This window comes from Lepus europaeus, chromosome 7 (genome assembly GCF_033115175.1).
Source record: "Lepus europaeus isolate LE1 chromosome 7, mLepTim1.pri, whole genome shotgun sequence".
NCBI lineage: Eukaryota > Metazoa > Chordata > Mammalia > Lagomorpha > Leporidae > Lepus > Lepus europaeus.
In genome coordinates, this window is record NC_084833.1 from 106,952,483 (window position 1) to 107,095,586 (window position 143,104).

The 143,104-nt window shown below is 47.9% G+C and overlaps 2 protein-coding genes and 1 pseudogene across 7 annotated transcripts in view; 1 reads left to right on the top strand and 2 right to left on the bottom strand.

The window, feature by feature from the left end:
* Positions 1-7,319: 7,319 nt before the first annotated feature.
* DDX6 (DEAD-box helicase 6) lies at positions 7,320-60,606 on the bottom strand. Of its 5 annotated transcripts, none has more exons than XM_062197151.1 (14): positions 60,527-60,606; positions 56,368-56,838; positions 50,557-50,620; positions 48,842-48,946; positions 35,282-35,411; positions 33,648-33,794; positions 31,857-31,951; positions 28,482-28,604; positions 27,871-27,999; positions 25,112-25,228; positions 23,095-23,158; positions 14,500-14,601; positions 13,177-13,359; positions 7,320-11,638 (listed from the first exon to the last, which is right to left on the bottom strand). In XM_062197151.1, exons 2-13 carry the CDS (start codon positions 56,565-56,567, stop codon positions 13,184-13,186), a joined length of 1,452 nt encoding a protein of 483 aa, XP_062053135.1. In that variant the 5' UTR covers positions 56,568-56,838; positions 60,527-60,606; the 3' UTR covers positions 7,320-11,638; positions 13,177-13,183. The 5 variants fall into 5 exon arrangements, with proteins under 5 accessions (XP_062053135.1, XP_062053134.1, XP_062053133.1 ...); XM_062197150.1 differs by lacking the exon at positions 60,527-60,606 and adding an exon at positions 59,794-59,884; XM_062197149.1 differs by lacking the exon at positions 60,527-60,606 and adding an exon at positions 59,521-59,590.
* Positions 60,607-108,970: 48,364 nt separating this feature from the next.
* LOC133764995 (small nucleolar RNA U13) lies at positions 108,971-109,066 on the bottom strand (annotated as a pseudogene).
* A 25,506-nt stretch (positions 109,067-134,572) lies between these two features.
* CXCR5 (C-X-C motif chemokine receptor 5) overlaps positions 134,573-143,104 on the top strand; it is a 9,734-nt gene continuing 1,202 nt past the window's right edge. Inside the window, exons 1-2 of one of the 2 annotated variants that reach the window (XM_062198386.1) lie at positions 134,573-134,629; positions 135,746-135,760. In XM_062198386.1, the coding sequence (XP_062054370.1) occupies positions 134,573-134,629; positions 135,746-135,760 (72 nt within the window). The remainder of the gene's footprint in view (positions 134,630-135,745; positions 135,761-143,104) is intronic. The other variant, XM_062198387.1, reaches the window with a different exon arrangement.

Below are 143,104 nucleotides of genomic sequence, written 5' to 3' on the forward strand. Positions count from 1 at the left end.
GCCACAGCTCCGACTTCTTGGGTTTTTACCGATGCCTTATCTTGCTCGAGGGTCCCACCCAGGATGCACGAGAACTGGGCTGTCAGGGCTCCGCAGCCCCTCTTCCTGACCTTCGGTGATGTTGGCAGTCCTAAGAAACACTGCTCAGCTGCTGTGTAGCCCGCCCCACAGCCTGGGCTGCTCCGTGTTGTCTTGTGGTTATCCTGGGTTTACGCATCTGGGGATGGACGCCCACAGAGGGCAAGTGCCGTCTCACCACGTACCCAGGACACGCACCCCGCGGGCCTGGCTCGTCACAGCCGACGAGAACCTGGGTGGCCTGGCTGGAGGCAGCGTTTGTCCACGGCGTCCCCCCCCCTTGCCTCCCCTCTTTCTGCCGGCGAGGAGAAAGCTGCTGGTGTTTTGCCCAGTGCGTGTACAGCCACACGCTCCCATCCCTTCTCTCAGGGTGCTGCTCCTTCTCCACTAGGGAACCCCTGCAATGCGACAGCCGTGCAGGCCTGAGCGTTCCAGCCGGGGCTGCCCCGTGGTGGCCCTGACAGCACGAGGAAGGGCCTGTGCCCCGTGACTGCAGCCACCGCCCACCTTCTCTTGTGGCCTTCTCCGTTTCTCTTTGCACGCTTTTTAAAAAGACTTTTTTAAAGAGTAGTTTTAAGTTCCCCCTTCCAAAAATTGAGAGCAAAGTACAGCCATGTACTCCCTGCCCCCACACACGTGTAGCCTCCCCTATTATCAGCTCCCTTCCTGGACTGGTCCAAGCGCTGTGACTGATGGACCTACGCAGACACGTCATCACCAAAGTGCGTGGCGTGCATCACAGGTCACTCTTGGTGATGAACGTTCTGTGATTTTGACAAGCGTAGAATGACCTGCGTCCACCATCACAGTATCCACAGAAGGGTTTTACGGCCCTTAAAATGCTCTCGGCCCCGCCTGTCCATGCCTCCTGCGCTGAGAGCTCGTGGCAGCCACGGATCTCTGCTGTCTCCAAGCCGTGCCTTTTCCAGAAGGTCACTCCGTTGGCATTCCCCAGCCCTTTCAGACGGCGTCTTTCACTCAGCGAATGCATTTACCTTTCCTCTGTGTGTTCTCATGGCTTGTTAGCCCAATTTTTTCTTTCATTTTTTGAAAGATTATTTATTTATTTGAGAGGCAGAGTTACAGAGAGAGGGGGAGAGAGGTCTTCCATCTGCTGGTTCACTCCCCAATTGGCTGCAACGGCCGGGGCTGCACTGATCCTAAGCCAGGAGTCAGGAACTTCTTCTTGCGGGTCTCCCATGTGGGTGCAGGGGCTCAAGGACTTGGGCCATCTTGTACTGCTTTCCCGGGCCACAGCAGAAAGCTGGATTGGAAGTGGAGCAGCCCGGACCTGAACCAGCACCTACATGGGATGCCAGCACTGCAGGTGGTGGCTTTACCTGCTGCACCACAGCGCCGGCCCTTCATTCCATTTTGTGCTGAATAACATTTCCTTGTCTGGATGTAGCAGTTTATCCACTCACCTGCTGAAGGACAACTTGTTTGCTTCTGGGTTTTAGCAACGAAGCTGCTATAGTTGTCAGTGCACAGGTTTCTGTGTGAACACATCTTCGACTCATCTACGTAAACACCAAGGGCTGTGGCTGTTGGATCACCTGGCAAGCATATGTTTAGTTTTCTAAGAAACTGCCAATATGGGGCAGGTGGTGTGCCGTAGCAGGTAAAGCCACTTCTGTGACGGCAGCATCCCACATGGGCGCCGGTTTGTGTCCTGGCTGCTCCACTTCCGATCCAGCTCCCTGCTACTGGCCTAGGAAAGCAGTGGAGGATGGCCCAAGTGCTTGGGTCCCTTCCCTCCATGTGGGAGACTTGGATGAAGCTCCTGGTTTTGGTCTGGCTCAGCCCTGACCGCTGCGGCCACTTGGCGAGTGAACCAGTGGATGGAAGACATCTTTCTCTTTATCTCTCTCCCTCTCCTTCTCTCTCTGTAACTCTGCCATACAAATAAATAAATCTTGGGGGAAAAAAAGAAGGAACTGCCAAACTGTGTTGCACCATTATGCATTCCCACCAGCAGTGGGTGACACTTCCTGCTTCTTCGCACCCTCAGCAGCCTTTGGTGTGGTCGGTGTTTTGGATTTTGGTCACTCCAGTAGGTACGTAGTGGAATCTCACCAGTACTTTCTTTTTTTTTTATTTTTTATTTCATAAATGTGAATTTACAAAGTGCAACTTTTGTATTGTTGTGGCGTCCCCCCTCACCAGTACTTTCATTTGAATTTCCCCATGATACAGTAAATAGAGGATTTTTTTTTTTTTTTTTTTTTGACAAGCAGAGTGGACAGTGAGAGAGACAGAGAGAAAGGTCTTCCTTTTCCATTGGTTCACCCTCCAATGGTCGCTGCGGCCGGCGCACTGCACTGATCCGAAGGCAGGAGCTGGGTACTTCTCCTGGTCTCCCATGGGGTGCAGGGCCCAAGCACTTGGGCCATCCTCCACTGCACTCCCGGGCCACAGCAGAGAGCTGGCCTGGAAGAGGAGCAACCGGGACAGAATCCGGCGCCCCAACTGGGACTAGAACCCCGGTGTGCCGGCACCGCAGGTGGAGGATTAGCTTATTGAGCCGTGGCACCGGCCATAAGTAGAGGATTTTTTTAAAAAAAGATTTATTTTTATTGTTTTGAAGAGCAGAGTGACCGAGAAAGGGAGAGACACAGAGAAAGAGATCTTTCACCTGCTGGTTCTCTCCCCAAACGGCCATTTCGGTCAGGGCTGGGCCAGGCTGAAGCCAGGAGCTTCATCTTGGCCTCCCATGTGGGTGCAGGGACATGAGCACTTGGGCCATCTTCTGTTGCTCTCCCAGGAGCATTAGCAGGGAACTAGATTGGAAGTGCGGCAGCCAGGACTCCAGCTGGGAGTGTGATCTGGGGTGGCGGCGTCTCAGGTGGTGGCTTAACCACTACTGCACTGTAACGCCAGCCCCGATGGCCTTTCCACAGGCTTTTCAGCACTTGTGTGTCTCTGGTGAAGTGTCTGCTAACTTCTCTGGCCTATTTCTTAATCATGTTGTTTGTTTTCTTACTAAGTGAAATAAGCATTTTTAAAATCTATTTTTCTGCAAATTAAAAAGTTTTATCTACTTATTTGAAAGGATGAATAGCAGAGAGAGAGGGAAAACACAAGATATCTTCCATCTGCTGTGCCCTAGGGCCCACAAGAGCCAGGCTGGGCCAGGCTACAGCCAGGAGCCAGCAACCCCACCCCAGTCTCTCACACAGGAGCAGGGGCTCCAGCACTTGGCCTCACATCTGCTGCCTCCCAGGTGCATTAGCAGGGAGCTGGATCAGAAGCAGAGCAGCCAGGCCTGGAATCAGGCCCTCTGCAACGGGATGTACCCTGCCCCCAATATCTTTTATTTTTATTATTTTTTAGAAGATTTATTTATTTGAAAGTCAGAGTTACACAGAGAGAGAAGGAGAGGCAGGGGTGGGGGTCTTCCATCCACTGGTTCACTCCCCAGTTGGCTACAACAGCCAGAACTGCCAGAAGCCAGGAGCTTCTTCCGGGTCTCCCACATGGGTGCAGGGGCTCAAGGACTTGGGCCATCTTCTACTTTCCCAGGCCACAGCAGGGAGCTGGATGGGAAGTAGGGTAGCTGGGACTGGAACTGGTGCCCATATGGGATGCTGGTGCCACAGGCAGAGGATTAACCTACTGCACCACAGCGCTGGCCCCTGCAAATTGTTTGTAAAGGTATATTTATTTGAAAGGCAGAGTGACCGTGATGGGGGGGGGGGGGGAGAAACTCCCACATACTGGTTTGTCAAATGTCTACAATGCCCAGAGCTGGGCTGGGCTAAAGTCAGGAGCTGGGAGTGCAGCCCAGGTCTCCCACGTGGGTGGCAGGCTCCCATTTTATTGAGTTATCGCTGCTGCCTCCCAGGGTCTGCACTGACAGGAAGCCGGAGTCAGGAGTCAGAGTCGGGATCTGACCTTGGTACTTGTACGTGGGACATGTGCATTTTGAGTGGCATCCTCACTGCAAGGTTCACCTGCCCTGCGTGGATTCTTCGTATCACTCTAAATATTATTGAACTTCCTTCACTAATCAGCTCAGTGCTTTCAGGGAAATCTGGGAGGGCAGCCCATGCAGCTGCTGTAATGGACCCACAGGGCTGAGGCAGAAAAACAGGGCAGGCTGTTGTGTCTTTGTATCTCCCCAGTCTCGGGGGTCTGGGCTGCTACTGGTCAGCAGAGCTAGCAATAAGGCAGAAGAGCTGGAGAGGAAGCAAGGATGAAGACGCAGGACAGAACCGGGAGAGAGGGAAGCTGCTGGCGGCTCAGTGCCTGTCTCTCATTGCCGCAATGCGACTTCAGCTTGGAAGGAAGCTTTTCATCGTAGGGTTCATCAGTGGGAGCCCTGCAAATGAGACTGTACCAAGAAGATTAATGACAAAAAGTTTGTTAACACAGCAGTACACACCCCAGAGAGAAAGCTTAGGGCCCGGCCAGCGCCGCGGCTCACTAGGCTAATCCTCCGCCTTGCGGCGCCGGCACACGGGGTTCTAGTCCCGGTCAGGGCACCGATCCTGTCCCGGTTGCCCCTCTTCCAGGCCAGCTCTCTGCCGTGGCCAGGGAGTGCAGTGGAGGATGGCCCAAGTGCTTGGGCCCTGCACCCCATGGGAGACCAGGAGAAGCACCTGGCTCCTGCCATCGGATCAGCGCGGTGCGCCGGCCGCAGCGCGCCTACCGTGGCGGCCATTGGAGGGTGAACCAACGGCAAAAGGAAGACCTTTCTCTCTGTCTCTCTCTCCCTTGTCCACTCTGCCTGTCAAAAAAAAAAAAAAAAAAAAAAAAAAGCTTAGGGCCGAGCAGCTCAAAGGGGTGGTTAGAACTTGAGCACGTGTAGCATCTTAGCAAAGGGCCCAGGGCACTGCCATCAATTTGCTAATGATGAAGACAACTGCAGACCAGGAACCTTCTTCAAAATTTCCCAGGAGGACCTCTCATTCTTTGTGAATGTTAATTGCATGTTCATAATTTTTCTTACTCTTCTGTGTGCAATCGAGAGTCTATTGTTACCGTAAGTCACTTCAGCACATAGCACCACCAGATAGACGTGAACGGAGACGTCGCCGTATGCCATGGATGGCTCACCTCCCCTCCCTGCTACCCTTGCTAACTCCCATAAGGATGTCCTCGCTGAGCTCATCGAATATGGCTATTTCAATCCCAGAGGCTCATTTTAACAATTTCCTGGGGCCACGTCAGGTACCAATTACTCTATCAGTCTGGATCCCAACGAGAAACACATGGCACACTTGTGATAAGACAATCTGAGGAGCACTTACTACACAGGGGCTATTAGGAAAGTGTGGGTGCCGGGCAATCTAACACAGGGAGAGGGTAGTGACAAAGTGGAGGGAAAAGTCAGGGACAGGAGTTCCCCAGCGGAGGGACAAGGCTACCCAAGGCAACCTTGCAGGAAAGGAATGCAGAACAAGCCAGTTAGGGAATTAGAGGACCTTACTCTCCCCCCTGCTGAGCAAATGCAAATAGAAGCGGGAGAGCAGAAGAAATGTTAATGTGGTTCCTGCTGGCCCAGTTCTCTGTGAGTAGACTAATGGGATAATGGAAGTGCAATGGAATCTAGGAATTAATACCATCATGCAGCATTTGATCAGACTGTCATCTTTAAGACATTTCTCCCAAAAGGATGGCAGGAATCCAAACACTTAACCCATTGCCTGTTGCCTCCCAAGATACACACTAGCAGGAGGTTGGAATTGGAGGTGTGACTCAGACTTGGGATCTGTGTTATGGGATGCAGGTGTCCACGCAGCATCTTAACTGCTGAGCCAAACACCAGTTCCAACACAGCAATCTGTTCTAAGTGTTCACATCCATGCTCTGGTCCTTAGAGGCACTGATGTCATATCCCTAAGTTTTCATGCAGAGCATACTGAAATCAAAGAATTCAATTTGAAGGTAGGTGGCTTCTCCAGGTATAGCCCTTAAGTTTTGGATCCTCTCCCTAAATCCTGAATTGAACTGAAGTCTGACTCCTAAGACAGTACTTGTTCTGTGTCTTCTCTTTCCTCTAGTTCTGAAAGAAGCGGATCATCAACCTACCTCATTCACAATAGCATGTTCAGTTTTTTGCCACACACAACAGATCACAGGTTTTCTTGGAGTTTTGGTATTGTACCTTTGGGGCTATAATCCATTTTTGGGTTATTTGAAAGGCAAGGAGTCAATGACAGAAACAGACCTCCCAACAGCTGGTTCACTCCCCAGATGCTCTCAAAAGCCAGAGCCAGAAGCTGGAAACTCACTCAGCCTGGGTCTCCCATGTGGGTGGCAGGGACCTGAGTACTTGAGCCACCACCTGCTGCCTCCCAGTGCACAGGTGCACTTTAGCAGTGCGCCAACAGAAGTGGAGCTAGGACTAAAACTCAGGCCCTCCAACATGGGACGCAGGGGACCCAAATGCTTATTCATGTTTAGTACAACGCACAAGATATGGGTACATTTCTTACAATATGGGTGTTCTATTGTCCCAACAGTTTGTTTACTTTCCCCATCGAATTGTCTTTGCATCGTCAAAACTGACTAGAGCAAATGTACTCTTGGGCTCTCTAGTCACCTACTACCTTATCTATATCTGTATCTCTATATAAAACCTATCCTTTTGAAAGTAATGCAACACACCTTTGACTACTGTAGCTTCACACTGCATTTCCAAATTGGGTCAAGTTCTCCATTTTTTCCCCCAATGTTGTGTTGTTACCATGTGTCTTTCCTATGTAACTTACAGAACTTTTAGCTCTAGGTGTCTTGGTAAAAGCTGAGATTGACTGCAAATGTATTCAACCTACAGATGAAATTCACCACAGACTCCCAACCCATGAACCTCTCCTCTCTTACTTAGGTTTCACCTGTCTCACTAGCCTCTCAACATACATACAGGCACTCTATACATTTTGTTAGTTGGATCTACTTATTTTTGTTGGGAGAGGTAGTGACAGTGACACAGTGGCTTTAAGTGTCAAAATTTCTTCAGGTAGGTCTTTCTTCAGCAATCTGAAGCTAAGCCGTTCCTGCGACTGTGTTCAGCTTTGAACCTGATAACAATCCCTCTCAGTATGACGACTGCTGAAGTCTTTCTCCTTCCTAGTCCATTATCTCCCTTCTCTGTGGGCTATGAAGATGCTCAGAGCATGGTCTAGGTGGACAAAGGTACTCTCAAGTTTTATACTACTGGGCTCACAGGAACATTGCTCAACTCAGATTTCTAAACCCATAACCTGCTAAGGACATATGACACACACACTTGGAGTTCCAGTGGGCTTTTATTGAGATAAAGGAACAAAAATCCAGTTTTTACCACTCATCTTTTCTGAACCTTGTAACCTCAGTAGACTCTGGTCCATAAATGTGTACATACAACATAACACATCCCAACAAAAACAGAGACCCACTGGAACATTTGCCAATTAACAGAAAGCCAATTTTCCCTTTCCCCAAATATTTTCAAAGTTTTGAGTTCCCACTGCTCATTTCTCAGTGGAAGTGGTCCCTTGTGGCTAGGGACGTTAGAATTTTCTCCCATTTTTACCAAACAAAAATAATAATTTCAAGTTTCAAAACAGGGAAGTCACTTTGTTTTCTCCAGGCACCCCTCCCCAAACCATTGGTTAAAATACAGCAGCCTGCATCTTAATAACCCAGCCCTACCCCCGCCCTTGCCTTACCCAGCGCTGTCTACTGGAGAATTTAAATACACTTCTGTTGGAATCTGTCAGTGGAGGGGCAGAGTCCAGGTGCCAGGCTAGCTCCCTCTGACCTCATGAACTGTTGTAACCTTTGGACACTTAACTCTTCACCCCAAAGATGAGTTATTAGATCAGAGGAGAGATTTTTCTTTGGGAGTTTTAAAAAACTATCTTTAGGGATATAAAGAACTATAAGCTCACCAAAGTCCACTTAAGTTTACCAAAAAGCTGACTCACTTCAGCTCCCACCAGGCCAATAATTTTGTTTGACAAAAGTATTTGGCAAGAAAATGATTCCACAATAACAATTTTAAAGATACACAGAACATTGAAAAAAATAGCAAATTAAAATAACATGGCTTAATTCCCAAGAACTTATTTCATCTTTTTGTTACTCATCTAGCAGGTCAGGAGTGTGGCTAAAGGCAGTTTCTGATGAGGCTATGAGCTCCCAAAGTGTTTCTAAATCCTTAGTGCAGACACCCTCCCTGTAGGGGCACAGAACCCTCCCTCCCACCCCTATTAAAAAAAAAAATTAGGAAAAGAAAAAAACTGAGGTGATCAGAATGAGATGTTTTGAATCCAACAATTTATACTAAAGGCTTTGTGCTAAGTTGTCTTGTTCTAACCACGCCTGATGGTATCAAACACAAAGCAAGAGTCCAAGGAAAGATGCTCCCATCTCATTCTGAAAACATAAACTGTTGACCAGCCCACCCCCCACCCCCAACTTTTTGGGCCGACCCATGTTATGATGCTGGGACCAGACTGAAAATAAGCTATATTTAGGTTTTCCTTTCCCTTCTTTCCAGGAAGATCTTAGAGTGAACTTGCTGCATTCCTGAGGGAAAGGCAAGAAAGCTGTTTTCCCCATCAGAACACATGGGGAGACAAAAACATAGGCTCGAGGCAGCATGGTGTGTAACAGTCCATAATCTATTACACAACTATACAACCATAAGCCAAACATGAATTGGATGCAGTTTTAGTATTAAAAATAGGGACTAGTTCTCACTCAAATGAACCACATTGGAAAAATATAACCATTACTGAAAACAAACAAAAACAATATTGGAAACAATCTGAAAATAATTCCAATAACAATGTTGAAGGATCCCCAAATAAAAAAATTTTAAAGAAAAAATAAAAAGGAAAAAGACTAGGCTTTGACCCAGTCGTTAGAGCATCTTTCCATTTAACAATTTCTATTCAAGAGTCAAGCACCAAAACTGGACAGCTGCTTCTGTAAGACTGTGTCCAATAGTGGTGTCCCAGACAGTCTAAGTGCCACTCCTCCTCAGAGGCTGTACTTCAGTAATACTTTCCATTTTAAGTCTGTGCTTTAAGAGGGACCCACAGGCACGTGGCACCAGGCATAGCAGTCAGAAGTTGGCAAAGGAGACTGCACTTCTTTTAAAAGTCACCCACTTGCCCTCTAGCGAGATAAAAAAACTGCATTTATACTGCTGTCTTGCTTTTGCTCTAAGGAAATGCTCCCTCTTATCTCGCCAGAGGTGGGGGAGAACGAGAGCTGCATCAGTACAGGGGCAAGATTTTTTGGTCAAAAGTTAACACCTTTTCAATCCCCTCCCACATCCCTTCCTGGGAACAAGTTAGCTCCTTAATTAGGGTTTGCATTTAGTAACCAGTGTTGACTGGATAGACAGTGAGTGACTTGGAGCTTGCTCTTTTTTGGGTTTGTACTGTGCAGCTCTTGCTACAGTTGTTACAGAGTTAGGGCTATGTCTGATCAGGAGGCATCTGCAGGATTTTTATCCCCAGGGAATTTCTGGATGAATCACAAAATAGTCTCTTAGAATTAGGCAGAGTTTTTTTCTTTTTTTAAAAAAAGCAACCTCAAATAATTGATTTCTTTATCCAGATGTGTTAAGCATGAAGGCATATGCAGGACTTATCTTGCAATATTATTGTTAAGGTTTTGAAAAATAGAATATGGAAATTAATTTTAATTTGTTTTTTGCTTTTCTCCCCCCAGATGCCTCCTGATTGACCTAGTACACTGGGTTAAAGGGAATTAAAAACATTTTAAAAAAAAAGTTCACTGGTTTTGATTCATCTCACTCCTTTTGCCTGGAGATCAGGCCAAACATCAAGCATGTTGGGAGGGGCACAATTTAAAGCAACACTATTGACTGTAAAGCATCTGCCAGCAATTTACAATGCAAAATGACAGGACAATTCTTGTCACAACGCAAGATGGCAAGCAGCTTTCTGTTGCGTGGAAGTTAACAGCTCTCAGGGGTTGCCCATTCCTGCAAAAGTTTATGGATTAAGGTGGGCAGAGGGCAACACATTTACACACTTAAGGAGATGATCCGTTGAAAATAAAGCTCCTGAACTGCTAACATTACCAAAGCTGGTACTGGCTACTACTCAGAAATGCAAATCCATGCTTTGTACATATATGGTTCAAGGACACTGCCACCCCATAGAATTCCCACACTGCAAAATGATTCATCTTTACCTCTTTCGCAGAGTCTGAGCTTCCCCCTCAAAATACTAAAGAGAAAAGAAGCAAAATCAGAGAGCTTCTCAAAAAATCATCTTGAATTATAGATTTTTGAAGCTTCCCTGCTCTCTCTGATAAGCCTGCTAAAAAGGTACCAGATGAGGCAGTGTGGCATCATAGAGTGCATCCCAGACTTACGGGTCCCTCTTCTAACACAGGGTCCCATTGATGCCTGCTTTCTATATTAAGAGGCCAAGAGCTTTTTAGAATTTAGTGTTGCGGAAAACTGAGCCCCTCTCATCTTTAGCTGCTCCCATAATCACTCTAATCCCCTTAATCCCAGCAACCTTCATCCAGAAAAAAAATAATATATATATATGTATATATATATATGAACCCAGAAAAAACTTATTTACAAAGTTTATACAAGTATACACACCCAATTTTCTATGGGACACGCTTTGCCACAGAGGAAAGAGGGTCAAGGCTCTGACATGTCTACACATCAAGTGCCATACTGCTAATGGAGGCGTATGTAAACCAGTCTTTAGTGTTCTGCTATAGAGCACAAAGGCTTGTCATATGGCTCCTGCAATGATTGACTGCTCTTTCCTTTGGGAGCGATGATGTTGGATCTACTCAGCCCAGAAGATATTTTTACTTGGGATTGTTTTTTTTTTTTAAATACATGTATTTACAGTGCGGATGAACTGCAGTTGCATATCAACTCCTCCACATAAAAGAAAGAAAATGGTGTTAAACATTACTAATAAGCTTCATCTTCCAGCCCTGGGCTTGAGTAGAAAGGGAAGAGAAAGATTTCAATTTGAAACCAAAATAAAAAGACATAAATTTTAAAATAAAAAGAAAGTAGAAAGGAAAGAAAGAATTACTATTGTTGATTCCTTGGGCTGTGTCTAAGATGATATTCTGAATGGTCTCATAGCATAAGGCACTTCGCACAAATAAGTAATAAGCTCTTCAGGCTTAAAAAACGGATGAGTAATCAGGGAGAAGTTGAAATGCACGAGAGTCAGCTGTTGGAGAAATTTGAAATCGTAGACAAGCTTGTGTGTTCACTGAGATTCTTCTCTTTTTAGGGTTTCTCCCCTTCTCTTCTTTCTCCTCCTTCCTTGTCCCCTTTCCCCAGAAAACATTTTTTTTTAAAAACCAGCAGTTAGTGCAACTAATGTTCAGTCAGCACACAGTGCAAACAAGTGGAACAAAAAAGGTATATCCCTTCTTTTCAGCTTTTTTTCTCTTCGCCAGTTAAAAAAAGAAAAAAATGTCTGAGATCTTTTATGTCTTCATAGCTCCAAAATAAAAGAAGATGAAAAACCCACAAAGAGAAGAGCATCCCCCCAAAAAATGATGTGTCACAGATCCAAACGAGCCTTCTGTGGTTTGTCAAAGCCTACAGAAAGAGGGAAAAACTAAAATCAACATTTGGGCAATCAGCACACAGAATACACAGGTTTTCACGATCCTCAGCTCTACCAGTTTCTACTGAAGCCTTTACCTGTAGAATCCACTGGTTACAACTAAGGCATTTTTGTCCCGAGAAAGAATGGGAGGCTGAATGTTCATTTACAACAACTGAATCAAGGGGAAAAAAACTTATTTTACATAAACTGAAACAGTCTGCCAAAGTACTAGCAAACATTGGCTAATTTAGCTAATGGTTTTGTGTTTATTATAATTTGTAAACTACCTTGCCAAATTAAATGATATTTTCTTTAGGAAATATACTATACAGTTTTTAAATTTTGAGCCTTTTTTACATGTTTCTAATCATAGCCCAATAAATAAACAGAAATTTTTAAAGAAAAGATGAACGGAGAGTGTGCAAAAACAAAAGTGGACATTTTAAAAAGGCAGTCATCCCTCATAACCTGATTACAAATTTGGTAATAAGGACTACAAGCATTTTTAACTGATTTTAAATATTCATTAGAAATTAAGAGTGCTAAAAGCAGAGGGATGACTTTGAAAAAGGAAAAAAGATGAGTGAAAAATATTTTCATATTCAAAATGGCTGAGAAAGATTCTTTTTTGCTTTCATTATTTTGGGAGTCTAAAATTGTCCTAAGTACTGGTTCACCTATCACATTACTCAGAGGCCTGCATTGCAGGACACCATTTATAGATTCTCTAATGAGAATATAACCTCACCCAAGAGATATTTGCTATTTATTGTAATTTATGCCAACAGTGTTTCACCTTGTACTGCCATTACATATGGTGCGGTATCAAATTCCTCCTGGAAGGGAATTGCGTCAGCTAAAGATGGCCGAGCCTGGGGTTGGTGTCGGATTAAACTGCCCTTCTGAAGTCAACATCCCCTATAAGAGCACCTGATACGATCATGCCGTTTAGATCATGCTCTGCTTCTGAGTTAGCTTCCTGCCACTGGAAAGGCAGGGGCAAGTGGCTCAAGTACTTGGGCCCCTGCCACCTGTATTACAGGGAAAGCAGGAGGGAGTTTCCGGGTTTAGTCTGACCTGGACCTGGCTACTGCAGCCATTTGGGAGGTGAACCAGCAGACAGGAACATTTGTGTCTCCCTCTCCCACTGTCACGCTGCCTTTCAAATAAATCAATCTGAACGGGGAAAAAACCAGATGGCTGTGCATGAGCAAGCGGAGCACAAATCTGCCTGCTGCTGACTCACCAATGGCAGGGACCACTGCTGACAGCACACGCTTAAGTTTTCCTTTGAGTACAGGAGGTCTGAATTGTGTGGACTGGTTAGCCTTGTTTTTGGTGGTCTGTACCTTGTTTCCCTGGCTGTATCTGTGAATGATAGCCTAGCTGCTGGGTAAGAATCAACTCTACTGTCAGAAAACATCTTAATTTGCTGAGCTGGAATTTTAAAGCCCATCTTTGGTATCTCCCTTTGCTGCAGACTCTGATGGCAGCACACTCCCCCTTTGAGGTTCTGTCAGGTACTCACATGCTTATTAAGGTTTCTCATCTTCTACAGGCTCGCTGTGGTATTCTGCCACATATAGGCTCTTGTCAATGTTGCTTGGGATAGGTTTAATTTCTGTTCCCAGCTGCTCCTCAATACTTTTCAGATTGAAACGATCATCATATGTGATCAAATTGATGGCTAAGCCAAGATGACCAAAGCGACCTAACCAAAAAAAAAAAAAAAAAAAAAAAAAAAGTTTAAATTCCTTTTCTCTCAACAAAGTTCTTTTTACTGCATCTGTCCAGTGTTCACATATCACCTCTCAAGGTCTGACCAGTTCTCAACAACAAATGCACAACATGTGTGTGTCTGTGTGTATACACCAATGCACAAGAAAGGCCAACAGGAGCCTAATGCCTCTTTCAAACACTGGGGGAACTAGCAGAAAAAGGCAGGGCTCCCTAATGTCCACTGTTACATTTCTGTTCTGAATAAATTCATTTTTAAAAACTAAGTATAAAAATCAATGTGCATATGTGCCAGTCTATAATGTGGCAAAAAAAACCCATACAAGACTATTTTATGTTCAGTACCATTCTGAATATGATACTTCTTATGTGTCTTATCAAACATGTATTATGCTAAAACTTCAGGTTTCACACTCCAAAGTAGAAGAGTGAGTCCTTTACAATACCTATGCATTCAACCAACCACAGAACAAAAATATTTGGGGAAAAAATACTTTGTGTGTACTGACCATGTACTGACCTTTCCTGGTCATTATTCCTTAAACAATACCGTGGAGGGACTATATTTATAAGTATTCTACACTATTTTAGGTATTATAAGCTAGAGGTGATTCAAAGTATATGGGGGGATATAGATAGGTTCATACAAACACTATGCCATTTTATGTTAAGACTTGAACATGTACAGATTTTGAATCCACAGGGGGTCCTTGGAAACCACCATCAATAGATACTGAAGGATGGTTACACTGTATTTTACCTTTTCAAGTAACAAGGTAGCTGCCCATTTGAGTCAGAAGATACAGAATACAGTACAAATTATTAATGAGAAAATAAATGTTCTCATGTGTTAGTTTTATCTTAAACTAGGTATAGGGTAATTATACTTTTCTTAATATTCTAAACATAGGAGAACTTAATTATTCTTAAACATCAAACAACTGAATTACTATTAATTCACTATTCTCATAAGAAACACACTCTACAAAGGGTGCTCAAAAAATCTGTGGGAAGAGGCCCATTATAACACCATCTTTCCATTAAGGAACAAAATGTTCCTTAGTGAATCTCAAAACATAATTTCCAGCAAGAATACTCCCTCCCTTCTTCTCACCTGATCTTCCAATACGATGAAGATAGGTCTCTGCTAGCTTTGGAAAGTCAAAGTTTATTACCACATTCACAGCTTGTATATCAATACCTCGGGTAAAAAGATCTTAAAAAAAAGAGAGAGAGATCATGTTCATTAAGTCTTTCAACTGAAACACCTCCTGGTATCACAATTCTCTTTAACACTTTGATCTAATGTAACCCAACTTAATTAATTTCATTCAAATGCACCATCTTTCCTGATTGCAGTATCATAAGCAACTTTCTGCTCACAAGTTACCTTTTCTCAGTACTGTGGACAAGTTTTAAAAAACAGTCTATGGTAATTGTAAAAGCAAGAAGGGATTACTGCTATAAACACAAGGGATCAGGAATAACCAGTAATTCTCTTTAGACTATTTTCTGGTATGTAATCGGAGGTTTACAAATCTAGAGTACCGAAAAGGAAGATATAGGAAGCTGTCTGGTCTAGCAGCTAAGATGCCCAAATCCCACATCAGAGTGCCCAGGTTCCATTCCTGGCTCTGGATTCTAGATTCCCATCAGTGCAGATCCTTGGGGACAACAGGTGATGCTCTGGCCCTTACAGACATTTGGAAGGGGTCCACCAGCCAATGGGAGCTCTCTCTCGCTTTCTCAGATAAAAATCTGAAAAGCTAAAAGTTATTTTTTTTTGACAGGCGGAGTTAGACAGTGAGAGAGAGATAGAAAGAAAGGTCTTCCTTCCGTTGGTTCACCCCCAAATGGCTGCTACAGCTGGCGTGCTGCACTGATCTGAAGCCAGGAGCCAGGTGCTTCCTCCTGGTGTCCCATGCGGGTGCAGGGCCCAAGCATTTGGGCCATCCTCCACTGCCCTCCTGGGCCACAGCAGAGAGCTGGACTGGAAGAGGAGCAACCGGGACAGAACTGGTGCCCCAAATGAGACTAGAAACCGGAGTGCCAGTGCTGCAGGCGGAGGATTAGCCTAGTGAGCTGCGGCGCCAGCCAAGCTAAAAGTTATTCAATTAGCAGTTAACCATGCTTTGTTTAGAATTAATTCATCCTATTCTAAATGATTTGCAACAGATAAGCTAATATTCAAAATTCCCAGGGCCAGCATTGTAGCCTAGCAGGTTAAGTTGCAGCCTACAATGCTGGCATCTGATATGGGCGCCTGTTCGTGTACCAGCTGCTCCACTCCACATCCAGCTCCCTGCTAATGTACCTGGGAAAGCAGTGGAGCAAGGTCCAAATAGTTGAGCCTCCTGTACCCACACGGGAGAAATGAAAGAAGCTACTAGCTACTAGCTCCAACCAGGCCCAGCCTAACCCACCCTGGCCAGCACAGCCAATTGGGAGAGAACCAACAATGAAGAATTCTCTCTCCCTCTCTTCTCTGTAACTCTGCCTTTCAAACAAATAAATAAAACTTTTAAAAAACTCCCCTATAATTTTTCCTACTCTCCAATAATATGCTATTTCAAGCTATGAAAAAATTGTAAGCAAAAACAAAATCTTTGGAAGCTATGTACATACATGAAAGTTAAAAAATTTACTCCTGAACAACCAACAGACCAAGGAAGAAATTAAGGAGGAAATTTAGAGAAATGATGAAAACAAACACAATGTACAAAACATTTGGGATACAGCAAGAGCAGTAGACTAAGAGGAACGTTTATAGCACTCAATGCCTACATCAAAAAAGCAGGAAGATTTAAAATAAACAACTTATCACTGTAGCTCAAGAAAGTAACAAAGCTAACCCAAAATTAATAAAAGGAAAGAAATAACACTAAGAACAATAAATGACAGACTTGAAGAAATGGACAATTTCCAGGACACAAACACCTTACCAAGACTGAATCACGGGAGCTAGCATCATGGCTTAGCAGGTTAAACCACCAAGTATGATGCCAGCATTCCTTATCACACTGTCAGTTTAATTCCTGGCTGCTCTGATTCTGATCCATCTCTCCGATAATGAGCCTGGGAAAGTAGATGATGGCCACCCACATGGGCCACCAGGAGAGTTCCTAGCTTTGGCTCTGACTTGGCCTAGCCCTGTCTGTTGCAGCCATCTGCAGGAGTGAACCAGCGACGGATGGATCTCTTTCTAGCCCTTTCAAAATAAATATAACTCAAGGAGTGCGGGGCAAAAAGATTGAATCATGAAGTAACAGAACATCTAAAAGACTACTAATGTCATAGTAGCAAGACTGAATCAGTAATAAGTGTATCATAAATGAAAAGTCTAGGATCAGATGGCTTCACGGCTGAATTCTACACACTCTTGAAGAATTAATAGCAATGTTCCTTTTGAATTATTCCAAAAGAAGGATTTTTTTCCAAACTTATTCTGAGGCCAGCACTATCTTGATACCAAAACCACACAAAGACACAACAGAAAAAGTTGCAGTCTGATATCCTTGATGAAAATATGAAAGAAAAGTCCTCAAAACCATATTGGTGGGGCCGGTACTGTGGCTCAGAGGGTTAAAGCTGCTGCCTATGGTGCTGGCATCCCATAGTGGGGCCAATTTAAGTCCTGGCTGCTCCACTTCTAATCCAGTTTCCTGCTAATGGCCTGGGAAAGCAGCAGAAGATGGGCCAAGTCCCTGGGCCCCCGTACCAACGTGGGAGACCCAGAGGAAGCTCCTGGCTTTGGCCTGGGCAGCCCTGGTCACTGCAGCCATTTGGGAATTAACAAGTGGATAGAAGATCTCTGTCTCTCCTTTTCTGTGTAACTATATCTTTCAAATAAATATTTTTTATTTTTTAAAGATTTACTTATTATTTATTTGAAAGAGATACACAGATAGGAGAGGCAGAGAGAGAGAGAGAGAGAGATGAGAGAGGCAGAGAGAGAGAGATGAGATGAGAGATGAGAGAGGCAGATCTTCCATATGCTGGCACACTCCCCAATTGGCCGCAATGGCTGGAGCTGCACTGATCTGAAGCCAGGAGCTTCTTCTGGGTCTCCTACATGGGTGCAGGGGCCCAAGGACTTCAGCCATCTTCTACCACTTTCCCACTCCACAGCAGAGAGCTGAATCAGAAGTGGAGCAGCTAGGACCCGAACTGGCACCCATATGGGATGCCGGCACTGTAGGAGGCAGCTTTACCTGCTATGCCACTGTACTGGCCCCTCAAACCAAATCCAACAACAAATTAAAATGATCTGGGATTCACCCCAGAGATACATGAATGGTTCAACATATGCAAATCAATCAACATGATATACCACACATACACAGAATGAAGGACAAAAATCGTATGATCCTTTCAATAGTCACAGAAAAGGCATTTGCTAAAATCTGATATCACTTCATGATTAAAAATGCAGAACAAATTAAAATTAAGTGTAAGAAACACACCTCAACATAATAAAGGCCATACATGACAAGCCAACAGCCAGCATCATACTGAATGGTGAAACCTTTCTCTTCAGATCTGAACAAGACAAGGATGTCCACTTTTCTCACTTTTATTCAAGTAATAAAAACTGGAAGTACTAGCCAGAGCAATTAGAATAAAGAAGTAAAGGGGTTCAAATTGGAAAGGAAAAATCAAATTGTCACCATTTGCACATGACATAATGTTTTGTATATAACATTATTAGAATAAATAAGTTTAGCAAAGTTGCAGGATGCAAAGTCAGCATACAAAAATCAGTAGCCTGTTACATACCAATAGCAAGTTGCCTGAAAAAGAAATCAAAGTAATCTTATTTCTAATACCTACCAAAAAGTTAAAATACCTAGGAATAGATTTAACCAGAGAGATGAGAGATTTCTACAATGAAAACTACAGATCACTGATGAACACAACTAAAGAGGATACAAAGAAATGGAAAGACACAGACTGGGAATAATCATCACCAATCCCATACTAATCAAAGCAATTTACAGATACAGATTCAGTGCAATCCCTATCAAAATTCCAATGGCATTTTCCACAGATCTAAAAGAACTACAAAAGATTCTGAACAACCATAGCAATTTTGAACAAAATGAACAAGATAAAAAGCATTACATTACTTAACCTTAAAATACATTAAGAGGAGCAGGAGTCACCTGGCACCCCTGTATCTCATATCCAAGTGCCTGGGATGGACTCACACCCCCACTTCCCATCCAACTTCCTGCTAATGGGCCTGGGAAGCAGCAGGTGACAGCCCAAGTACTTGGATTCTTACCACCCACACAAGAGATCCACAAGGAGTTCCTGGCTCCTGGATTCAGTCTGGCACAGCCCTAGCTAGGGCAGGGGCAGGTGTTTGGGGAGTGAAACAGCAGGTAGAAGATCTGTCTGACTCTAATATTCTGCCTTTCAAATAAATACATTTTAAAATAAAACAAACACAAGTAAAAAAGCTATACATTTAAAAAGCATGGTATTGGTATAAATATAGATACATAGACCAATGGAACAGAGATCCTAAAAGCAAAACTATGCCTCTACACAGCCAACTAATCTTTGACCAAGGTGCTAAGAACATGCACTGAAAAAAGGCAGCCTTTCTAATAAATGGTGTTCAGAAAACTGGAAATTCACTTGCTTAAGAATGAAGCTAGGGGGCCGGCGCTGTGACACAGCGGCTAAAAGCCCTGGCCTTTATAAAGTGCTGGCATCCTGTATGGGCGCCAGTTCTAGTCCCAACTGCTCGTCTTCTGATCCAGCTCTCTGCTATGGCCTGGGAAGGCAGTGGAGGATGGCCCAAGTCCTTGGGTCCCTGTACCCACGTAGGAGATTTGGGGAAGCTCTTGGCTCCTGACTTCGGATTGGCTCAGCTCTGGCCGTTGCGGCCATATGGGGAGTGAACCAAGGGATGGAAGACCTCTCTCTGTCTTGACCTTTCTCTGTAACTCTTTCAAATAAATAAAATAAAAATCTTAAAAAAAAAAAAAAAAAAAGAAGAAGCAGCTAGACCTTCCTACCATGTACAAAAATCAGCTTAAAAATGGATTAAAGACATAAAAGTGGGGCCAGCATTGTGCACTGCCACCTGTGACACCTGCATCCAAGTGGAGTCCTGGCTACTCCACTTCTGATTCAGTTCCCTGCACCTGGGAAAGCAGCAGGGGTCCCTGCCACCCACATGGGAGAGCTGGGCAGAGCTCTAGGCTCCTGGCTTTAGATTGGCCTTGTCTCAGCCAATTGGGGAGTCAATCAGCAAATGGAAATCTAACTCTGAATTTCAAATACATAAAATCTTAAAAAAAAAAAAAAGACTAGGGGCCAGCGCTGTGGTGTAGGTGAGGCCGCTGCTGCCGCCTGCTGTTCCAGCATCCCATATTGGTGCAGGTTCTAGTCCTGGCTGCTTCACTTCCAATCCAGCTCCCTGCTAGTGTGCCTGGGAAAGCAGTGGAGGATGGTCCAAGTGCTTGGGCCCCTGCACCCACATGGAAGACCTAGAAGAAGATCCTGGTTCTTGATCAGCCCAGATCTGGCTGTTGCCGCCATTCGCAGAGTGAACCAGTGGGTTGATATCTTTTTCTCTGTCTCTCCTTTTGCGTGGCTCTTTCAAATAAATAAATAAATTTTAAAAAAATCTAAATCTAAGATACAAAAATTTGAAGTTACTAGAAGAAAACAGGGAAGAGACTTTAGGAAATAAGAACAAATTCAACTTTTGTCAAATTAAAAGAGCTTCTGCACAGAAATGGAAAACAATCAAACATGTGAAGAGATGATCTACAGGGGAAAATATTTCAAGTCCCAGCTGCTCCACTTCCAAACCAGCTCCTGATAGCGGCCCAAGTGCAACAGGCCCCTGCACCCAGAAGCAGCTCCTTGGCTTCAGATCAGCCCAGCTCTGTGTCTGTTGCAGCCATCTGGGGAGTGAACCAGGGGCTGGAAGACCTCTGTCTCTCCCTCTGTCTGCTGCCCGGCTTCTCAAATAAATAAATACATATATAAATCTTAAAAAAAAAAGCCCAGCACTGTGACTCAAGAGTCCCATCACTCCACTTCTGATCCAGCTCCCTGGTAATGCTCTTAGGAAAGCAGAAGAAGGCTCAAGTCCCTGGGCCCTGATACCCATGTACCCATGTGGGAGACCTAAAGGAAGCTCCTGGCTCCTGGCTCTGGCCTGGAACAGCACTGCTTGTTGTGGCCATTTGGGGAGTAAACTAGCAGATGGAAGATCTCTCTGTCTCTCCTTTCTCTACCTTTCAGATAAATAAATCTTTTACAAAAATAAAAAGACCTGCTATTAGCAAAGAGTCAGAAAATAAATGCTAGCAAGGATGTGGAGAAACGGAACCCTTGTAATATTTGTGAGAATGTAAATTACTATAGCCATTGTTGAAAACAGTTTGAAGGTTCCTCAAAAAACTAAAAATAGAACTACCATATGATCTAGCAATCCCCATTACTGGGTATATATCTAAAAGAAATTGAAATCAGTCTGTCAAAAAGACAGCTAAATCTCTGTTTACTGCAGCACCATTCACAATTGCCAAGAAACAGACGCAACCTAAGTATCCAACCAGTGATAAGTGGATAAACAACATGTGGGGTAAGCCTGTGTGCAGCAGTTATGATATCACTGGATGTCAGCCACCTGCGCCAGAGTGCCTATATTTGAGCTCTGAATTCAATTCCAATTCTAGCTTCCTGCTAATGAGCACCTTGGAAGGCAAAAGATGATGATGGCTCTAGTACATGGGCTGCTGTCAATCTTGTGGGGGACCCAGACTCCTGGCTTTGGTTTGACCCAAAGGCATTTGGGAAGTGAACGGGAATATAGCAGAAAGCTCTAAGAAATAAATTGTTTTTCTTGACAGGCAGAGTGAATAGTGAGAGAGAGAGACAGAGAGAAAGGTCTTCCTTTGTGCCGTTGGTTCACCCTCCAATGGCCTCTACGGCCGGCGCATCTCGCTGATCCGAAGCCAGAAGCCAGGTGCTTCTCCTGGTCTCCCATGCAGGTGCAGGGCCCAAGGACTTGGGCCATCCTCCACTGCCTTCCCAGGCCATAGCAGAGAGCTGGCCTGGAAGAGGGGCAACCGGGATAGAATCCGGCGCCCCAACCAGGACTAGAACTTGGTGTGCCGGCGCCACAAGGCAGAGGATTAGCCTGTTAAGCCACGGCGCCGGCCAAGAAATAAATTTTTTTATAAATGTTTAATGTTTTAAATGTGTTTAATGCTTGAAGAAATATATATATACACACACGTTAAAGATTTATTTATTTATTTTCAAAGTCAGAGACAGAAAGGAGACAGATATATTTGCTCTGACTGGTAAATGTATGTTTAACAATGTATATGCACTGAAACTCATGGTACCCCATAAATACATATAAATATTTAAAAATCCACTTGATTTGTATTACCATTGGGTGGGGGAGGGTGATGGAATTAAACTAAATCATATAAATGTACAACCCTAATCAGGAATAACTTCTTTTTCTTAAAAAATAAAAAATGTTAGTTCTCTAACAGGGAATGTCTTATGAAAAACAGACCTTCTGTTTGCCTATAAATTCTGAATTTGCCTAACAAATAAAACATTTCACTGATGAACTATTTCTTCTTCTAGATTACAGGCTTCTTGCTACAAGGAAATATACATATAATAAAAATATATACAAGATATATGTATATATAGTTATTTTATCACAATTTGAAACATTAGGGTCTTCAAAAATTCCATGGAAAATGCATATTATGAAAAAACTGCAAATCTCAAAATTTCTTTGCACTAAAAGTTACCATTTAATTCCATCTTCCATAAACTTTTTAAAAGTACCCCCACAGATACATGCACACACAGACACAGGTATACCCATGTGTGCACACATAGCACATACCATAAACACACATTTTAAAAACTGGTGGTAAGGTCAGCGCTGTGGCATAGTGGGTAAAGCTGCCACCTGCAGTGCCGGCATCCCACATGGGCACTGGTTCTAGTCCCGGCTGCTCCACTTGTGATCAAGCTCCCTGCTAATGTGCTTGGAAAGCAGCGTAAGATGGCCCAAGTGCTTAGGCCCCTGCACCTATGTGGGAGAAGCAGCTCTAGCCTCCTAGCTTTGGATAGGCCCAGCTCTGGCCATTGCAGCCATCTGGGGAGTGAACCAGCAGATGGGAAGACCTCTCCTCTCTCTGCCTCTGCCTCTCTGTAATTCTACCTTTCAAATAAGTAAATAAATAAATCTTTTTTAAAAACAAAATTCTTAGAAAAATAAAAATCAAAAAACTGGTGGTGGGGCCAGTGTTGTGATGTAGTGGTTAAAGCTGCCAACTGCAATGCCAGCATCCCACAGGAGTCCCAGTTCATATCTCAGCTACAACTTCTAACCCAGCTTTCTGCTAATCATCTGGAAAAAGCAGAAGATGGCTCAAGGGTTTGGGCTGTTGCCACCCATGTGGGAGATCCGGATAAAGCTCCTGGTTCCTCTACTGCTTTCCCAGGCCATAGCAGAGAGCTGGATCAGAAATGATCAGCTGGGATTTGAACTGGTGCCTGTTTGGGATGCCGGCACTGCAGGTGGTAGCTTTTCCTGCTACACCACAGAGCCAGCCCCATAAATAAATCTTAAAAAAATAAAAAAGACAGATAAACCACAACAGAAGTAGGGAGAAAAATATGGGTGAAAACAACACAAAATACATACCAGTGCAAACAAGATTGCGGCATAAGCCATTTCGGAAATCATGAAATACACGATTTCTATGTTCCTAGGAGAAAAGCAACAGGTTCTGTTTGATTAAAATTCATACACAGCCCCAAACTGTAATAATTTCTCCTTTATATATTTTCTTTATATATTTTATATTTATATAATGTTATATATATATATCTCCTTTAATATAAATATAATCTCCTTTATATATTTTCCTTATACCCAAAATGTTTATACAAATGATCCCATGACGTTAAGCTTTCAAAAGCAAATGTGAACTGATTCTTATGTTGAGTTTATAGAAATTTCACAACAGTATAGTTTAGCATAAAAACGTCTTGCTATAGTTGTGAATTACTTGTCAAATTAAGCAAAGGAAAAAAATATCAGTTTAAGCGTGATATACAATAATTCCCCCTTATCTTTAGTTTCATTTTCTGTAGTTTCAAGTTACCTATGGTCCAAAATTAGTAAAGGGAAAATTTCAGAAATAAACAATTCATACTCTAAGTTACATGGTATTATGAATAGTGTGATGAAATCTGCTCTCCCTTCCCCCGGGGATGTGAATCCCTTTGTCCAATGCAGCCATCCTACATACACTGTCTATGCCATTTAATAGAAGTTGCAGTTCTCAAATTGACCAATGCAGCATCATTGCTTGTATTCAAGTCATCATTTTGCACTAGTGTAACACAACATCAGATGCCTATGTGATTCCCCTCATTTCATTACAAGGATGAATACAAAATATTGTGCGACATGTATCACATTCATGTAACTTCTATTATAGTATGTTGCTACAATTTTCCTATTTTATTAGTTATTATTGTTAATCTCTTGCTGTGCCTAATCCATAACTTTATCATAGGGATGTGTGTACAGCAAAAACCATACCACATATATAGTTTAGTACCATCCAGTTACAGGCATCCACTGTAGGGTGGGGCAGGGGTCTTAGAAAGCACCCTTGGGGCCAGCACTGTGGTATAGCAGGTTAAGCCACCACCTACAACACTAGCATCCTGTATGGGCACCAATTTGCATCTCAGCTGCTCAACTTCCAATCTAGCTCCCTGTTAAAGCAATGGAAGATAGCCTAAGCCCCTGGGCACCTGCACCCATGTAGGAAACCTGGATGAAGCTTCTGGTTCCTGGTCTCAGCCTGGCCCAGTCCCAGCTGTTTTGACCATTTGGAAAATGAACCAGCAGATGGATGATCTGTGTGTGTGTGTGTATCTCCCTCTAACTCTGGCTTTCAAAAAAAAAAAAAAAAAAAAGTATGCCCCACAGAGGTGCAGTGCAGTGGTTGAGACACTCACATCCCATATCATAGTATCTGGGTTAGAGTCCTGCCTCCACTTCCACTTCCAGTTTCCTGATAATGCACACCTGAAAGGCAGCAGGCGATGGCTCAAGTACTTGGATGTCCGCCATCCACATGGGAGACTCAGACTGAGTTCCTGGCACCTGGCTCAGACTGGCCCAGCTTAGCCCGTTAATGGCATTTGGGGAGTAAAACAGTGGATGGGAGATGTCTTTCAAATAAATAAAAACAAATGGATTTTTTTTTTAATTAAGTATCCCCACAGATAAGGTGTAATACTAAATTAACAATCTGGAGCAGTGCTGTCCAACAGAACTTTCTGCAATAAAGGGAACGGTCTAGCCTGCCTTTCCAATAAAGCAGCCACAAAATATATTCATGTTCCTTCATTTTAACTAATTTAAGTGGCCAGACAGTGGTTATTATACTCAACTGTACAAATCCAGATGTATGACAGCTTACAAAGTACTACTCATGCATTATTTCAAACAACCTTATAAAGTATGAATATGTACTATTACAAAACTGAACATCAGAGAGTTACTTTAGAAGGGCTCTTTGGCTAATAAGGGATACTTTGTTCTTAATCTCAGAGCATTTAGAGAAGCATTAAAACAAAATCATGAAATGCTTACAAAGTTCTTTTTGTTCAATCTGTACAAATTCTAGTTTTATACTCACCTGCCTCATTTTAGCATGAATATAGAAGCAAGAATAACCCAGTTGAGAAATCTTCTTGGCTAGCAATTCAACTCTCTGAGAGGAATTACAGAAAATGATTGACTGGTTTATCTGAAGCTATAGGGATGAAAAGGAAAAACAAAAATCTTAAGTTGGTTTGCCAAGTTTTGAAAATACTGATTAGTAAAAAAGAAATGTTAATAACATGGTCTAAAATTCAGAATCTCAAAATACAAGACAGAAGTTGTAAAAACTGTAAATATGGAGCAGGCATTTAGTACAGCACTTAAGATACCACTTGGGACATCTATACCCTATATCAGAGTGCCTAGGTCAGTGTCCTAGCTCAGTTCCTACCTAGCGTCCTCCTAATGTGTACTCTAAGAAGACAACAAGAGGTTCAAGTATTTGGGTCCCTCCTACCCACATGGGAGACCTGGACTCCCCAGATTTGGTGTGGTTCAGTCCCAGCTATTATGGGCATTTGGCATGTGAACCAGCAGATGGAAGATCTGTCTCTCTGCCTTTCAAATAACATCAGAGAAAAGGGTATAAAAAAACTTTTAAGTTCTTATCCAACTTAATAGCTGCAGAAAATTTTTTTTATTATAGAACAGTGTATTTCACAAGGATCACATAAGTGCCAATGTGCAAGATATAGCCAATTTTTATTCAAACTACTCATTTTCTATAAAATCACTGCAAACACTGATTTAGAAAAAATACAATCGGTGCTATTAGGGAAATACAGTACTAGGCTTCTGTTGAGTCTCTGATCATAACTTTTTCATTAATACAGCAGTATGTATCTTTGTTTTATACATTTTTTTTTTTTTTTGACAGGCAGAGTGAATAGTGAGAGAGAGAGAGAGACAGAGAGAAAGGTCTTCCTTTGCCGTTGGTTCACCCTCCAATGGCCGCTGCGGCCGGCGCATCGTGCTGATCTGAAGCCAGGAGCCAGGTTCTTTTCCTGGTCTCCCATGTGGGTGCAGGGCCCAAGCACTTGGGCCATCCTCCACTGCCTTCCCAGGTCATAGCAGAGAGCTGGCCTGGAAGAGGGGCAACCGGGATAGAATCCGGCACCCCAACCGGGACTAGAACCCGGTGTGCCGGCGCCACAAGGCGGAGGATTAGCCTGTTAAGCTACGGCGCCGGCCTGTTTTATACATATTTCTGTTTAAGGATGTCTCATATTCACATGAAAACCATTATAACTCATGTTTGCAAAAAACTTACCTAACACATTTTCTCTGCAAGGCACATCCCAACATCAATATTTTGAAACAGGAATACCAAGCAACACCTTAGCACTATGTGTTAAGGGTCATTTTAAACAGTGAAATAATCAACTTTTTAAAAGCATAAAAAATGGGGCACTAAACAGACTGTGAAAAGGACATCTGTTCATAGTGTGACAGCTAAAATCAGAAGGCAGTGTTGCTTGGAGCAAGTGTTGTGGTAAGGTAGGTTAAACTACCATTTGCAATGCCTGTATCCATATTAGAGTACCACTTTGTGTCCTGATTACTCTGTACTTCTAATCCAGCTCCTTGCTAAGGTGCCTGGGAGGCAGAGGATGATGGCTTGAGAGGCTGGGTTGACGTTATCCTCGTGGGAAATCCAGATGGAATTGTTGGCTCCTGACTCCAGCAGGCCTACCCCTGGCTGTTTTAGCCATTTGAGGAGTGGACAGAGGATGGAAGATATCTATCTCTGTCACTCTGCCTTCCAAATTAAAAAAAACAAAAACAAAAGGCAGGGGCTGGTGGCGTAGCAGGTAAAGCCAATGCCTACAGTGCTGGCATACCGTATGGTGCTGGTTTGAGTCCTGGCTGCTCCACTTCTGATCCAGCTCTCTGCTATGGCCTCAGAAAGCAGTGGAAGATCGGCCAAGTCCTTGGACCCCCGCACCCACTTGGGAGACCTGGAAGAAGCTCCTGGCTTCGGACAGGCACAGCTCCAGCCGTTGCGGCCAACTGGGGAGTGAACCAGTGGGATGGAAGACCCCTCTCTGTCTGTCTGTCTCTGCCTCTCCTTCTCTGTATAACTCTTTCAAATAAATAAATAAATAAATAAAAATAAAAGCAGTACTGCCATTTTATACCTTAACTGAGAATGTGTGTTATCAACTGACTCAATTTTTTTGCCACATTGTAAATATCCACAAACGACTGTGAAAGGGCATCAAGTATTGAATTGGGAGTTATAAAAAATCTGCAAAGGGGCCAGTGCTGTGGCGTAGCAGGTAAAGCCATCGCCTTCAATGCCGGCATCCTATATGGGTGCTGGTTCCAGTCCCGGCTGCTCCACTTCTGATCCAGCTGCTATGGCCTGGGAAAGATGGTTCAAGTCCTTAGGCCCCTGCCCCCATGTATGAGACCCAGAGGAAGCTCCTGGCTCCTGGCTTCAGATCAGCACAGCTCCAGCCACTGTGGCCATTTGGGAAGTGAACCAGTGGATGGAAGACCTCTCTCTCTCTGGCTCTCCTTCTCTCTCTGTGTAACTCTTTCAAGTAAATAAATAAATCTTAAAGAAAAAAAAAAAATCTGCAAGTAGGCAGATTCACAAACACAATTTTTGAGTAATGAGGATCAACTGTATTAATATCAAGCTATTTTAAAATAAAAGTACTATATCAACCAAACAGTATCAATTTGAGATCAACAAATGAAACTGTAAGGAAACACAAGACTTTTTTACAGTGAAGATGGTAGAAAAATTGCTACAACTGTCATTCAGAAAGGGAAGTTACTACTTACCCTGGAGAAAAGTGTGTTGAGGCAGTGTACTTTTTGGCGCTCAGTTACATATGCGTAGTACTGGGTTACTCCCTTCAGAGTTAGTTCCTCCATCAGGTTAATCTCATAGGGTTTCTGTAAATGGGAATTCTGAAAAATAAAGAAAAAAAAAAAAACATGCTTAAATGAAAGCAGATTTTCTATTAAACTCAAAACATATACTAACATTTCTGTCAAACATTTGCTTTAAGGGATCTCTCTTCAAAACAAGAATACATGACATCTCATGGAAGAAACCTATTACCACAAGATGTGGTATCTCAGATTCAGAAATGTAGCAAAGTTATTATGTTCTATTTTGAATACAGGATAATGCAATCAATCTACTTATTAGAATCAATGACTATGTCAGCCTGAGAAAAGTAAGGTAAAACATTTAGAACTTAACCAAGCAACTACTTATTAATAGCTTTTTAAAAAAATGTTAACTTATATACAACAAAATCTTAACAGAGCAGCTGAAGGGCAAAAGTTGAAATAATCAGCATACACAGATACACCAATAAAAGATGTAATTATGGATAAATCAAAGTCACATGCAGAAGGATGACACTGCAGAAGTTTATACTCACCATGAATTTTTGTACACTAAGAGGGAACGTAGCGGAATATAGTAAAATCTGCCTGTTTTTAGGTAGCGTGAGAATAATATCCTCCATTATCTGCACAAAATCCTGTGACAGCAACTTATCTGCCTGTTGACCAAAGAAAAAACATTTTTTGAAAAAAATTTAAAATGTCAAATAAGCATCAAATAAAAGCATCCATGTAATATTCCTAGTTGTAAATAGGAAGTTCACTCCAAGACACAAAGTTCAATGGTAACAAACTTCCAGTGATTCAGATGAGAAGAAGTCTATATAACCTCCATCTTTTACGAAAAACTCCAGACCAATTAAATGGTTTTCCATGGCAGAATTTTAATGTGATTCTCTTTAAAGAGGTAGTTATGTACAGTGGTTAACAGTACAAGTTCTGAAGTCAAACTATCTAGGGTTGAAATCTTATCTCCTTTATTTAATTAGCTATGTTGAGATGCTACTTAACTACTCCATACTTCAGTTTCCACAACTGTAAAGCTGTTCACATACTATAGTTAACTACATTATAGAATACCTACCTTACGGGGTTACAAAAATTAAATGAACAGAGTAGTTAGTGCTGACACACAGTGACTAATATTCTGCCTCATTACCCAAAGACTGACCAAATTAGACCATAATCAATTAACTGCTTTTCTAAAACACAAACACAATATGAAATAATTATATATTAAAAGGTTAACAACTCTGACATGTTACATGTATAAAACATTGCTAGAGGGGCCAACATTGTGGTACACTGGGTTAAGCCACCGCATGACACCAGCATTCAATATAAGCACCAGTTTTAGTCCCAGCTTCTCCACTTCCAATCCAGCTCCCTATTAATGCACCCGGGAAAGAAGATGATGACGACCTGAGTTTTTGGGCCCCTGTCACACACACAAGAGACCCAAATGGATTTCCAGGCTCATGGCTTCAGCATGACCCAACGGCCATTTGGAGAGTAAACCAGCAGATGGAGGAGCTCTGTAATTAATTCTCTGCCTTCCAAATAAATAAATCTTAAAAAGAAAAACAAAAAACAGGGACTGGCAATGGGGCATAGTGAGTACAGCCACCGCCTGCAACACTGGCATCCCATATGGGCACAGGTTCAAGTCCCAGCTGCTCCACTTATGGTCCAGCTCCCTACTAATGCATGTGGCAAAGCAGAAGATGGCAAGCATTTGGGTCTCTGCCACCCCCGTGGGAGACCCAGAGGAAAGTCCTGGCTCCTGGCTTTGGACAAGCCCAGATCCAGCCATTGCGGACATTTGGGGAGTGAATCAGTAACTCTGCCTTTCAAATAAATAAATAAATATAAATATAAATATAAATATAAATATAAATATATATATTTTTTGACAGGCAGAGTGGACAGTGAGAGAGAGAGACAGAAAGAAAGGTCTTCCTTTGCCGCTGGTTCACCCTCCAATGGCCGCCGCGGCTGGCGCGCTGTGGCCGGCGCACCACACCGATCCGATGGCAGGAGCCAGTTGCTTCTCCTGGTCTCCCATGGGGTGCAGGGCCCAAGCACCTGGGCCATCCTCCACTGTACTCCCTGGCCACAGTAGAGAGCTGGCCTGGAAGAGGGGCAACCGGGACAGAATCCGGCGCCCCGACCCGGACTAGAACCTGGTGTGCCGGTGCCGCTAGGCAGAGGATTAGCCTATTGAGCCGCGGCGCCGGCCGATAAATAAATATTTTTTAAAAAATCTTGGGATACACATTCAATGTGTTCTTAAAAAAGCACTTCTAGGCTGGTGCCGTGGCTTAACAGGCTAATCCTCCGCCTTGCGGCGCTGGCACACCGGGTTCTAGTCCCGGTTGGCGCGCCGGATTCTATCCCGGTTGCCCCTCTTCCAGGCCAGCTCTCTGCTATGGCCCGGGAAGGCAGTGGAGGATGGCCCAAGTCCTTGGGCCCTGCACCCATATGGGAGACCAGGAGAAACACCTGGCTCCTGGCTTCGGATCAGCACGATGCGGCAGCCGCAGCGGCCATTGGAGGGTGAACCAATGGCAAAAAGGAAGACCTTTCTCTCTCTCTCACTATCCACTCTGCCTGTTAAAAAAAAAAAAAAAAAAAGCACTTCTAGGGGCCAGCATCATGGTGCACCGAGATAAGGTGTTGCCTGTGACACCAGCATCCCATCCAGCTCCCTGCTAATGTGCCTAGGAAAGCAGTAGAAAATGGCCCAAGTACTTTAGCCCCATGTACCCATGTGGGAGACCAAATGGAGTTCCAGGCTCCTGGTTTCAGCCTGGCTCAGTCCTGGTCATTGAAGCCATTTGAGGAGTGAACCAGTGAATGGAAAATCTCTTTCTCTGCAACTCTGCCTTTCATATAAGTAAGTCTTTGTATTATAACCTGGGACATACTTCATGTAACAGAAAACAAAAAAACAACAACAACAAAAAACCCAAACTATACATAGTAGACACAGGCTGGCACCGTGGCTCACTTGGTTAATCCTCCACCTGCAGTGCTGGCATCCCATATGGACACCGGGTTCTAGTCCCAGCTGCTCCTCTTCCAGTCCAGCTCTCTGCTGTGGCCCGGGAGGGCAGTGGAGGATGGCCCAGGTGCTTGGGCCCTGCACCCGCATGGGACACCAGGAAGAACCACCTGGCTCCTGGCTTCGGATCAGCGCAGCACCAGCCATAGCAGCATTTGGGGGGTGAACCAGCAGAAGGAAGACCTTTCTCTCTGTCTATAACTACCTGTCAAATAAAAGGGGGGGGGGGGCAGTGCTGTGGCACAGCGGGTTAACACGCTGGCCTAAAGCATCGGCATCCCATATGGGCGCCGGTTCTAGTCTCAGCTGCTCCATTTCCAATCTAGCTCTCTGCTACTGCCTGGGAAAGTAGAAGATGGCCCAAGTCCTTGGGCCCCCACCCACGTGGGAGACCCAGAAGTAGCACCTGGCTCCTGATTGGCGCAGCTCCGGCTGTTGTGGCCAACTGAGGATTGAACCATCAGATGGAAGACCTCTCTCTCTTTCAAATAAATAAATATTTTTTTAAAAAGTAGTAGACAGAAAATTAGAGGCCAGAGATATTATATTCTATTTAAAAAGCATTACTAAATAGAAAGGGACTACTAGAATGAGCCTGGCTTTGAGGTTACCAGTCACTCCTGTTGCAAAATACTTAAACCATCTGGCATCCTTTACAATGATTCAGGCTGAACAACTATGAATGTCTATTATCTATTGCTTTTGAAAAGTCATACATGCAAATAAATTTAAACCAATCAATTAGTTGCAAACTTACTAGGTTATAAACACAAAAAACTTTGCTTCATTCACTGGCAGTTATAAGCAAAGCATAAGAATACTATTTTTCCAAGTGAAAAGACATTACCTCATCCAGTACTATCATCTGGACATGATCAACCTTTGCTACTCCTTTCTTGATAAGATCCAGGATTCTCCCAGGGGTAGCAATCACCACATGCACTACATAAAATTTAGAAAACATATACTCATTAATTTTACACTTGACCTTAGCCAAAAGGCGGGAAAACAATACACTCCTTAATTTTACCTTGGGCAATAGGAATAAATGTTTATACATTTTTAGCAGAAACACTACTGCAAAAACAAGAATACAAAAGGCACATGTGTTTTAAGATATGGATGTCCCTTTCACTTCAGGATGACTAGAGAACACCTGTTTGCTTTACCCCCTACATTGGATGGGTAGCCTACAGCTTTCCAAATCACATATTCCAACTACAGTGCATACTTCCTTGTTTTAGGACAATCCCCAAATGAGTAACAAAAGGCTACCAGGCTCCTGACAAACTACCAATGCCTTTAATCTAGAAAGAGTGTTCAAAAGATTGTTATACAACCTTTTAAAGAACTGTACAGTACAAAGTATGTATCAAGGTCAGTCTCTGTGGCACCAGTTACCATATTGTAATGTTGGTTTAAGGCTCATTCCTTCACTTCCAATCCAGCTCTCTGCTAATGTGTCTGGGAAACAGTGGATGGCTCAGTACTTAAATCCCTGAACCCACATGGGAGATCCAGATGTTCCTGGGTCCTGGCTCCAACCTGGCCCAACTCCAGCTGTTTTGGCCATTTGGGGAGTGAATCAGTAGATGGAAGATCTCTCTGTCACTCTGCCTTTCAAATAAATCTTTTTTTTTTTTTTTTTTTTTAAACAGGCAGAGTGGACAGTGAGAGAGAGAGCAACAGAGAGAAAGGTCTTCCTTTTGCTGTTGGTTCACCCTCCAATGGCCGCCGCATGGCACTGATCCGAAGGCAGGAGCTAGGTGCTTCTCCTGGTCTCCCATGGGGTGCAGGGCCCAAGCACTTGGGCCATCGTCCACTGCACTCCTGGGCCACAGCAGAGAGCTGGCCTGGAAGAGGGGCAACCGTGACAGAATCCAGCGCCCCGACCGGGACTAGAACCCGAGGTGCCGGCGCCGCAAGGTAGAGGATTAGCCTATTGAGCCGCGGCGCCAGCCTCAAATAAATCTTCAACAAAAGTATACATCAATTATATAAGCAATCTCATTCTTGATATTTTGTTTCATTTTTTTTTTCTCCTCATAATATATCATGGAAATCTCTTCATGAAAATGAACAGATCAGTTTCTCTTAATGGCTACATGGAATTTCATTCAGATTATACTATGTATTTAGCCAATCTCCTATGACATTTAAGTTGAACTAATTTTTCAGTACTACCAACCAAACTACAAACACTATATATACAGTCTTGCATTTATCCAATTACTTATTTAGTAGAGTTTTGGGGAAATACTCATTTGTAGTTTTGAAATAGTCTACCAAGTTGTACACGACAGAGAATCTATGAATTTAAATTTCCATGTTGTAATACAAGCTATTTTTACATAAAGTCACATTATTGGTTACTAACTTTTTTTTTAGTTTCATCAAGCACAAAGGTACAATGAATATAAATTGCTGTTTTGACTTACATTTTAAAGTTACTAGTGTAAGGTTGCATTTCCTTTCGATTATTATCAATCTATCTTACTTGATCATTTTAAAATTCACATTTCTACTGCAGTGTTTCTGTCCTTAATTCTTAAAAAATGATTTACTGAAAGGGCAAATGGGAGCATCTATGACTATAATTACCAGAGAGCTACACTACCTTGTATCATTCATTTCCTACCTGTGTCGTCAAGCCTCATTATGTCATCCCGTAAATTGGTTCCTCCTGTGGTTGCCATCACTTTGGCCCCTCCCATATGTTTGCTGACCTGGATGCAAATTTGACTGACCTGTAGAGCAAGTTCTCTAGTGGGAACAATCACCATTGCTGGAAAATATCAAGAAAGAGAAAATAAACAGAACATGTCACATTTTAATATCAGAAATAATAACCCTTGTAATCTAAATACTAAGATGTATTAAAAAGTCTAACTTTAGGGGCTGGTATGATGGCTTAGAGGGTAAAACTGCTGCCTTGGACACCAGCATCCCATATGGGCACTGGTTCATGTCCCAGCTGCTCCACTTCCAATCCAGCTCTCTGCAAATGGCCTGGGAAAAGAATTGGTAGATGGTCCAAGTGTTTGGGCTCCTGCCACCCAAATGTGAGACCCAGATGAACCTTATGGTTCTTGACTTTGGCCTGGCACTCACAGCCATCTAGGAGAGTGAATGAGTGGACTGAAGATCCTCTCCCCCACCCGCAACTTAAAAAAAAAAAAAAAAAAAAAAAAAAAAAAAAAAAAAAAAAACTTAGTTAAAAAGGTAACTTTAATAGGCCTAACAGATATATCAACTTTTAATATAAGGAACTTAAAAGGTCTGTGAAAAATGGAATTAAAAGATAAATTTATTTTGGTGCAAAAAAAAGTAAAGCTCATGAAATTTTTTTCAAAATAAATATTTTCCATGAACTTTCTGAAGATTCCACATATTTTAAGAGTCCAAGTTACATCTGACAGTCAGACATTCAATAGTTTCAACAACCAAGTAAGATTCTGTTTACATCATGTGGAATTAGGAAGAAATAACAATTACAAATAAATAAAAATAAAACTTTAGGAGACCAGCATTGTGGCACAGTGACACTTGTGCTACTTATGACACTGGCATCCTATATTGGAGCGCCGGTTCAAGTTCCCATAGTTCCACTTCTGATTAGACTCCCTGCTTGCTAATGAGCCTGGGAAAGCAGAAAATGGCCCAAGTGCTTGGGTCCCTGTCACCTACATCGGAGACCCAGATGCAGTTCCTACCTCCTGGCTTAACCCTGGCCCAGCCCTAGCTATTGATGCTATTTGGGGAGTGGACCAAGGGAAGGAAGATTTTCTGTCTCTTCCTATGTCACTCTGCCTTTCAAATAAAAAACATCTTAAAAGCTTCAGAGGTGAAATCCTAATTGTATTAGCTTTCTCTGGATACAACTACAGAAATTTGTTTCTTCCCCACTCCCTAAAATTCTTAAAATCCTCAAACCACAAGCCTTTAAAACTGAAGTTCATGTTTCTACAGGGAACTCTGCAGATACACAACTGCCACAAAATAACAATTCAGTTTCATGGTTTACAAGAAGCTTGCCAATTAATTCTCATAATCTCCTATCTATAGGGCAATAATACTTATTTTGCCTATTTCACTGCAATGCTATCAAAACCGTGAATTATGTTAAAATACTTTGAAAATTAGAAATCTCTTTTAAAAGTTGAGAATCATTTCTACAAAATAATTACTCCAAAAGTTGTCAAAAGAAAGAATACTAATTCCAGATTATATAAATTGTTTTTATAGTTTAAAACACAAATTTTTCCAACTAACCTTGTATATTGTCCTTCTTCAGGTCTAGCCGTTCAAGTAAGGGAATGAGGTAGGCACCGCTCTTGCCTGTTCCATTTTTTGCTCTAGCTAAGATATCCCTACCAGATAAAGCAATGGGAATGCTCTCCTCCTAAAAAGAGGCAAGACAATACAAAAGTACTTGTGAATAATAATATCACATAAGCCAATTCTTCCCTCAAATACACTAAAGGATTATTTTTCTTGGTACTGTTTTGAAGTGCCCAATATTTGCATTTTACTTGAATAGCAGCGACCCAAGTAAACTAGCAGGACTATTCAACACCACCATCATTATCAACTAATATTCCCACAGAATACACTTTAAATTGTATCTTAATAAAAACTGTGTATGTGTGTACAAAGAAAATGGAGAAATACAGGCTGGCCTATAAGCAGGGCATAAACAAACAGCAAAAAAGATATCTCAATATTTAACTGGGAATAATACCAGAAACAATTCTAAGCAAAGACCATAGAGCAATGAAATCTTGCAACTATTTTTTACCACAATGAAAAATATGTATAAAACTACATGGCTTACCCTTGCACAAAATAGGTAAAGTCTAACCTTTGGTCTTACTTGGCTTTTATTTATACATGACACAAATTTCCAATGTCTCACAGCATAATTCTATATCCTGAAATGTGTTCAACTGAGGGCTCAAATTCCATTTCAGTTATCTCATTCCATGGTCACATCAATAAGAGTGACTTATTCTCCTATTTAGCTTACTTTGTCATTGTGCATTTTGCAAAAGGTTAACAATATTTCCTATTAAATACTTAGAACAAATTTCTGAAACAGCAAAGGATTCCCAACCATATTGAAAATTAAATACACACACCCAAAGAGAAGTTAAAAGGGTATAAAACAATGAAGTAGAACAACAGACAATGGTCAGTTTATAAATCTCCACGAATAATAGTACAATCTGGTACAAAAGACACTCCAGTTACTCAACAATGGGCTCTATTAGGGCAGTGCAAGACAAAATGAGACATTTTTCAAAAAGCTCATGGAAAATGTGTATTATGAAAAACTATGCATGGATTTCAAAATTTTTTATACCGAAGTAAGTGCACACAGTACTCTCATTTATGTTGGGAGGAAATTTCCTTTGAAAAGAATTAAGGTCCCAGGAGCCAGCATTGTGGCATAGCAGATAAAGAGAATGCCTTCAACATCGGCACCCCATATGGGCACCATTCATGTCCCAGCTGCTCTACTTTCCATCTAGCCACCTGCTAATGGCCTGGGTAAAGCAGTGGAAGATGGCCCAAGCGTTTGTGCCTCTCAAAATTGTTTCTAAAAGGTCTCTATGATTCTCTACCTAAAGGCAAACACCAAATTAAAAAAAAAAAAAATGTACTTTACAGACTTGCCAGTTAGACAAAAATCTGTTTTGGTACTGGTGTTGTGGTAGAGCAGGTTAGGCAGACACTTTGCAATGCCAGCATCCCACACTGGAATGCTGATTCAAGTTCTAGATGCTGAGCTTCTGATCCAGTTTCCTGCTAATGATCCTGGGAAATCAGTGGAAGATGGACCACGTGACTGGGGCCTTGCACCCGTTTGAGAGACTCAGAGTTTCTGGCTCCTAGTTTTGGCTTGGCCCAGACCTGGCTGCTGTGGAGAGGCAGAGACCAAAGTCTGCTGATAAACTCCCGCAATGGTTGCAACCGCCAAGGCCAGGCTGACCTGAAGCCAGAGCCTGGAGATTCTTCCAGGTCTCTTACGCAGGTGCAGAGGCTCAAGGACTTGGGCCATCTTCCACTGCTTTCCCAGGCCATAGCAGAGAGCTGGATCAGAAGTAGAGCAACCAGGACTCAAACCAGTGCCCACATGGCATGCCAGCACTGCAGGTGGCATCTTTACCTGCTATGCCACAGGGCTGACCCCATTTTTAAAATCTTTGAAGTATTTTTAAAATGTTATTTTTCTTCAAAATCCTCCATGTAAGGTCCAGCGTTATGGCATAATGGGTAAAGCCACTACCAGCAACACTGGCATCCCATATGGGCACCAGTTTGAGGCCCAGCTGCTCTACTTCCAATCCAGCTCCCTGCTAATGTGCCTGGGAAAGCAGCAGAAGATGGTTCCTGCTTGGCCTAGCCCCAGCCATTGTAGCAATTTTGGAAGTGAACCAGTGGATGGAAGATTTTTTTTTCTCTCTTCCTCTATGTAACTCTTTCAAACAAAGAAATAAATCTTTAAAAATAATAAAACAAAATCCTTCATGTAATTCATATTTAAAAAGAGAAGACAAACATCTTTTCCTTTATCTTCAGCTTCAAAGCAGTTTTGCAACTCATTACTAATAAATACAATGAAAGCCAGCATCCTCAGGGCCAGAGCTGGGGCGTTGTAGGTTAATCCTCCACCTGCAGGCGCCAGCATCCCATATGGACATGAGTTCGCATCCTGGCTACTACTCTTCTGATACAGCTCTCTGCTAATGGCCTGGGAAAGCAGTGGAAGATAACCCAAGTGCTTGGGCCCCTGCACCCATATGGGAGATCTGGAAGAAGCCCTTGGGTTTGGATGCCCAGCTCTGGCCACTGCAGCCATTTGGGGAGTAACCAGTGGATGGAAGACCTCTCTCTCTGTCTCCCAGACTTCTCTCTGTAACTTTGTCTCTCAAATAAACAAATCTTAAAAAAAAAAAAAAAAAAAAAAAAGCCAAAGCCAGCATCCCTTATCATGCCACATTCGTGGTTTAGTCCGGCACTTATAAAAAAAAAAATCACACGTGGGGACCAGTACTGTGGCATAGCAGGTAAAGCCACTGCCTACAGTGCCAGCATCCCATATAGGTGCTGGTTCCAGTCCCAGCTGCTCCACTTCCAATCCAGCTCTCTGTTATTTCTTGGGAAAGCAGTAGATAGCCCAAGTCCTTGGGCCCCTGCACCCGTGTGGGAGACCCAGAAGAAGTTTCTGGCTCCTAACTGAATCGGCCCAGCTCTGGCCGTTGCGGCCATTTGGAGAGTGAAACCAGCAGATGGAAGATCTCTTTTTAAAAAAAGTCACATGTGCTATAATTTGGCAAAACATGGCATGTTACTGTAAAAATGGAACTTCAACAGTAACAATTATATAACCAGAATATTCAATTTTTTTAAAAGATTTATTTATTTACTTACTTAAGTCAGAGTTACACACATAGAGATAGAGACAGAGACAGAGACAGAGACAGAGAGAGAGAGAGAGAGGTCTTCCATCTGCTGGTTCACTCCTCAATTGTCCACAATGGCTGGAGCTGCGCCAATCTGAAGCCAGGAGCAAGGAGCTTCTTAAGGGTCTCCCACGCGGGTGGCAGGGGCCCAAGGACTTAGGCCATCTTCTACTGCTTTCCCAAACCATAGCAGAGAGTTAGATTGGAAGTGGAGCAGCCAGGTCTCGAACCAGCATCCCACTGGGATGCTGGCACTTCAGGCCAGGGCGTTAACCGGCTGTGCCACAGTGCTGGCCCCAAAAATATTCAATCTTAATAAGCCTTCTTAAAAGCTAAAACATGGTGCCAGCGTTGTGGAACAGCAGGTTAAGCTGCTGCCTGCAATGCTGGCATCCCATATGGGATGGGCAAAGGTTAAAGTCTTGACTGCTCCACTTCTGATCCAGGTTCCGGGTTAACAGGCCTGGGAAAGCAGTGCCAAGGTGGCCCAAGTACTTGGGACCCTGCACCCAAGTGTGAGACCTGGATGAAGCTCCTAGCTTCGGCCTGGCCCATCCCTGGCCATTGCAGCCATCTGGGGAGTTAACTAGCAGATGGAAGGTATCTCTCCCTTTTCTTCTATTTCTGTTTTTCAAATAAATAAATCTTAAAAAAAAAAAGACTGAAACCTCTCCAGCACTTTGTTAAGCAGTGTGACTTTCATCTCCTACCATGACCTCATTTCTACTAGAGCCCCAAGCACAGGGTCAGATGACCAGAAATAGTATGTGCCAGGAGCACTGTGAAAATGGTCTAGTGACAATCCTGTTGCTTTACAGCCAGCACTGAACAGTCTGCTTATTATAGTAAAGCAGTCTTCCCTGACTATAATCACTCTGTTAATCTTCAACCATTCCAGAGGCTTCCACTACCCCTTACAAATGCATTATCTCCTATGGTTCTTGGGGCCTACAGACTTTTTATTAGGCTATCTACACATTACTATGTTCTATACAGCTTTACAAAAGGCAACATGGGTGGTTCTGGGAGTCTCCCAATGGTTTGCTGGGTCAAGTTCATTACATATAAGATTTATGAATGAAATGAAGCAGGGTAGAATTAGAGTGGGGGTATCTTAATTCCCATTTTTAGTTCACCTTTTGACTGACTTCAATTAAAGCCACTGATTTCTATTACTATGCCTTCTGTGACAGAGCTTCTACCCTACAGAAACTGATTAAGGATAAAGCTTTAGGGGCCGGCGCTATGGAGTAGCAGGTAAAGCTGCCACCTGCAGTGCCGGCATCCCATATGGGCACCGGTTCAAGTCCTGGCTGTTCCACTTCTGATTCAGCTTTCTGCTATGGCCTGGGAAAGCAGTGGAAGATGGCCCAAGTCCTTGGGTCCCTGCACCCACGTAGGAGATCTAGAAAAAGTGTCTGGCTCCTGGCTTCGGATCAGATCAGCTCTGGCCTTTCTGGCCATTTGAGGAGTGAACCAGCGATGGAAGATCTCTCTCTGTCTCTCCCTCTCTGTAACTATGCCTCTCATGTAAATAAATAAATCTTTACAAAAAAAGTTAAAATGAAATAATGTTTTGCCCCATATGATGGCCACTATGATTAGCAGTCAAAAAACTGAGCACATCCACATTGTCGCTTACCACTAGTTTCCTAAGATTAGGTAATATGAAGCAAAAGAATCTGAGGTCGGTGTTGTGGCACAGAGGATTAAGCCACCTCCTGCGATGCTGACATTCCATAAGACTGCCATGCTGAGTCCCTATTACTCCACTCCTGATCCAGCTTCCTGCTCATGTGCCTGAGAAAGCAGCAGCAGAGGTCCAAGTGCTGGGTGCTAGCTACCCATGCGGGACACCTTGATGGGAGTTCCAGGTTCCTGGCTTTGGTCTAGCCCAGCCCCAGCTGTTGTAACCATTCAGGGAGTAAACCAGCAGATGGAAGATTTTATCTACCTCTGCCTTTCAGATAAATAAATAAATCTTAATAAAAAAGAAAGAGTTTAACCCTGGTTCACATAGCTATGAAACCCAAGATGAAATCATAAAGACCTGTCAGAAGAAAAGAAAAGGAGAAAGGAAACTAAAAATTAAAATTTGTTATGTGCATAGTGCTAGGTACTTACATACCTTATATTATTTATATCCTTACAATCTGGATAATTTTCATTTGTTTTACAACTACAAAAGGGATCTTTTCAAGGAGATAGGTTGTTTTGTCCAAAGTCCCAAAGCAACACTAAAACCAGAATCCAAATACTTATGTGCAACCACCCACCCACGGGAACAAGGATGTGGAGAAGGTGGAACCCTTACACACTATTAGTGGGAAAGTACAGCCACTTTGCAAAACCGTCTGGCAGTTCCTCCAGAGGTTAAACACAGAGTTACCATGTAAGACAGCATTCTTGGCATATATGCAAAAGAAACAAAAGTATCTCTACACAAAAACTTGCACATCAATGTTCACAGCAGCATTACTCTTAGCCCAAGGTAGAAACAGCCCGAATATCCACAAACTAATGAATAAATAAACCAAAAGTGGTATAACCATGCAATGAAATATTTGGCAAAAGAAGGAATGGAAGGGACAGGTATTTGGTACAGAGGTTGTTGGGGTGCCTGGTTTGAGTCCTAACTACTCTGCATCTGAGCCAGCTTCCTGCTAGTGTGAACTATGGGAGGCAACAGATAAAGGCTCAAGTTCTTGGGTCTCTTACGCCCAAGTGGTAGACCTGCACTGAGTTCTAGGTTGCTGGCTTCAATGTGATCTAGAACTGACTGCTATGAGTATTTGGGGAGTGAATCAGCCGATGGAAGATCTCTATCTTTATCCCTGCCTTTCAAATTAAAATTAAACTGTGCATAGAAAAAGAAATAGAGTACTGGATTCACTGGATTCCATGAATATGTTCAGTGAGAGAAGCTGGTCACAAAAGACCACATGCTGTATGATTTCACTTATATGCAATGTCCAGAGCAGGCAAATCAACAAAGAAGTAGATTAGTAGTTCCCTAGGGCTGGACAATGATAAAGGGTGACTGCTGAAGGGATTTCATCTTGGAGGGAGATGAAAATGTTCTACAATTGATTGTGGTAATCGTTGTACAACTCTAAATGTAACAAAACCCACTAAACTGCACCATTTTAAAAACTGTCAACTGTGTGATATGTGACTTATATTCCAATAAAATTATCTCTCCCAAATTCCATCTACCACCTTAGGTCTCCCAAGTCATTGCTCCACTGTAAAGTTTAGGGACCAATTTAACATGTATCTGCTGTGTTCTGGTTACTTAGCACCCCTTTCCTAGTTGCACTCCCATGTCCTTCTAAGGAATTACATCCCACCTCCCATTTGCCCTGTAAAAGGTCAAATCTGGTCAACCTTCTAAGAAAGTGGTAAACAAGCAACTACTAAACTGTTAATAGTGCAACCATTACAACTTCCTAAGTTCTTCAGAGCCACCTCAGTTCTTGGTCATTTCCAAGTATATTTCTCAAAACCTTTCATAAATTTTGTGAATTAAGTATTTTTTTAAAGATTTAAAGATTTACTGAGAGGCAGAGGCACAGACACAAAGTCTTCTGACCACTGGTTTATCCCCCAATTGGCCACAACAGCTGGAGATGAGCTGATCTGAAGCCAGGAGCTTCTACCAGGTCCCCCACGCAGGTGAGGGGCCCAAGAACTTAGGCCTTCTTCTACTGCTTTCCCAGACCACAGCAGAGAGCTGGATTGAAGTGGAACAGTCGGGTCTTAAACCGGTGCCCATATGGGATGCCAGCACTGCAGGTGGCAGCTTTACCCACTACGCCCCAGTGCTGGCCCTCAATATTCTTTCAATAAATTCTTAGAATAAGTTGGTTTCTGTTGCCCACAACCAAATGGCACAATTTCCAATTCCCTAATATTGAAAGGCATTTTATAAAAGTGTGTTATCTATAAAAATTCTCAACTAGCTGTATTTCAGCTGCTTCTCTTACTCCCTTAAAGCCAGTTAAGCATAAAAACTAATTTCAAGAGGAAAAATAATTATGGAGGTGGTAGACAGGGCTTTGGCCTAATGGTATGAGCTACCACTTGGGGGGCCTGCATCTCATATTGGGGTACCAAGGTCCACTTCCAGTTCCAGCTTCCTGCTAATGCATAGCTTGAGAGGCAGCACCGGTGATGACTCAAATACTTGGGGTCTCTTCCACCTGCGTGGAAGACCCAGCTTGAGTTCTTGGCTCCTGCTTCACAAAGGCCCAGTCCCAGCTCTTGTAGGCATTTGAGAAGTGAATGAGCAAGTGGGAGATCTCTATTTCTCTATGATTTTGAAATAAAATTTTTTAAATTTAAAAACAAAACTAAGGGGTCAGCGTTGTGGTGTAGTGGGTAAAGTTGCCGCCTGCAGTACCAGCATCCCATATAGCCACCAGTTTGAGTCCTGGCTGCTCCACTTCTGATCCAGCTCTCTGCTATGTATGGCCTGGGAAAGCAGTAGAAGATGGCCCAAGTCCTTGGGATCCTGCACCTGCGTCGGAGACCCGGAAGAAGCTCCTCAGATCAGTGTGGCTCTGGCCGTTACGGCCAGTTGGGGAGTTAACCAGCGGATGGAAAACCTCTCTCTTTGCCTCTCCTTCTCTCTTTGTATAACTCTTTCAAAATAAATAATGAATCTTAAAAAAAAAAAAAAAAAACAAAACACACACACACACAAAAAACTGAGTACTGTGAAGGACATAACAATTATTACAGATGCTCTCTGCTATCCAGAACAAAGGGAGACAGAAGACAGCAATTTCCAAAAATATCTGTAATTTAAGAAACATGCCTCAATTTTACAGTGGTAATCAGTAGAGAAATGTTGCATTTAAAGACAGAGAAAACAATTCTTTTAGCCACCAAAAAAATTCATTGATAGCAGCAGGAATAACTTATTAAAGGATTCAGAATGCTGTAATTCTTAACTATAAGTTGTAGACCAAGCTAACAAAATAATCAAGTTCCTGATCTGGTATAAAATTTTGTTAACACAAAGGGGATTCCAGGTTTCCCTAAATAATGGAGTACCTTCATTTCTTCGCTTTCTTAGATTATCTAAAAAGTCTTTTAGAGTGCCTAGGGTCTGGAAGCAGAAAAGGCTGCCATCATTTATTTAATCACGTAATGCATTATGGAAAAAACAGACTACCAGACCCTCCAAAGGAGACTGTATTCCTATAAAGCTTTAGTTTTAGAATGGCATAGTTATCCTATTGGACATCATAGTTAGACCTACACCTAAAGTCAGAGGTAGCTACACTAAAAAAAGATGTGTGCAAGCAACCTGCAGTATATCTAGCTCCAGCCTGTCAGTGTCAAACCTCTTGAAAGCATATAATTTTAAGTGCCTCATTCTCCAATACTATAAGCCAAATTGCAACTACATTCTACCTCCTAAGAAGACTCAAATGCAGAAGACTCACTGTCTAATTAAGGTCTTAATATTTAGGGTAAAAAAAAATGCCTAGGGGGTTGTTGCTGTGGTGTAATGGGTTAAGCTGCCACTTGCAATGCTGGCATCCCATATGGGCGCCAGTTCAAGTCCCGGCTGCTCCACTTCTGATCCAGCTCTCTGCTGAGGCCTGGGAAAGCAGCAGAAGATGGCCTAAATCCTTGGGCCCAGCACCATGTGAGAGACCCAGAAGAAGCTCTTCCTCCTAGCTTCAGATCAGCACAGCTCTGGCGTTGTGGCCATTTGGGGAGTGAACTAGCAGATGGAAGACCTCTCTCTCTGCCTTTCAAATAAAATAAATAAATCTTTTTTTAAAAAAGCAATCTTATTAAAAAAAAAAACTCCTGGATAAAAATTGTAAAACCAAGTTTGACAGAAAATAGACAACAGGTTTCAAGAAGAAAGAAAGGACCGGCGCCGTGGCTTAACAGGCTAATCCTCTGCCTTGCGGCGCCGGCACACCGGGTTCTAGTCCTGGTTGGGGCGCCGGATTCTATCCCAGTTGCCCCTCTTCCAGGCCAGCTCTCTACTGTGGCCCGGGAAGGCAGTGGAGAATGGCCCAACTGCTTGGGCCCTGCACCCGCATGGGAGACCAGGAGAAGCACCTGGCTCCTGGCTTTGGATCAGCGAGATGTGCCGGCCGTAGCGGCCATTGGAGGGTGAACCAACGGCAAAAGGAAGACCTTTCTCGCTGTCTCTCTCTCTCTCTCACTATCCACTCTGCCTGTCAAAAAATTTAAAAAATTAAAAAATTAAAAATTAAAAAAGAAAGAAAACAAGAAAAAGGTAAGAGAAGTAGATATGAAGGGAAAGCTATAGTAGGGTAGGCTCACCAGGAGATTTGTAAATTTCAGTTTAGTTCTAAAATCCCAGCATTTATGACTATTTGCTTTGCAGGAGTCTAAGAAACGTTAGCTTATCCTTGATTCTCAAGACAAGAGGGAAGAAAAAGACAGCAAGAATAGTGGTCTTGGGGCCGGTGCTGTGGTGTAGTGGATAAAGCCGCCACCTGCAAACCACATGTGGTTTGCCGCCACATGCTGGCAAACCATGTGGGCACCGAATGAGTCCTGGCTGTTCCTCCTCTGCCTCTCTATAACCCTGCCTTTCAAATAAATAAATAAATCTTTTTTAAAAAACAGTGATCTTACTTACCTAAAACAATATATTCTTTTAAAAAAAAAAAAAAAGATTTATTTATTTGAAAGGCAGAGTTAGAGAGAGAGAAAAAGATAGAGGTCTTTCAGCTGCTGGTTCACTCCCCAAATGGCCACAACAGCCAGAGCTGGCCTGATCTGAAGCCAGGGGCCTGGAGCTTCTTCTGGGTCTTCCATACAGGTGCAGGGGACCAAGAACTTGGGCCATCTTCTGCTGCTTACCCAGATTCATTAGCAGGGGGTTGGATCAGAAGTGGAGCAGCCAGGACTTGAACTGGTGCCCAAATGGGATGTGGGCACTGCAGGCAGCAGTTTTACCTGCTATATCACAGTGCCGGTCCCAATTATCTTAAATTTATCACTCTAAATGCTTTGTACTGTGCTAAGCACTGGAAATAGTTGAACATGGGGCTGGCGCTGTGGCATAGCAAATAAAGTCGTTGCATGTTGGCATCCCATATGGGTGCCGGTTTTAGTCCAGCCGTTCCACTTCCAATCCAGTTCTCTGCTATGGCCTGGAAAAGCAGAAGACAGCCTAAGTCCTTGGGCCCTGGCATCCCCCATGGGAGACCTAGAAGAAGGTCCTGGTTCCTGGCTTTGGATCAGTGCAGCTCCAGCTGTTGTGGCCATCTGGGGAGTGAACCAGTGGATGGAAGACCTCTTTTTCTCTCTCGCTGCCTCTGCCTTTCAAATAAATAAGTATTTCTTAAAAATAAAAAAATTAATACAAGTTTAATGGTATTGGGGCCAGCGTTGTGGTATAGTGGGTTAGGCTACCACATGCAATGCCAGTATCCCATATGGGTGCCAGAGTCCTGGCTGCTCCACTTCCAAACCAGCTCCCTGCTAATACACCTGGGAAAGCAGTGGAAGATAGCCAGGACCAGCCCCAGCTATCTGGGTTCATCTGGGAGTGAACCAGCAGACAAAGATCCCTCCTCTCTAACTCTGACTTTCAAATAAATTAAAAATTGTATTTTAAAAAAAGTTGAATGATACTCAGTAAGAGCTAACTCAAGCATTCTGTGCTTGGAACAGGGCTCATTTCTTTCAACTGCCCATCTTCTTCTAACAGGTACATTCAAATGCAATCCCAACTAAAAAAGTGCTCATCATACTACACTGACTTTATTTGTACAATTGGTTGTCCTTCCACCAGATTGCAGGACAGGAACCTTTCCTGTTTTGCTCATTCAAAATCCTGTCTAATCCTTTATGGGTCATTCAATACATGTTCAATAAAAAAGCAGTCAGTGATGTCACAGGGTTTGTCCTTAGCACAGATTCAACAATTTCAACAACTTAAACATGTGTCTGTTGCCTTCAATTATAAAACTAGCATGTTTATATATTTATGTGTATTATGTATGTATGTACATTATCTGTATATGTACACATATTCCTTATTTTTTTCACAGATAAGGTCAAGTAGCAAAGAATGTATCCAATGCTCAGATTCTGATCCCTAACTGTACTTCCCACTAAAAAGAATTAGGGCTCCTTGGATGCCAAGGCTGGAACATGACAGGTAAGATAATCCTCATGGGGCTGGTATTGTGGCACAGTGCATTAGCTTTGACCTGCAACACTAGCATCACATATTGGAGCATAGGCTTGAGTCTCAGCTGCTCTGTTTCCAACCCAGCTCCCTGCTAATGTGCCTGAAAAAGCAGTGGAGGATGCTGTATGGTACACCCATGTGGGAGACCTGGATGGAGTTCCTGGCTCTTGGCCTGGCCTGGACCAGCCATGGCTTTTTTACCCATTTGGGGAGTGAACAAGTAGATGAGAGATCTCTCTGTCTCTCCCTCTCTCTGTCACTCTGCCTTCTGAATAAAATCTAAAGAAAAGAAAATAATCTTTACATGATGTTATGCAAAAAAGGAAGTGCTTAAATACTTGAAGGAGCTTATGTCAGATTGTGGACAATCTGGTTACAAAAACACCATTAAAGAAAAACAGGAATTCATAAATCCAAAGACAAGTAAGGAAGGAGTAAGGTAAGATCCTTCTTCATAGGGACCAAATGTGGAGGCAGTGCTAGAGTTAGAAACTCATCATAAGCCATCAGAGTAAAGATGAAATCAAGGGGCTGGTGCTGTGGCCTAGAAGGTTAAGCCTCTGCCTGTGGTGCCATCATCCAATATGGGCATGGTTAGAGTCCTGGCTGCTCTACTTCCAATCCAGCTCAGTGCTAATGGGCTGGGAAAGCAGTGGAAGATGGCCCAAGTGCTTGGACCCCTGGCCCTGTGTGGAAGACTCAGAAGCAGCTCTGGGCTCCGGGCTTCGGATTGGCCCAGCTCTGACCATTGCAGCCATCTGTGGAGTGAACCAGCAGATGAAGGACCTCTCTCTTTCTGCCTCTGCCTCTCTGTAGCTCTTCCTTCCAAATAAATAATTCTTTAATAATAAAAATAAATAAATAATGTCAATAAAAATAAATGAAATAGAACTTTATTTATTTGGAAGGCAGAGTCACACAGAGAGGGTTTGAGTAAAGCAGTGGATAGATGACTCCTCCCCTCTGTGTATAACTATGCCTCTCAAATAAATCTTAAAAAAAAAAAAAAAAAGGTGAAATCAAACATGAATCAGTGATCAATGAATGCTAAAATAAGGTGGAAATTCTGATGAACAGAGTATCTTCACAGTCTTAAAATGTTTCTCATGGGGCCAGCAATGTAGTGTGGTGGGTAAAGCCACCGTCTGCAATGTTGGCATCCCCTATGGGTACCAGTTAGCAACCCGGCTGCTCCACTTCTGATCCAGCTCTCTGCTATGACCTGGGAAAGAAGTAGAGATGCCCCAAGTCCCTGGACCCCTCCATCTGCATGGGAGACCCAGAGGAAGCTCCTGGCTCCTAGCTTTGGACTGGTTCAGCTCTGGCCATTGCAGCCATCTGTGGAAGTGAATCAGCAAATGGAAGACCTCTCTTTCTGCTTCTGCCTCTCTGTACCCCTGCCTTTCAAATAAATAAGTAAATCTTAAAACAAAACAAAAAAAAAACTCAGTCTTCTTACTAGTTTCAAGAGAAGGGGTAAAGAATAGTAATCACACTGAACAATCAGACAACTTAAAAGGGTAACTGCAGGGCCAGCATGGTGGCATAGGGGGTAAAGCCAACATCTGCAGTGCCAGCATCCCATATGGGCACCAGTTTGAGATCCAGCTGCTCCACTTCCAATCCAGCTCTCTGCTATGGCCTAGGAAAGCAATAGAGGATGGCCCAAGTCCTTAGGCCTCTGCACCCATGTGGGAGACCTGAAGAAGCTCCTGGCTCTGGCTTCAGACAACAGACAACAGCTCTGGCTGTTTCGGCCATCTGAGGAGTGAACCAGTGGAGGGAAGACCTCTCTCTTTGTCTGCCTCTCCTGTTCTCTGTGTCAAACTCTGACTTTCAAATAAATAAATCTTTTAAAAATATATATTTTTGGATCAATTAATAATTAGGATACAAATGACGGGACAAAAGTATTATGACCAATGTTAAACTGATTCAAGATAATTGTATTTTGACTATAAAAGAATATTCCTAATTCTTGGGAAATTCATAATGAAGTATTTAGGAGGGACACAATTTTGTAACAATTTTTACTCTCTAAAGTTCAGAAGTGTACATATGCATACATTAGAAATTTTAAACCATCCCCACAGATTAAAAAGCTATCAAAAATTATGTAATGTATAACATGTAACCTTATATATGTGATAAAAAGTGTACACCTACCTGAATAGGAGATGGCTTTTCCCAGCCCATTTCAAAAATTCCCATCAATAACTCCCGTTTCAAACAATAATCTTCAAACTCATTTCCTTTCGTGGAGGTCACATCCTAGTCAAACAAACAAAACAAGAATTATTAAACTACAACTGTGTTCTTTAGTGGTTAGCATGCTTAGGAAAATTTGCAAAAATAATTCCTTAACCAATCTTAAATATAAACTTCAGCAAATTAATAATTTTATTCTATACTTCAACTACTCCTGGAAAATAAACATGTTGGGCATTGCCTAAAACCTCCATTACAATATGGCACCTGGCGAATGTTCGAGGGGCACGTCTGCAGCTGCTGCGGTTAGACTACGTAAGGTCAAGCCACCGGCAGGGATAGATCTGCTTTAGTTCTGGACACGTGGACAGTGCATTATCCCTATACTTTGCTTAAGGTGCCCCTGTGCATGGTCCACCTGTGCCTGCGTGACCTTTTTGCTGACTGGCTCTCCTACTGCGCATGTCCTTCATAAGCTTTATAAGCCTGTATGCTTCCTCAATGAAGTAGTTCCTGCTTCGACAGAACTCACAGGTGCTTGTGGTGTGTTCCTGACCCGTCAACCTTACCTTTTCCGTTCGCCTTGTTGGGGAGTGCTTGCGCTGCCCTTGCTGGTCAGGGGCTAGCATCGGGCTTGAGACCCCGACAAGTGGCGCCCAGTGTGGGGCACGACGGACTCGAACGACATGTACAATCACTTAAAACTGTTTTGGGGAATGATCACTCTTTCACTCTTTTTTTTTTTTTGACAGGCAGAGTGGACAGTGAGAGAGAGACAGACAGAAAGGCCCTCCCTCACCGTTGGTTCACCTTCCAATGGCCGCTGTGGCCGGCGTATAGCGCCAATCCAAAGCCAGGAGCCAGGCACCTCCCCCGGTCCCCCGGGCAGGTGCTGGGCCCAAGTACCTGGGCCATCCTCCACTGCACTCCCGGGCCACAGCAGAGAGCTAGACTGGAAGAGGAGCAACCAGGACAGAATCCGCCGCCCCAACCGAGACCAGAATCCAGTGAGCCGGCACCACAGGCGGAGGACCAGCCTACTGAGCCACGGCATCGGCCAATGATGACTCTTTAGTCATAGTCTACTAAGGACTGGTGGAATACTGTACCCTGCTATGAATTGCTAATGACAAGATGTACAGTTAAACACTACCTCTACCACTCATGAGCTAGAAATATCTTCTGGCTAAGTCAGAGTTTCTCAAACTCAACACTACTGACATTTTGGGCCAGAAAATTCTCTGCTGTTAAGAGGCTGTCTTACAGCATACCCCAGCTGTAGTGGGAAAAAAAAAAAAAAAAATCCAACAATTATCAATGCTGACTAGGAGGAAAAAAGCACCCCCTTGGTTGAGAACCCTGGGCTAAGAGAAATAACTTTTATGAACTTCTGTTTTCTCATCCACAAAACAAGGATATTCCTTACCTGAATAACTTAAAAGCAAAAGAAATTTTTGACAAAATTACCTAAGACATGTGGATGTATGGACATATTATTTAACAGACACACTCAACCATGAAATGAAGGAAAATTCTGCCCAATCCAATCTATACAACCTACACAATTTCAATGATTCCAACCAAGAACACACGTCTGTTGTTATTACAAGTAACCATGTGACTTCCAGAGATTCCCCACTGTTTTTCCCACTTGAAATTCATAACCAACCTACCGAAGTCTTGATTCTTAGATCCTTTGGAGGGAGTTTTAAAGTCTTTTTCCAGTCGTCACCAGGTCTAGAGAGAATACAGTAAACTTTTAAGTATCAAAATTCACAGTGTCCTACCTAATAATATCTAACAATCATAGTAAGCTTAATATATTGCCATGTACATAAAAACATAGTTTTAAAAAGTGTTACACAACTTTAGAAAAGTGTTATGAAAAATAATCCAGGGTGGCCGGCGCCACGGCTCACTAGGCTAACCATCCACCTGCAGCGCTGGCACCCCAGGTTCTAGTCGTGGTTGGGGCGCCAGATTCTGCCTGGTTTCTCCTCTTCCAGTCTAGCTCTCTGCTGTGGCCCGGGAGGGCAGTGGAGGATGGCCCAAGTACTTGGGCCCTGCACCCGCATGGGAGACCAGGAAGAAGCACCTGGCTCCTGGCTTCGGATCGGCACAGTGCACCGGCCGTAGCGGCCATTTCAGGGGTGAACCAATGGAAAAGGAAGACCTTCCTCTCTGTCTCTAACTCTGCCTGTAAAAAAAAAAAAAAAAAAAAACAGAAAAAGACTCTAGGGCAGATCATAAATCAAAACAGAAGGAACAGAGGGTATCCACTCCCTTAAAAGCAGTACAGTATATGGTACAGCTGCCAAAACATGTTTTGCTTTGTTTTTAACCTATACAGTACGTGCTTTAATTTAAAGCAGTTGACATTTAAAATTAGGAGGTTTCACATAAAGTTCACATTCTAGCTTTTCTTAAACAGCAAGCTTTAGCAACATTGCTCCAAATTTTTTTTTTTTTTTTTTTTAAAGATTCATTTTACTCATTGGAAAGACGGTTAAAGAGAAAGGTAGAGACACAGAGAGATCTTCCATCAGCTGGTTCATTCTTGTTCACTCCCCAAATGGCCGCAACAGCCGGAGCTGAGCTGATCTGAAGCCAGGAGCCTGCAACTTCTTCCAGGGCTCCCACGTGGGTACAGGGGCCCAAGGACTTGGGTCATCTTTCACTGCTTTCCCAGGCACATTAGCAGAGAGCCGGATTGGAAGTGGAACAGCCGGGACTTGAACTAGTGCCCACAAGGGATTGCCAGCGCTGCAGGCCAGGGCTTTAACCCACTCTGCCACAGAACTAGCCCCTGCCCTAAATTTCTATATGGTAACAGCTTGATGGAGCTTAGTAATTTCAAGGAGTTTAAAATCAAGCAGGTGCCCCCTTTGAACAAGGAAAATATACATTCTCTTTTTTACAAGATTTGTATTTGAAAAGCAGAGTAATAAAGATTGAGCTCTTCTATCCACTTGTTCACTCTCCCTACTGGCTCCAACAGCTGGGGCTAGTCCAGCTGAAGCCAGGAGCCTGGAGCTTCATCTGCGTTTCCCACATGTGAGGCACAGCCCAACACTTGGACCATCCTCTACTGCCTTCGCAGACACGCTAGTGAGCTCAATCAGAAGCTGAGCTGCAGGGACTTGAATAGGTGCTCCGATATGGGGTGCTGGCATGTAGGCAACAGCTTAGCTCACTGCACCACAACACAGGCCACCTTTTAATTGGGCACAACACCAAGTACGTATGTAAATTTTTAACTTCTCAGGGCTAGTTAAAGTCAAGGGCTCTGAAATTTTAGACTGAATCAATTCCTGGTTCTACTGCTTATTAGTTCTGTATCTTTTTACCAGTTACTTTACTTTGCTTTAAAGATTTATTTAATTTATTTTAAAGACAGTGAGCTATCCACTGGTTTACTCTCCAAATTGCCCCAACAGCTGGGGCTGGAACAGGCAGAAGCTAGGAAACCCATTCAAGTCTCATATGCGAGTGGCAGGGGCCCAAGTACTTGAGACATCATCTGCTGCTTTCCAAGCACACTAGCAAGGAGCTGGATTGGAAGGGGAACATCTAGGACTTGGAACCAGCACTCCCACATGGAATGCAAGCATCTTCAAGCAGGAGCTTAATGTGGTGCAACACAAAACCTGCCCAGGACAGGTTATTCTTCTAATCCGTTAGTATCCCATTTTATATATATGAGAATAACAACTATACCAAATAACTTATATAAAGCACACAGCATGGTGCCTAGCAAAACAGGAACTCAGTATTAACTGCTAGTGACCACTGCCCTTAATGCTTTTTACAGGGCCTAGCACTGTGATGTAGTAGGTTAAGCCTCCGCCTGCAGTGCTGGCATCCCATATAGGCACCAGTTCATGTCCCGGCTGCTCTTCTTCCAACCCACTCTCTCTCAAGGCCTGGGAAACAGTGCAAGGTAGCCCAAATGCTTGGGCCCCTACATCCTTTTGGGAGAGCCAGAAGAAGCTCCTGGCTCCTGGATTTGGATCGGCACAGCTCCAGCTATTGCCGCCAATTGGGGAGTGAACCAGCAAATGGAAGACCTCTTTCACTGTGTAACTCTGACTTTCAAATAATCAATAAATAAATTTTTAAAAAATAAGAGAAAAAGCAATTCACCATTGTCTCTCATCAGAATTTCTGAAAAATCCACACAACAACAAAGCAACAATGCTTTCTACATATCTATCTTTAAGAATGGGAGTTGGCATTACAGCTGGTAGAGCTGCTGCCTGCAGCATTCCACATGGGAGCCTGTTTGAGGCCCGGCTGTTCCACTTCTGATCCAGCTCCACACTAATGGTCTGGGAAAAGCAATGGAAGAGGATTCACTCTCCCTCTGTTTCTCCCTATAACTCTTTCAAATAAATAAATTAAAAAAAAAAAAAAAAAAGAATACTCTCGGGCCAGTGTTGTGGCCCAGTGGGTTAAACCACCACTGGCAATGCTGGTATCCCATATGTGCACCAGTTTGAGTCCTGGCTGCTCCACTTCTGATTCAGCTCCCTGTTAATGAGTCTGGGAAAGCAGAAGATGGTCCTAGTGCTTCGGTCCCTGCCACCCACATGGGAGACCCAAATGGACTTCCAGCTCCTGGGTTCAGTCTGGCCCAGGCCCAGCTGTTGCAGTCATTTGGACAGTCAACCAGTAGATGAAAGAGCTCACTCCCTGTTCCTGTTCCTCTCCCTCTAACTCTGCCTTTCAAATAAGCCTTTCTTAAAAAGTAGCTAAATTTTGCTAACGTATCCATAATTTGTCAAGACAAGCCACAATTTAGAAAATATCAGAATACTTCAAAAAGTATGAGGGGCCAGCATTGTGGCATAATGGGTTAAGCTGCCTGCGACGCCAGATATCCCACATGGGTGCCACTTCTGATCCAGCTCCCTGTTAATGTGCCTGGGAAAGCAGCCAAGGATGGCCTAAGTCCTTGGGCCCCTGCACCCACATGGGACACCCAGATGAAGCTCCTGGGTCCTGGCTCCAGCCTGGCCATTGCAGCCATTTGAGGAATAAGCCAGAGAGTGGAAGATCTCCCCCTCCCCCCTGAATAAAATAAATCTTTAAAAAAAAGTTTGTGGAAAATTTAACTAAAAGATAGGTTTATTTTGGTGCAAAATACATAAAATCCACAAGTTTTTCCTAATATACATTTTCCATGAAATTTCTGAATACTCTTCATATCTTCATCCCTATACTAATTAAAGCATTCATTTAAAAATGTGAAACATACTACTGCCAATTTTCCCACTGAACATACCAATTTTGTTGGAAATTTAATTCTTAACCACATGGCAATAATCACCTACATGATATCCTGGTAGCTTATAAAGGGCTATTTTTCTGCAGGAAGTAAAAAGAACTAGTTTGTAATAAAACATACATTTCAGGTCAATAAACTAAATGATCATCATCTTATGAAGAGTTCTAGAGGCTGAATCATTTTATATGGCTAGATTCTCAACAAAAGCCAAACTATAACTGGGGTCAAAAGTCTTAAATGTTAACTTCCTGCAACTCAATCTCTAAAGTGACAGTTACTATTGAAATAACATAAAGGACGCACTTAAAGAGATAACAACACATAAGCTTTCAGCTTTAAGAGAAAATATTCAGCCGGCGCCACGGCTCAATAGGCTAATCCTCCGCCTAGCGGCGCCGGCACACCGGGTTCTAGTCCCGGTCGGGGCACCGATCCTGTCCCGGTTGCCCCTCTTCCAGGCCAGCTCTCTGCTGTGGCCAGGGAGTGCAGTGGAGGATGGCCCAAGTGCTTGGGCCCTGCACCCCATGGGAGACCAGGAGAAGCACCTGGCTCCTGCCATCGGATCGGCACGGTGCGCCGGCCGCATCGCGCCAACCGCAGCGGCCATTGGAGGGTGAACCAATGGCAAAAAGGAAGACCTTTCTCTCTCTCTCACTGTCCACTCTGCCTGTCAAAAATAAAAAAAAAAAGAGAAAATATTCTGCAGAGACATTAGGCTACCTTAAATTATTTATTAATAGATAGGCAGTCAGGCAGAGAGAGAAGTCTTCCATATGGGTAGCAGTGACCCACACACTGGGGCTATCTTCTGCTTTCCCAGATGCATTAGCAGGGAGCTGGATCAGAAACGTTAAGTTTCAAAAACTAAAACGTGTTATGGATACATTTCCTATGAGTAAATACACTTGGAGTTCAGAAAACTGGTGGAAGTTTTAAATGTAAAAAACTTTTAAAAATTGAAATTGGCTTTAACTATCACTTAAACTAGCATATGAGGGTGGGCACTGTGGTGCAGTGGGTTACACTAGGGCTTGGAATGCCCAAATCCTGTATTGGAGTGCCAATGCAAGCCTCAGCTACTCAGCTTCTAATCCTGTTACCTGTTAATGTGCCCTGAAAGCAGTGGATGATGGAACCAGTACTTGAGTACCTGACACCCACATGAGAGACCCAGATGCAGGGCACGGCTGTTGTGAACATGTGGGGAGTGAACCAGCAGATCAAAGATCTCTGTCAGAGCCAGGCCTGTGGCGTAGTGGGTAAAGCTGTCGTCTGCAGTGCCGGCATCCCATATGGGTGCTGGTTCAAGTCCCGGCTGCTCCACTTCCAATCTAGCTCTCTGCTATGGCCTGAGAAAGCAGTAGAACATGGCCCAAGTGCTTGGGCCCCTGCACCCACATGGGAAAACCACATGAAGCTCCTGGCTTCAGATTGGCCCAGCTCCAGCCATTGTGGGTAGGCTATTTGGGGAGTGAACCAGCGGATGAAGACTTCTTTTTTTCTCTCTGCCTCTCCTTCTCTGAGTACCTCTTTCAAATAAATAAATAAATCTTTAAAGAAAAAAGGGATCTCTGTCACTTTGCCTTTCAGATAAATACATCTTTAAAAAAAAATAAACCAAGATAGTTATACCACCACAAATAACTACACTGACAAAACAAGATGAATCTATTTCATGGATTTAAAACAAAGTCACTGATATCTTCTACACTGAACTAATTAGGAAAGCCAGATATCTTTCAAAAAATAATCTTCATGGGGCTAGTGTCGTGTGGCACAGCAGGGTAAGCTGCCACTTGCAGTGCCAATATCCCATGTTGGAGCATCAGTTCCAGTTCAGGCTACTCTACTTCCAATGCAGCTTTCTGCTGGGAAGGTAGCAGTGGATGGCCTAAGTGCTTAGGCACCCTGCCCCCTCATGTGGGAGACCAACCCTGGCAGTTGCAGCCCTGGGGAGTAAACCAGCAGATGGATGACCTCTGTCTGTCTCTCCTTCCGTCACTGTGCCTTTGAAATAAACAAATCTTCAGGAAAAAAAATAATTTACAAAATTTGTATTACCTGTGATTTATGTCAGAAATACCTTATTGTATTACAATATCTACAATCAAAAAGGTTAAATTAAGGTAAACAGGTACAGTCAACAAAAAGAAATCTTGGTTCCCCAAGTGTATTTATAATTTATTGCAACACTTACTTAATAGTGGTGGTCAAACTCTGTGCTTGCTGCTGAGTGCCATTATTGATTGTGTTGGTGGTTTTCAACTGGTTCATCTGTTGCTGTGTCTGTGTGCCCCCTCCTCCAGGGCCACCACTGGGCTTCACAGGGCCCCTCAGCTGACCGTTCTGACTGGACAGACCCATTATAACAGGGTTCTCTGTTCTGGCCGTGCTCATGCTGTGTTAATTGCAAAGGTGTCTCTTTCAAACTTCAAAACTTTTCAAAGTCAGTAGAGAAACTGTAATAACAGTTTATTAGGCTCTCCAAAACGAAGAGATAAATATAAGTCTTGCTCAATATATGAGTCCTTTATTGCAATGCAGGCAAGCACCTGTAAGTCTCTGAACAGCAAGCAGCAGTTAACTTGCTCTCACGCACCGCATCAACTTTTTATTTTAAAAAGCCCTCTAACAAGGTTGAGTTATATCTGAATTCACTCAGTTCAATCTGAAACAAAGAAAAAATTAAATTAGAAAAGAATGGAACGCAGGGGAAAAGCTTTTTTGTTTCCCTCTTTAAAAGAACTCCTTTAGAAGAACTCTCATCTTGTAAACTGAAAATTAAAAATATTGGCACACTTTGACCAAATCACTATCCAAGCCAGGAAAGATGCAATGATGCACTGTCTCTTAAACCAAACCAAAGCGAGACCAATCTCAAACATTTAAATTATGAATTCAAAACAACTCAGGACAAACCAGGTAGAAAGACACAAAAACTATGATTAAATTAGCATTAGTTGTCCGATAGCCCTCTCTTTCCTTTAGTTTTTCCCATGAATTCTCTAAACGTCAATTAATCATTATACTCAATTGCATGATAACTCAGTTAAGCATCACACAATTTAACTGATGTAAATCTAGATTTGAGCAAAAAGTTTCTATTTCTGACAGCAACAGAGTCCTTGAAGAGTTGAGTTTGTGACTTGAGTTTTGCACTTTCAGGAAAAATCTTTGTGCCTTTATGAAATTCACCTACAGAAATTATTTATGAAGAAAAATGTATTTTCTTCTTATCTATAACTTTTGTCCCTTAAATAATGAAGCAACCAAGGGATAGGAACACATCTACATGTTAAAATCTTTCACTTCAAAAATAAGAAAATCTTTACCTTAATAAAACTTGAATACTAACAACTATTAGCTACCTTTCAATATAAACTTTCCAAAATATATCCTAATTTAAAGTAGCATCATTACTTCCTTAAAAAAAAAAAAAAAAAGAGCAGCAAAAAAAATTTCCTTGGGGGACTATGAAAGACTAAGCACAACAGAGACTTCCGTAAACTTCCAAAAAAAATCCCTGAATACAACACCTAGTCTAGAGTTGTCTCCAAAAAAAAAGTTAACCTCCTCCTGAAATCAAATTATTTTAAAATTCAGTAAGTAAAAATGCAAATTACAAAGACCAGAAAACAAAACCTACTCTGATCACTTTTAACCCCTAACATTTCTCACCAAAAATAACTAGTTTATTAAACAGTGGTTATTTCTGCCATACACCAAGGCATCTCAAACTCAAAATTTTAAAGTCAAAGACATCTTAAAAATTAGAAAATACATTTTTGATTACATACTTTGAAAAAAAAACATCAAGTTGCTCACAAGCAAATCCTGATTATCACATACACAAAGCTGTTTATTTTTAAAGTCTTCCTGAATCAGAGCACTTAGGAGGTTATGAACAGCCACCTTTCCCGTATTGACAGCTTTAGATTATGATCAACCATATCACATAGTTCATATAGGGAGACTTATTTGTTTGCAAAACATTAGGAGGATGACCAAGGCAATCTCTTAAAAACTAAACCGTATCTTCATTACCGCCCATCATACACACTAAGACCGCGCATCTCCCTAAATCCAAAATAAGACTATGTGCTAACTGCTCCCCTCTTAAACTGAAACCTGCACTGCAGCTTTATGTCTCAGAGAGGAAATATTCCTCCTACCCCTTCCCGATTTAGATGTGCAGGTTATAGTTCTACGTTAAGAAAAAAAGAAGAAAAAAAAAAGACAAAACGTAGACTATCTGGGAGGAGCCCCTGGTGGAGTTAATTACAGCACTTCCCAGATCGTAGTTAGCAATTGACAGTTTCACACCCAAAACAGTACCGTCATCTCCAACGAGAGCTTTTGTTTGCAAATGCAGCGCAGTTTCTCCAAGCTCTGGCTGCAAGTTGGAGTGACTGGGAGGGAGCGGGGGATCGCGGAAAAGGAGTCAAGCCGGTGACGGGAGCCCCCCAACTGTAGGGCACGCATTTCTTCCCCTGTCTCCCCCCAGCCTCACACTTCGAGTCAGCTCCTTCTGACCACAAAAACAAAACGGTTGGGGCCCCGCAATCCTATCTGCGCAACAAGGGCCAAAACTCAGCTCCGCGGCAGCAAACAATAGGAACTGCTCCAATAAAGGGCCCGAAGAGACCCCTACAACCCAGGACGCCCCTCCTCCCCTCCGCGACCCGGGGGCGCCACCAACACCCTCTGTTTATCGACCTACAAGGCCTATTGCCATCAGGCAGCAGCCGGAGCCCTCCAACACGGCAGATCCGTGCCGCCCCCTGTAGGGCTGCCTCGTACCCCATAACCTCCAACATCACCTCCCCCCCCCCCCAGCCCTTACCGCCCCCTTGGGTCCCCACAGCCCCTCGTCTTCCACAAAACTCCTCGGAGCACTCGGCCCGCTCCTCCTCCTGACCCCGCCGCGCACTGCACTCCCGTCCTCGACTCCTCTGAGGCGCCCCCACCCCACACAGCTGCCGCCCGCCCTTCCTGCCCCCCCCCAGGCCCGGCCAGGCCTTGGGCCTCCGCCCGGAGCGAACCCCTCGCCGGCCCGAGGGGCTCCCTGAAGCCCCCCGCACGGCACCGCCGACCCCGACCCCGCCGCCTCACCCCCGCGCCCCGCGGCTCTGGCCCGAGTCCTACCACCGAGGCCACTCCCGCTCGGCACCCTCGGTCCTTTATTGTTGACTCGAAGCTCCCAAAATGGCGGCGGCTCCTTCCTCCTCGGAAACCTCCGCCCGCCCCTGCCCGGGCCCTCGCTGCGGCCGCCCCCGCCCCGCCCCCGCCCCGCTCCCGGGGCCGCGCCGCCGGCAGCCCGCGCCGCCGCCGGCCGGGCCGGCCAGCCTACCTCCGCCGCTGCCCGCTCTCCCGGCGCCGCCGAAGTCGCCGCCGAGCTGAGCTAACTCGGCGCCCGCCCCCTCCCTCGCCCGCCCGCCGCCGCCGCCTCCCTCCCTCCCTCCTTCCCTGCCTCCCCGCATGGCGGCGGCCGCGGCTCCTCCTCCACTCAAGATGGCGAGAGCTCGGCGGCGGCGGCCGCACGGCTTCCCTCCTTCCCTTCTCGGCCGGAGGAGCTCCCTGAGGAGGGGGGAAGGAGAAAAAAAAAAGAGGGCCGTTTTCTCACAGCGGAACGAGGGGAAGCCCGGCTCCTGTCTGAGGGGCAGCAAGGCCGGGGAGCGACGCTGGCGGGATGGTGGCCGCGGAGAGCCGCCGGCCTGCACGCCTCCCGCGTGAACACCCGGGGCTGTGGCCACAGGCGGGTCCCGAGCACTGCCTGGTCCGAGGCGGGAGGCTGACCTGGCGCCCGGGGGGCCGCGTCCGAGCCCCTCGCGCCGCGTCTCCGCCCGGGAGCGCGCGGCACCACAGGCCCGCACGCGCCGCCGCGCGCCCGGGGGCGGGAGGGAAGCGGCCCGGGCCCCGCGGTGGGGAGGGCGGGAGAGGCCGGGCCCGGGGCGCCGCTGGTGGGGTCGGGGTCGTAGGGGCCGGGCGGAGGCCGTGCGCCTGCAAGGGGGAGCCGCCGGCAGGGCGCAGGGCTGGGGCCGAGCCTGCCCCCAAAGGGGGACAGTACTGGGGAGTCCCGGTGGAAGCGGGCACCCGAAGGCGGGGAGTTTTTTCTCCCGCCCGCCCCTCACTGTAAACATTTTTTAGGCATTTCTTCCCATGGTTACTTTTCAGACCCTAGCGTCTCCGCTTATCCCCAACAGAGCAACAGAAATGCTGTGGTGTCTCCAGCGAGGGGGGAAAAATAAATTGGCTAGGCCGAGGGAAAGCAAAGCCCCAGGTCGCACCCGGCTGGGAAGCGGGATATGCAAACGGACAATGGCCAAAGCGCCTGTGACAATAGGACTCCGACCCACCTCCGCGGCAGCGGGCCCAGGACGCTCAGCACTTGCTCACTGACTGGCAGCTTCCATGTTTTTTTGCTGCTGTGCCGCTGTCCCCAACTCGGAACCAATCAGAGAAAGCCAAATATGCCGCCGCAGCCAATCAGGTCAGAGGCCCTGCTTCTCGCTCGGCCTCCTCCCGCTCCCCGGAGCCCGCACGCGCCAATCGCGGCCGACCTGCCGCCTTCCCCGTTTTTCACCAGCGTGCCTGGTCCGCACCGCACCGCGGGGTCGAGGCTGCGGGTCCTACGGCACGCTCTCACCGCGAAGCCTGGTCTCGTTTGGCGGTCTGGAAAGGCTGTCGAGAGCACTGAAAAGACGACCTTTGACGTTAAAAAAAAAAAAGTCCCTTTATTCTTTTTTTTTTTTAATTCTAGGTTTAGAGCAAGCCATCTCCCACCCAGACTTTAAAACACCTAGTCGTGAAGAGAGAAACCCTGCACCCTATTCCATCCTGTAGAGAAGACGGCTGGGTGATACTGGGTGAGACCCTCTTTGCCTCACTCTCTTCCCACATATCAGGTGTGTGAAGGGTTGGGAAAGGGGCTTCAAGATTTACACCAGGTCTCTTCCCCCACACTGCTCAAGGAAAGGGTCCACAAATAAACTGTAGCCTGGATGAGGTCATGACAAAAATGGGCAATATGAAATGATCACCTATCTCACCTAGGAGTCCTTCCAAGGCGAAAACCTTTCAAAATTCTATATAATGATCTTTTAAGATGGGTAAATACTCACATTGTTGGCCCTTTTCAGTTTTCTGATGGGATATGTAGATGGTTTTAAATTAAGCTGCGAACCCTGGATCTTTTATTCTAGATTCAGCTTTAGTGGTTGACAGGTCAAACCATTTCAAACCATGTTGTCCTTGCTGTTTTCAAACAGATTAGCAAGAACTGTGAAATATGACACTTTAGGAAAAAAGTTTATTTGGGGCCACACAGAGTAGCATTTATAAAATGTGTTTTAGGGGGTTGGAGAGAGGATAGCTAATGGGTCCAGGGGTGCAGTTGGGCAGGATAACTCTGATTGGCAAGAATTAATTGAATATTTCAAAATAGCCACCTAGCTGCTTTCTCTTGAGGGTGAACGCGAGGAACAGAGTTCCCCTCTTCTGTGTGATGAGGTATTTTAAAATCTGGGAGACGGTACGCTAGAAACAGAATTTGAAGAGGATTTTGAATGTCCCTAGAACAAGAAAAGTATGTGTGTCTGAGGTGATAGGTATGCCTGATCATTACATGTTGTACATATGTATTGGAAATGTCACATTGGACTCTTAAATTGTCATAATTACTATGTTGGTTTGAAAAATTCTTTTTAAGAAGAATGTAATATAAATCAAATCCTTTGGTCTTTTAGTTAACATGGAGTGGAATAATTGTGGGTGCTCTGTAGCAAATATGGTTTCTGGAGGATGTGCCAGCTCCAGTGAGGCCACCTGTTGTCATCAGAGTTTTCCAAGAGACAGCGGCCATTTTCTTTTTAAAATTTTTTATATATTTATTTGAGAGGCAGACACAAAGAGCTCCCATCCCTGGGTCGCTCTCCCAAATGCCTGCAATAGCCAGGAGCTGAAGACTCAATCCAGGTTTCCCGTATAGCTCGCAGTGACCCAGCCATCTGCCTTCCCCAGAGTGCACATTAGCAGGCAGCTGGAATCAGGAGCTGCCCAGGAGCCAGGATTCAAGCCCAGGCACTCCCATATAGAACACAGGCATCTTAACCACTGTGTATTGGCCATTGTCATGTTGTTTATAGTCACTCTAACTTTACCTCGCCCCATCCCCCGCCCCACTTTTAGACTCTGAACTCTGAACTGGTTAGCTAAAGTGTCAGGCCTTGATTGTTGGAGAGCTCCTAGAGAATGTTTGTAGGAAGGACATTTTTAAAAAGAAAGATTCACAAATAGATTGGAGGTTTTTAAATCTTTTTTAAAAAAGATTTATTTATTTATCTATTTATTTGAAAGAGTTACACAGAGAGAGAAGGAGAGGCAGAGAGAAAGAGAGAGGTCTTCTGTCTGCTGGTTCACTCCCCAGTTGGCCGCAACGGCAGGAGCTGCGCCAATCCGAAGCCAGGAGCCAGGAGCTTCCTCGAGGTCTCCCACGTGGGTGCAGGGGCCCAAGGACTTGGGCCATCTTCTACTGCTTTCCCAGGCCATAGCAGAGAGCTGGATCAGAAGTGGAACAGCCAGGACTCAAACCGGTGCCCATATGAGATGCTGGCACTGCAGGCAGTGGCTCTACCCACTATGCCACAGTGCCGGGCCCTGTAAATCTGTTTAAACCACAACAGGAGGGCCAGGTGTCGTGGGGGCAGTGGATTATGCTTCTGGCTGAGACAGCCACATTCCATATCGGAGTGCCTGGTTCAAATTCTGACTCCTCCAGTTCCAGTCTAGTTTCCTACTAATGTGCCTGGGAGCTTACACATACAACAGCAGCCCCTGTATATTCTCATTGACAGATACTACCCCATAGTACCAGCGCCCCCAGACCAGCTAGCCACTCGGCTCACCAGATGTCTTTAGGCCTCATTTGGTCTCAGCATAGTATGTATGTGACAGTCACACAGGGAGTTATAGCTATTCATTTTGTCTTTTTGGCTTTCCCCAAATTACTGTGTATTAGCAATTTTGACTTATTTATTAATTTGAAAATAATATGTGGCTGAAAGACACTGAAATCAGGAAAGTAGGCATAAATTTACTTTGGTCCACTCAGATCAAGAAAGAACTGAGTCTGTCTTCACCTAAGATGCCTTGGCCCCTTGGGTACTTCCCCAGTTAGTTCAGGGACAGTTGCTGATGAGTAACCTAGATGGGGGTCCGTATTCTGGCGATTTTGTTGAATTGCCACGGTGTTGATGTGTGCACCATGCCGCCTTTTTACTCAAGTCCTGTGGCACGATTCTGCTTCTGAGTGTTCTTCTCTACCAGGTAGCAAGAAGAGCCTCAACAATCAAGAAAAGTGCCCAGCCCGGTTTCTTGCCAGTAGTCAATTGGCAGATTGTTGGTCCTTGAAAATACATCTGTGGCCTTAAGTGTGAGCCCTGGGGAGGTAGCTTATAGCTAAAAAGTTGGCAGTTCTCTTCTATCTGGGTATTCTGGTTGGCTTTACCATCTGTAGCTGTCAGGACAAGATATGAAACAGAGAGCAGTATTTCAGGGCAGAGATCTCCTCTGTTAACTTCCCAATCTTTATCTGTCTGATGAGTTTTAAAGACTACTGTTTATCATATCATGCGCCCATAAGTAGCCACCCTCAGTAGCTCCCAGCTTCTGTTTGCCGTGCTGGGACTACCTTCCATTGACAGGTTGGGACTGCCAGTATGCCTGCCTAATCTGATCCCACCCTTCCTTCCCAGTACCTTTTCTGCTCTGATCTTCTCATAGGACACATACCCTCACCTTCCATTGTTACCCTTGTTAGAAAAACCTGCTCATCTCCTTTCCTTTGGGTCTATCTGAATCCCACTCGAAGCCCCACCAATATAGTCCCACAAACCCTGTCACCCCACCTTCCCTTTGCTTCCTGCCCAACTAGAGTCAGACAAATCTGGTTTCTGCCACTTACTAATTCCATTAACACGTTTCTTAATTTCAAGCCTCAGTTTCTCCATTGAGCAAATCCAACTCAGATCATGGCTATGACTGAGCTTTGCTGCCCCATCCCAAATGCTCCTTTGAGTTCCTTCATTGCTAAGGTAAAAAAACCAGGTTTGGTCAGAACAGTCTGGGTTTTTCCCAGGATAATCAACAGCATTCCTATTTATTGTCAAAAGTATCCCAATTTGGGCAATAAATTATATAACCACTGTATTTATAGCCTTGTACTAGCCAATTGTAAACATGTGTTATTTCTAGTTCATTTAGAACTCTTGGCATTCAATTTTCAAAGTCATTCAGTTTTCTTTTACCAATAGTAAAATATTTTATATACATATAATAGAAGTTCAAGAGGTGTTTTTTGATTGGGATTGAATAATCGATTAAAATAAGATAGTGTGTGTGATAAGATATCTAACATTGTAAATGTTAAATATTAAAAGTTCAATAAATGTTACCTTCCCTCCCCTCACATGGCTCCTACCGTGGTGTCTCCCGTAGTCTTTATGGAATATGCTACACAATCTAGTACTCACATATGTACTGGCTTGTTTGCCTTTATTCAAGTTTTTGTTTGGTTTTGGTTTTGGTCTTGTGTACCTTAGATTAGAAGCTCCTTTAAGCAGGTATCATGTGTTATACGTCCCCATTACATATAGTAGAACTAGTTCTCATTTGTAATTGGTTGATATAGAGATGTTCAATACATTTTAGCTGGTTAATTTGTAGGAAAGAATAAACTGATGACAGTGATATCAGGTTAGGTATAGTCATGGCACAATGTCAAAGATCGCTTTCCCTATTTGGAAATATTTTTACAGCCAGAAAAAAATAGGAACTTCAGACATTTGCATTCCTACTATTTTCAGCAACTACAAGAATGCAGGTTCCAATGACATTTTCAGCAACTAAAAGGATACAGGTTCGCAGGTCTTGCTATTCCATAGTCATTCTTCCCCTACTCCAAAATTGAATTCCTGAGCCCTTTAAACTCCCAAGTAAGCCTGCTTTCTCGTCTGTAAAAGGAGGATGAGACATTGGCCTCTGGGGACGTTGTAAGAAGAGTAAAGGAGAATTATATGATAAATGCTTAGCCTAGGGCTGACTCATTGCAAGCCTCAATAAACAATAGCTATTTTTATAGTGGGCAATGTGAATAGTTCCCAAGCCTGTTTACATGCTAAAGGTGAAACTAGTTAATAGACTTAAATTTTCAAATTCTTAGGGAAATCTTGTTTCTAGTGTCAATGACAAACTACAGTTCTTTACTTGTTCTTTTATGCATTATTCATTCATGTATCCTATTCCAGGTATACAATAAATGCTTGTTACATGTTACTGAATGAATACTAGAGTAATAAGAAGTAACAGGAATTAAGACTTTTGGGCCTATGCCATCAATGATACCTCTGCATAATCATAAAGTGCCCTGACACCAGGACCGGGACACCATGCTGGATGCTAAAGGTGCCAATGCAGCCGTGTCATCGATCTGGAACACAGCGAAGATCCAGCATTCTTTCAGTCCTCTAACCTGTCACCTACTCACCACAGAGGACTGTCTCACACTTCCTGGAAACAATCAAGGTCATGAACTCAGAGCTCCTCAGTTTCCGTTCTCCACCTCTAGACTTGTCTTCTACAGAATCTAGCCTTACCTCCTTCCATATTCTTTCCTCTAGTACCCCGAGAACAGTTAATCACTCTCCCCTCTGTGCCACCTTTGTACAAATTTCTGTTACTGTATTGGAGTTGATTTGATTGCAGGCTTACCTCCATGAGGATTGGATGGGTCTGTCTATGCCTTCTTTGTGTATCCAGCACCTGGCATGTGGCCTGGCCTGTGGTAGGTGCTCAGTGCACGCTTACTGAAAGGGCTCTTGAATCAGGCTCTCCTCCTCAAAAAATAACCCTTTGGGGCAGGTGCTGTGGTACTTACTTGGGACTCTCATATCCCATATCAGGGTACCAGGGTACTTGACTATTCTGCGTTTCCGATCCAGTTTCCTGCTAATGTGCCTGGGAAGCAGTAGATGTATGCTTGAGTTCCTGTTACCCACGTGGAAGACCTGGATGGAATTCATGACTCCTGGCTTTGGCCTGGTCTAGACCTGGCTATGGTGAGCATTTAGGTAGTGAACCAGTAGATGAACGATCTATCTGTCTCTATTACTCCACCGCTCTGTCTTTCAAATAAATAAATAAGGCCGGCGCCGTGGCTCAATAGGCTAATCCTCCGCCTTGCGGCACCAGCACACCGGGTTCTAGTCCCAGTTGGGGCGCCGGATTCTGTCCCGGTTGCCCCTCTTTCAGGCCAGCTCTCTGCTGTGGCCCGGGAGTGCAGTGGAGGATGGCCCAAGTGCTTGGGCCCTGCACCCCATGGGAGACCAGGAGAAGCACCTGGCTCCTGGCTTCGGATCAGCGCGGTGCACCGGCCGCAGCGTGCCAGCCACGGTGGCCATTGGAGGGTGAACCAATGGCAAAGGAAGACCTTTCTCTCTGTCTCTCTCTCTCACTGTCCACTTTGCCTGTCAAAAAAATAAAATAAAATAAATAAAAATTAAAAAATAAATAAATAAATCTTAAATAAAATTGTTTTAAAAGTAACTTCCAGGGGCAGGTATTTGCCACAGTAGTTGGGACACCTGCACCCCATAACCTGGGTTTGAGTCCTGACTCTGTCCCAGTTCCAGTACCTCATCCTGTTTTCTATCTCAGGACCTGGTTTATTTTCTTTAGAACTCATTACAGACTCTATTTTATTTCTTCATTTACTGATGTTTGTTTGTCTTCCCTGTTGGAATATATATTTCAAGAGAGCAAGGACCAAGTACAGTTTTTAGCAGAGATGGGTGGAATAGAGATTCTTGTCTTCATGTAAGAACCTCTATTTCAGCCATCTCCACTAACATATTGTGCCCTTAATGTGTCCCAAGTGCCTCGTGCAGCCCTGAGAATAAAGAATACAATGATACAGGAATGAGTGCCCTCACTGTCTTTTTTTTTTTTAGAGATTTATTTTATTTATTTATTTGAAAGGCAGAGCAACAGAGAGAAAGACCTCTTCCATCTGCTGAATCACTCCCCAGATGGCCACAACAGCTGAATCTGGGCCAGGCCAAAACCAGGAACTCCATCCTGACCTCCCATGTGGATGACAGGGGCCCAAGCATTGGATTTGAATTAACAGGCGCATTAACAGGAAGCTGGATCCCGAGTGGCATAGCCATGACTCAAACCAGCACTCCAATGAGGAATGCCAGTTTTGGAAGCTGGGGCTTAATCTACCATAGCAACTGGGCCCCACACCCATCCCACAGTTGCTGTCTTTAATTGCAAATTATCCAGCTTTTAAAAATATATCGTTTGTTTGTGGTTTTTTTTTTTTTTTTTTTTTTTTTTTTTTTTTTTTGACAGGCAGAGTGGACAGTGAGAGAAAGACAGAGAGAAAGGTCTTCCTTTTTGCCGTTGGTTCACCCTCCAATGGCCGCCGCGGTAGGCGCACTGCGGCCGGCGCACCGCGCTGATCCGATGGCAGGAGCCAGGTACTTCTCCTGGTCTCCCATGGGGTGCAGGGCCCAAGCACTTGGGCCATCCTCCACTGCACTCCCGGGCCACAGCAGAGAGCTGGCCTGGAAGAGAGGCAACCGGGACAGGATCGGTGCCCCGACCGGGACTAGAACCCGGTGTGCCGGCGCCGCAAGGCGGAGGATTAGCCTAGTGAGCCGCGGCACCGGCCAGTTATTTATTTTTGAATGTCAGAGTTAGAGAGAGAGAGAGAGGAAGAGACAGAGAAAGAGAGATCTTCCATCTGCTGGTTCATTCCCCAGATGGATACAACGGCCTCACTGGGCCGAAGGCAGAAGCCATGGTCTTCATCTGGATCTCCCATGTGGGTGCAGGGGTTCAAACACTTGGGCCATCTTCTGCTGCTTTTCCCAGGCCGTTAGCAGGGAGCTGGATCAGAAATGGAGCAGCCAGGACACGAACTGGCACCCATAGGGGATGCCAGCATTGCATATGGTGACTTAGCCTGTGATGCCACAATGCTGGTCCCTGCCTAGCTTTTGTTATTTCTTCATTTTGACTTGCAGATGGCTGTGCCTTCCTGGGCTGAAGACATCCTTCCCTACATGTTGTTTTCCACCCTCAAAGCTCCTGCCCCATTTCTTCTTCCCTTACTGCCAAAAAGAAGCAGATATCTCCTGTATTTCATCAACTCTCACACTAGGAAACGCTCACGTAGTATCATCAGAAACCTTTTCATTGTTAAATTCGAAGGCATATGCTCCAATGCTTGGCCTACTTGACCTTCCACGGCCGTATTTCCTAAATTTTGGGATGCAGACACTATATCAGCTGCTCTGATATGAAAGTATGTTCTAGTTCCTCCTATTTGGTAATATCCTGTGCTTCAACGCTGTCGCATTGAGCACAATTGCAGTTCATTCATGTGTGTAATTAGTTTATATTTGACTTACCAGGAAACTGTAAGTTCTTTTATTCATTTATTTATGTATTTTATTTATTTGAAGGCGAGAGAGACAGAGAAATCTTCCATCCACTGGTTAACTCCCCAAATGCCAGCAACAGTCCAGGCTAGGCCAGGCCAAAGTCAGGAGCCAGGAACTCAGTCCGGGTCTCCCACATGGGTGGCAGGATCCAAGTACTTGAGTCACCACCTGCTGTCTCACAGTGTGCAGTTAGCAGGATGCTGGACTGGAAGTGGAGTTGGGACTCATACGCAGGCACGCTCCCCACTCCACGTGGGACCCTTGTGTCCTAAGCAGCAACTGCCACTGCAGCAGCTGTGCACCCTGAGAAATGAAAGTTCTTCAGGGCAGGACCATGTCTGTTCTGCTACTGTAATAGCCCAGAACTCCAGGGACTAACAAGATGCTTAATATTTGTTAAATTAAATGAATGAATGTTTCCCTCAGGGAAATTCACGATGTTAATTAATATGTTAAATGTAAATTCTTGGGCCAATGCTGTGGCATAGCAGGTTAAACCAGCATCCCATATGGGCAATAGTTCAAGTCACAGCTGCTCCACTTCTGATCCAGCTCTCTGAAAATGCGCCTGGGAAAGCAGAGGATGGCTCAAGTGCTTGGGCCCTTGTACCCATGTGGAAGACCCGGCAGAAGCTCCTGGCTCCTGGCTTCAGACAGGCTCAGCTCCAGCTGTTGCAGCCATTTAGGGAGTGAACCAGCAGATGGAATATCTTTCTCTGTGTCTCTCCCCCTCACTCTTCTCTCTTCTTTCAAATAAATAAATTTTTAAAATTTAAATTCCTATGTGATGAAATATGATTAACTCAGGCTGGTGCCATGGCTCACTTGGTTAATCCTCCGCCTGCGGCACCGGCATCCCATATGGGCGCCGGGTTCTGTCCTGGTTGCCCCTCTTCCAGGCCAGCTCTCTGCTGTGGCCTGGGAAGGCAGTGGAGGATAGCCCAAGAGCTTGGGCCTTTGTACCCGCATGGGAGACCAGGAGGAAGCACCTGGCTCCTGGCTTCGGATCAGCGCAGTACCAGCTGTAGCGGCCATTTGGGGAGTGAACCAACAGAAGGAAGACCTTTCTCTCTGTCTCTCTCTCTCACTGTCTGTAAGTCTACCTGTCAAATAAATTAAAAAAAAAAAAAGAAATATGATTAACTCAGGATTTCCCAAACTCTTTTACCCATGGCACTCTGCTATCCCTCACCCCTAGTGAAATACCACTAACCATCCTGAGACGTGCTCACTTTGGCAGCACGTATATACTAACCCTCATGAGAGATTTTACAATACAAATTACACGTACTCATCTCCAGCACTGGATTTTTTTGAAAAGCCACTGTTTCTCCCCATTTTCCTCTCTTGGCTCCCAGAATCCCACTTTTCCTGTTTCTTTCTTCCTTTCTTCTCACACCTAATCATGGGGGTCCCCAGTCATTAGTGTGTTGGCAGCCACCAACTCTCATAACACCCATCTTGGGGCAGGGGCAGGCCAAAGCCAGGAGCCTGGAGCTCCATCTGGGCCTCCTACATGAGGGCAGGGGTCTAGGTACTTGGGCCATCATTCGCTGCTTTCCCAGACACATTAGCAGAGAGCTGGATCAGCAGACCAGTTGAGACTCAAACTGGTGTTTCCATATGGGATGCTGGCATCACAGGCAGCAACTTAACCCACTGTACCACAAAGCCAGCCCTGGATTCCCATTTTGTGGCTTTATGTATGTAAAATAAAAATAATAGGAGCCCATTATTTTTGGAATAGATTCCAGCACTTGCGTCCCAGCAGACAAGACTAAAAATCAAAATGGAGGCACTTACGCTAAAGTTCCATGTCACCAAGCTGAAACTAAGTTGTTGTGTAATCTTCCAAGAAATCAAGATCACAAAGGTGACAGCAAAACTTCCCAAACAGGCCAGTTTCAACTGACATGATAATAAAGTGCCCTCTGTTTCAATCCTTACAAAAAAGTAACTTGAAGCAACCTGATGTTAACCAGTTATTTTTCTTTCTTTTACAAAGATTTATTTTATTGTTTTACAAGTCAGAATTACAAGGGGGCTGGGGGAGAGACCTTCCATCCACTGGATCACTCCCCAAAGGGCAACAATGGCCAGGGCTGAGCCAGGCTGAAACCAGGAGCCAGGAGCCAGGAGCTTCAGCCTGGCTAATGAGAGAACAATGCATTCAGATCTCCCACATGGCAGTATTTCGGTCAGCTTCTGCTACCTTCCCAGGTACATTAGCAGGAAGCTGGATTGGAACCAGGAGCTTCATTCGGGTCTCCCACATGGGTGCACAGACCCAGGCACTTGGGCCATCCTCCACTGCTTTCCCAGGTGCCTTAGTAAGGAGCTGGATCAAAAGTATCACCACCCACCCAAGCCAGAAATCTGGATGTGTCATCCTTAGTTCCTGTCATAATCTTAATCCTCTGAATTAGACTGATAAATTTTATTTTGGAAATATTATAATATTACAACTTAGCTCTTTTGTCTATATCCACTGCCATTATATTTTTAAAATTTATTTATCATTTATTTATTTCAAAAGCATAAAGATAGAAAGAGATCTCCCATCTTCTGGTTCACTCCCTCAATGCCTACAGCAGCCAGAGTTAGGCCAGGCAGAGGCCACGAGCCAGGAACTCAATCTGGTCCTCCCAAGTAGGTGGCCAGGTCTCAACTTCTTACTATAACCTGCTGGCCTATAACCTATAACAGGAAGCTGGAATCGGGCACAGAGCAGGGACTTGAACCCAGGCAGCCAGATATGGGATGCAAGTGTCCCAAGCTGTGTCTTACTAGGCCAAATACCTTCTTGGGCTTAAGACGTTGGTTGGGGACGCCCTCATCCCATATCAGAGTACCTGCGTTTGAGTCCCGGCTCTACCTCTGATTATAGTTTCCTGCTAATGCACACCCTGGGAGCCAGCAGGTGGTAGCTCAAGTGGTTGGGCCCCTGCCACCCCTGTAAGAGACTTGGATTGAGTTCCTGGCTCCTGATTTGGGCCCAGTTGCAGGCATAGGAATGGAGCGATGAAACCAGGTGATTCAGGTGAACAATGAGGATTTTTTTTTTTTAAGTAAAGTAGGATTTATTCAAGTTGGAAACCTTCCAGAGCTGCAAAGAAGGGGGTTCCAAGAGAGGAAGACCCAAAGTGCTGGCAGTAGTGAGGTTTTTAAGTACAATCTTGTGGGTGAAACTGTCAATCAATAAGGTGGGGTCAAACCCAGCAAAAGACCTGATTTACAATCCTTCACCCAACAATGAGGATTTGAACTAGAGTTAAGTCTGATGCAAGAGAAACAGCAGACTCTGAAGATACATGTTTAGGAGGAACAGCCAACAGGCCCTGGGGATCAATTTGAGGCAAGACTAAGGGAGAAACCAAGGTTTCCTTATTACCGTTGGGGTTGTGACTTTTGCAACGGGGACCCTATAGGACACGGTGAAAGAGATGGCCAAGAGATCAATGGCTGGAGAAGCCAAAGGGAAGGAGATACAAACAAGGGAAGGAATGAAGGACTAAGAGATTCTGAGGCTCAGATTTGTCTATGCATCTTGGACCCAGGATGCTGGAGAGTCATGGTGGCAATGAACTATCTGAGAGTTCAAATCAGAGTTCTGGATTAAACACGCATTTAATTCCACTCCCTTCCAAACCCCCCCCCCCCCACTAAAACAGGAGCAAAGGGATTTTTCAAAACTACCTAAGGGCAAAGAGGACAGGAAATGGCGTGAGTGGTAACTGAGCTAGCAGACCCAGGTAGGTTGCATCCTCAGCCGACAAAGAGAAAGCCACAAAGCAACCTGATTTCCACCACGTCTGAAAAAGGGGGGAGGGGGGGCAGAAACTGACAGCACAGGTACCTCTAGAACCGGGGTGAGAGGAAACCACAAAGAGCAGGTTGGTTGGAAGTCTGTGTCCCCCAGTAAGGCCCCCAGACCCTTCCCTGGCTGCAAGCCGCACCTCCCTCAGCTCTCAGCCCTCAGCCCGGCAAGAGTTGGAGGCCTGGTTTCTGGAGCAGGCGAAACAGACAGGACCTGAAGACAGCCTGTGGATGCTGGAGGAGCCCAGCCAGGTCAGAAAGTGCCCAGTGATAAGCAGCCCCCGCCCTACACATACACACAACAGCCAGTACCCAGGTGTCGGAGGAATTCCGCTTATGCCAAGGAGGCACCAACACAAAGGGAAAAGACCCGAAACAGACGAGGCAAAGCCTGCTCCGTCTTCCTCCTTCCCTTCCACCTGACAGTCACTAAGCCATCAGGTGGGGATGAGCAAGGCAGATCTTCACGGAGGCCTCGACGGAGGTATCAGAGCCTGAGCAGGCTGAGAAGGGCTCGTGTGGGCTGTAGCAGGATGGGTGGTGACAGCGACAGGCAGAGAGGGGCGTTGGAGCTGAGGCAGGATGCGGGAGCCATGTAGGTGCAGAAGACAGAAACAGGAGGGCACATGCATGGGGCCAGGGTGGCAGCAGCAGCCTGCCAGGGTAATAGCGTCCAAGTGAGTGAGAGAGAGCATCCGAGGGACAGGTGCATGGCACAGCGAAGGAGCTGGGACACCCGCACCCCATATCTCAGGGCCTGGTTGAGTCCCAGCGACTCCAGCTTCCTGCTGGGGCGCACCCTGGGAGGCAGCAGACGGTTGGCTCAAGTCGGGGAAGTGGAATTACAAGCTGAGTCAGGGACTCAAATGTGGAATGCAGGCAACTCGAGCCGTCGCACCAAACACCTGCCCTAGGAGTGAAAGTCTGAAGAGCAACAGGACAGCTGTGTAGCTTCAGAGTGCCTCGCCATAAAACGTGAGTGTCAAAAGAGCAGAAGAGAAACACCACTACAGTATTGCGATGAATTGAAATCAGGGGCCATCTGATGAGAAGAGCACAGCATCACTTCTGTATTCTCCCTGGCAAAAATGGCACACTCTGAATTGAATCGCCGTGCAGCTCAATCCAAGGGACAGTCTGCAAAATAACTGGCCTGTGAAGAAACTCTCGAGATCCTCAGAGTCAAGGAAGACAGGACCTTAACGCCACATCGAGTCCTGGACCGCATCCCTTACTATGAAGGATGGAAAGGCAGCAGTTGGAGAATTTTGACTGGGGTCTGAGGATTAGACGGCAGTCATCTATCAGAACTAATTTGTTGGGGCTGACGTTGCGGTGCAGTCGGTTAAACCAATGCCTGCAACACCAGCATCCCGTATCAGAGTGTCAGTTTGAGACCAGGCTGCTCCACTTCTGATCCAGTTCCCTGCCAATGTGCCTGAGAAAGCAGAGGAAGGTGGCCCAAGTGCTTGAGCCACAGCCACCCACATAAGTGACCCAGATGGAGCTTCCAGATCCTGGCTTTTCCTGACCCTGGCCCCAGACGTTGTGGCCATTTGGGGAGTGAATCAGCAGATGTAAACCCCGTTTACTCTGCATTTCAAATAAATAAAATAAATCTCTTTTTTTTCCCTGTACTTGAGCCATATGGGATGCTGGTGCTGCAGTTGGTGGCTTTACCTGCTACACCGCAATGCCAGTCCCAAAATAAATCTTTTTAAAAAGGAAATAATTTGTTGACTTCAATGATTGTATTGTTAGGTAGAAGAATGTCCCTGTTTGAGAAAATACTGGTATTAGTTCTGATGGGTATCATCTTGGAAATTTACTCTTAGATAGTTCAGGAAAAAAAAATCATTATTTTAATTTTATGGAAATTTAAAATTCTTTAAAAATGAAATAAAAATATTTAAAAATTAGAAATCTACCTGTAATATCCTTGGAGAAACTATTGATTGAGTAATTGTATACTATAAAGAGAAACATTCATGGACAAGAAAGGAATCTTGGAAATTAAAAATATGATAGTAATTTAAAAACATTCAACAGAAAACTTGCAAGATAGAATTGAGGACATTTTATAGAGATAAAAGACAAAGCCAGGAAATAGCAGGGTGGGCATTGTGGAACAATGGGCAAAGTCATTGCTTGCAACACCATATCCACCATCAGATCACTGGTTCAAATCCAAATCCCAGCTACTCCTCTTCTGATCCAGCATTTTTGCACCCAGGAAGGCAGTGGATGATGGCTTAAGTACCTGCATTCTTGCCACCCATGTAGGAAACCTGGATGCAGTTCCATGCTCCTGGCTTTGGCCTGGCCTAGCCTCAGCTGTTGTGGGCATTTGCTAAGTGAATAAGCAGATGGAAGATGTGTGTGTGTGTGTCCCTTTTGTCCCCCTTATGCTCTGCTTTTCAAATAAATCCTTTTTTTTTTTTTTAAAGAAAAAGATTATTTATTTGAGAGGCAGAGTTACAGACAGAGAGAGGGAAAGACAGAGAGATCTTCCACTTGCTGGTTCACTCTCCAAATGGCCGCAACAGCTGTGACTGGGCCGATCTGGAACCAGGAGCTTCTTCCAGGTCTCCCATGTAGGCGCAGGGCCCAAGCACCTGGGCCATACTCCAGTGCCCTCACAGGCCATTAGCAGGGAGCTGGATTGGAAGTAGAGGAGCCAGGACTCAAACCAGCGCCCATACGGGATGCTGGTGCTGCAGGCAGAAGCTTAGCCTACTACGCCACAGCTCTGGCCCCGTGAATCTTCTTTAAAAAATAAAAAGTGGAGGAGGTGGACAGGTGCTTGGCATAGTGATTAAAAGGTCCATGTTCTATATTGCAGGACGTGGGTTTAATTCCCTGTTTTGGCTCCTGATTCCAGTTTCCTGTTAATACAGATCCTGGGACACAGCAGGAGACAAGTAGTTCAGCCCCTGAAACCTCTTTTGGAAGACCCAAGCTGTGTTTCTGCTCCTCACTCTAGCCCTATCCCAGGCCCAGCCCAGCCCCAGCCATTATAGCATTTGGGGAATGAAACAGTGGATGGGAGTTCGTCTTCCTGTCTATCTGTTTTTTTTTTTCTCCCTCTCTCTGCCTCTCAAATAAATAAATACATAAATAAAATATAAGGAGGGGGTTGGGTGTTGTGGCTCAGCAGATTAGGCTACCACCTGGTTCCATAAAGGAGTTCTGCTTTGGATACACAGCAGACTCATAGAATGGCAAATGCCCTAAACAGCACTCTGGCCTCAGAATCAGCCCTTAAGGCATTTGGATCTGGCTAAAAAAGCCCATAAGAGTTTTGCAGGCATGGAAAGCCAAAACACTGTGGAGGAAAAAAAAAATGACCTAAATGAAAGATCTCTGTGAGTGAGATCCCAGCAGAAAGAATGGGCCATCAAAGAAGGAGGTACCTTTCTCTGAAGGGAGGAGAGAACTTCCACTTTGAATATGGCCTTGTCTAAAAAAGGATCAGAGTTGGTGAACTCAAGAGGCTTCCATAGCCTTGGCAGCTCATGACAAAAGCCTCAGGTGATTATGGACATCATAAATAAGAGTGTCAATTGTTAAATCAACAACGGGAGTCACTGTGTACCTGCTCCCCATGTAGGACCTCTGTCCTTAATGTGTTGTACTATGCGAATTAATGGTAAAACTACTACTCAAACAGTACTCTATACTTTGTGTGTCTGTGTGGGTGCAGTCTGTTGAAATCTTTACTTAGTATATACTAAGTTGATTTTCTGTATATAAAGATAATTGAAAATGAATCTTGATGAAGAATGGGATGGGAGAAGGAGTGGGAGATGGGATGGTTACGGGTGGGAGGGAGGTTATGGGGGGGAAAGCTGCTATAATTCAAAAATTGTACTTTGGAAATTTATATTTATTAAATAAAAGTTGGGGAAAAAAGGAGTTCTGCTTTGAGTCTCAGCTTCTCTGTTTCCAGCAGCAAATGAACTGGCTGGGTTCCTACTGCCTACAGGAGAGGCGCTGGCCCAGCCCAAGATGTTGTGTTCTGAGTATTTGGGGAATGAGCCAGTAGATGGAGGATCTCTCCATCTCTCTCTCTCTCCCTCCCGCCCCCATTTTGTGTGTCACTCTGCCTTTCAAATACATACATAAATAAATCAATCTTTTTAAAAGACAGTAGACACACAAAATAAGCCCAAAATGATTAGATTAGGCCAGGAGCTCCAGAAGTTAACTAGCTGGTCTCAATAGAAAGGGAACAAGGGAATCCACGCACAGAGCAGGAGGACCTCAAACAAATAATTAGAGAGTTGAATTGAAGGACATGAGTTTCTGGATTGGAACATTCCATCTGGGGCCAGCACAGTGACTGAAAACAGACCCACAACAAGACATATCCCCAAGGAATACCAGGAAGTAAAGGATAAAAAGATCCCAGAAAGGAAAAACCTAACCTAAACTAAAATAGGTTGCATACAAAAGCTTAGGAGTCAAAATGACTCAGACCTATTAAAAGCCACACTGAAAGCTAGAAGGCAGTGAAGAGATGCCCTGAAATCCCAAGGGAGGGACTAGTGTTGAGGGACAGCTGGTTAAGCTGCTGTTTGCAAGGCAGGCATCTCACATGGGCACCGGTTCAAGTCCCAGCTGCTCCACTTCCAATCCAGCTCCCCACTGAAGCACCTGGGAAGACAGCAGAAGATGACCCGAGTGTTTGGGCCCCTGCACCCATGTGAGAGACCAGGGTGGAGCTCCCAGCTCCTGGCTGCAGCCTGGCCCAGTCCCAGCTGTGGCAGCCATTTGGGGAGTGAACCAGCAGATGAATGATCTCTTTCTCACTCTCTCACTCTGCTTTCAAATAAATAAAAATACTTCTTAAAAAAAAGACAATTCTAAAGGAAAATTATTTACAGCCTAGAATCCTAAATACAGCCAAACTTTCAATGAAGGATAAAAGCGAAGATACTGTCAAGCATACAGCAAGTCCCAAAATCTATTTCTCATCTAGACGTCATTCAAAGAGTTCCTGAGGGATGTTTTTCCCCAAAATGAAGCGATAAACCCTGGAGGAATACACAAGTGACAAGCAGGACCAGAGAAAGGTCAAGAGCATCTCCAGAATAGGGCGAGACTGTCTCCGGGGACGCGCCAGTGCAGCCACCTCCACTGCAGTGGGCCCAAGGCTCCCACAGAGACATTCCCGGAATGAACACCGTGGAAGACCCCAAGCATGTGTTGAGTGAGGCGTTCACAGTGGGCAGAGAGTTTGGGGCTGAATTAATTAAAAAATAAAAAGCTGAGCATTTAAACAAATGAACTGGATAATTATTAACTTCTGGAAAGCAAAACATTTTGCAGGAAATGAAAATTCATCATAGTTCACTATGTAAAACACTTGCGAATGGCATTTACATAGTGCATTGATAATCTCAGGAAGACTTTGTTAAATTGGTCAGCTTGGCTGAAGTCTGTTTCTGTACCTGGGTGATAAAATTGGCCCCAAATCTGCCGCTGTATGTAATTAACTGCAAACTAACTTAAGGGCATTTTCTTTTCCTTTTTTTTTTTTTTTTTTTTATTTGAGAAACAGAGACAGAAAGAAACAGACAGACAGACACCCTCAATTCAGGGACCCAGCACTTGAACTTATCACCTGCTGTTTCCCAGGGTGCATTATCGGGGAAGCTAGAATCAGAAACACAGATGGGAGTTGAACCCAGGTGCTCAAATATGACACCTGGGCATCCTAGCTGGTAGGCCAAACACCTGCTCTTTAAGGGTATACTTTTTTTTTTTTTCTTAAGGAAGAGTTAAAGAGAGAGAGAGGGAGAGGTGGAGAGAAACTTAGAGAAACGGAATCTTCTATCTGCTGGTTCACTGCCCAAATGGCCACAGTGTCCAGTGTTGGACTGGACTGAAGCCAGGATATCCTGGAACTCCATCTGGATCTCCCATGTGGGTGCAGGGGCCCAAGCACCTGGGCCATCCTCCACTGCTTTCCCAGAGGCACTAGCAGGGAGCTGGATCTGAAGTGGAGCAGCTGGGACTCCAACCAGCACTCATACAGGCTGCAGTTGCCTTGGGCAGTGGCTAACCCACTGGGCCACAATGCCACCCTAAGGGTATATTTGTGTAACAGTTTGCTGGGTGAATCACAGCAGATGAGCTTTCAGCCAATCACAGGCTGCCGACTGATCAGACTATGTCCATATCAGGCAAGCGCCTCATCACACCGTGTTTATAGGAGGCAGATAAATGCTGACTGTGGCCAAGCGAGTTGTTTGTGTATGTCACTTCCTTTTCTCCGACTGTAAGGACAACTTGCATTTGTGGCTGCATGGGGCATTCTGAGCCCATGATTACAGAAGCTTCCCTTGCTCAAACAGCCTTTGTTAAATGTAAGTCCTCTCTGATTTCTCTGTAACAACTTAACCAGAATTGTGACATAATTCTACTGGGGAGCAGGTGGATGAGACATAGAAACATGTGATGGTGACGGAGTATGGGAGAGAGACAGGGAAATCCTCATCTTCCACAATGGGAGAGAAAATGTTGAAGACAGAAAAATCAGTTAACAATTGCAATCATGTGATTTAAAAGATGCTGCAAACCCCAAAGATTAGGAAGTGCTGCCTCCGGGAAGCAAGAAAGTGGGTGGAGGAAGCAAGGGCGTGCTCTTTTGGTTTTATTGTAATAAGTCTTGTAGACTCTTGAAACATAGAAAGAAAAACAAAATTTTAAAAAACTTCGTCCACTGGGAAAAAGACATGCAAATTGAAACTCATGAAAACCCGTTTTGACAGTCTTTGCTATAGAAAATCTGTCTTCTGGATAGTCCTACGCCCCCGTCGGGCTGGCATCTGTCCTTGAATGTGGAACAGTGCAGACCAAGGAGCCCGGCTTCAGCATTTCTTCTGCCCACATGCTCGTGAAACATTTAATACTTAGATCCCCTGACGGCGTACCTGTGGCCCCTTCCTCAGAACACATTTCCTCTAGTTGTATATGCAAATTTAATACATTTGATTATTTGAAAAACAATGTTTACAGTAAAATAAATAAAATGTTATAGATTAAGAAATGCAGGATCTGAGTTGAAAATCTTTCTCAGAGCCAAGGTTGTTGTATAGCAGGTTAAGCTACAGCCTGTGGCGCCAGCATCCCAAATGGGCACTAATTCATGTCCTGGCTGTTCCATTTGTGATCCAGCTCTTTAAAAAAATAAAATAAAAGCTGAGCGGAAAACTAGAAAGAAGCATTTCCTTTTTAAAAATGATTTATTTTATTTATTTGAAAGAGTTACAGAGAGAGGTGAGACAGAGAGAGAGGTCTTCCATCTGCTGGTTCACTCCCCAGATGGCCGCAACAGCTGGAGCTGCGGCAATCCGAAGCCAGGAGCCTGAAGCTTCTTCCAGGTCTTTCATGGGCGTGCAGGAGCCTAAGGACTTGGGCTGTCTCCTACTGCTATCCCAGGCCATAACAGAGAGCTGGATGGGAAGAGGAGCAGCCGAGGCTAGAACCGGCGCCCATGTGGGATGCCGGCACTGCAGGCTTTAACCCACTGCACCACAGCACCGGCCCCAAGAAACATTTCCTTAAAAAGAAAAAGAAATAAAATTTTGTTCTATTGACAATGAACTATATTCATTTGTGTGATAAGTCCCTAGTTTCTCCAGCCATAAAACAATAATATTCCTACTACTTCAATGTGTTGATATAAAGTTTGTGTTTGTCAGAATTGTTCTGGTTCCAACAATAGAAAGCTAACTCAAAGTAGTTCAAACAAAATAAAAATGAAACAAAAAAAATCAATGCCTGGCCTGAGGTTGGGGGCAGTCAGGGCTTCACATGACGTTGCCGGGCCTGTCTCTCTCCACTATCCATCGTTTTTCCTGGATGTTTGACGCTTCTCTTGTGGGCAGCAGGATGGACCCTGGTAGCTCAGCCTTGCCTGCTTGTTATGCAGTGAGACAAGAAATCTCAGGGTAGATTCACACAGGCCCACCTTGGGTCGTGGATCCATCGCTAAACCAGTCTTTAGGAAGGGAGAGAGAATATTATGATTGGCCAGGCTGGGAGCAAGTTCCTAGCCATAGGGCTATGACCCAGCGGGCTGAGCACAAAGATCAGAAGAGCAAGTGAGCTGCCAGTGTAAATAACAACTGTCATCTGCCTAGAGCAGATCAGGAAGAGAACCTGTGAGAAGTCAGCTCCATCCTGAGAGCAAAGGGGAAGGGATGGAAAGCACGGAGAGTGACGGAAAAGCTGTAGAAATCCTACATGAGAACGGTAGGAATGCAGCATCCTGGGACATTCGACCTATAGACAAGTGGTTCTTTCTTTCTTTCTTTTTTTTTTTTTTTAAGATTTATTTATTTATTTGAAAGAGTTACACAGAGAGAGAAGGAGAGGCAGAGAGAGAGAGAGAGAGAGAGAGGTCTTCCATCCGATGGTTCACTCTCCAGATGGCTGCAATGGCCGGAGCTGCACCAATCCAAAGCTAGGAGCCAGGAGTTTCTTCCAGTCTCCCACGCGGGTGCAGGGGTCCAAGGACTTAGGCCATCTTCTACTGCTTTCCCAGGCCATAGCAGAGAACTGGGTTAGAAGAGGAGCAGCCGGGACTAGAACTGGCGCCCATATGAGATGCTGGCACTTCAGGCCTGGGCGTTAACCCGCTGTGCCACAGCGCCAGCCCTGACAAGTGGTTCTAAAAGCTTTATTCCACCTCATTCCCTATTTACGAAAGGTTTACACGCATTGAATAAATCAGTTCTTAGAGAAGGCGTCCTTGCCTGTGTGCTTAACTTGTCTATCCAGTAAGACACTTCCCAAAGCTTCCAAGTAGCCAGTGATTTAGCAGAAAATGTCTCGGTTCGTCTGGAAGATGGTGCAGGTTTATTACGGGACAGTGCATCATGGGAACCAGACTGGCCACTTACACAGGGAGCTCTACACACTGACAATGTTTTTGCTTCCACTCTCAAAGACAAAATATTGAGTTGGGTGGGTCTATTGATGTAGAGCCATTCTCATGTTTTCATGTTAAGCTTGCTTGGCCAGAACCTGCTTCCCTAAAAATACACCCGCTGTACTGTCTTCTAGGACGTAAACACACCCCTCCCTGTAGGTCTGTGTTCATTTCTTGAGTTCTCTCTGCAGTTTCTTCATTAGCAGGGTGTGTGCCCGTGGAATGTGCTCCTGGCAGCCCAAAGCACAGGCAGGTGTTTAACTCATGGACTTTCCAGCCATGGGAGTTTATCCCAGAGCAGGAAATGCCACACCTTCGCTCTCGCATTATGGACAGCACTGCCAGCCAGTCACCTACTGCTGCAGGACGATCCTGGACTTCTGTCCAGAGAGGAAAACCTCCTCCCCAGACCATCTGTGTACATCCCATTGAGAATGTCACCGGGACTTCACAACGTGTGCACAGTGCCATCCTTCCCCGAGCTGTGACTATGTTAGGAAGAAGAGAAAAGAGGGGAGAAAGAGGAGGGGGAAAGAGACAAGAGTTGATGCACAGTTTGTGAAATTCCTAGACTTGGATTGTTCCCCCAATCCTTTTCCTTTGTATTTGGGCCACAAGATAACCTAATTCTTGATTTCACCCAGATCAAGCTTTATTGTGGATGACCGTTTTGTACTAATTTGTGTACATTTCATTACTTCCTTGATGCTCTGTGCTGTTTATAGCACTACTAATAAAAAAATTCTTGGGGCCGGCACTGTGGTGTAGTGGGCAAAATCACTTCCTGCAGTGCCTGCATCCCGTATGTTGCAGCCAATTGGGGAGTGAACCAGCGGATGGAAGACCTCTCTCTCTCTCTCTCTCTCTCTCTCTCTCTCTCTCTCTGCCTCTCCTTCTCTCCCTGTGTAACTCTGACTTTCAAAGAAATATATAGATCTTTTAAAAATTATTTACTATTGTTTAAGATATTTTATCTATTTATTTGAGATGTAGAGTTACAGACAGAGAGAAGGAGAGACAGAGAAAGGTGCCTTCCATCTGCTGGTTTACTGCTTAAATGGCTGGAATGTCCAGAGCTGGGCTGATCCAAAGCCAGGAGCCAGGAGCTTCTTCTAGGTCTCCCATGTGGGTGCAGGGGCCCAGGGACTTGGGCCATCTTCTACTGCTTTCCCAGGCTATAAGCAGAAAGCTGGATTGGAAGAGAAGCAGCCAGGACATGAACCAGTGCCCATATGGGATGCCGGCACTGCAGGCGGAGGATTAACCTACAGCATCACAGCATTAGCACCTACTGTTTTCTTATACAGCTGTTTCTTAGGAAACAGAATGGCAATATCCCTACATACCCCTAATTCCAATGACCACAAAAAAGCAAGACTTGGGACGCTTAGCCTAGCAGTTAAGACATCACTGGTAAAGACGCCACCTCTAACACTGGGGTACCTAGGTTCAGTGGCCAGCTCTGACCCCAGCTTCCTGCCAAGGCAGACCCTGGGAAGCAGAAGTGATAGCTCAAGTAATTGAGTTCCTGTTACCACATGGGAGACCTGGATTGTGTTCCGAGCTCCTGACTTCAGCCTAGTCCAGTTCCAGCCTTTGTGAGCATTTGGGGAATGAAACCAGAAGATGGGAGCTCTCTATTCATCTCGCTCTCTGCCTCTCAACTTAATTAATTTTTTAAAAAGATTTATATATTTGAAAGGCAGAGTTAGAGACAGAGAGAAAGAAAGATCAATCTTCCATCCACTGGTTCACTCCCCAAATGGGCACAATGGCTGGGGCTGGGCCAGGCCAAAGCCAGGAACCAGGAGCTTCTTCTGAATCTCCCACATGGGTGCAGGGGCCCAAGGATATTGGTCATCTTCTGCTGCTGTCCCAGGCCATTAGGAGGGAGCTGAATCAGAAGTGGAGCAGCCGGGACTAGAACCGGTGCCCATATGGGATACCAGCACTGCAGATGGCAAAAAATAAGTCTTTGCAGGAGTCATTGCTACTGGTGAGAGGCTGGTTGGCTCACAGAACGTATAAATTGGGAGATGAACATGTACAGGTATTCACACATCCAAAAGTGTAACCACACCAGAAGAGGGAGCTTGGAAGAGAAAGCTGGGGGGGGGGGGGGGCTTAGGGGAGGTAGATAGCTTAGTGGGAAGAGGCTGACTGGGCTGTAGCCATGAGAGAGAAACCAGAGGGTGGGGCTAAGGGTGGAGCAGTCCAAGCCTGAGGAAGCTGGTTGTGTTTATGCTTCCATGGCAACCATAGTACCTTAGAAACAGGAAATAGACCAGGTGGAGAAATAAAGAGAAGTGTGAAACCCCAAATTATAATATCCTTAACTGGACCTTAGAAGAGTTGGTTGCAATGTTTTCCTTTTCAAATTTTATTTTAATTATTTATTTGAGATGCACAGAGACAGATATATAGAGTGTTAGGTTTAGGATTTTTGGGTATGAATAAGGCATGGTAAAAATTCCACCAGGCTTTTGGGGTTAGCTATTTGCACCCAGTGGCCTGACAGATTCTAATACAGGGGTCTCCCATCTGCTGGTTTACTCCTCAAATGCCCGCAATAGCCAGGTCTGGGCCAAGCTGAAGTTGAGAGCCAGGAACTCAGCCCAGGTCTCCCAAGTACACAGCAGGAACCCAGCCATCTCACTGCTGCCTCCTCGGGTGTGCACTCACAGAAAGCTGGAATCAGAAGCAGAGCAGGGAGACACAGGCATCTTAACCGCCTGACCAAATAAATGTCCGCCTCGTGTTACAGAGTTCTGATGAATTAATCTTTGTAGACTAACTGGTTTTGGAGCCAGTGCTGTGGCATAGTAGCTTAACCTTCTACCTGTGGTGTGGGCATCCCATATAGGCACCAGTTAGAGTCCTGGTTGCTCCTCTTCTGCTCCAGCTCCCTGTTAATGGCCTGAGAAAGCAGTGGAAGATGGCACAAGTGCTTGGACTCCTGCCCCTGTGTGGGAGACTCAGAAGAAGCTCCAGGCTCCTGGCTTCTGATCGGTCCAGTGCTGGCCATTGCAGCCATCTGGGGAGTGAACCAGCGGATGGAAGACCTTTCTTTCTTTATCTCTCTCTCTCTCTCTCTCTCTCTCCCTCTCTCTCTTTGTGTAACTCTTTCAAATAAATATTTTTAATAATAAAATATAAATAAATAATATAAATAAAATAGATATTTATTTATTTGGAAGGCAGAGTTACACAGAGAGAGAGACACACACACAGAGAAAGATGTTCCATCTGCTGGTTCACTCCCCACCTGGTTGAAACCATCGCCCATATGGGATGCCAGCGTTGCAGGCAGTGGCTTAACCCACTACACCACAACACAGACCTCATCTTCTTTATCTCCTTCTTGCAACAAGTCAGGATTTACTTCCTCTACAAAGTCTGTTTATGTTACCAGAGATAAGTGGAATAGAGGTTCTTGTTTTTGTGCAAGAAAGAATTCAGGCATGAGACAGAGGGTAGTGGTAAGAAGGTGGCAAGGTTTAAGCCATGCCGTTGCTGACATGTTGACGCAAATACACCCTGCTATGGTTGGATGTGACCCCAGACTTCATGTGTTAGTGACTTGGTCCCCACTGCAGTGGGGCTGAGGGGTGAGGACTTTGGAAAGCAAAGCAGGATCACTCCATGGACGGAGAACTAACGGGTGGTTGTGGGAGTGACCCGGCTGTAACTGCAGCTCCCTGGCATCCCTGCTCTGTCCTGCCTGGTGGTGCCCTCTGCCATGTTGTGTTGCAGCCAGAAAGCCCTCACCGGCGGTCGAGCAGATGCCGGCATCATGCTCATGGACTTCCCAGCCTGCAGAACCCTGGACCAAGTAGACGTCTTCATAAATCACGCGGCCACAGGTATGCTGTTGTAGCAGCAGAAAACAGACTAAGAAAATTAGTACCAAGACATAAGGCTGTTGCCAACCACAAATAACTGAAACGGAGGGAGTAGCTAGCTCTACAACTGGGGAATAGGCAGAGGAAGAATCTGCAGGGACAAGATTGAAAAAAAAAAAAAGTCTGTATTGCCAAGAATGGAGCATTAAGGGCGATTCTGGTGAGCACTCAGAAGAAAACTAGGCAAAGTCTGGAAACTTCTTAGAGCCCGTTGAAGCGATTGAGACTAGGTCACAGATGGGAGTATGGACAGTGCAGGCCGTCTCAGGAGGTCTCAGGTGGAACTGAGGGACAGGCATTGGAAGCTGGAGGGAGGGCCATCCTCACTATACTGTGCCAAGGACTTGGCTGACCGGTGTCCCCGCCCAAGGTTAGAGGTTAAGGGTGATGCAACAGATTACCTGGCAGAAGAAATTTCTAAGCAGCAAAACACTCAGGCTGTTACGTGGTAAAATGAGAGAACAAAGAGATGGCTTGACGTGTTCTGACTGCATGGGAACCAAACAGAAATATTTGGAAAACTCAGAGCCTGACTGTGTAATGAGTGTCAAAGTCCGTCAGGTGAGCAAAGTGAAGGCGGAGCCCGGCAACCTTTGCTATGGGGATTAGTACAAAGGGAAGGGACCATCAAGACAATGGGAGAAAGACCTGGAAGGCTTAGAGCCAGCTGTGAATTGGCCCTTCCCAGCCCAGGCAGAGCTCTGGGAGGGCAGAAGGGTTTTGGGGGATGGCTCCAGCGTTCACTGCCCAGAGCCACTGTGGGGCACAGCTGTCCGCATTCCAGCCCAGCAAGGGCTTCTCTCTCTGTGACTCTGCCTTTCAAGTAAATAAGATAAATCTTAAAAAAAAGAAAGAAATTTTTCTTGAGTATCTATTATGTTCCAGAGACTACTTTAGATACTGAGGCTATGCTAGCCATGAGTGAAATAAAATACGGCAGTTAATAGAACAAAATCCTGCTCTCAGGGAGCTTGTATTGCCAAGAAGGGATAACTTATTAAAGTGCTGGAGTAGAGGGAGCCATGATTATTGTCTTGTTGAAGTGTTATTTTATTATTGGGAGCATAACCATTCTTAGATACTAAGACTGAGGGTCTTACCCAAAACATATGGCCGTTCACTGAATGTTCACCATGGTGCCACCAATCTCACGGGGACTGGACAATCTCTCAGCTGGAGGTAAAAACTGGTTGGGAGACCCAGGAGATGGTGAGCTAAGCCACCTGGAGAACAGGGCTGTCAGGACATTAGCTCTTATGTGGTAGAAAATGAGCCACATCTGCTGCCAACAAGGACGGAGGGGACCGAGACGGCAGGAACATCAGAAAAAGGCTCAGGGAGCCGCAGTGCCGCACCGCCTTCGAGGCTGGCATCCGGGGTGGGAATGCCAGTTGGTACTCTTATTGACGTACACTATGCATATGGAAAAGTACACTAATCGTAAGTGCACTGCTCAGTAAATTTTCCCCCACGTCACCAGCACTTGAACCAAAGAAACAGAACACGGCATTCCACAGAAGTCCCGGGCTGGAGCAGAAGGCAATCACGGACAATCACAGACTTCAAGCACCACAGGTAGTTGTGCCCGCTGGGAACCGTGGAAACATAAAATCATACACTAGCTCCCCTTTTATTTATTTATTTATTTGACAGGTAGAGTTATAGACAGTGAGAGAGACAGAGAGAAGGGTCTTCCTTCCATAGGTTCATTCCCCAAATGGCCGCCACAGCCGGCGCTGCGCCAATCTGAAGCCAGGAGCCAGGTGCTGCTTCCTGGTCTTCCACGCGGGTGCAGGGGCCTAAGCACTTGGACCATCCTCCACTGCCTTCCCGGGCCACAGCAGAGAGCTGGCCTGGAAGAGGAGCAGCCGGGACTAGAACCTGGCGCCCATATGGGGATGCCGGCACCGCAGGCGGAGGATTAACCAAGTGAGCCAAGGCACTGGCCCCTCTCCCCTTTTATTTCTGCTTCCCTCCACTCAACATCATGTTGGTGACATCCACCTGTTGGTTGCATGTAGTCGTGGTTTGTCCATTCTTACACTATGTGGTTATTCCATCAGGGAAAGACACCCTAATTCATCCAGTCTAATCCACATGGACATTCAGATTGTTTCTCATATTTGGTTATTACAAACAATGCTGTTACTAACATTCTAAAACATGGTTTTAGTGAAAAACATACAGGCACAGGCTAAGCTCCAGCCTGGGAACCTTCATCCCCATTCAGTGTTTGGTTCCAGTCACCGCTGCTTTGCTTCCTGAGAATGGACACCTGGCTCAAGCAGTTGGGTTCCTGCTAGCCCTGCGGGAGACTTGGACTGAGTTCCTAGCTCCTGGCTTCAGCCTGGCCCACCCCTGGCAATTGTGGGGAGTGAATGAGTAGATATACGGTAGATTATTGTCTGTGTATCTGTCTCTGCCTTTCTCTCTCTGACCTTCAAGTAAATAAATGCATTTTTTTAGAAGCACACATTGTGTATATTCCTAAGAATGAAATTTCTGGGTCCTGGCTTTATCAGACATCACCAAACAATCTTCCAAAGTCACATCAGTGTTTCACACAGCTTTCACAAATGGCATTTTGCTCTCCCTTATTTAGTAAAATATTTTGTTGAGGACTTGAACTCACTTTATCTACAACAAAAGTTTCAAAATGTATGCTTGGACCAGAGAGTTAGAGAGGGAACCCAGGAGAGGGGGAGCTAGGACAGACTAGGACAAGGGTTAGCCAGTTCTCTCTGGACATCCCTTTCAAGAGCTAACTGGAGGTGCTGGCTTTGTTTTAATAAAATGCAATGTTCCCTTGTATCGTTGAACTGTTCTCCAATGACTGGATTAAATTGCCTCATTATTTCTCTAGACTAAATAATTAAAATGTGAGCTTAGGTGGAAAAGGAACTGATGTGTTTTTCATCACTTTAGCCTCAGACATAACAGGTGTTTGGTAAATATTTGGGAAAATGAATGAATAGGGACCTCACTGTGGCTTGGCATATTAAATCTCCATCTGCAGCGCCGGCATCCCATATGGGCACCAGTTCGAGTCCCGGCTGCTCCACTTCTCATCCAGCTCCCTGCTAACGTGACTAGGAAAGCAGCAGAAGATGATCCAAGTGCTTGGGCCCCTACACCCACATGGGAGACCTGGAAGAAGTTCCTGGCTCCTGATTTCACTCTGGCCCAGCCCTGATTTTGTGGTCATTTGGGGAGTGAACCAGTGGATGGAAGACTCTCTCTCTCTCTCTCTCTCTCTCCCCACACACACCTCTGTGTCTCTCTTTAACTCTCCCTTTCAAGTAAATAAATAAATAAATCTTGAAAGAGAGAGAGAGAGAGAGAAAGAAAGAAAAAAGAAATGAATGGATAAATAAATGACCGGGTTTCCCAAACTTAACAATATGTAGCATGGTTTGCTGTAGCAGGTTTGGTTCATCATACAAATAGGAAGCCTGAGTTTCAGTTTCAATGCTCCAGGCCCTTCTCTAAGCCTACCCCAAACGCCGTGAGACTATCCGCGCTCTCTCGGGGTTGTGCATGTACAGGGAGTCAGCCTGGCACCACCCTCGTGGTGAGAAAGCAGAGGTGGGCAGAGGAAGGCCACGACGACTGTGCATGCACGGAGAATGCAGCTGTTGCCCAACCGTTCCCGAGGGCGGCCGAGCGGCTCATTTCCATAGAGATCCATATAACCTCCCAGAAACCTACTGCAGCTTCGCCTGTAGATAGGTAAGGCTGTTCAGAGAAGTGAAGTGACTTGTACAACGTCACAACCAATGATTGCAAAGCCTAGACTTAAACACAGGCCTGTCTGAATCGAGAGCCTGAGATTTTTTTAATTATGTGGACATAAATAATTTAAAAGCTAAGTGTTCCTGGGCCCTCAAGTACACATAGTGCTTTTGCATTTGATTTTAATTAAGTTAAATCCATTCAGTGCCAACTACGTACATTTGTGTGACTTGAGCTAGTATCAAAATAATTTAGTTTCTCTGAATATTCTTTCGCTTCCTCGGTTACCAGGTAGTTGGGTCTCTGATGATCACTGGAGGGAGGAACAGGAGCCTGAGTGTCAAGGCCAAGGCTAAGGGGTGGGGGTTTACGAAGGAGAGAAGAGCCAGCATATGCCGGAGAGAGGAAAACAACTCAGCCAGAAACAGCCAGGAAAGGCAGGCACTTCAAGAGGAAGCCTGAAAAGTCTTTCCATTAGCGCTGTCTGTGATCTGCGACAAGGCCAACTCTCCAGTTCTCAAAAGCCAAAGAAAGCAGAATGAACCAGACCCGGATTGTTGGCAGGTGCTCGCCAAGCCGGCCGCAGAGCACATGGGCGGCTCAGAGTCACAGACGTGGCTGGCCACCACCCCAGGCACAGCCCTGCCCTCCGGGGTGGGCGATGCCAACTCCTTGGCTGGGGCGGGGGCGGGGGAGGGGCCGGACGCCAGGTGGCAACGCGGCAGTGAGCCGTGAGGCTTTGCGGAGAGACCATGTCCTACAGTCCTTTGGCAGGCGAGGGGACTGCAGGATTCCTGGGGAAGGGGTGGGGAGTGAGGAGGAGAGGATCATTGTTGCAGGGCTCCAGCAGGCAAGGAAAAGCTGTAAACTTGTGCTTCTTGGCCCAGCTCCCAGCACAGCTATGCCTGGCACCGTCCAGTTGCCTGGGCAGTTTCCCCTCTTCCTCCTGTGAACCTCGGGCCTCCACATTGGGCGTTCTTTTACTCCTGGGCTCAGACGGCCCGCTGTGGCCCACCGTGGCCCCCAGCTCATGATTCAGACTGAAATAGCGGCCGCTTTGCATGCCACTGCAGGCTGCATTTCACTTCCTGTTTCTGTGAAAAGGACCTGTCAGGAGAGCAATACAAAATGTCAAGTTCCGGTCTGGCATTCCCCACTCACCTTGAATCTTGCAGCTTGACTTTTGTGGGGTTCCCACCCATGCCCAGAGTCCCCACGTGCTAATAGGCTTGTCTAGTTCAGAGAGAGCTGGGCGTGATGATGTCACAGCACTGTGAGATCACACTTTGCACCTTACAGCTCCTTCCAGGGGCTGGCCAGACTCCCAGTTAGTCACCCCATCCCGTTCTCGCTCAGGACTCCCCCATTAAGAAAAGGTGCTATAAAGGAGATACCCGTTTCCTCCTCCTACAAAGCTAGTGATGAGGCCTGGACATATTTTTTGCAACTGTCTGTTCTGGAGACTCAAACTTACAAAAGTTGGCTGGTCCTTGTTAGTATCTCACACACACACCTGTCTCAAGATAGCTTAGCCTTTTTTTTTTTTTTTTTCCTGTCTTAGACAGAAATAGATAATGACTTCACATCACCTTTTGCGGTCACCTCCTTTTTTTGAAGATGTTCCTGAATTCAGAACCACTGAGATTTTTCTCACAGTCCTGAGGCGCTGAAGCTCAAGAATGTCTGTAAGACACAGGGAACTTGAACTTGGATATTTTTAAGTAAGGAAATTGGCACTGTCTACCGCTTTTCCCACCAAGGGATGCTGTATCAGCATTTCTGGCTGTTGGGGCTGCTTAGAGGGGGCTAATAGTCCTTGCAGACAAGGATCGGCTTCTCTGACCCATTATCCAGCCCTTCACGTCCTGAGGAAAAATCCCGTGCCAGATATCCATATAGGCTTTCCTATCCCTTTAGTCAGAAACCCTCGTTCCATATGGAACGCCTCGTGTGCTGAGGGTGGGGGAGTTGGGGCAGTCATTGGCCTAGCGGCGAAGATGCCACTCGGGATACGCACAACCCACGTCAGAGAGCCTGGGTTCGAGGCCCAGCTGTGTTTCCAATCCAGCTTCCCGCTAATGCTCAGCCGGGGAGGCAGCAGGAGAGGGCTCAAGCACTTGGGCCTCACGTGGGAGACCTGAGAGTCCCAGGCTCCTGGCTTCAGCCTAGCCTAGCCCTGACTGCTGCAGGAATTTGGGGGGTGAACCAGATGGAAGAACTCTCTCTGTGTCGCTCCTTCTCTCTCCCTCTGTATCTCTGCGTTTCAAATAAATGAAAATAAATTGTCTTTAAAAATTTTAGAAACAGATCTGGGGAGTGATAGGAAAGCTAGGATCCAAGTAATTAGAATTGATCAAGGACCAAGCTGAAGAATAAATGAACTTGAAGAGTTCACAAAAGAGGAAATATAGTGAGCTGAAAGACACATGGGAACATCCCCAACTTCACTGGTAACAAACAAATGCAAATTCTAAAAACCAGGTACCATTTTCATCTTTAAAACTCTCAAAAGTTATAAAAAGTAATAAAAGAAAAGAATACCAGTGCTGGCAAGCACGCAGCGCCATGGGCATCCTCACGCCCTGCTGGCGGTGTGGAAGTGGGCATAACTTCTGGGACCACGTCAGTTATGTGCCCGTTAAATATCCCTGAGAAGGCATGAGCGCCGGCCTGGGGGTTACCGTGCCCACCTCTCACATCAGGGTGCCCGAGTGTCACACAGACCCCTGCTCTTGACCTGAGCTTCCTGCTAATGTGCACCCTAGGAGGCAGCACTGATGACGCAAGCAGTTGTGTCCCTGCTGCCTGGGTTGGGTTCCTGGCTTCTGGCTTCAGTCCCACCCGGCTCCAGACATGGCAAGCATTTGGAGAGTGAGTTAGCAGATGGATTCTCTCTGTCTCTCTCTCTCTCTCTCTCTCTCCCCCCTCTTTCAAATAAATAAATAAATAAAATTGGATGAAAGAGGCCTTCCATCAGGTGGTTCACTTGCTAAAAAGCTACAGTGGCTAGAGCTGAGCCAGATTGAAGCCAGGAGCCTGGAACTCCATCCAGGTCTCCCATGTGGGTAGCAGGGGCCCAAGTATTTGGGCCATCTTCTGCTGCTTTCCTAGGCGCATTAGCAAGAAGCTGGATCAGAAGGGGAGCAGCTGAAACTCAAACCAATATGGGACACTGGCACCACAGGTGGTGGCTTAACCCACTGCACAACACTGGCCCAAATAAACCTTTTTTAAACAAAAATAAATGTTAGAGCAGGTATCTACCAGTCACAAGAACATTTCCAGGGAACCTAAAGCTCTCCTTAGTCAGATTCAGGAAAGCCAGCTAAGGACAGTAATAAAAACACTTCAAAAGTATAACTAAGGGGGCCAGCACTGTGGTGTAGAAAGTTAATCTTCCACCTGTAGTGTTGGCATCCCATATGGCCGCTGGTTCGAGTCCCAGCTGCTCCTTTTCTGATCCAGCTCCCTGCTAATGCACCTGGGAAAGCAACAGAGGATGCCCTCAGTGCTTGGGCCCCTGCACTCAAGTGGGAGACCCGAAAGAAGTTCCCAGCTCCTGGCTTCAGATCCGCCCAGCTCTAGCCATTGTGGCCATCTGGGGAGTGAACCAGCAGATGGAAAATCTCTTTCTCTCTCTCTCCTTCTCTCTCTGTATTTCTGGTTTTCAAGTAAATAACCAAATCTTTAAAAAGAATAAGAAAGTATATTTAGGATTGACAGCTAATGGAATTTCTTTAAGGGGGCATGAAAATTTTCTAACATTAGATAATATTGTTGTGTGACGCTATAAATATATAGAAAACACTCAGTTGTACAGTTTATTTTTTAAAAAGATTTTATTTATTTATTTGAGAGACAGAGAGAGAGAAAGAGAGAGAGAGGAAGGTTTCCAATGCCGGCATCCCATATGGGTACCAGTTTGAGTCCTGGCTGCTCCACTTCCGATCCAGCTCTCTACTATGGCCTGGGAAAGCAGTGGAAGATGGCCCAAGTCCTTGGACCCCTGCATCCACATGGGAGACCCTGAAGAAGCTCCTGGCTTTGGATTGGTGCTGCTCTGGCCGTTGTGGCCATCTAGGGAGTGAACCAGCGATCAGAAGACTCTCTCTCTCTCTCTCTCTCTCTCTCTCTCTCTCTTTCTGCCTCTGCCTCTCTGTAACTCTGTCTTTCAAATAAGTAAGTAAATCTTTTAAAAAAATGTCTAGGGGTGGGGCCAGTGCTGTGGCGCAGTAGGTTAATCCTTCGCCTTCAGTACCAGCATCCCATACAGGCGCCGGTTCTAGTCCTGGCTGCCCCTCTTCCAGTCCAGCTCTCTGCTATGGCCCGGGAAAGCAGTAGAAGATGGCCCAAATGCTTGGGCCCCTGCACCCACGTGGGAGACCAGGAAGCAGCGCCTGGCTCCTGGCTTCGGACCTGTGCAGCTCCTGCCGTTGCAGCATTTGTGGAGTGAACCAACGGAAGGAAGACCTTTCTCTCTGTCTCTCCCTTTCACTGTCTGTAACTCTAACTCTCAAATAAAATAAATAAAATCTTTAAAAAAAAAAAAAGTCTAGGGGCTGGTGCAAAAGCCTGCACCCCATGTCAGAGTGCTTGACCCGAGTCTAGCCTGTGCTTCCAATTCCAACTTCCTGTTGCTCTGCAGGTGATGGCTCAAGTAGCTGGGTCCCTGCCACCCAGAGACCAGACTGAGACCCAGACTGGGTTCCTGGCTCCTGGCTTTCGCCTGACCCAGTCCAGCTGTTGCAGGCATTTGGGGAGTAAACCAGTGTATGGGAGATCTCTGTGTGTCTAGCCTTCCCTGTCTCTCTGCTTATCAAATAAATAGAAATAAATTAATTCATTAAATAGGTATTTACTTTGAATGGCATGTGAATTACATTTCAATGAAGCTTTTTTTTTTTTTAACTTTTTTAATGTTTGGGGCAAGAACAGGTATTAATGTAGTGCATGGGCCCATGGAGCCGGGTAACAGAAAGCAGCGCCTTTACCGCCTAGTGATCCAGGAAGGAGAATGCAGTTAAATGTGAATCGAAGCCCAGCGTGTGGGGAAGATGAAGAAGGAGCCCAGACTGTGGCCCTTCAGGGCTCTGAAGAACTTGCAGGGGCAGTTTCTATTTAATCAGAGAGAGGCGGGGAGGCAAGAGAAGGCCTGGCGACAGCACACAGCAGAGGTCTCTGAAAGCAGCCGGGGTGGAGTGAAAGCAGAAGGAGTCGTCCAGGCGCCTTAATGAGCTCAAGTATTTTTGCAAACTCTGAGCTCTGTAAGGGAGAGGCCTCGTGGGCTCAGCCACACCTGTATCCTCAGCTCCTAGAACCCTGCCTGGTCCATGACAGGCCTGCAAATATTGGTTTAAGATTGAGTGCTGCCTCCCCCTGAGTTGGCCTGGGAGGGGGGCCAATCCTTAGGCCGGAAGGGGACACAGTGACTTCTGGACAAAAAAGCAGCGAGAGTTTGAGGAATTGTTCTCTGGTATTCGGTATGTTTGTTTTTGCTTGTCATTTTTGGTTAAAATTTCAGTTCTAAATTTGGCTAATTGCTTTTCCTGCATCTATTGAGATAATCATATATATCCTCTCCTTCATTCATTTAATCTGGTGGGTTTCATTAATTTCTTTTCTTTTCTTTTTTTTAAGGTTTTATTTATTGGGGCCTGCGCTGTGGTACAGTAGGTTAATCCTCCACCTGCAGCACCAGCATCCCATATGGGTGCTGGCTCTAATCCCAGCTGCTCCTCTTCCGACCCAGCTCTCTGCTAATGGCCTGGGAAAGCAGTGGAGGATGGCCTAGGTGCTTGGGTCCCTGCACCCACATGGGGGACCGAGAAGAGTCTCCTGGCTCCTGGCTGCAGATCAGCCCAGCTCCAGTTGTTGTGGCCATCTGGGGAGTGAACGCAACAGATGGAAGATCTCTCTGTCTCTCCCTCTGTCTATAACTCTGCCTCTCAAATAAAAAAAAATCTTTTTTTAAAAAAGTTTTATTCATTTATTTATCTGAAAGGCAAAGTGACTGAGAAAGAGAGAGAGAGAGAGATCTTCCACCTGCTGGTTCACTCCCCAAATGCCTGCAACAGCTGGCACTAGACCAGGACAAAACCAGCAGCCAGAAACTCCAACCAGGTCTCTCCCACGGTTGGTAGGGACCCAACCACTTGGGCCATCACCTGCTGCCTCCCAGAGTGTGCATCAGCAGGAAGATGAATGAGAAGTGGAGGAAGGGCTCCATTACAAGCTCTCTTCGGATGAGGTGTAGGCGTCCCACAGGCAACGCAAGCTGCTGGCCACAGTACCAGCTCCAGTTCACTGATTTTTCAAACTTCTAATTCTTAGGAAAAACCCACAGTGGAATGCTGCATGATCCGTATTACATATTGCTGGGTTCAGTTTCTTTTTTTTTTCTTTTTCTTTTTTCTTTTTTTGACAGGCAGAGTGGATAGTGAGAGAGAGAGACAGAGAGAGAAAGGTCTTCCTTTGCATTGGTTCACCCTCCAATGGCCGCTGCGGCCAGCGCATCTCGCTGATCCGAAGCCAGGAGCCAGGTGCTTCTCCTGGTCTCCCATGGGGGTGCAGGGCCCAAGGACTTGGGCCATCCTCCACTGTACTCCCGGGCCATAGCAGAGAGCTGGCCTGGAAGAGGGGCAACCGGGACAGAATCCAGCGCCCCAACCGGGACTAGAACCCGGTGTGCCGGCGCCACAAGGCGGAGGATTAGCCTGTTGAGCCACGACGCCGGCTAGTTTCTTAATACTTTGTTGACAGTGAAGCCACCTGGCCCCAAGGGAAGATTTTTAATTACAAAGCCAATTACTTTAATAAACATAGGACTATTCAGGTATTTTATTTCTTTTTGCATCAGTGTGGTCACTTGTGTCTTTCAAGAAATGTATCCATTTTAAGTTTTTAAAAAAGCTCATTTATTTGAAAGGCAGAGGAGAGAAAGAAAGATCTTTTACTAGTTTATTCCCCAAATGGCTACAACAGCTAGGTCTGAACTGGGCCAAAAATCTGGCAGCTAGGAACTCCATCCCAATCCCCCACATGGGTGGCGGGGGTCTAAACAGTCGGGCTATCTCCCACTGCGCTCCCAGGTGCATTAGCAGGAAGCTGGATTGAAAGCTGATAGCTAGGACTCGAACCTGCTCTGTGATACAGGATGCCAATGTTGCAAGTGGTGGCTTAACCCACTGTGCCTCCCACTGTTGTTGGTTTGTTTGTTTTTTTTTTTTTTTGTTTTGTTTTTTTTTTTTTTTTTGACAGGCAGAGTGGACAGTGAGAGAGAGACAGAGAGAAAGGTCTTCCTTTGCCGTTGGTTCACTCTCCAATGGCCGCCGCGGTAGGCGCGCTGCAGCCGGCGCACCGCGCTGATCCAATGGCAGGAGCCAGGTGCTTCTCCTGGTCTCCCATGGGGTGCAGGGCCCAAGCACTTGGGCCATCCTCCACTGCACTCCCTGGCCACAGCAGAGAGCTGGCCTGGAAGAGAGGCAACCGGGACAGGATCAGTGCCCCGACCGGGACTAGAACCCGGTGTGCCGGCGCCGCAAGGCGGAGGATTAGCCTAGTATGGGACGCAGGCACCCAAGCCGTGACTCAGGCGCTGTATCAAACAGCATCCTTCATCTACGTTGTCCAATCCTTACTGGTATAAAGGCTTTTTCTAATGTTCCATCGTTGTCCTTTTAAAGGACAGGTTGAAGGGAAGCCTCCAGGAGGAGTTCCCGCGGAAGGATGGGAGGGAGTCAGCCAGGGAAATCGGGGAGGGAAGAGGACTCGAAGTGGAGGGGGCAGCAAGGTCGAGACCGTGGCTCGGGAGAGCGGTGAGTTTGAGGAACTGAAAGGAGACTGGTGCCGCTGGAGACGAGTGGGAGAGGTGCCCGCCGGGCTGGAGGGTGAAAAGGTCAGGTTCTGCAAGCTTTAAAGGGCATGGTGGTTTCTCCGTGTTCACGCTGCCTGGGTTCAGATTCCACCTCCACTCTGCGCACGTCTGAGCCCTGCGCTTGCTGGCAGCACAGCAAACCAACTGGGGCCTTTCCTCTGCACCGTGAGGAGCAACCGTGCAGGCTGAAGTACAACAGGGGACAAGGCAGAGGTCCGAGCGCACGGCCAGTCAACGGCGTGGAATAAGCCATGCTGGGGGCCGGGGCAGCAAGCCACCCCTGTGCTGCCCTTAGAAAGAAGCTGGGGGGCCGGCGCTGTGGCTGCTGTGGCATAGCAGGTAAAGCCGCCACCTTCAGTGCCCCCATCCCATATGGGCGCCGGTTCGAGACCCAGCTGCTCCACTTCCGATCCCACTCCCTGCTGTGGTCTGGGAAAGCAGTGGAGGATGGCCCAAGTCCTTGGGCACCTGCACCTGCGTGGAGACCTGGAAGAAGCTCCTGGCTCCTGGCTTCCGATCAGCGAAGCTCTGGCCATTGCGGCCATTTGGGAAGTGAATCAGTGGATGGAAGACCTCTCTCTCTCTCTCTCTCTCTCTCTCTCTTTCTCTGTAACTCTGCCTTTCAAATAAATAAGGAGGGCATGGCAGGGAGCTTGGCTTCCATCCTACGACTACTGGAAAGTCACTGAAGGAGCTGGGTCAGGAGCGATCCGGTTCTGGTTGTTTTCATATGGAAATATTATTTTATTATGGAAATATTCAAGTAAATTTGACAACAAACAAATATTTTGCCCTTCCCACATGTGGCCCATTACCAACTTAAAAAATATTCAGGATTTAAGAATAAAACAGGGTTGGCCGGTGCCGCAGCTCACTAGGCTAATCCTCTGCCTGCAGCGCCGGCACACCGGGTTCTAGTCCTGGTCGGGGCACCGGATTCTGTCCTGGTTGCCCCTCTTCCAGGCCAGCTCTCTGCTGTGGCCCAGGAGTGCAGTGGGGGATGGCCCAAGTGCTTGGGCCCTGCACCCACATGGGAGACCAGGAGAAGCACCTGGCTCCTGCCTTTGGATCAGCGCGGTGCGTTGGCTACAGTGTGCCAGTCGCGGCGGCCATTGGAGGGTGAACCAACGGCAAAGGAAGACCTTTCTCTCTGTCTCTCTCTCTCACTGTCCACTCTGCCTGTCAAAAAAAATAATAATAATAAAAAATAAATAAATAAAACAGGGTTGAAGTGAAAGACACTATGAGAAACAATGACTTGATCAGCCCTTGCCCTGACTGTTGATGAACAACTTAATACTTTATCCCTTTTAGTATTTTTTTGTTCTACTTAATATTATTGGTTGAACTCTGTAATTAATACACAATTATTCTTAAGTGTTGAAACCTAACTGAAAAGTGATCCCTGTTAAATATAAGAGTGGGAATAGAGAGGGAAGAGATGTACAGTTTGGGACGTGCTTGATAGGACTTGCCCTAAATGGTAGAGTTAGAAATGTGCCAGGGGATTCCAATTCAATCCCATCAAGGTGGCATGTACCAATGCCATCTCACTTAGTCCAAGTGATCAATTTCAGTTCACAATTGATCATAATAAGAGGACTAAGAGTCAAAGGGATCACATAAACAAGACTAGTGTCTGCAAATACTAACTGATGGAATAAAAAAGGGAGAGAATGAACCAACATGGGAAGCGGGATACACAGCAGACTCATAGAATGGCAAATGCCCTAAACAGCACTCTGGCCTCAGAATCAGCCCTTAAGGCATTCAGATCCGGCTGAAAAGCCCATGAGAGTATTTCGGGCATGGAAAGTCAAGACACTGTGGCAAAAAAAAAAAAAAAAAAGAAATGAAATGAAATGACCTAAGTGAAAGATCTCCGCGAGTGAGATCCCAGTGGAAAGAACAGGTCATCAGAGAAGGAGGTACCTTTCTCTGAAGGGAGGAGAGAACTTCCACTTTGACTATGACCTTGTCCAAATATGATCACAGTCAGCGAACTCAAAAGGCCTCCATAGCCTTGGCAACTCATGACAAGAGCCTAGAGTGATTACTGACGCCATAAACAAGAGTGTCAATTTGTTAAGTCAAGTCACTGTGCACTTACTCCTCATGTAGGATCTCTGTCCTTAGTGTGCTGCACTTCGTGATTTAATGCTATAACTAGTACTCAAACAGTATTTATCACTTTGTGTTTCTGTGTGGGTGCAAATTGTTGAAAGCTTTACTTAATATATGCTAAATTGATCTTCTGTATATAAAGATAATTGAAAATGAATCTTGATGTGAATGGAAGGGGAGAGGGAGCAGGAGAGGGGAGGGTTGCGGGTAGGAGGGAAATTATGGGGGTGGGGGGGAAGCCATTGTAATCCATAAGCTGTACTTTGGAAATTTATATTCAATAAATAAAAGTTTAAAAAAAAAAAAAAAGAATAAAACAGGGGGCCGGCACCATGGCTCACTTGGTTAATCCTCCACCTGCGGTGCCGCCATCCCATATGGGCACCAGGTTCTAGTCCCAGCTGCTCCTCTTCCAATCCAGCTCTCTGCTGTGGCCCAAGAGGGCAGTGGAGGATGGCCCAAGTGCTTGGGTACCTGCATTCGCATGGGAGACCAGGAGGGAGCACCTGGCTCCTGGCTTTGGATTGGCATAGCTCTGGCCGTAGCAACCATTTGGGGGGTGAACCAATGGAAGGAAGACCTTTCTCTCTGTCTCTCTCTCTCTCACTGTCTGAAACTCTACCTCTCAAATAAATAAATAAAATCTTTAAAAAAAAAAATAGAATCCTGAGTGGAGAAAACATACCACAACTTAAAAAAAAAAATAAAACAGAAATTCTTGATATTATAAGCTATTTTGCATCCTCATAACATCATTTACATGTTTTAAATAATGATGAGTGGCCATAATAATAATAAACAACATATCTGCTTCCTCTGATAGGCTATAAGTTTCAGAGGTTTGCTATAAGAAAGCAATACAATAATAAATGCACATTTAGTATTATCCTAAACCAGCATATTGTAACAGGAAGTCTTTCAGTAATATATAAACATGATCTCCACCTGACACACATACATAATAATAGAAAACGTGAAAAGACATTAGTTAAGCAACATTAAGAGGTGCGGACATTGTGATACAGTGGGTTGAGCTGCCATGTGCGATGCCTGCATCTCATATTGGAGTGGAAGTTCAAATCCCAGCTGCTCTGCTTCAGATCCAGCTTCCTGTTAATGCCCCTGGGCAGGTCAATGGTGACGGCCCAACTACTTGGGCCCTTGCCACTCACATGGGAGACTCGGATGACGTTCTGGGCTCCTGGCTTTGTCCTGGCCCAACCCTGGGTGTTGGGGGCATTTAGGAACCAAACCAGCAGATAAATAATCTCTTTCTCTGCCTCTCCTTCTCTCTGCCCTTCAAATGAATTAGTAAATAAACGTTTATTAAAAAGCAACACAAAATAAATGCCATTTTAAAAATCAAAAGAAAGTGCTACAAATATTAAGTATTTAAGTATTTAAAAGATAGTATTCTTGGGGCCAGCGCTGTGGCACAGTGGGTTAACGCCCTGGCCTGCAGTGCCGGCATCCCATATGGGCACCAGTTCTAGTCCCGGCTGCTCCACTTCCAATCCAGCTCTCTGCTATGGCCTGGGAAAGTAGTAGAAAATGGCCCAAGTCCTTGGGCCCCTGCACCCATGTGGGAGACCTAGAAGAAGCTCCTGGCTCCTGGCTTTGGATCAGCACAGCTCTGGCCGTTACGGCCATCTGGGGAGTGAACCAGCGGATGGAAGACCCCTCTCTCTCTGTCTCTACCTCTCTCTATAACTCTTTCAAATAAATAAAATAAAAATTTTTAAAAAGTTAGTATTAGTTTTCAGAAAAAGATGTTTTGTTTATTTGTAAGGTGGACTGACAGAGAGAAAGGAAAAGACAAGGAGAAACATCTTCCATACTCTGGTTCTCTCTCCAAATGGCTACAACAGCCAGGGCTGGGTCAGGTGGAAGCCAGAAACTCCATCTGAGTCTCCAGACCCAAGTACCTGGGCCATCTTCAGTGCCTTCCTAGGTGACTTAGCAGGAAACTGGACTGGAAGCACAGTAGCTTCTTAGTATCCGTCATCTTTGTTTCATGACAACTATTCCAGATATAAAAGAAAACTCTTGGGCCCGATGTAGTGGCGTAGAAGGTAAAGCCATTGCCTACAACACCAGCATCCCATATTGGCACCAGTTTGAGTCCCAGCTGTTCCACTTCCGATCCAGCTCTCTGCTATGGCCTAGGAAAGCAGTAAAAGATGGCTCAAGTCCTTGGGCCCCTGCACCCACGTGGGAGACCTGGAAGAAGCTCCTGGCTCCTGACTCTGGCCTGGCCCAGCCCTGGCTGTTGCAGCCATTTGAGGAATGAACCAGCAAATGGAAGATCTCTTTCTCTGTAACTCTGTCTTTCGAATAAATAAAAAGCCTATGTAAGAGTACACGTTGTCTCATATGAGCTCACTGCCTTTTTTTTATATTACTTATTTATGGAGCCAGCACTGTAGCATAGCGGGTAAAGCCGTGGCCTGCAGTGCCAGCATCCCATATGGATGCCAGTTCAAGTCCCGGCTACTCCATTTCCAATCCAACTGCCTGCTATTGTGCCTAGGAAAGCAGCGGAGGATGACCCAAGTCCCTGAGCCCCTGCATCCACGTGGGAGTCCCAGATGAAGCTCCTGGTTCCTGGCTGAAGCCGGGTCCGGCTTCAGCCATTGCAGCCATTTGGGGAATGAACCAGCAGATGGGAGACTTCTCTGCCTCTGCCTCTCTGTCTCTGTAACTCTGAATTTCAAATAAATAAATAAATCTTTTTTAAAATTTATTTATTTATTTATTTGAAAAGAATGACCGAGACATAGAGAGAAAGAGATCTTCCGTCCCCTGGTTCACTCCCCAAATGGCTGCAATAGCCAGGACTTGGCCAGGCTGAAGCCAGGAGCCTAGAAATCAGTTTGGCTCCCACGTGGGTGTCAGTGGCCCAAGCGTTTGGACCATCACTGGCTGCCTCCCCGGTGCATTAGCAGGGAGGTGGATCAGAAACAGAGCAACTGGGATTCAAACCGCTGCTCCGATACAGGGTGCCAGCGTCCCCAGCCTGGGTTTAACCTGCAACACCATCTCTGCCTCCCCCCCCCCCCTTTTTAACTAGAAACAGCCCTTAAGTTTTTATTTCATTATTATTTTTTTTAATTTACTTGAAAGGCAGAGAGACATAGAGAGAAAGACAGACAGACAGAAGGAGAGATCTATTTGCAGATTTACTCCCTAAATGGTCACAACAGCCAAGGCTGGACCAAGCCTAAGCCAAGTCTGGAACTCAACCCAGGTCTCTCGTGTGGGTGGCAGTGGCCCAAGCACTGCAGCTGTCACCTGCTGCCTCCCAGGTGTGCAGCCAGGACTTGAACCCAAGTGCTTTGATAGGAGATTTGGGTGCCCCAAAAGCAGCTTGACCACTGAGCCCAGTGCTTGCCCCCAAGGTCATTTCCTGTTGTAATGCTTGCCCTCATTTTGTTTTACTACTGAAATTTGTATTCCTTTTGCAAATTCAAATTTTACATCAGCTTCTGCTTTCACTCAGTTTACTTTGGAGCAGCATTTACAAATGACTGTAACTCAGCAAATATTTAAACACTAAAAAAAACCACCTCAATGCACATTAAGTAGTATTCAAATAATGTAATACTCCTGTCACTATACAGAATCCCAGATTGATATTACAGATTTAGGGGCCAGTGATGTGGTGCAACGGGTAGGGTCGCCGCCTGTAGTGCCAGCACCCCATTTGGGTGCTGCTTCGAGTCCTGGCTGCTCTACTTCCAATCCAGCTCTTTGCTATGGCCTGGGAAAGCAGTGGAAGATGGCCCAAGTCCTTGGGCCCCTTCACCCACGTGGGGAACCCAGAAGAAGCTCCGGGCTCCTGGGCTCCTGGCTTCTGATTGGCGCAGCTCTGGCCACTGCGGCCATTTGGGGAGTGAATCAGCATATGAAAGACCTCTCTCTGTGTGTGTGTGTGTGTCTCCCTCTCTCTGTCTATAACTCTGCCTCTCAAATAAATAAGTAAATAAATAGAAATTACGATTTAAGAACTTACGTTGCCTCCCAAACCTGTTATTTCTTTGTTTACCACTCATCAGATTTATACAAAGTCAACTGTGCCTATGAAGTCACTACTATTTTATCTGCAGAAATATTTGCCTTTAGCCACAGACAGGCCACAGATACAGAGCCCTGAGCTGGCAGGGAAGGAACACTGACATGGGTGGGCTCACGCTGCACTCTGGCTAGCTACACCCCGCCGAGACGTCATGATCGATTGGACAGTCCCAAGGCAGACTTTGTCAACGCAGGGGCAAGTCCGCACAGGGCACAGATGAGCACCAGCAACTCAGAGGGAAATGAACGTGGATAGTGGGGGTGGGTGAGGACGGAGAAAGCAGGGAGCCTCCAGGCTGAAGAGGCGTGGTTTTCTGCACGGGGAAAGTGAAAGGGTGGGGGTGCCGTGGTGAGCCTGGCCACCTAGAAACATGGGTGGGATTTCACCAGCCCTTGCTTGGGTGAGTTTCTGTTGTCACTGGAAAGCCGGTGGGACTTTCTCCTCCGAGGCCAGCCAGGCCTGTGCGACAACGACTTCCACTTCTCCCCTGGAGGCCACAGCTCACAGCTGCCGTGGGCCGCCTTGGGGGCACGGGGTCTCCGTGCGCATGGACCAGGTCCTCAGCGGGTCTCAGGTGTGTTGGCCAGCTGTCCTCAGCTTCAGGCCTGGCTCTTTCTCTTCCATGTTCTCTGCTCTGATCCTCGAGTGGGCCAAGGCTTCCCGAGAGCCGGAGGCTCAGTGAAGTCCCTCCGTGGCTGACGTGGTTTGTGCTGACGTCGTGCCCACAGTTTAAGGCCACGCTCTCCTCGTGCCTGTGATTGCTGGAATTGCCAAATCCTTTTTGGTCTGGGTCCTGGTTTCATGTAGAAGCAGCTTCTCTACCCACAAGCTCATCCAAGTGTAGTCGTCCCTCCACAACAGGTTTCTCCACAGCCTGTGTGAAGAGTGAGATAGATTTACTCACATACTGACCTGGTAAACTCCATCGATACATAGATACTCCGTGTGTGTGTGTGTGTGTGTGTGTATAATTGATTATTTGAAAGGCAGAGCATCAGAGGGAGAGACAGCAGAGACAGAGAAAAAAAAAAGATCTTCCACCCAAGGGTTCACTCCCCAAGTGGCTGTGACGGGCAGGGCTGGGCCAGGCTGAAGCCAGGAGCCTGGAACTCCATCCAGGTCTCCCACATGGGTGGCAGGGCCAAGAGCTCAGGTCATCTCCTGCTGCTTTCCCAAGCACTTTACCAGGAAGCTGGATCAGGAGCAGAGCAGGCAGAACTTGAACTGGTCTCTGATATGGGATGCTGGCATCACAAGCAGTGGCTTAACCCACATCACCAGAATGCCAGATATATTATTAGGTTAAAAAAGGCAATGAATAATGTCTATAGTACTATGAGTGTGTGTCTCTTCATAATTGTGTAGAAATCATGCTGAAAGGATATACATTAAACTTTTAAAAAAGGTCTATTTATTTGAAAGTCAAAATTACTGAAAGAGAGGGAAAGACACAGAGATCTTCCATCTGCTGGTTCACTCCCCAGATGGCTGCAATAGCCAGAGCTGGGCCAGGCAGAAGCCAGGAGCCAGGAATCCCATCCAGGTCTCCCATGTGGGTGGCAGGGGCCCAAGCACTTGGGCCATCTTCTTACTGCTTTTCCAGGCCATAGCAGAGAGCTGAATCAGAGGTGGAGCAGCCAGGACTTGAACTGGAGTCCATATGAGATGTGGCGATTTTACCTGCTACAACACAACACTAATCTCCCCACTCCGTCCTCCCCATTAAACTCCTGACTCCAGTTGGAGCATGTATATGGCAGGAAAGAAACGACAATTTCAGGGGCCAGCACTGTGGTGCAGAGGGTTAACCCTTGGCCTAAAGCGCCGGCATCCCATATGGGCGCCGGTTCTAGTCCCAACTGCTCCACTTCCAATCCAGCTCTCTGCTATGGCCTGGGAAAGCAGTAAGAAGATGACCCAAGTACTTGGGGCCCTGCTACCCCCATGGGAGACCTAGATGGAGTTCCTGGCTCCTGGCTTCTGCCTGGCCCAGCTCTGGCCATTGCGACCAATTGGAGAGTGAACCATCGGATGGAAGACTTCTCTCTCTCTCTCTCTCTCTCTCTCTCTCTGCTTCTCTTCCCTCTGTATAACTCTAACTTTCAAATAAATAAATAAATCTTAAAAAAATGATAATTTCATTTTTTATTTTATTCTAAATTATTTTCATTTATATATGCTAGGTTTTAAACTTTTTTTAGATGTATATATTTACTTGAAAGAGAGTTTACATAGAGAGAAGAAGACAGAGAGAGAGAGAGAGAGAGAGAGAGAGAGGTCTTTGGTCGGCTGGCTCACTCCCCAGAGGGCAGCAACAGCTGGAGCTGTGCAGAGTAAAAGGAGCAGCATGAACTTTAAAGGGTAACAGAGCCGGCAGGAAAGGCCCCCAGCAGAGGCAGTCTCAAGGGCGTCTTTTAGTATCTGCCTTATTATCATAAAAAACGTCAGGGCAGGCATTGGGCATAGCAGTGGACTTGGGATACCCAGCATCCCACACTGGAGCGCCTGGGCTTGGCTCCCAGCTCTGTGTCTGACTCCAGCTTCCTGCCGGTGCAGGCCCTCAAGGTAGTGGTGAAGGCTCGTGTAGTTGGGTCCCTGCCACCCACATGAGACCTGGATGGAGTTCCCAGTTCCCAGCTTCAGCAGGGTGCAGCCCTGAGCATGGGGAGGGAACCAGTGGATGGGAGATCTCTCTCTCTCTCTCTCTCCCTGCCTTTTTTTTTTTTTTTTTTACAGGCAGAGTGGACAGTGAGAGAGAGAGACAGAGAGAAAGGTCTTCCTTTTTGCCTTTGGTTCACCCTCCAATGGCCGCCGCGGCCAGCGCGCTGCGGCCAGCGCACCGCGCTGATCCGAAGGCAGGAGCCAGGTGTTTCTCCTGGTCTCCCATGGGGTGCAGGGCCCAAGGACTTGAGCCATCCTCTTCTGCACTCCTGGGCCATAGCAGAAAGCTGGCCTGGAAGAGGAGCAACCGGGACAGAATCCGGCGCCCCGACCGGGACTAGAACCTGGTATGCCTGCGCTGCAGGCGGAGGATTAGCCTATTGAGCCATGGCGCTGGCCTCTCCCCGCCTTTCAAATAAACAATTCTTAAAATAATTTCAAAACAGGGACGGGCACTGTGGCGCAGCAAGCTAAGCCACAGCTTGCAGCACAGGCAACCCACATTGGAGCACCTGTTGGAGCCCCGGCTGCCCCAGCTAATGCACTTGGGAAAGCGGTGGAGGATGATGTAGGCACCTGGGCCCCTGCCACCCACGTGGGAGACCCAGAGAGAGTTCCAGGCTCTTAGCTTCAGCCTGGCCCAGTCCTGGTCATTGTGGCTGTTTGGGGAGTACACCAGAAAATAGAGGATCTCTCTGCCTCTGTCTCTATATCACATTGCCTTTCAGATAGATAAATAAACATATAAATAAATAAATAACAAAAAATTGAAACGTAAAGAAAAGTTAAACTGTCTGCAGACCCATCACTTAGATTCAACAATTATTGATATTGGTCAAGTCACTTAATTTGTAACACAAATAAATGGATGCTGAACCATTTGAAAGTTCACCCCCAAGTATTTAAGGACTTAACTCCTCAGAACAATGTTCTCTTTTTAGAAAAAAAATATTTTATTTATTTACTTGAGAGGTAGAATTACAGACAGTGAGAAGGAGAGACAGAGAGAGAGGTCTTCCATCCACTGGTTCACTCCCCAGTTGGTTGCAATGGCTGGAGCTGCACCGATCTGAAGCCAAGAGCCAGGAGCTTCTTCCTGGTCTCCCACACTGGTGCAGGGGCCCAAGGACTTGGGCCATCTTCTACTGCTTTCTAGGCCATCCGCAGGCCATTGGAAGTAGAGCAGTTGGGACTCGAACTGGTGCCCATATGGGATGCTGGAACTGCAGGCGGAGGCTTAGCCCACTTCGCCACAGCGCTGGCCCCAGAATGACATTCTCTTACATAGCCGCACTGTTATTATCAAACACAAAAGTCAACATTAATTTCTGCCGGTGCCGTGGCTCAACAGGCTAATCCTCCTCTTTGCGGCGCCGGCACACCGGGTTCTAGTCCCGGTCAGGGCGCCGGATTCTGTCCCGGTTGCCCCTCTTCCAGGCCAGCTCTCTGCTGTGGCCCGGGAAGGCAGTGGAGGATGGCCCAAGTGCTTGGGCCCTGCACCCACATGGGAGACCAGGAGAAGCACCTGGCTCCTGCCTTTGGATCGGCACAGTGCCACAGCCGCAGCGGCCATTGCAGGGTGAACCAACGGCAAAGGAAGACCTTTCTCTCTGTCTCTCTCTCTCACTGTCCACTCTGCCTGTCAAAAAAAACAAAAACAAAAAACAAAAAAAACACATTAATTCCTTTTAACTACCTAATGTGGAAAATGATCCCCCACCCCTAGTGCATTTAACCCAGACTCTCAAGCCCTATTCTCTCCTTGGCTTGCAGTTCCTCAGGATCCCCATGATGGCTACAAGTCAGCTCCTTGCTGAAGAGTAACTCGCTGAATTAGGCAGTGGTGCAAGGGTCCAGTGAGCCCCACAAGGCCGGCGCTGCGGTGTAGCAGGTTAAACCACTGCCTGTGGCACTGCAGCCCCCATGGATGCTGGTTCAAGTCCCGCTGCTCCACTTCCCATCCAGTTTCCTGCTCCTGAGCCTAGGAAAGCAGTGGAGGATGGCCCAAGTGCCTGGGTCCCTGCACCCTTGTGGGAGACCTGGAAGAAGCTCCTGGTTCCTGGCTTTGGCCTGGCCCAGCCTCAGCCATTGAGGCAGTTTGGGGAGTCAACCAGCAGATCTAACATCTATCTCTATCTCAACTTGGTCTCTCTCTCCGTAACTCTGCCTTTCAATTAAATAAATCTTAAAACAAAACAAACAGTGGGTGCCTCAAGACCCCAGATTTCAAGATGCAGAATTCAGTTTTCTCCTCTGTAGTTCACACCCCACACTGGACTCCATATTGTGATGATTCACAAGAACCCCAGACCCTGATCCAAGTGACAAAGACACAGACCAGAGTGCACCTGACGCTTGGCCCTCACAGTGCTCTCAGAAGAGCACACCAGCCTCCTGTCACTGATAGCAGAGGACGGCCACGAGCAGATGGACAAGAGACCACACATGAGCCCACCACACACTGCTCCATCCCAGCTTTCATCTCTAAGAGCAGCCACTCAGGGCCCGCATTGTGGTGCGGTGGGTTAAGCCGCTGCCTGTGACTTTTTTAAAGATTTATTTATTAAATCTTTTTTTTAAGATTTATTTATTTGAAAGGCAGAGTCACAGAGAGGCAGAGGCAGAGGCAGAGAGAGAGAGAGAGAGAGAGAGAGAGAGAGAGGTGTCTTCCATCCGCTACTTCACTCCCCAGATGGCCACAATGGCCAGGGCTGCACTGATCCGAAGACAGGAGCCAGGAGCTTCTTCCACGTCTCCCATGCGGATGCAGGGGCCCAAGGAGTTGGGCCATCCTCCACTGCCTTCCCGGGCCACAGCAGAGAGCTGGATTAGAAGTGGAGCAACCGGGTCTCAAACCGGCGCTCATATGAGATGCCGGCACTGCAGGTGGTGGCTTTACCTGCTACACCACAGTGCCGGCCTCAGTAAATAAATCTTAAAAATGAGACTCACCACTGCTCCTGCCTCCAGGAGTCTGGGAATGGGCGACAGCCGCCTGACTCCTTGTCCTCGTCCTGGCTGTGAGGGAGTCCCCGCCCCCGCCCCGCTTTCCCCACCATCTCAGTGTCTGTGATTGGCTCACTGCATTAGACAGTAGAACAATTCTACAGCAGCAGCTAGTCTGAATCAAAGTCATCTCCAGTTCCCTAAAATGCCCTTTTTAAACAAAAATCAGATGGGTAAAGTGCCAAGGTGAGGGAGACACATCTCGTAGGAGAACGTGAAAACCCCAGTCACCACCCGTGCTTCTGTACCACGAAAGAATCCCAAAAGGTCTTCAAAGGGTTGTTGTTCTCACAATTCAGGATGCAACCCAGGTCACACGCTGTACCTTAGTGTGGTTTGCGTTATGTGATCTGATTGAGTTGGGCCTGTGTTTCCCGGAACCCCCTCCCCTGAACGGTTTCGGGTCAGAATTGAGCAAACGAAGAATTTGCATGCTATTTGGAAGGCAGAAATGAAGCAGTGAGCCACATTCCCTGAAGGTCCCTGTGGGCAGACGTGGCGACAGAAATGTCAGTGAGCTCCAGCTTGTCCTTGCTTTGCTCTGATCATGTCCACTGCCGAGTCCCCGCGCCTCCAGACCCACGGAGGTGGCGGCCACACAGACCCCCAGCAAACCTCCCGTCACAGCCTCTGGTGAGCTGCGATGCCCGCGTGGAGGCTCCTCCTGCTGCTCTGACTGTTGTCCGGGTCCTCCTCTGCGGCTCCTCCCACAGCTACGGCAGGTCCAACGCCCGTGACACATTCCGTATCTCGCCAGAGTGGCTCTCGTTCCTGGCTAGCAGGATTACTGGTACTGACAATGGTTTCGGGGACAGACTCCTGCGGAGTGGAATCTGGAACTTTCTGAACTCGGGGCTTCGTGTCCCCATCTTGGGTCTGGGAAAGGGACTGAAACACCTGCAAAGAAACTCTGCCCTTCTGTAGCTGCAGGGGCAAGATTCTGATAACCAGACCTAAACCCCCACCTGCAGAGGGTTGACTGCCAATGTGAATTGAATCCGAAACCCAGCCAGGTCTCGTATGTCAAAAATAAGACAATGATTGGAAAAGAGTGAGACGGAATTTTAGGATGGGAACGTGTGGTTGGATTCCAAAGACGCCAAAGACCAACAGCCCTGAATCCAGCTGAGCTTCCCACAGCAAAAAATGTGACCCTTCCTCTCCATCTGAAGCTAATTTTCCCTTACCTGAACGACAAGCATGGGCCTCCCTGGAGGAGGTGGCCTTGCAGCTCTCTGCTGGTTGTCCTCCTAGGAACTAACCCTACCGCCTCTTCTGGATCTGAGACTAGATTCCAGCCACTGCAGGCCCCCGCCTGACCGGTGAGGAAACACCCGGTTTGCCAGGAGAGTGCTGAGAGTCTTCAATTCATATGTTGTTTCACTTTTTGTTCTGACATAATTTCATGCTTAACAAAGTTACACAAGCAGCACAAATAATCCTCTTTACTTTTTTTTGAAGATTTATTTATTTATTTGAAAGGAAGAGCAGCAGAGAGAGGAGAGAGAGAGAGAGAGAGAGAGAGAGAAAGAGGGAGAGGGAGAGAGAGAGAGAGAGGGAGAGAGGGAGAGGGAGAGGGAGAGAGGGAGGGAGAGGGAGAGAGAGGGAGAGGGAGAGAGAGAGAGAGGGAGAGGAAGGGAGAGGGAGAGGGAGAGAGAGAGGGAGGGAGAGGGAGGGAGAGGGAGAGGGAGAGAGAGAGGGAGGGAGAGGGAGGGGGAGGGGAAGGGAGAGTGAGGGGAGGGGGAGGGAGAGGGAGATCTTCCATCTTCTGGTTCATGCTTCAGATGGCTTCAACAACCGGTCCTCAGTCAAAGCTAGGAACCTGGAACTCCATCTGGGTCTCCCCCGGGGGTGGCAGAGGCCTAAGCCCTTGGGCCATTTTCCACTGTCTTCCCAGGTGCACTAGCAGGGAGCTGGGAGCGGGATGGGAAGTGGGGCAGCCGGGACTTGAACCAGGGCTCACATAGGATGCCGGCATCTCAGGCAGCGGCTTGACTGGCTGTTTCACAAGGCTGGCCCATCCTCTTTACTTTGTATCGAGATTCCTCAAATAGGGGCCAGTGTTGCCTAGCTGCGTACAAAGCCGCCACTTAGAATGTTCGCATCCCACATCAGAGTGCCCATGCAAGTCTGAGCTCCTAACTTCCAACTGAGCTCACTGCTCACTGCCTGCGAAGGCACCAGAAGATGGCCCAAGTGCTTGACCACCTGTATGTGGGAGACCAGGATGGAGTTCCTGGCTCTTGGCTTGGGCCTGGCCCAGACCTGGCTGTTGCAGCTATTTGGGGAGTGAACTAATGGGTGGAAGATCTCTCTCTCTCTCTCTCTCTCTCTCTCTCGTTCTACCTTTCAAATAAATAAATCTTAAAAAACAAAAAAAGTGGGGGCGGGGCTGTGGCATAGCGGGTAAAGCCACCGCCTGCAGTGCAGGCATCCCATATGGGCACCGGTTCATGTCCCGGATGCTCCACTTCTGATCCAGCTCTCTGCTATGGCCTGGGAAAGCAGAGGAAAATGGCCCAAGTCCTTGGGCCCCTGCACCCGCGTGGGAGACCCAGAGGAAGCTCCCATCTCCTAGCTTCGGATCGGCACAACTCCAGCCGTTGAGTCTGTGTAACTCTGACTTTCAAAATAAATAAATCTTAAAAAAAAAAAAAAAAAGTATTCCTCAAATGCCAGTTTATGTTAATGGAAGCCTGGGGAATGGATCTTAAAGTATTGGATCGGGAGAGGAAGAACATAATTTTGGATCTGGCTGGATCTATTGAAGTGGGCGCTGTATTCTGACTTCTGCTCTAAACATCAGGATGTTTGGCTTTGTGAGCCTGCCCCTTCCTGGGCTAGCCCCTTCTCCCAGGCAGCAAAGAGCCCTGCCCTTGATCCGCAAACAACGCAGGGCCAGGCCTCCTCGCGGCTCCCACACCCCAGCAAGGCCAGGCTCCTCTGCCCCATCCCAGGCCAGGTTCCAGACTAGGAACCAGCCCAAAACCACCACAATCATTCAAACCAGCCTGCCCCGTCCTGCCCTGCCCTGCCTTGCCCACTGAAGCTCCTCTGGAGGCAGCAGCACACAGCTTCCCCTCGCCCTGCCTTCCGCCTTCTCCAGCGTTCCCGGTGGCCTGGCCTGCCTCCTGCTTCTCAGACCCGAGATGGTAATAAACTTGGCTTTCCTGAGCGTCTCCCCTGCCTCCTCTCATGGCTATACCTGGCTGGCCACCTGCTAGAAGGAGGTAAAAGAGGAACACTAGCAGATTCTGGAGTTCATGTAGCTGATCAAGTTGGTTAGGAAGGACTCTCGCAGTGCGTTTACCATTAAACTCCCCGGAGGTTTGCACTGATCGAAGCTGGGGTGTTTGAGCTCCACACAGCAAAGAGGGATGTATCCAGGATGTGGAGTAGACTTCACAGCGGAGCCTTGCAAACTGTATTCCTGGGTAGGGCCCAGAAGACACGCGTGGGTGAGAGGCGCACCAGCATTTTACAGCGCTCCATAGCGGTTATTCTTTGAAGGGAAGTCATGGAAGCACGAAATGCAGCCACCAAATGGGCTCCTGGAATTCACGCAAAGCGAATGATGAGCTATCTGAACGTCAGGAGCCAACTGAAGGCACTTGGACACCGACTGCGTTTGTGTAGCTGCGGCAATGGGCAGCAGGGCCGAAGCAGGAATCAAAGCGGTCTCGCGTGGGTGATGGGTGGTAACATCCCCGGGACACAAGTGAACAGGCAGCCGCCTGGAGACCTGCTGGATTTGAGCAAATGGAGAGGCTCTGGTGTGGTGAGCAGAAGTCTGGCTTCTGACAGTAGGGAGTCGGAGCCCTTTGGGCAGTTCTTCAGTTGGAGACCTATTCACAGACCTCTCCCCTTGAAGATAGGGCTGGGACCTGCTATATATCCAGAGTGTTACGGGTGTTACGGTGACTCTCCCTCCCAGTGTGGCCCCACAGAGACCTGCAGTCGTTGTTCAGGGTGACGAAGCACCGAGAAGAGAGAAGCTTGAACCCAGGCCCTGAACGGCTGTGTTCTGTCATCCACGCGTGGGCTTCCGGGGTCAGACACCTGTGGAGCTGCGGCCTGGCTCGGCGTCCCCAGAACCCAGCCCACATCATTGCCCCAGCTCCAGAACGCACCCGTGGATCGAGACTGCAGCTTCCGCGTGCTCCGCACACCCGTTCTCTGACCCGAAGAAGGAAGGCTGACGGGACAGAAAAGGCCAAGTGGAAGCCGCTAGAACCGTGTCTATGCAGCACGAAAGCAGACGGCAGGCAGTATCCCATCCCGAGAGGACTGACGAGGTGAGTGCCACCAACAAGGTCTTGAAGGGCACAGAGGCAGCGACCTCCACTGTACTGTCCCCTGAGTGCCTGCCTGCTGGCACTCATGGGCCTTAGAGAATGACAATGTCTTATTTGAAACGTGGTGACCCCAAATGCAGCTGCCATCCTGGGTATGATGTTTTTGCTAAAGCAAGCCCACACACCCCATGTCACTTGGTCTGCGGCTAACACGGCGACAGCTTTTTGTTCCATACCTTTTAGGAAAGACTGCCAGACCCGGTTGTCCTTTAGCTGGCTGGGCCTCACCCATACACCTGCACTGCCCTCCCCTGGGACTCCATCAGCTCTCTGGTCTCTGACATAATCTCGTCGGCATTGAACGTGGACCAGGAATGCAGGCTGGCATGCTCGTTGGCAGACTGTCTAGTTCCTCACCACAGGTGACTACCTCGGGCCACCTGAATGCCCTCCACGGGGTGACGGTTTTCCCCCAGGGCAGCCTCAGGGACTGCAAGGTGGAAGCTGCAGTATCTTTTGTGATGCAGTCTGGCCATCACACACTGTTGCGTCAAGCGTACCTACTGGTCACCCAGGTAGGGCCCACCTAAGGGAGTAGCTACCAAGAGGCAAGGATTAGTGGGAACCAACCTGGAGACTGACTACCATGGTTATGGAAGTTAGGAAAGTTCTTCATCACATTCACTTAACTTTCCAGTCTCTGGTTGTTTCAACCCAAGCATTTATGTTTTAAAACGCTATGCAATGCAAACTGCAGCATTAACATTGCCCTTGTGTGGATGAAGACTTAGACCAGAAGACACGGGTTCCTACAGCCGATGCTTGAGCAGTCTTTTCTCTTAACATCTTTGGACCTTAGCTTCCATGCTCCTAAAATAAAGAACAGATTCCTTCCCCTCCTTCCTCTCCCAAGGAGGTTTCTGAAAGTGTTTTTAGTTCGTTAAAAATTTAGTCCTTGGTGGGGCTGGCATTGTGGTGTAGCAGGGAAACCCCCTGCCTGAGCTGCAGGTATCCCACATGGGCCCCGGTTTATGTCACGTGGAGACCTAGATAAAGCTCCTGGCTCCCGGCTTTGGCCTGGCCAAGCCCTGGCCATGCAGCCACCTAAGGAGTGAACAGAAAACAGAAGATTCCCTCCCTCCCTCCCTCCCTCTCCCTCTCTCTCTCTCTCGCTCTCGCTCTCGCTCTCACTCTCTCTTTGTAACTCTGACTTTCAAATAAATACTTTTTAAACATAAGTTTATATTTGGGCCAGGCATTGTGGCACAGCAGGATAAACCACTGTTGGGATGCCCACTTCCCATACCAGAGCGCCCGTTTGAATCTCCTGTGCTCCACTTCTGATCCGGCGCCCTGCCAGTGCATCCTGGGAGGCAGCAGATGATGGCCCAAGTCCTTGGGGCCCTGCCGCCCATGTGGGAGACTCAGATAGAGTTCCTAGTTCCTGGCTTCAGGCTGTTGCGGCCATATGGGCAGTGAACCAATGGATAGAAGCTCGCTCTCTCTCTCTCTCTCTCTCTCTCTGCCTTTTAAATTAATAAATCTTTTTTTAATCAAATATTTACCTTGGAGCTCAATCCCATAAAGTCTCTCGTTTTACAAATGCAGAAAGTGTTTCTAGAGAAGTAGAGACGTCTGCCCAGGATCGCGCCGACAGTTAGTGAGGTAGCCAGGATTAGGGCCTCAGCCTCTAGAATCCCCAGGCTGGGAAGAAACGGGCCAGAGAAATTCTAGAAAGAATTTCCACATTGTCTGTGACAACTCATCGAGCGAGGGCTGGCTGTAAGCCTGAGGCACACCTACAGTGTCCTGGTTGTCGGACTTTACGGCCTGAGGTCCCCCTTGCACGCCTAGAAATGACTGAAGACTCACAAGAATCTTTGTTCATATAGGTTGTATCTAGAAATGTTTACTGCATCAGAATCCAACATCGGAGAGCCTAGCAGTGAAAGAGTTCGCCCCCACATCAGAGTTTCTGGATTTGATTCCCAACTGCATCTCCTGACTCCAGCTTCTCCCCAGCTCAGACCCTGGGAGGAAAAGTGATGATTCGAGTCTCTGCTATAGCCAAGTCTGTGCCAGGCTGAAGCCAGAAACTGGGGACTCACTCTGGGTCTCCCACATGGGTGACAGAGACTCAACTACTTGAGCCATCGCCCACTGCCTCCTAGGTGGACATCAGCAGGAAACTGGAATGGAGAACAGAGCTGGGGCTTGAGCCCAGGACCCCACTGACTATGAAATGCAGGCATCGTGGGCACTGGTTTACCTGCTGTGCCTGCTCCTCCCAGATTCTTATGCTGAAACCCCCAAGGTACGGCCGGCACCGCAGCTCACTAGGCTAATCCTCTGCCTGCGGCTCCGGCACCCCGGGTTCTAGTCCCGGTTGGAGTGCCGGCTTCTGTCCCGGTTGCTCCTCTTCCAGTCCAGCTCTCTGCTGTGGCCCGGGAAGGTAGTGGAAGATGGCCCAAGTGCTTGGGCCCTGCACCTGCATGGGAGACCAGGAGAAGCACCTGGCTCCTGGCTTCGGATCGGCGCAGTGCACCGGCCATAGTGACCAACAGAAAGGAAGACCTTTCTCTCTGTCTATCTCTCTCTCACTGTCCAACTCTGACTGTCAAAAAAAAAAGAAAAAGAAAGAAAAGAAACCCCCAAGGTAGGGACCAGCATTGTGGCACAGAGGGTTAAACTGCCACTGGCAATGCAGGCAGCTTGAAGTACTTGGCCCCTGGCACCCACATGGGAGATCAGGATGGAGTTCCTGGCCCCGGGCTTCAGCTTGGCCCAACCTTGACTGTTGTGGCCATTTGTAGAGTGAACCAGCAGATGGAATATATCCCTCTCTGCCTGTAGTTTTTCTTTTAAAATAAATAAATCTTAAGAAAAAAAGTTGGGGACAGCACCATGGTGCAGCAAGTTAAGTTGCTGTCTGCGGCACCAGCACCCCACGTGGGCACCTGTTCGAGTCCCGGCTGCTCTACTTCAGATCCAGCTCCCTGCTAAGGCACCTGGGAAAGCAGTGGAGAATGGTCCAAGTGCTTGAGCTTCTGCTGTTCACATGGGAGACCCAGATGAAGCTTCAGGCTCCTGGCTTCAGCCTGGCCCACCCCAGTCATTGCAACCATTTGGGGATTGAACCAGTGGAAGAAAGATCTCTTTCTCTCTCTCTCTCTCTCTGTTTCTCCCTCTCTCACTGTAACTAACTTTCAGATAAATAAATAAATCTTTTTTTTCTTAAGTAAATTTAAAAAGAAGCCTCCAATTGATTGTATTAAGAGGTGGGGAGGCCGGCGCTGCAGCTCAATAGGCTAATCCTCCGCCTGCGGCACCGGCACACCGGGTTCTAGTCCCGGTCGGGGCACCGGATTCTGTCCCGGTTGCTTCTCTTCCCGTCCAGCTCTCTGCTGTGGCCCGGGGAAGGCAGTGGAGGATGGCCCAAGTCTTTGGGCCCTGCACCCACATGGGAGACCAGGAGAAGCACCTGGCTCCTGGCTTCAGATCAGTGCGGTGCGCCGGCCGCAGCACGCCAGCCGCAGCGGCCATTGGGGGGGTGAACCAACGGTAAAGGAAGACCTTTCTCTCTGTCTCTCTCTCTCACTGTCCACTCTGCCTGTCAAAAAAAAGAGGTGGGGGCCTTTGGGTGAGTAGGTCAGGAACACCCCAGCTTCATGAGTGGGATCATTGCTCTTCTGAATGAATGGAAGCCACAGGCAGGGCACCTCCTGTGAGGAACAGGCCCTCGCCAGACGCAGCATCTGCTGGTGGCTTAATCTTGGACTTGCCAGCGCCAGAGCAGTGAGAAATAAGTTTCCGTTCTTTATAAATTACCGGGTCTAAGGTGTTTTGTTTTAGCAACCGGGAGTTATTCTTGTGAATAATAAAAATTATTTTTTAAATGATGAGAAGAATGGCTTTGCTTTCTATCTTTGTGAAACTCTCATCTGTGTCTTCAGTGGAGACAGCTGGATTTTCTTGTTTCTGCATGTAGACCAGTAGCACACATCCTGTAGCCTCTGGAGAACTCCAGTTTATTAGTGATAGAATGAGAGTGGAAAAGGCATTTTAACATTGTTATGAAAATGGTGGGACCCCGGCGCTGTGGCGTAGAGGGTCCAGCCACTGCCTGCAGTGCTGGCATCCCAGCTGCTCCGCTTCCAATTCAGCAGCCTACTAATGCACCTGGGAAAGCAGCGGAAGATGGCCCGAGTGATTGGGCCCCTGCACCCGTGTCGGAGACCTGGAAGAAGCTCCTGGCTCCTGGCTTTGGCCTGACCCAGCCCTGGCCATTGTGCCCATTTGGGGAGTGAACCAGCAGATGGAAGACGTCTCCTGCTCTGTAACTCTACCTTTCAAATAAACAAATAAATAAATCTTTTTTAAAAAGTTCTGATCTCACAGACCCCCTGAAAAGGTCTGCGGGGGTGCTCCCAGATTCTCAGACCACATGGGGAGCCCTGCTGGTGGGACCCCCCAGAACTCCCTTTGGTCTGCTTTAGCATATGGAGTGCCCATGAAACAAAAGGATCAACAACAAAGCTGGCAAGGAAATTGTTACAAAACGCGACAGGATACACTCTGACCATTTTAGCAGACCAGAATCAAAATGAAATTTTATGTGGAATGTTTCACATTTGCATTTTGCTTTATTTTTAGGCAGTTGCACGTGTACTAGAGGCACAGGATGGGAAGAACCGGCCTGACAGCAGTTTGTATGAAAAAGATCTGGCAGTTTAGGTCAACCACAAGCTAAATATAAACCAACAGCTTGTAACGCCATGGCAAGAAGCATCCATAGCCTTGTAACCATTGAGCTGGGGCAAACAGGCAGGGCTGCTTGGAGGGAAGCTGTGGGGGAGGAGAGAGCAGTTGCATTTCCTTTGCTCCAGCCTTGACCTGAGCATCCAGAAAATTCAGAGAGTGGCTAGGAGGCATGTAGCATTTGCACACTGCTAACCATGTGGCTTGATAAAGTTTAAACCCAAGAAAGCTGAATCCACAAGCAAATGTCCCCTGAAGCCTGACAGGCTTTCACAGCCCCAGGGACAAGGACTTGTCCTCCTGCGCATCCACCGCTCTGCTCCCCAGCGCCCGGCCCCAGTCTGCAGCACAGCGTGGCAGGGGGCTCTTCTCTGGGTCCTGATCACTGCTCCCCCCACCCCAGCAGCCCAGCAGTTGGCTCTGGCCAGAGGCTTCCATCCAGGGAGCTTCTGCAAAACCCCTCTGGCCCCCGTCCTCAACATCACCCTTGGTCTCCTGGAGCTCAGCTCTTCCCAGCCTGGTCTAGGTTCTGACTCCTCCCTGCCTATTACCAAGAGGGCATCTTCGTGCCCTTGTCGTTAGGTGGCTCCGCCCCTTCCTTCGTGGGACAAGAGACAAGTTTCTCCTGAAGCCGCCAAGGTTGGCCCAAATCGGACGCACTTCCAGTAGGTGGAGGTTTTTCTTCCTCTGCTTCAGGCTGCACCAGTCTTGAGCCTGGCATTCTTGGCTGGGCCCTCCATGTCAGGATTGTCAACGGCCTGGAAATGTTCCAGAGCATGTTAGAGATGGCACACAGGCTCTGGGGTCACACGTGGGCTCCAATTCCCTTGCTAGCTGCGCAAGTTACTTAAACCCATGGAGCTCAGTTCCCCTGCTTTTTTTTTTTTTAAGATTTATTTATTTGAAAGGTGTGTTACTGGAACAACTGGGCCTGGACTGCTCAGTGCTGGGCAGTCAATACCCCGGAGATGAGGGTCAGGGCAGGAGACAGCGCATTCGTTAGAGTTAGGGTGGCCCCAGGAGAGGTAGGCAGACTCTGTGGTCCCAATCACACTGTCGCCAGGCTGCAGGCCAGCAGGAGACAGGGTCATTACGGGAGGTCAGGGAAGATAATGGCTCCTGAAATTCTCAAACAGTTGAGTCACAAGACTGGTCACAGGTAAGTCACAAGATCGTCATAACTAAGTCACAAGATGGGCAGTTTTTGTTAAAATGTGAAAAGAAGGGAAGGAAAGACGCATTTGTTACGGTTCTAGGTGGAGTGACACAGAGACAGGGAGAGACAGAAAGAGATCTTCCATCCGCTGACTCACTCCCCAGATTTGCACAGCAGCTGGGGCTGGGCCAGGCTGAAGCCAGGAACCAGGAGCTCCATCCTGGTCTCCCACAGAGGTGGCAGGGGCCCAAGTACTTAGGCCATCCTCTGCCTCCTTCCCGGGATCAGGAGTGGATCTGCCTGGACGGGAACCAGCACCCCTATACAGCATCGCAGGCAGTGGCTTAGCCCACTGCACCTCCATGGCAGCCCCTCAGTCTCCCCAGTTATAAAATGCAGTGGGTATCAGCTCTTCTGAAGATAGAATGGGAAGACCCAGGTAAGTGCCCGTCAAGTACCTAGCACATGGTAACTGTTCATTCAATATTAATTGTGTAAGTTAGATTTTATATCAAATTTTCCAAAGGGAAATATGATCTGAAGAGACCCCTTTCCCCTACAATATCGGCCACTGGCATTATCTGATGGAGAGATAGTGCTCCAGGGACCCCGGCCACACACACACGCACACACACATGTGCACACACATGCACACACGCACCTCCATTTCAGAGGGAGAGCTGTGTCCTACATTTGCATAACTAAAAGTCCTCTCAAGCAACTTTCTTAGAGTGAAAATGGATCAATGTCTGTTTTGAAATGACAGTTTTTCATTTCCTCCCCATTCCTAACAACCTTTCAAAGGTTTTAGGGTCAAATTTCAATCAGGGCTCAAGCACCAAAGGTCTGTGTGTGTCCCCCCTCTCCTTCCCCACCCATAGGAAAAGAATTCCAGCTGCATAGGCCCTCAGCCCTGCCTGTCCCTGCCAAGGGCCAAAGCTGGGAAGAACACAGATGGAAGCCCATGGGCAATAAGTCTAAAAGTTAAAAATCATTGGCCGGTGCCGTGGCTTAACAGGCTAATCCTCCACCTTGCGGCGCCGGCACACCGGATTCTAGTCCTGGTTGGGGCGCCGGATTCTATCCCGGTTGCCCCTCTTCCAGGCTAGCTCTCTGCTATGGCCCGGGAAGGCAGTGGAGGATGGCCCAAGTGCTTGGGCCCTGCACCCGCATGGGAGACCAGGAGAAGCACCTGGCTCCTGGCTTCGGATCAGCATGATGCGCCGGCCGCAGCGGCCATTGGAGGGTGAACCAATGAAAAAGGAAGACCTTTCTCTCTGTCTCTCTCTCTCTCACTATTCACTCTGCCTGTCAAAAAGAAAAAAAAAAAGAAAAAAAAAATCATGATGGGGCCAGCACTATAGCGAAGCCTCCTGTGACACTGGCATCCCATGAGGGTGACGGTTGGGGCCCGGCTGTGCTGCTTTCAGTCCAGCTCCCTGCTAATGTGTGTAGGAAAGCAGCAGAAGACGGCCCAAGTCCTCGGGCACCTGCCACCCACATGGGAGACCTGGAGGAAGCTCCTGGCTCCTGACTTCAGCCTGGGTCCGTCCCAGCTGTTGTGCGATTTGGGGAATGAACCAACTGGACAGAAGATCTCTCCCTTCCTCTCTCTCTCTCCCTCTCCCTCTCCCTCTGTTCCCCTCCCCAGCTTTTCAAAGATTTATTTGAAATGCAGAGTTACAGAGAGGCAGAGAGAGAGAGAGAGATCTTCCATCTGCTGGTTCAGAGATGGAACCCACGTCCATGTGGAATGCCGGCCACAGCGGCCATTGGAGGGTGAACCAACGGCAAAAGGGAGACCTTTCTCTCTGTCTCTCTCTCTCTCACTATCCACTCTGCCTGTCAAAAAAAAAAAAAAAAAAAAGTGATTCAGATTTTAGTCCCAAATTGGAGCAATTTCCCTAGAGTCATTCGAAGAACAAGTCCTTTCCTCACACCCTTGGTTTGAGTCCCTCTTTATCACGCATTGAATGCTAATTCAAGCCATACACAAGTATTTTCTCAGCATCTCCTGTATCAGCTGTCCAGATGCAAGGCTTGGAGGAAGTAGCAATTGCTGAATAAAAACAGCCCAGCCTCATCCTCGTCCTGGAGCTCAGGAAAACAGGGCAGATTTCGGGGTTATCTATTGTGTGCCATCCTTCTTTCCGTGGACTTTTTCACACACACTCCCCCGCCCCCATCACAGCTGTTATCAGTGTAATTGCCACTGACTGCGCAGCTGTTAAGGCCCAGGCATTGTGCTACGTGTTCCCTGTTCCCGTGCTGTACTTCCTGCAGGGGTCCAGGCTGGAAGTGATGCACTCGCTTCCACCTCCCTGGGGAGCAGACAGGCAGGCAGCCCTCCCCAGGCACGGCCTTAGCCAGCTGCCCTAACACACCGGTGCCTACCCTGTGCCCTAAACCACAGTGCTGGAGGCCGCGTCTGGTTTCTGGTGAGGGCTCTCTCCCTGGCACACAGCCACCTTCTCGCTGGGTCCTTACATGGCTAGTCCTTGGGGCTTTTTTTTTCTCTCCAACTTAATGTTTTATTTATTTTTGAGATAACATATTTTTAACTTATGTTGTAGTTAAAATCGTTTGACTAAATAAAAAATTCAACAAATGGGGCCAGTGCTGTGGCATAATAGGTTAAGCCTTTGTCTGCTCTGCTGGCATCCCATATGGGCCACAGTTCGAGTCCGGCTGCTCCACTTCAGCCCCTGCACCCATGTGGGAGACCTGGAAGATGCTCCTGACTCCTGGCTTTGGATCGGGGCAGCTCTGGCTGTTGTGGCCATCTGGGGAGTGAACCAGCAGAGGAAAGAACCCCCCCCCCCTCTGCCATTCAAATAAAGTAAATTAATCTTTAAAAAAAAAAGATTCTTCATAATAATTGTTGATGAAATTGAATGAATACATGTGAACTCCAATGATTATATTTTAACATTTTGGAAGCAGTAAGAGGGAGAAAAAGAATAATTTCAAGCATTGACATTCAGGCTGAAAACTTCAAACGGTATTTTTTTAAAAGATTTATTTCTTCTATTTGAAGGGCAGAGTTGCCAAGATAGAAGAGACAGAGAGAGAGATTGAGAAAAAAAAGAGATCTTCCATCTGCTGGTTCACTCCCCAAGTAGCCGCAATGGCCAGGGCTGAGCCAGGCACTCCATGCAGGTCTCCCACGTGGGTGCAGGGGCCCAAGCACTTGGCCCATCCTCCTCTGCTTTCCCAGGAGCATTAGCCATGAGTTGGATCAAAAGTGGAGCAGTCAGGAATCGAACCAACAGCCATACGGGATGCCAGCGCTGCAGGCAGCAGTTTAACCCACTGCGCCACAGCATTGATCCCCAAAACAATATTTTTGAGAACATGCTCAACCAAAAGGTATACTGCAAATTTATACATATACTATGGTTACAAATTTGCAAAAGATACAAATTTGCATATAAGAAAAAAGATGGTGCACAAAGTTATGTTACTTTTCTTTTTTTTCTTTCTTTCTTTCTTTCTTTTTTTTTGGACAGGCAGAGTTAGACAGTGAAAGAGAGAGAGAGAGAGAGAAAGGTCTTCCTTCCGTTGGTTCACTCCCCAAATGGCCGCTACTGCCGGAGCTGCGCTGATCCGATGGCAGGAGCCAGGTGCTTCTCCTGGTCTCCCATGCGGGTGCAGGGGTCCAGGCACTTGGGCCATCCTCCACTGCCCTCCTGGACCAGAGCAGAGAGCTGGCCTGGAAGAGGAGCAACCGGGACAGAATCCGGCGCCCCAACCAGGACTAGAACCCAGTGTGCCGGCACTGCAGGTGGAGGATTAGCCAAGTGAGCCACGGCGCTAGCCAAGTTATATTACTTTTCATTACAACATTATGACTGATTGTTCCTGCTGTTTTCTGATTATATATAATGTTCCTTCTAGAATAAGGTAAAAATTTAACTTACTGAAATATGAACATTCTTCACATGAAAATGCAACAAGAGTGAGCCCCCAGCCTAGCAGTGAAATGCTCAGGGGAACAGCTGAGTTCCATTTCTGTTTCTGGTCCCCGACTCCAGCTTTCCTGTTAACACCAATGCTGGGAGACAGCGGCAATGGCTTGAGTCGTTGGGTCCCTGCTGCCCATGTGGGAGACCTGGCGTGTGCTCCTGGCTCCAGCCCCAGCCCAGCCCTGGCCATTGCAGCCAGGCGGGAGAGTGGGCTGGCAGATGGGAGTTCTGTCTCCCTGCCTCTCCAAACAACAACTGAAAATGTCTTACATTTTCTGTGGTGGCCAGACCGGCCTGGAGAGGTATATACTAACCTGGCCACTAGAGTTCTCCCGGGGAAGAACGGATCTGGTCATAGGATTTCTGTTGTAATATTCGAATCATTGACAAAAATACTGTGTGCTTGTATTTTTTTTTTAAGGTCAGCTAAAAGAGACCATTTCAAAATTCTTAAAGAAAACAAAGTGTGGTCTGTAACTAAAGCTCCTCGAAGCAACACAGCTCTTTTCCTGCCCACACTCAAATCGCCTTCCCTCAAGCACAAACGAGGGGAGGGGCGTGGAGAGGCCCGGAAGCTCCCGCTGCCTGTGAGGGTGTGGCTCCAGGTCTGGTCTGGACTTGGGTGGGGTGCTGGGAACACCCTCTCCCCTCCTCCCTGCTTCCGGCAGGACAGCAAGAACATTCCATGGGAGACGCCCAGCCTGGGGAGGGAAGGGTGCATGGGCCCTTTGGAAGGGAGCTCCACTCGGGTTTTGTTTGCCTGGAGAGAGCCCGGCCTCCCAAGGGCAGTCTGACTGTGGATTCCTGTAGCTCAGCGGCCACTGGCAAAGCCACCAGCCGCAAAGCAGCCTTGTGTCCTGGGCGCACCCACACCTGCCACGTCCCCGGGCTCTGGCCTCAGCCTCGTGGGCCGCCCTTCGTTTCTGATATACTCCACTCTGCTTGCTCTGGAGCAGCAGCCGCAGGCGTGAGAAGCGAGCGAGGCTGATTCAGGCCCCTTCTGGCTCAGGCACCTCCCCAGACACTCTCCTCCCGACTTGGCCAGCCCAAGGAGCCCCCTCTGCAACTGACTAGGGCTCAGCCCTGGGCCTCTCTCCAGGACAGAGGTCCACAGCCATGAGTCTGGCCAATGTCCGTTATCTGGGGCTGGGCTCAGTGCACTGTGGCTTTCTCCTCCCCTCCACCCCACGCCTGGGAAGGGCGGAAAACACTGGGGCATCTCTGAGCTGTCATTAAGCCAAGGGCCACTGCCCGCATGGGCAAGCTGAGCCTCTCTCCTCGCTGCTGTATCTGGGCTACACGCCCTCAGCACCTGGCCAGGGACCCTGGAGGGTCTCACAACACTTCCTGTCCAAAGCAGAACCCCAGCCATTGTTGATGGTCATGTAGTCCCCAGGGCACCTCGTTTAATCACAAGTACAATTTTTTTTTAAGATTTATGTATTTATTTGTTTGAAAGACAGTGAGAAAGAAGGCGAGGCAGAGAGAGAGAGGTATCTCTCACCCACTGGTTCACTCCCCAGATGCTCTCAATAGCCAGGGTTGAGCCTGGCTGAAGCTGGGAGGCAGGAGCTCCATCAAGGTCTCCCACACGGGTGGCAGGGGCACAAGAATTTGGGCCATCATCCACTTGCCTTTCCAGGTGCATCACCAGGAAGCTGGATCGGAAGTGGAGCAGCCGGGATTCAAACCAGCCCTCGAATATGGGATGCCCACGCCACAAGCAGTGGCTCCACCTGCTGCACCACAATGCTGGCCCAGGATTTTATACTCTACAGAGACAACCGATTCAGCTGCCAGGCATATGTTACTTAAAAAAAAAAAAAAAAAAAAAAACTTCCTGGCGCATCAGCAAGTAGGCACTGGGTAATTATCACCTATTGGTCCTTTTTTTTTTTTTTTTTTTTTTTGACAGGCAGAGTTAGTGAGAGAGAGAGAGAGAGACAGAGAGAAAGGTCTTCCTTTTTCCATTGGTTCACCCCCCAAGTGGCCGCTACGGCCAGCGCACCGCGCTGATCCAAAGCCAGGAGCCAGGTGCTTCCTCCTGGTCTCCCATGTGGGTGCAGGGCCCAAGCACTTGGGCCATCCTCTACTGTCTTCCCGGGCCACAGCAGAGAGCTGGACTGGAAGAGGAGCAACCGGGACAGAATCCAGCACCCCGACTGGGGCTAGAACCTGGGGTGCCAGCGCCTCAGGCCGAGGATTAGCCTAGTGAGCCGTGGCGCTGGCCACGTATTGATCCTCACGTGAACCTTTGGTTTCATGTATACATGACGAAGATACAAACTCATCAAATGTCACACAGCCACTGAGAATCAAGGTGAGATCCAAACCTTGTGAAACAGAGAGAGAGAGAGCGATCTTCCATCTGCTGGCTCACTCCCCAAATGGCCATGGCTGTGCAAGGCCGAAGCCAGAAGCTTCTTCTGGGCCTCTCATGTGGGTACAGGGGCCCAAGGACTTGGACCATCTATCACTGCTATCCCAGGCGCATTACCAAGGAGCTGGATCAGAAGTGGAGCAGCCAGGACTTGAACCAAGACCCACATGGGATGCTGGTGTTGCAGGCGGTGGCTTTACCCGCTGCACCACAGTGCCGGCCCCAAGCTTGTATTCTTTCGCCTGGGATCTTGCTGCCTCAGCACAAGCAGTGCAGGTGCAGGCCTCGAAGGACCACCAGGGAGGACCAAACACGGCCGCCCCAGACTTCCCAGCCCCCATCCTCCCCACATATCCTCTTCTGGTTTGGGTCATGCTGAGTCATGGGAGAAGGGCTATCTGGATTCCAGAACCATCTAAGAAAGGAGTGGAGTGGAGGGAAAGAGAGAGTACACGAGTCACCATGGTTGGTGGCTGTGTGCCGGGAGCAATGAAAATCATAACTCTAGGCCCGACTACAAAGAACCTCAGAAGGCCGCACTGCGGAGCGGGGCCCTGCTGCTGGTGCATCCGTTGATGGCTCTTTGTCAGGTAAGGCCAGGTGGCTGCTCCGCCTCTGCCCTCTGCAGAGCTGGCCCCAGTGCTGTGTCATCACTTACTTGCCTGCACAGGCCTGGCCCACACCCCACGGCCCCGCGGTGCAGCCCGGAGCTTCCTTCCTGGGGCAGCAGGGCCTAGTCATTCGGAAACCTCTCTGATGAGCGCCGGGAGGAAGGTGCTGACAGGGCAGCTGGGCCAGCCTCCCCCTGGCCCCAATTTCGGAGGTGAATGTGGTAGGGGTTTCGTTGGCCTGTCACCTCCGCCTTGGGCCCGGTTCACTTTCACTGCTGGGGTCGGTGCGGCTGCCTTTGATGGTGCCTCGGCCTGGGGATCCTGCCTCTGCCGACAGCGCCGCCGAGGCCCACCGGCCCCACTCTGAGCCATGCCAGGCCCAGCCTCTGGCCTCGGGTAACTGACCACAGGGCCCCACAGCAGCCTGGCCAGGAGACTCAGTGCTGAAAACGGGACCATGAGCTTCGTGCCACTCGCCGCTTGAGGGCCTCCTCTAGAGCAAGTGGGCACTCCGGCCACAGTGGGCACTGTCTCCCTGGCTCCGGCAGGGCAGAGCCCGGGGGGCCAGCCAGCGCCTGCACTCCGGGGGGCCTGCACGCCCTGACACCTCCCATAGCTAAAATGGGCTGAGAACTCCCGGCTGATGAGACCCCCCAGGAGAAAGAGGACGTGAGAGGGCTCCCAAGGCTGCAGATCAGCTGGGAAGACAGCAGCTATACTTGCTGGCCAGCAGCAGGAGCCATGTTGGGTTTTGTTTCTTATTCGCCTCCCTACACCCACTTCGGGGCCTGGAATGTCATGGATGATTAAGGTGCCTTTTGTCTGTGGCCCTGCCACCCATCCCTACGGGAGATTTTGTCAGACTACTCTGCCTTGTTCACTGCTCAAGCCTGGCATGCAGTAGGCAATTAATAAATGCATTTTGGAAGTGGAAATGAAGACATCTCCTTAAAAACCCCTGAAGGCTCTGCCACCCTTCTGTGATCCCTGCACACGGACGAGCTCCCGGGCCTGTTAGCATCTGCCCCCTCACCTCTTGTTCTTTTTTTTTTTTTCTTTTAAAGATCTATTTATTTATTTGAAAGGCAGAATTACAGAGAGAGAGAGAGAGAGAGAATCTCCCATCTACTGGTTCACTCCCCAGATTGCTGCAACAGTTGGAGCTCCAGCCATTGTGGCCATTCGGATAGTGAACCAGTGAATGGAAGATCTCTCTCTCTCTCTCTCTCTCTCTCTCTCTCCCTCTCTCTCTCTCTGTAACTCTGCCTTTCAAATAAATAAATAAATAAATAACCTTTTTCCTTCCTTTCCCACCGCTCTTTACAAAGGCATGGTTGAGGGTGGGCGTGCAGCCTGGCCCTGAAGACACCAGCTCCCCACCTGTGCATACCGGGATTAGAGTCCCGCCCCAGCTCCTGTCTCCAGCTTCCTGCTGATGTTCACCTTGGGAGGCAGCAGTGACGGCTCGAGTAGATGGGTCCCTGTCGTCTGCTTGGGAGACCTGGATTGAGTTACGGCCCTGGCTTTGGTGTGACCCAGTTCTAACCATTGTGGATATTTGGGGAATGAACTAGCTGATGGGAGTTCTTTTGTTGTTTCTCTCCTTCCCTCCCTGACTTTATCCCGCAGCAGAGCGTGGACTTGAGCCCCAGCTACCCTCCTTCCAATGCATCTTCCTGTTAATACCCCTAGAGAGACAGTAGAAGACGGCCCAAGTATGTGTGCCCCTACCACCCACGGGGAAGACGGGGGTGGAGTTCCTGCCTGCTGGCTTTGGCCTGGTTCAGACCTGGCTGTTGCAGCCATTTGGGGAATGAACCAGCGTTGGAAGATCTGCGTGTGCGTGTGTGTCTTCCTCTCTCTTTGTCACTCTGCCTTTCCAACAAATAAACTTTTTTTTTTTTGACAGGCAGAGTGGACAGTGAGAGAGAGACAGAGAGAAAGGTCTTCCTTTGCCGTTGGTTCACCCTCCAATGGCCGCTGATCTGAAGCCAGGAGCCCGGTGCTTCTCCTGGTCTCCCATGCAGGTGCAGGGCCCAAGGACTTGGCCATAGCAGAGAGCTGGACTGGAAGAGGAGCAACCGGGACAGAATCCGGCGCCCCGACCGGGACTAGAACCCGGTGTGCTGGCGCCACAGGCGGAGGATTAGCCTATTGAGCCACGACACCGGCCCAACAAATAAATCTTAAAATAAATAAATAAAAAGGTGACAGGGTGGCATGGCACAGTGCGAGTGCAGGGGAGAGCCAGCGGGAGCCTGGGGAGGGGTGACCTAACTCTCAGCTGTGCCAGGGCGGGCCCCGGGAAGCCCGGCGTTGTGCGGAGAACCATGGGGGTCATGGTCCTGAGCTGTGAGGTGCTGTCACGTGCCCTGGAGAGGCTTCAGCTGTGACATCTCTGGATGGAAGGCTGGGAGCCCTGCCCAGTGGGCTGGCACCTCCAGTCCGGGCAAGGGGACCAACTGCTGTCCATTTGCATGCACCAATCCCACGCAGCCCAGGACAGCGGTTCTCAAAGTGCAGCTCTAGGCCAACGCTTCTCAGGCCCCCAGCCCAGAGCTCCTGACACAGAGCCCCCTGGGGTGGGGCCCTGAGCCCTCTGTGTGACCCTGAGGCAGGATGTGTGAGGACCACTCCCCGGGGCTGCGGGGTTGTCTGTGTTCCGTGTGTGGTGGAACACCTTGGCCAGGCCTATTCTAAGAGCAGACTCCCTGGGAAACAGACAGGCGAGGCCTACAATCCAGGCTGTTTGGCACAAATCCCATGTTCTGCCCTTCACCCACTCTGCCTCACAGTTTACCCGGCACATTCGCACGTAGCATCACCGGTGACAGAAAGCTGCGTGTATCCTTCTGCCATGTGTGCCTTCTGCACCTCTGGGCTCCACCCACACTGTTTCATGTAGTGCTCAAAACTGTTCCCAAGTTGCATGTGTATGTGTGTGCATGTGTGTATGTATGAGTGTGTGCAAGTGGGAGTGTATATGTATGTGGGAGTGTGTGTGTAAGTGTATAAGTGGTGTGTGTGAGTGTGAGAATGTGTGAGAGTGTGTGTATGTGGTGTGTGAGTGTGTGTATGTGTGAGAGAGAGTGTGTGAGTGTGAGTGTGTGAGGCTGCGCACCAGCATCTGCTCTCCCTTCTCTGTTAGGCCAAGTCCTCCAGGACACAGCCTCATCTCCAGCTGATGCTCAGTCAGTACCCAGTATGCAAATCCACGGTCCAAGCACCCGTCGCACTCTCCAACCCTGGCCATACAGCCTGCGTCCAGCCCGGGGCTTCCAACACACTCATGGCTTCTGTAACCTTGCGGTAACCTTGAGAGGAGCTGCCCCAGCACCTGCAGCCCGTTTCCTCCCCGCAGGACCCCTACCTATCACCTAATGAGAGAGGGAGCTGTGCGTGGGTGCTGGCTCCCGGCAGTGACAACCTTTACCACCCCGTTTCCTGTGTTGACTTGCATTGTGCTGTTGGGTCCCTCGTGCCTGGTGAGCTGTTAGCAGTTGCATTGCTTCCACCACTGTCGGAAGCCGGTCCACGCCTGTGATATAGTAATGAAGCATCCAACACTTCCAGACCGTTCTGAGGAGGAAAGGCAGCCGTGTGCTTGAAGAACGCGGCACAGTTCATGGTGTGTGTGTGCATACCTGCACCTGCTCTGCCTCGCTGTGCAGCAAAGTGCCCCATCAGCGTCTCCCCTCCGTACCTGCTCACTCCGTACCCAACCTGCAAATACGTGATACACGGCCCATGGCGGGGGTAAATGCCTCTCCTGTGCAAAACGGGGTCCCTGAGAGGAAGTTGTGTGGTCTTGAGAGAGACCCTCACATCGGTGTCCACCGAGCCGACTGTAGACCCTGAGGCGCGCTGCCATCATGAGCAAGAACATGGCACTGTCTTGCATCAGTCCCCCAGAAACTACAGCCAGGGAGGTAAGCACACGAAGGGGTTCGTGGGTCACATATGACGAAGCATGACGATGAAGTGGGATATGAAGGTTAAGCAGAAATTCAATTTTAGACGTGCGGGACTGCGTGGGTGGGTGAACGGTGTGCAGTGTTACTGTGATTCTCCCTGGGCCCCCCCCACCCCGTTGCTGGCGAGGGAGGGGACTGCGGGGCTCTGCTCTGAGAACTGCCGGGCGGGAGCCTGGGAAGGACAGGGAGAGAGCGCGGCCCGGGGCCATGAAGGAAATTGGCAAAGCGCCAGCTTGTTCTGCAGCAGCACCCAGGACTGTGGAATCAGTTCCTTTCTCTGTGGAATGTGGAAACCTAACTCCAAGACGAGTGATTGTATCCAATATCTGGAACAGAGAGAAACCTGATAAAATCCATGAACTGCAAAATCATAATTACGGGGAAAATCCACTCGGGCTAATGCTAAGCAGCCGCTCACACCTGGACCAGACACGAGCTCTGGCATGATGGCTGCCCCGGCGGTCATTTTCTTTCTTCTTTAAAATTTCATTTATTTATTTACTTTGATTTTATCTGAAAGACAGAGAGAGAGAGAGTGAGACAGTTGGAGAGAGATTTCCCACCTGCTTGTTCATTCCCCGAATGCCTACAGCAGCCAAAGGTTGGGCCAGTCTGAGGCCGGGAGCTGAGACTCTGTCCAGGCGGGTGGCAGGGATCCAGGTACTTGAGCCATCACCTGTTGCCTCCCAGGGTGCACATTAGCAGGCAGCTGGATCAGAAGTGGAAATGGAATTTGAACCAGGTGCTCAGGAAAGGGATGTACATGTTCCAGGCGGTGACTTAACCACTGTACCCAATGCCCATCCATCACCTGAGGGTCATTTGCAAGAAAAGCCTAGGAAACAAGCCAGCCTCAGCGAGCTACCCAGGGGCTCGGAAGTGGGATCTCACAGAGGCACAGTAGAGGCAAGTTGAAAAGAAATTTGAGCTGCCTCACCTGGAAGGGTTCCCTCCTGGCTGATCGTTGCACACAGGTGGAATCCTTGCCATCACATCTGAAGGCCAAAGGCTCACAGCCTGGGCTCCCGCTGCCCTATCGCCTCGAAACCACCTGCCGAAGCCTGCGATGGTGGTGGTGGAGACAGAGGCAAAGTCCTAGTCTGCCCTAGGCCCTTCTTCCAGCTCGCAGCACAGCCTGGGAAGGGGACAGCTGTGCGAAGAACACAAAAGAAGAAGGCACCAAACTAACAACCGTGACCTTGACCTCTGCACACCTCAGTCTCCTCGTGTCTCCCCTCCCTCCCACCATCGTCACCACCAGCCCTACCACAGCCACACCTGCACACTCCGCGTGCCCACACCGTCCCAGGCACAGCAGGATTCCTTCCACACAGTTTCCATGCAGTGGTCATCATCTCTGACACCCCCACCGTGCCCCACTCGGGTCCCCCCTCTTCCACGCAGTCTTCCTGACCGTGGAGAATGGAGGGTCTCTCTGGCATGAGGCAGGGTTCTGCTGTTGGCTTTGTCCTGTCGATATCAGGACTTGGAGAGACTGTCTTATCTGCATTGTCATCAAATCACCAGACGCCCAAATCAGGACCGCACAAGTTTCCCTTTATCAGCTGAAACAAAGGACTGAAGCGTTGAAATGAAACCCATTAGGCGTGTGGTGAAGGAGGCTGGGGGCCCACAGGAAAGCCCACGTGGACTGTAGTTGTTTAAGTGTGAGGCCTTTCTTTTCAAGTTGAGTATTTTTAAAAGAGACTTATTTTATTTATTTGAAAGGCAGAGGGACAGAGAGAGATGAGGAAAAATCTTTCAGCTGCTGGTTCATCCCCCCAAGTGGCTGCAAAAGCCAAAGCTGGACCAGGCTGAAGCCAGGAACCAGGGGCTCTATCCTGGTCTCCCATACGGGTGGCAGGGGTCCAAGCACTTGGGCCATCCTCTGCTGCCTTCCCAGGTGCGGTAGCTGAATTTGCTCCCCGGGAACTGAATCAGAAACAGAGCAGCCGGGACTCAAACCGGCACTGTGATATGGGAAGCACGCGTCACACACGGTGGCTGTGCCACAATGCCAGCCCCCAGGTATGAAGTCCTGAACAAGAAACTCATCTTCTTATATTTTGTCCCAATCAGGGCAAAATCACCCAGAGGTTAAGGAAGAAATTGCTGAGGGACCCAGGAAAAAAAAATCTTTGAAGGATGGTTGAGGACACTGTGTGTTTTGGAGCCAAGAAGCCTCCTGGGGACGTGGTTTCTGTCTTCAGGGGTTGCTTCCTGGGAGAGGAGCTGGACGATCAGGCAGGGGACACAGCCAGGACCCTGGGACCCCGGAGGATGAGTCACAGGAAGATGCGTTTTGACTCAGCGTGAGGAATGCGATTCTAATCATTAAGTCGTCCCACACTGCAACAGGAGCTCCTGGAAGAAGCACACTTGTTTTTTTTTTTAATTACAGAGAAAAAGGTCTTCCTTCCATTGGTTCACACCTCAAATGGCCACTACGGCCAGAGCTATGCCGATCCGAAGCCAGGAGCCAGGTGCTTCCTCCTGGTCTGCGTGCGGGTGCAGGGGTCCAAGCACTTGGGCCATCCTCCACTGCCCTCCTGGGCCACAGCAGAGAGCCGGACTGGAAGAGGAGCAACCGGGACCAGAACCTGGTGCCCATATGGGATGTGGGCGCTGCCGCAGGCGGAGGAGTAGCCAAGTGAGCCACGGCGCCAGGCCCCAGAATCACACTTCTCAACCTGTGATGTTTGACCAACGCCATCTGAAGAGGATTCACTGATGAGAACTTGCACTTGCTGGCGGTGGGGGTGGCGAGAGGAAGGAGTGGCTTGTCTTCCAAAGTCCCTTTTGGTTCCTAGATGATTCTAGATGCTCTATTCCTTCTTATTTATTTTCATTTTATTTGAAAGGCAGAGGAAGAGAGAAAGCTCTCCCTTACACCAGTCCACTCTCCAGATGCCTACAACAAGTGGGGCTGGGCCAGGTTGAAGCCAGGAGCCAGGAACTCCAACTGGGTCTCCCCTGTGGGTGGCAGGGACCCAGTACTTGAGCCATCACCTGCTGCCTCGTAGGCACATCAGCAGGAAACCGGATTGGAAGTGGAGCTGGGATTCACACCTGGAAGAAATAGGACGCAGTGTCCCCAGTGGCGTGGTAACTACAGGGCCAAATGCCTTCTTCCCTTCTTGATTAATGTCTTAGCATCGCACAAGCTAAGCTGAACATGCAGATGGACTGGGAGGGGCTGCAATGTTTGAGGGGGAGGGGGATGGAAGGCTGAGGAGGGCCCCAGGCCAGCTGGGCGCCCTGGAAACAGCCAGACAGCTTCCTCCCATAGGGTCCCAGCACCGGAAGTCTGGACAGGAGGTCTGACCTCTTGTCCTGGGATTTCCCCCTCCCTGAAAGCAGTTACTGAAGGCAGGGTGGGGTGGGGGTGGGGAAGGCGCACGCAGTAGGCTGATAATTCCTCACACCTGTTGGGGTGAGGTAGGGGCTGTCAGTGCGCGCACCTGAGGGAAAGGGGGCAGAGGCACGTGGAGGACCCTAGCCACTGGCGATGGGGCTGCCAGGAGAGAGCGAGGACAAGGGCGGGGGCGGGGTGCCGCTGTGTGTACAGTCATTGATTTTACGTCATTGTGGACCAAGACAGGAAATGCCTTCTCATGGAAGAAAAAGTACAAAGATGAGACGTGGAGGGGAAATTCATCCACCTCTCCAGAGGGGCTTCTCAGAGCGGACGGACCGGCGGGCAGGGGTGGGGGGAGGCGCGCCCTGCCAGGGGCAGCCTGGTGTGGCGGAGAAAGCCTGAATGTGCAGCCAGGAGACCCGGTTCGGTGCCAGCTCCGCCCGTGGTGAGCCATGGGACCCCCTGCTCTGAGCCACGAGCCGGTCTGAAACCTTGGGGGTGGCACTGGCTGACCTCTGGAGCCCTCCTGGCCTGGGTCATTTACGTCAATCATTTACATGCCAATCAAGTTCGTTTGTAGCCAGAAAGTCAGCATGTGGAGTCACAGCAGGACCCTGTGTGGCTACGCCTGTGCTGTGCTTCAACTTAGCAAGTCCACATCCACCTTCCAGTGCTGTTCCCTTGGAGAGCTCCTGGGCTCACTCTTCTGAAATTGAAGGAGTGGCAGGGAATTGGGTCCCTGGCTTGTCCGACGGAGGGGTTCCCCAAGACAAGGGACTGGGCACACTGGGCAGGTTGGCCACCTGGGTCGGGGTGGGGAGGAAAGAGGAAGGTATGAGCTGGTCTTGGGGGAGAGGTCTTGGGAGAGTGTTTCCCCTGTGCCTTTCTATGGGGGGTTGGTCATGTGCATCGTGGTTGTCGTGGAAACTGGGGGTCCCAGAGGAGAAGCGGGGAGCAGACTACACTAGACATCAGCCCCAGTCGAGACAACGGTTGCCAGGAAAGAAACTTAAACCCTGACTGGCACTGAGGCTGTGGGGGATTTTCCCTTTTTCTTCAAAAAAAAAAAAAAAAAAAACAGAAAAGACACAGTGGAAACAAAAATGATGAGTTGTGAGCAGGCAGCAGCCCCCGGCAGCCCCAGGAGACAGCGCGCAGCTCATTTGCCTACATTTGCAGCTGCCGCCTGCCGCTCTCTATAGGCACTGGGGCAGAGCCTCCCGCGGTTGATCAGATACTGACCGGTCTGGCGAGTCCCGGCCACCACCATGAACTACCCCATGACCCTGGATGTGGACCTCTTGAACTACAATCTGGAGGACGTGGTGAGTAGGGACCGGACGCTCCCTGTGGCCCAGGCCCTGCTTGGAATTCTTCATCTCCTGGGCCAGCATCCAGGGGACAGGGAACAGCTTGCCAGTCCCCTCCCACTGTGGGTCTGTCGAATCTGGACTGGCCCACGGGCTCCTGTCTTCTGAGCTGCTCTCTCTCCCAGTCTCCGGAGGGAGCAGAGCTGTCGCACTTTGCGGGCGTCTTTTAGAGGGCATTGGGAGACCCGGGCTCAAGCCTCCCCAGCCTCGCTGTGTGGCCCTCCTTTCTTCTCGATGGGCCCCTCTCTTCAATTCTCGGGATTGGGATGGGCGCTGGACAGGCACTGGACGGGCGCGTGCTTTGGAGACTTTCTTAATGTCAGGGCGCTGGCACTGCTAACGGAGCTATCAGCGTGCCCGTGTTGCTCCCTCGCTGAATGACTGTCGCATCAGTCTGCTCTGTGTTGGAGGGAGAAGGGGAGGACTTGGTCCGGCCAAGAAGAGACAAATCACTCCCTGCGAGCTCCTCAGTGATGACTTTGTGCCCAGCGGAGTTGGTGTGAGACCAGATGGCAGCAAGGGAGAGGCCCCTAGGGAGCCGGGGTCAGGGCACAGGGGACCCTCCCGGGCCGAGGGAGCCCTGCATTGGACCTGGAAAGGTCTAGAGCACGCCGTGGCCACGCTCAGAGGACTGCAGTCCCTAGAGATAGAGTGTTCTTGGAAGGGTTTCTTGGGTGGGCTAAAAAAATGGTCCCCAGCCCCACTCTGCCACACCTGGGTCTCTCCAGTGAAGCATAATGGTTTGGTTGACTTGGCTGTCAACTGGGCTTGTGAAGGGTGTGTGGGGAGCAGCTCAACCAGAGCACCCTGGGGTGCCTGGGTGCAGACTTCTTGGAAACGTCCTTATGGTCTTTTCTCGGCCTGGGGTCAACGACGTCTCTCTGAGCTACATTCTGGGCCAGGTCCTAAAGGACCAAAGCTTGGTCCCTACCAGGTCTTCTGACCTGAAACTCACCCTGAGACCCTGCCCCGCCCCCCCAGCTGCCCCTCGCCTGTGTCCTTCCCTCCACCAACTATGTCCCCAGAGTTGCCGGGAGAAGCCCATCTCTCTCTCACTTGCGCAGACCCCAGGGCTGGGAAGTGTCGGTAGAACAGGGGCAGAAAGCGAGGGAGAGGGCTCAGAACCCAGAGTCCGGCCTCCCAGACCCAATCCCTGGTGAAAATCGCAGCCAGCTCCGTAGTCTGTGGGACCCGGTGTGAAATGAAAACACGGGGCACCCTGTTGAGAACTGATTGAGAACGTGAGGGTGGCAAGAGCGGGCATTAAACCAAGGCCAGAGCCCTTCTGTGTGCAGCTACATGGGGTCCCTGCATCAGACGCCACCTTGAGTCTCCGCACAGGGCCTGGGCGAGGCCCCCAGGCACCCTGAGAGCCCACTGCCCTGGCGGGGTACTGTGCTCCTAGCCTGGCCCCCCCAACCCCGGCTGCTGGCCGTGCCTGATTAGGTGAGACTGGTGTCTTCCTGTGCCCCCGGCTTTGAACTGACCACGGGCCCTGACCCAGTTGGATATCTTAGCAACCACCTGGAGACCTGGCCGTTCCTGGCTTCTGAGAAACCTCAAAAGTTTCCCCTAACTGCACGCCTCCTTCCACTGCGTGACCTGCGAGAGGCAGGTGGGGGGCGGGGGACGTGTCTCTCGGCTGGCTTCATGGCACACCTCAAATGAGCAGTCTTGGGCCAGGCAACCCAAACATTTCCAGACCGCATGCCCGACCCAGGCTCTGCGCTGCTGGGCTCTGCCTCCACTTCCCTCCCGTGTACTCGGGCCAGGGCTGCTCCCCTCAGGGACGCAGGCTGTCTCTCCCCACCCTACACACCCTGCAGGGCCCTGAGCAGTGAGGGCAGAGTCCTCCCTCCCCTCTGGAGTTAACGGACTTCCTAGCCCTGGGCTTCCCGGTCCCCACCCTGCCCTCATCCAAACCAAGCTCTGGCTTCTGCACCCAGTGCTGGGTTCAGAACCGAGGGCTTGAGTGTGTAGGCCGAGTGTTGGCCAACCTGCGTGCCCTCCCATTCTCCTCTTGAATTCTAAGATCAACTCCAGCTGCGTAAAATGTCTGCTTTCTTGAGGCTGCCCTGTTGGAATCTCACGGACGGAGGAGAAACCTAGATGGCTAAGAACCTGCAGGAAGCAGGAGCCTGGTGCCTGGGGCAGGCCTGCCAGGGACCCATGCTGCTGGGGAGGCACAGCCCCTGTGCACGGGACCCTTGGTGGGTGGGGGGAGCCTCCAGCCAACAGCACGCAGACCTGGGCTGGGGCACCTCTGGTGGCGGCCAGGAGGGGAAGCCACTGGCGAGAGGGGTGAGGCGGCCCAGGCCTGGTGATCACCATCGACCGTGAGTGACCAGAGGATCAGAGGCGAGGGAGCCTGCCCACGTGCACTGTCTCGTTTCACCAAGGAGGGGTGAAGAAGAGGAACCAAAACCTGCTCAGGCTGCCTCTGGGCTTTTACCTTGGAGGAGGGGCGGATCCCCCGCCACAGTCAAGTCAAAAGTCCCAGAGCGGGGTGGGTTTTTGGTACAACAGTTATGACATCACTTTGGGGGCGGGCGTTGTGGTACCGTGGGTGAGACCGCTGCTCGGGATGCCCACGTCCCACATCAGAGTGCTCTGGTCCCAGCTGCTCTGCCTCTGATCCAGCTTCCTGCTACCGTACTTGGCAGGCAGCTGATGATGGCTCAAGCGCTTGGGTCCCTGCCACCAGTATGAGAGATCTGGATGGAGCTCCTGGCTCCCCCAGCAGCCCTGGCTGTTGTGGGCATTTCAGGAGTGACCTAGCAGATGTAAGACCTCTCAACCTCTCTCTCTGCCTTTTAAGTAGGTGAAAACAAACAAATAAATAAAAAGACATCACTTGGGACATCTGTATCCCATATCAGAGTTCTTGGTTCAAGCCTCAGCTCCACCTCCAAGAACTCGCCCTCTAGAGCCACACCCAGGACCATGCTCCTGGCGGCCAGGACCCTTGGGGTCAAGACGGACTGGACTCTGGCAGCATTCTCTTGGGGTGGGGTGAGAAAGGGGGGCAGTGTAACAAAGGACAAGCTAGAGTCTCAGACAGCCTACAGGGAGCATAGGTCTGCTGACGGAAAAGTGGGGTAAGGGGTTCAGACTCACACCTGCACCCTAGCCCAGGCTCAGTGCCCCCAGAGCCCTGCACCCCTCAAGCCACTGACGGCTGGAGTGCGAGGGGCCCCGGCCGGCTCCACGCTCCACGCCTGACTCTCAGCTGTGAACACCCACGTAGGGACATAAAAGGAGATGGAGCCTGCCCGCTCCCCACGGCCAGAGCGATGACCGGCTTCCCGCTGCCAGTATGACTCAGACCTCAGGGCCCTGGGCTCGCTCAGTGAGCCACGCACTTGGCAGGCAGCTCTGCCCACCCCCCCCCCACCTCCCCCACCACCACCACCGCCCCCTTCCTGGGGCTGGGAAGCAAGGGCAGGCAGGGGCAGGCGGGGCTGCAGAACAGTCTAGAAAATGGAAGGCTCTGGGAGCTGAGGTGCATGAGGATCACGCTAAGAACCAGCCCAACACTGGACAGGGCACAGCAGGGAGCTGTGAGCAGGGGTCCAGCTTCCTTCCCAGGGTAGGAGGCCCCCACCACACACTTGGGCTCACCCGTCCCCTCCCTACCAAGGGCCCTGTCCCGGTGTAGGATAGCTCTGTCTGTTGGGAAGTTGTCCATCCTTTGACCGAAACCCCACCCCCTCAACTTCCGCCCCTTGCTCCTGGGCTGGCCCCCGGCAGCTCACCCCTTGGCCCACTCCGGCCCTCTTGGCCCTGAGGCCTCTTGCCAGTCCTTGAAGACAACGCCCACAGGCTCCTGTCTGGACTGAAACTCCTTCCCAGGGCAGGGTCTCCCTTGCCGTGACCACCAAGCCGGGCTGCTGTCCAGCCGCCCACTCGGAGGTTTCTGTCCACCTAGAGAGAGATAACAGCAGCTCTCCCACAGTCACGTCGCCCCGGTGACTCATCTGAAGCTTGCGGTCACCAGAGTGACAAGTCATTTTCCCACGAGCGGTCGTTAGGAGGCCTTCGCTGGCTTGTCCCTGGACGGTTGATGGTACAAACCCAAGGCCAGCTCTGTATTTTTGCCTGGTGCATTTCCATCTGTTTAGTTTGGGCCTGTGGTTCCGGCTCACGGAGAATCTGGCATTGTCCGAAAGTGTCCGCCAGCCTCGTCCTCCCCAAGGCTAAGGAGGAGGGCACCCAGGATCGACCCCTGCAGAACGCCCCAGGTCCCCCATACACAGAGAATCCCATCGGCAAAGGCAAGAGTGGCTTCTTATAGCCAGAGTAAGGCAGAGAGGCAGCCTCCCTACCTGGAGAGGTCAGGTGGGACCAGAGCCGTCCACTGTCGAGGAACGACTGGGTCCTACAGTGCCCTGGGGGTGGGGGATGGGGGAGGTAACATCTGTGGTCCCACCCACCACAGGCCAAGCACTTTGCACCTTCCCACCCCTCTCCCCACTTCCCTCCCCCTTCCAGTCCCTCATCCTTTTTTTCTTATTTATTTTAATTTTATTTGAAAGGCAGGGGGACAGGAACAGAGACCTCCCATCTGCTGGTTCACTTCCTAAATGCCTACAACAACCAGGCCTGAATCAGGCCAAAGTCAGGAGCCCCAAACTCCATCGGGGTCTCCCACAGGGGTGGCAGGAAGCCAAGTTCTTTACTTGGGCCATCAGCAGTTGCCCCCCCCCCCCCCAGGGTGCAGAGTAGCTGGAATAGAGGGGAGCTGGGACTCGAACCAGGAACCAGGGATGCCAGCCTCCCACGCAACTTTGTAACAGTGCACCAATGCCCAGCCCTCGCAGCGATTGTCTAACCGGATGCCTGGCTCCCTGCTCAGCTTCCACCCAGCTGCTGTGTTTTCTTGCTGACTTTGAGCTTAAGTCCTGGCCCGTGTACAGGCTGTTGTCTCCATCGGCGTCTGCTGTGCCCCATGCCACCCGGTGTGGCCCATCTGGGTACATGTCTGTTGCTGTCTGAGTGTGCGTGCACCAGGGCCTTGGGTTTCTGCAGCTTTGTATGTCAAAGAACAAGTGAGCCACAGCCGTGCTGCTGGCGTGCAGCTTGGAGGGCTCCAGCTGGCACTGCGGGCCACACAACATCCAGGATTTCTGATTCCCCAACTTCCCACCGGGCCAGAGCCAATTAGGACATCTCTCCACGGAGTGGGGAAGGAGAGGGTGGCAGAACCCCTGCGTGTGAGAAGTGGCTTCAACATGTGCCACTCCCAGGCCCTCACAATGGCTGTTTGACACCTCCTGCTGCATGTACTAACAACTCCCACCACCCCAAAACCAGCTTTTTCCTCTCCCTTGCCCTGTCTGCTGAGCGCTTCGTGAAGCAAACAGCTCTTGGAGAGGGGGCAGAAACCCTCTCCCCACGCTTCCCCTAAACCTGGCTTCTCAGAGCCGAGGGGCCCTGAGGACAAGTTCACTGCCTCGGCTTCAAATGAGCAGTGAAAACAGCAGGACGCCAACCAGCCTGCATGCGTTGGAGGGTGAGAATTTGAGAGGGTCTCACGAAAGAGCCTTCTGGGCCAGACAGGCTGGCTGGACCTAAGCCCTCCCCGGAGCACAGAGGCAGCCAGGCTGCAGCCACTGCCAAGGCAGGTGGAGTCCAGCCCAGCTAGCTGCCCAGGCCCTGCTCGCTCCTCCCTCTGAATTCCTTTGCTCACTGCATGTCCCTGGGAACTCCTGCTGAATTCCACTGAGTCCAATGGTTGTACTCGGGGACGATGTTGGAAATAACTCCCACCAGGGAGCAAGAACTTCAGATGGGCTCCGGACTGGCCAAGGTGTTGGGAGGAGGCGGGCATTGCTTAAAGAGGCGCCTGCTTCCCGCCCAGGAACAGCACAGCCCCGGCCCTCTCTGGGAAGCTGCTCTCAGAGCAGTTCAGTACGCATCTGCGTTGTGGAGCGGGCAGTGGGCCTGGCCGCAGGAGCTCAGCATCCAGAGAGAGTGAACGTGCCAAGCCTTAGTGCTGTAACACATGCACACGCATTATGGGTGGAAGGAGCTAAGGAGGAGGCAGGAAGGTGGAGTTGAGTTGGGTTTTGAAGGCAGGATAGGAGTTAGATGGGTTGAAAGGCCGGCCGGGCGAAAGGAAGAGTTTGCACAAAGGTTTGGGACCACGAAAGTGCTGGAGTGTGGGCAGCCAGGAGAACAGTGCACCTGGCATCGGGGGCCTTAAGCAATAAAGTAGGTCGGCTCAGATGTCAGAGAACTCTGCACCGTGGTGGCATTTACAGGCCTTGCTGGGGAGTCAGTCCTCGCCTTACAGGGCCATGGTGTGCAGATGAAAACAGAACCCTTTTCTTAAACAAAGGCATGTGTGTTTCTGAACACCCCACACGAGCAAACAGTGGAGAGCTCTGGTTTAGAGGCAAAGAGGGGAGCCCGCACCGCACAGGGTGTGTGGCCCCAGGGAAAGCCTGTGGTACCCGCAGTCATGGGCGCTGTTCAGAGTCCAGGGAACCGCGCCTGTGGCTCTGAAAGTTAGCAACGTGTGGAACATCTTGCCCTCGGAGGACCTGCTCACAAACCTCTCCAAGCGCGGCGGTGAATTCTGTTGTGCGAGCCCAGCTCGGTTTGGTTTACTCTGATCTCCATTCATGATATCACAAAAATAACTTTTTCCTATACTTGTAATTGACTTTGCTATGAAATGTGAAACTGAAAAGAAAAAAAAAAAAGATAAAGACAAAAAGAAAGGAAAACCACTGCTCACAGGTGATGAGCTGCCGAGACGTGTGCAGTGGGATTGGTGGGGTGGAAACTCAGCCTGTGCAGGAGGCGGACAGGGAAAAGCTGACGGGACAGGGTCATGGAGACAGACTATAGTCCCGCGCCTCAGGGTGAGGACGAGCTGGACAGAGACCATGGCAGGGGGACACGGGCGCGAGCCGTGGATGCTGTCACTGCACTGTGTGTCTCCTCCCTCCTTCTTAAGGACCCACTCCTGGGACCAGAAGACAGGACGCAGGTGGGGGCATGGGTCTCTGCACCACTGGGGGACAGGCGTGACTACAATTGTCCCAGGGCAGCAAGAAAGCTCTATGGTGGCCAGCACAGCTGTCCCCTGCTCCCCGGGAACCCTTGCAATTTGAGAGTACCTACAGCCTAGGGGACAGAGCAGGCTCATCGTTTACAGAATCGCCTTTCTGATCCCACCTAAGTGGATTTGAATTGCCACGGGGAGGGGGCAGTTGGAGAGGGGTGGGAAGAACAGAGCTGGGAGGTGAGGTGCACCAGGTGCAGGGGACAGCTGTGAGTGAAAGGTATGAAAACAGGCACCATGTCTTCCTTTGCGGTTAGCCGGGTAAACAACCTGAGCCGGGGTGGGAGGGGGTGTTGGGGTGGGAGGCCGTGTTGGGGAGCGAGGAGGAGGATGGGGAGGAGGGAACTTCCGCAGGCAGAGTGGGCACGCCCCCTTCGCTTGGAGCAGCCTCCTCCCCTGCACGGTGCCCGGTCTCCGGTCTCCGGCACTTCCTTCTGCCTGTCTCTGCTTCCTGGCCGTGGGGGATCTGCGAGGCATGGATGTAGCAGAGGCCTTGCCCACGCTCCCCTCCCAGCAGCCTTGAGAGCGAGGCACAGGCAGCGTGGCTGAACGTACTGGCTCTGCGGCTAGCCAAACGCCGAATCCAACCAACCTGGTCTTCAGCAAGACACATCCATAAGGCTAGCACAATCCGAGCGTGTGCGGATGAAACCAGAAGAGAGGCAGTTGCCGCACTTTCAATGATCATGAAGACAGGAAGACAGGGACCAATCAAAGGGAAGCCAGCTTCAGTCCGCTCCTGACCCGCCCCCAGCAGGCTCCCAATGGCTACTGCTCAGAGCTGCAAGAGCTGGCTCCTTGTCCCCACCAATCCGGCCCCCAGGCTGCACTTGTGACTCCAGCCCCAGAGCGTGCAGCCTTCCACCCCTGAGAACGCCTATGCGCAAAGCAATCTGCGGGGGCACAGCCCTCCAGAGCCAGGAGCACGCCGCCCTCAGGGTATCCTTCCACCCGTGAAGAATTAGTCCTTCTTATAGACAAAAAACTGAAGCTGGGCAAGACAAGCTGATTGGTGCAAGGATATACTCAGGGGGCAGGATTTTGCCTCGATGGTTAAGATGCTGTTTGGGACAGCCCTGTCCCGTCCTGGAATGCCTGGGCTTGAGTCCTGACTCCGCTCCTGAGTCCAGCTTCCTGCTGATGCGCACCTGGGAGAGAGAGGGTGCTGGCTCCAGTAGCTGGGGTCCTGCCACCTGCATGGGAGACCCCGCTTTGGTCTGGACAAGCCCTGGCTGTGGCAGGCATCTGGGGAGTAAACCAGCGGACGGAAGCTGTGTCTGTCTGTCTCTGCCTCTAATAATAACCATAGATAACTTCTAAGAAGGGATAGACTAAGGAAAATTGGAATTTGGGCAGTG

Bases quoted from the DNA above. Each gene is read 5' to 3' on its own strand.
- DDX6 (XM_062197151.1), bottom strand. From the start codon at position 56,567: ATGAGCACGGCCAGAACAGAGAACCCTGTTATAATGGGTCTGTCCAGT. The intron at 28,000-28,481 runs GTGAGTATAAAC...TTTATTTTTCAG, and splicing joins TTAGTGTACAAAAATTCATG to AATTCCCATTTACAGAAACC. The intron at 23,159-25,111 runs GTGAGTATAAAA...CTTTTCTCCTAG, and splicing joins TTCATGCTAAAATGAGGCAG to GAACATAGAAATCGTGTATT.